Source organism: Hippopotamus amphibius, chromosome 10 (assembly GCF_030028045.1).
Source record: "Hippopotamus amphibius kiboko isolate mHipAmp2 chromosome 10, mHipAmp2.hap2, whole genome shotgun sequence".
In the NCBI taxonomy this organism is placed as follows: Eukaryota; Metazoa; Chordata; class Mammalia; order Artiodactyla; family Hippopotamidae; genus Hippopotamus; species Hippopotamus amphibius.
The window spans coordinates 18,288,014-18,432,192 of record NC_080195.1 but is presented as its reverse complement, the minus strand read 5'-3'; the positions used below and the strand labels follow the sequence as shown (position 1 = coordinate 18,432,192).

Sequence of the window (144,179 nt, the reverse complement as noted above, 5' to 3'; positions counted from 1 at the left end):
GTGAATTCTGGCATTTGAAGTGAACAGATTAATGCTTCACACATATAGATACTATAATTGCATAAAATCAAAAAATACAAATCTTTTCTGCAGTTGGCCTGTGGGAAGCAGACCACAGGAGAAAATAGCATGCCACTATTTCTCTTATCTTAAACACAACAACAATCACAAAAACCTTCCCTTCCTCCTCTGGCTTCCACTCTCTTCTTCCCTTCAAACAAAAGCTACTCCAAAGAACTGTCTATAACCTTTGTCCCTTCCAACTCTCTTGCTCACAACACTGCATCTAACCTGCTCATGTGAAGGTCACCAATGTCCTCCATTGCTACATCAAATGACCAGTTCCTTGTCCCTGTATTTCTTGACCTGACAGCGGCATTGAACTCAGCCATCATTCCCCCTGACCTTTGATACACTATTTTCACGCGGCTTCTAGACACCATTCTGGTTTTTCTCTTGCCTCTCTGACATTTCTGCTCAGTTCTTTCTCACCCCCAGCCTCTCAGTGTTGGAGTGTTTAGATCTCAACTGTGGGTCCTTCTATGTTCCCTGCCTACACTTGCCATTTTGGTGATCTCATGCAGTAGCTTGGTTTTAAATAACATCCAAACGCTGATGACACCCAAATATCTGTCTTCAATCTGGCCCTCTTCTCCTGAATTTGAGGCTTTAAATCCTACTGCCTTCTCAACACCTCTGCTTGGATGCCCTATAGGCATCGCAAATAAATATGGGTTGATTAAAGAAGGGATGAATGGATATCTTTATTATATGAACATTCCCAAATCACAGTCCATGTGACAGACTATAGCTCTGAGTATTTGTCTTCTGCAGTTTGTTACAAACTTACTGTCTTTTACAGTTTATTACAAACTTACTTTCCTCCCTCTTTTCCTCTGACTTCTAAGTAGATGCTATGATAGTGACATAAGATTAAATGCTTAGTAGACTGTGGGATTCAAGTTTTGAACAACAAAATGTTTAAACAACTAATCAGAAAGTGTACTCAATACCCCAAGGAAGGAACTTTGATTTATTGGGACTTAGAGGAGAATGAAGCATTTATTTATTCAACAAATACAGGCCAGGCTCTTTTCTAGGCACTGGAGAAAGAGCAAACAATAAAATAGACCAGATCCGACTCCCAGGAAATTTGCTTCATAGTGGGAGCAAGGAGGGGCAGGGGAGGAACCAGGAATAAATTATGCAAATGGAGACATGATAAGGCGAATGGGGATAGTGCTTTAATAACACAAGGAATGGAGAATAAGTGAAGCGCATCTATGTTAGATAGGATGACCAGAGGCAATGTGTGTGAGGGGATGGGGTTTTAGTAAAGGCTTGACGAAAGGCAGGGAAAGAGTCATGCAACTTCCTAGAGAAAGAGGTTTCCAGACAGCACAAGCAGGGCAAAGGCTGTAAAAATAGACAGTGTGTTTGCAAAACACAGCACCTACTATACAATTTTCACCTGCTACTTGTATCTGTTCCCTTCTCTGTTCCCACCTGCTTACTAAAATAGGGAGATCTTTGCAAAAGCATCCAGCACATCTATGAATTATATGATTTTAGAGATGATTATCTCATTTACATTCTATATTCTCTTTGTGTTTACTTTTTAAAAAAATCAATTGTTTATCTACAAAAAAATGGGAACACAAAATGACAGCCCAAGCCATCTTAATGGAAGCATTAATCAAAACCCAGCGTGATACTGTCTGTGGATACACCATGCTGTAGATGAGTTTGAACAAAAACGTGCAGGCTCCTTTCTATTTCTGTGAAAAGTTCAGCACAAGATGTTTTCTTAAAGGTAGAACATTTGTCATACTGTGTTTATGACCACAAAAATGGATTTGGACAGGTTCTTATTTTCCTTTCTCCTTTCAAGAACAATTTAAATTAACTGAAATTAGAATATTCCAATATATCTTTTCCTATTGTTATACAAGATATCCTATTTTGTTATTATTTAATTCAGAGTTGCATTTTCTGGCACGTATTTGTTCAATGTTCAAATCTCATTGTGCTATGAAGCACATTTTGTTGGTTACTTTGAAGTGTTTGGAGATTATTACTGAAGAAACCAATTGAAATATTGTCCAGCCAATGTTCCAGTTTCCTATATTAAGATTATTAGAAGAGATTTTCTATCCTAATGAAGGTAGGCTAATTCAAATAAAAGAGTTGAATTTGTTGTTTGTATTTAGAGCCTTTGTTTCTTAAATTCATGGCTTGACTATTGCAAACAGCTCTGGCTAGTTCACTGATTCCTCATGTCTTGTTTTATGGTACCTTCATAAAAATAATCTGTGTATTAGTCCTTCTGCCTACTTTATGCTGCACGGTTTTTTAAAAAGTACTAATGAAGTACATTGTTACTAAATTTCTCATCATATATCATCTTTTGAGTTATTAGTTAAAATAGCTCTCAGTGCCCTGTAGTGATAATTATTAAAATTTTCTTCATTTTAAAGGTTAAGAAAGTAATAACTAAGACTAACCAATAGACTCGTAAATAATAATAAATTGTACTTTACAACAAATAGGAGTAAATGTGTACTTTAGAAAGTACATCTGGAGCATCTCGAGTTTATCTATATAGGCCCTCCAGCCCTTATTTTATCATAAACTCTCACTCACAAACAGCAACAAAATCATTTTTGCCTAGTATGTGTGTCTTTGTGGCCAAATCACTGATTTTATATGCAACCCCTTCTGCTCAATTAATACAGTTGATTTCATTTTACTTTCTGGGTTCTGAAACCTCAGGGTGGGGCCGGCACTGTGTTTGGTACCAGATCATACCCTAGGAAATATTAAACTCATACTCAGTGATTAGTTATATTTACCAATAATTCCTAACCTACTAAGGTCTACTGCAGTATTTTAATTCCATGTCCACACTGGTAAAATGTATGAGAAATCACAGAACTTAAATGAGAAGAAAAAACAAATCGGTTAGAGCGATAATTAACTTACACAGATTGTTCCAGATTTCTCCCGATTCTCCCTGCCCTAAAGGATTCTGGCTTTGCCTGGCACAGTCTCCTATTGGTTCCTGCCTCTCATGGAAGTTTTGGGCAGTTTTTTAAACTCTCGTAAGAGAACTTGGAGAAGTTGGGAGAAGGGAGCAGCAGGAGTGGGAAGTGCCCTCCCTTCTTCTGCACCCCAGAGCAGGGGCCCAACTCTCTCTCCATTGTGCTGCTGTGGCTATACCCGCCTCTGACTAACCCAGCCTGGGCCAGAACCCCAAGAGGTGCCTGTGGCTGAAGAAAAGATTAAGTCATATTTACTTTCTCATTTGACGTGTGTATCACAAATCTCCAGTTGGGCTCAACCCTGCCCTTCAATCATTGATTCCCCCAGTCAGTAAACTCCTCCTTTCCAAACCATCAACATCCCCTCACAACCACACTCTCAGCAGGTGAACACGCTTCTTATTTTGTTTAAAAACTGAGACAATTAGAAAAGAATATTCTTATCCTTCCTCTATCAACACTACCTACCTTCCTCTGGACCTATAGAATCTGTCTTTCCTCAGGCTATAAGCACCAACTGCCTCTGCTTTTGTCTACGCTGATCCTTTCAGTGTATGCATTCATGGGATAGTACACAAAAAACACCAGTCATTGTTTCCTATTTCAGGGTTTTATTCCTCCAACAATCCTCTCTCTCATTTTTCCTTTCTCACCTTCCTCCACTTTTCCTCCTCCCCATCAGTCCCAACATTTCCCCCACTTAGGATCATTCAAATCAGAGTTAGACAGACTGTCTCCCGTCTTACAGCAGATTATTTAAAACACAGACTATCTCCCGTCTTAAAACATCTGCCTAGATCCTACATTTCCAACTAGATGCTGCCTGATTTCACTATTTTCTTTTATAGTAAAATCCTTTCAAAGCATTATCTATGTTTACTGTAGCTTTCACCTTCCATTTTTACTTTCCATTCTCTCTAGAAACTTTCCAGTTGGATTTTGTCCATCATCCTGAAACTACTTCTGTCAAGGTCACTAAAGAACTCCATCTTTCCAATGCAATGCCTAATTCTTAGTAAGCATCATATTCAATTTTCTGCAGCATTTGATAGACTTAACCTTTCTCTCTTTCATTCTTTAAATTCCTTCTTCTTCTGGCTTCCGTGATAGTATACCCTCCAGGTTTTCCCTGTCTCCCTGGACACTTCTTACTGGTCTCATTCTTTAAATCCTCCTCCTCTTCCTTCCTCTGCCTTTCAATGATGGCACTCCCAGGGCTCCTTCTACATGATGCCTTTAGGTAATCGCCTCAGGTCTTACAGCTCCTTAAAATGTAAGAATCACTCACTGATGACTCCCAGTTTATAGTGTGTGAGCTCCAGATTAATAAATCCAATTGCTTATTTGACACTTGTAGTAGGATGGTCAAGAGGTAGCTTAAGTTTGATATTCCTATAAAAGAACCCATAATTTCCCCTCACTCCTGCAACCCTCACTTTATAAAACCTCTAATCCTTCTCTACTACCTTAGACTCTAAGGTTTTAGGTAGTTTTGTACTTTTAGCTTCTGAGTATTATTAAAATTTCTTATAGAGTCAACCCTTTTTCCTTCATGATTTCTTATTCAGAAATATATTGTACTTTCACACTTTGTTTTATAAGTTTTAAAGATGCTTTTGTTGGGGGTACCCAACAAAATGGCACTCAGAAGAAAGGCAGGACCCTTTGTTACTTACAGCTCCAAATGGGGGAAAGTTTTCATGCAGGGCTACTTGGGATGGAACTAGGGAAAGAGTAACAGTAAACTGAAGCTGTAGGGAGCAGCTTTAATACTTAGAGGTTGCTGCATCCCTGGAGATCGGTTAATTTGAATAATTCCTTGGGTTCTAGGCATAGGTACCGAGCCCTGTGGAAATTAGGGCAGGTGTATAGCGGCCCAGATAAGGGATGTGGTTGGGATGTAGACATCATCAGCTGCTCAAGAAGGCAAGCTAACCAGTCTCTAGCTAAGGCCTCAAACCTAGATCAAGACAGCATTAAATAGAAGAAAAAAAGTATTACACACTTGACCTTGACATTTGTGTGTGTGTGTGTGTCTATATCTACATGTAAAGATGTATTGATTAATTTCCACTGGCTCTTCTCTTCCTTTTCTGCCACCTTTAAGTTACTATTCTGATTTGTTTAGTTAAGATACATCGCTTTTTTTTCACATAGAGCACTTAAATAAGAGTTTCCCTCATAGTTTCTCAAATATTTTTTTCTTTAACCCTGAAATGAAATAAAGAATCTTGGCTGGTCTAGGATTCTTGAGCTGCACCATTTTTCTCACAGTGGTTGGTAGCTCTTCTTTCACTGTCTTCTGGCTTCCACTGTTGTAGATGAGAATTCTGGCTTTTTTTCCTTTTTTTTTTTTTTTTTGTTGTTGTTGTTTTGTTTTTTTACACTGAATCTTATAACATTTTTTTTTCTTCTTTTGTTTTTCTCCCTTAGAGTTCCGAAATTTTACAGAATGTCTTTAGGTGTCATCTCTTTTCTCATCAATCTGGTCTGGAGCTCAGAAAGCCCATTTAATCTGTGGCATTAGGCTTTTTTAGTTCAGGGGAAAATTTTCCTATTATTTGTCTTTTTGTTGACTCCCCACCATTTGTCTTTTTTTCCTCTTCCTGGTACTTCTTTTAATCTTGTATTAAGTCTCTTGTTGTATCCTCCAAGATTCTTTTCCTTTCCATCATGGTTTTGCTTTGATTTCTCTGTTATTTTTCCCTCCGTGCTTTGAAGTATTTTTTTTGCATTTTACCTTCCAGGACACACATTTCAGTAGTAACTATTCTCTTTCAACTCATCTCCTGAATTGTTTGGTTGATAAATCACATTATTCATCTATATAACATGCCTTTTCCAGGCATTTTCTATACCTGGATCTCCTTACAAACCCTTATTCTTTTGAATCAAATGGTCATCTGTATCCCTCAGTAGATTTTCCTCTCTGGATATGCATCTGATTGTACCGGCCATTTTTCTTTGAATGTTAGTCTCTTTTAGACAGGTTGCTATTTTCTTTGTTGAACTGCTGTGTTTCAGGACACAATTGAGAGCATCCCCACAGGCAGAAGAAGTCAACACCACCTCCACCCTACACATGGACAGCACAGAAACAGATGGGCTGCCATGCCCTCCAAAGGCCCCTGTGGGAAGTCACCAGAAGTGGAAATTTCCTCATATCTCCTAGCCTTGAGAACAACCTGCTCAGCAATCCACTTGTCTAGCTTCCTAGTGGCATTTTTAGGGATGGAAAGATCAGTTCTCTGCAAACGACACAAAGTTTCTCACTTTGTACTAGACCTTGCTTGGTCATCAGTGTGTTTGGGCCCAGAAGTCAGTCATTGGGCTCACAAGTTACTCTCTCATCTTTTGTCTTGCTCTATTTTTATTAAGTCACTTACTTAGATGTCTACTATCTGACTCTCTCACTAGAATAAAAGCTCCATGAGGGCTAAGACTCTGTGTGGTTCCTGGTTCCCTGTCCAGTGCTTGGCACAGATACTATGTGTTCCACAATTATTTTTGGAACATTAGTGAATTAAGGAATGAGAATAATTTGGGAAGAAAAGACCAGAGCAGATGTAAGAGTGAGAGAGATGGACAGAAGTGGAAAGAGTGATGAAAGGATGTTGCCATGGAGAACATGTGTTGAACAAATGTCACAGAAGTACATGAACAATGTTGAGATTTCCTGAGATTGCTGTCTTTTTCTTTCTACAACTTTCCTCTCTGGACTTTGGCTTCGATAAGACTACCAATACATTAAACTTATTCGACTTTCTTTATATGGTTTGTATATGATTTCAAGTATAAAAGGAAAGCATTACTGTATTTATGTGTAACCAATCTATGCTAATGAAAACCTTTCATATGGTGACCTTGGCAAATCACAGATTTGATCAGAAACTGCAAACTGTTTGGTAGTAGAAACAGCCTTAGTGAATAATCAAGTTCAAAAGATACATATATGCACTTACATACATCAACTATAGTGTTTGGGGGAGAGGCACACGCTTCTAAAGACTGGGTATTATATGAGTGAAAACAAAAGGAAGAAAGGAACAGAAACTCCAGAAGGAAAATTTTTGAAGAGGTACAGGAAAGAATGTCGTTTCTCTGTTTCTGGAGCACAGTGCTTCATTTACCCTACTATGTGATAGCAGATCAGGAAAAAATTAGGAGGGATTTATTTTGCCTTGCTTTTTAAAGCACACTAGAAAATATTCAGATTTTAAAAATCCGCCTTAGATGAGGTTGATTTGAAAGGTTTTAAACACATAAAAGAATATTAGAAAAGTCTTCTAAATAATTTGCATGCAATGTACAATTGTGTGAATTCATATAATTTTTACTTCATATCTGCCTGGAGAAAAAAAAAGTAGAAAGAAAGGTGACATACAAGATCAAACTAATTCTGTAGGTAAATACATTACGTTAGAAATACCAGGAAAGCTTTGAGCTAATGCACTAATCAGATAAGTCAGGTATGTTAAACACAAAGTTTGCAGACTTTTAATCTTTATATATCTTCAAATTATATATATTTGTGCATATGTACATGTATGTATACGTATATATACACATACACACATATTAGAGACTATGTAGGCATCCTTTATTGGAGTGTAGTTGCTTTACACTGCAGTTTCTGCTGTGAAGCAAAGTGAATCAGCCATACATGTGTATTTATATATATATCCCCTCTTTTTTGTAGGCATCCTTTCTTAAATGAAAGATTGAGCCAGATGTCTCCCTATAAAAAATAACGTACAATCTGAACATACTTTAAAAATTCACACGTAATATTTATAGAGTGAGATTAAAGCAAACGAAAAAAAAAAGGTGAAAGAATGAGGAGACCTGAGTTTTAGCCCTGATTTGAATACAGTTTTATTTCTTAACATTTGGAGGTCTTAGATTTCCTTATATAGAATGAGGATGATAACTATAGGAACTTACTGTTCTTCAGTTATAGAATTTTAATGACTAGAATGAATTTTGTCTTAAAAAATGCTGATCACATTTAATCATAATTGCAGAATTCATGTGTGCATGTGGTATGTGTAGTGTGGTATATATGTGTGTGCATATACACATAGGTATCTCTTTTAGTGTTTATCAAAGTGAAGTCTTCAGTTCAAAGTGTTAAATTAGACTCAAGGCAGTTACACATTTATGAAGTCATCTATTGCTTTAAGCACCTGAGGGATCTTGTGAGAACCTATTGTTTTGACAGCAAGGAAGTGGGAACACTCAGGTGTTTGATTGACATCTTCATCATGGTGCTACAAATTCTGTAGGATCGTCTAGCTTATTATCTGAAGTAGGCAAACAATGAACGACACTGATGAACCTCAACAAATAAAATGACCTGCATTTGTTATATATTACCCACATCAGTGATGCTCAAAAAACATGGTTCTCTTCCCCAAGAATTTATATGCCTATGTATATTACACAGGCAAATAGCTATATTGCTTTGAAAGTACGTCTAAGTCATTCTCAGTTTCATCAATTTAACCTGTTTTCATAGACATGGATAGTTGTTAGAGGACTGTCCTTTGTAGATTTAGAAGGCATCGGTAATTTGTTCTTAAAGATGCAGGTTTTCTCCCAAAGTATATCCTTTTTTCTTTTTGAGTAAATTGACAATGAATGCATTGTGTGTTTCCATTCTTGTATAAAATAGAACTTGATGATTACATTTTAATGAGGGCTGTGGTTTCAATGTGTGAACAAAGTAATTGCTCAGAAACCCTTTTGCAGTCTTATTCAAATCAGATTAAATATCTGAATACTACACCAGAAAAATAAAAGGACAATTTTCAACCATTCTTAGTCACTGAATAAATAGAAAGGAAAACGAAATTGCGCTTATCACACCTTACAATTATGTCTCTCCTGCTGAGGTATCCAAAAAGGTGCAATTAAAAGATAACTATATAGAAAATAATGGCTTAATTTAATATCGAAATAGATATACAATGATTCTGAGTATTCAGAAAGTGGATGGGTTTCTCGGTTCTCCCTCACAGCCATCTTCCCAGTGGATAAAGTTTTCTTTGAACTAAATTAGCATTAATGAAAGATACCCTTCAGGTGGAATTACATTGTCTTTGAGCCCAGGATTCAGAGAACATCAAACTTTATGTCAGAAATATAAGAAGACTCTTACTTTTTCTGTACTCTTTTTTTCTTTTGAATATATGCTTGCTACCTTCAGAATTCTAAGGATGAGATCATAATAGTAAAATATACTTAGTTAGTCTCAGTCTATTAGTTCTTTGTTGTTGCTATAACAAATGACCACAATTTAGTGACTTAAAATAACACACATTACACTGCAGTTCTTTACGTGAGAAGTTTGAAATGCACCTTACTGGGTTAAAATCTGAGTACTGACAGGGCCACATTCCTTCTAGAATTTCTAGGAGAGAGTCTTTTTCCTTCTCCTTTCCACCTTCCAGGGGCCCCTGCATTCCTTAGCTCACACTCCCTTCCAGTACCTTCAAAGTCAGTAACAAGAGTCTGAGTGCTTTTCACGTGGTTGTATGACTCAACCTGCTCTTTACTTTTCAGTCTTATTTGTGATGTTTTCAAGGCACAGATATTTTCATACCTGCATAGGGTCGACTACAATTGGCACTTGCCATTGGCACTTGCCATCTACCTCCACCAGGATTAAATCATGTGCTGCTACAGCTGCTGACCGTCAACAGCCCACTGTAAGGAGTTCAGGGTGGAGCACTGAAAGGGGGCACTCTGTGCTCTGGAAAAAAACTGGCATAACAGGTCTTCAGATAATTAGATATTTTCAGAAGCCAACTTTATGAGCCCAATTCTTGTATCTCCTCATATCTAGAAAAACATTAAAATCCTTCATGGTGATGACTGCTCCTCGTGACTAGCAGAATCCTTCTGTAAACAACATATGCTGGATTGCATGTTTTTCCCTTTCACCAAAACCACATATATACTGAGCGTCCCCGCTGCCTCTTTGGAACAGTGTCTCAGAGCTATCTGGGATGCTGTCTCCTGGGCTGCAGTCCTTATTTTGCTCCAAATAAAACTTAACTTGCAACTCTCACATTGTGCAGTTTTTAAAGTCAACTATAGTCATATATACTGACTTTAAAAATGTATTCATTAAGAAACCATAAACAAGACAAGAAGACAACCCTCGGAATGGGAGAAAATATTTGCCAACAAAGCAATGGACAAAGGATTAATCTCCAAAATATACAAGCAGCTCATGCAGCTTAATACCAAAAAAGCAAATAACCCAATCCACAAATGGGCGGAAGACCTCAACAGACATTTCTCCAAAGACATACAGATGGCCAACAAACACATGAAAAGATGTTCAACATTACTAATCATCAGAGAAATGTAAGTCAAAGCCACAATGAGGTATCACCTCACACAAGTCAGAATGGCCATCATGAAAATATCTGGAAACAATAAATGACGGAGAGGGTGTGGAGAAAAGGGAACCCTCCTGCACTGGTGGGAATGTAAACTGGTACAGCTACTATGGAAAACAGTTTGGAGGTTCCTTAAAAAACTAAAAATGGAACTACCATATGACCCAGCAATCCCACTACTGGGCATATACCTAGAGAAAACCATAATCCAAGAAGAAACATGTACCATAAGGTTCATTGCAGCACTATTTACAGTAGCCAGAACATGTAAGCAATCTAAATGCCCATCAACAGATGAATGGATAAAGAAGATGTGGCACATATATACAATGGGATACTACTCAGCCATAAAAAGGAATGAAATTGAACTATATGTAATGAGGTGCATAGACCTAGAGACTGTCATACAGAGCGAAATAAGCCAGAAAGAGAAACAAATACCGTATGCTAACTCATATATATGGAATCTAAAAAAATGGTACTGATGAACCCAGTGATAGGGCAAGAATAAAGACGCAGATGTAGAGAACGGACTTGAGGACACAGGGTTTGGAGGGGGCGAAGGGGATGCTGGGACGAAGTGAGAGAGTAGCAAATGTCAAATAGATAGCTAGTAGGAAGTTGCTGCATAACATAGAGAGATAAACTCAATGATGGGTGATGACTTAGAGGGCCAGGATAAGGAGGGTGGGAGGGAGTTGCTGGAGGGAAGGGATATGGGGATATATGTATAAATACAGCTGATTCACTTTGGTGTACCTCAAAAACTGGCACAAGGGTGTAAAGCAATTACATTCCAATAAAGAGTTTTTAAAAAAGTATTCATTGTTCATACTCCTACAAATTTTTAACTAAAATGCACATTTTCCTCCATTTATAATATTATTGTAATAATTTAAATAGTTTTCTCAATTTATTTTCTTGAATGATTTATTGAACAAGTCAACTCCCCCACATTAATTTGTAATTCTTCACTTATCTATATGGCAAGGTATAAACACTAGATAATCTCTTGTAGTCATGAAGTCTGTAGTTACTAAGGAAAATTGATTATATACAGTTAAACGTTTTAAGAAAGTGGAAATTTATCATGACCATCAATTTTGGTTAATAGTCAAAAGACAAACAGGAAAGAATAAAATTCCTATGTTTTAATCTTATTTTAACTTATTCTAATTAACTGTTTCGGAAAGTAAGCATTTTTCAAATTCATTTCAGCAAAAGAGCAGTGTACTATAAAAAAAACTGACGTTTTTACTCAAGTAACTGAAAATGTTGATTTAGTTCATCAGAATTATGTACGGTAACTGCTATTAGGGTCTTTAATATGCTCATATTTTGTGAATCTTCAAGAAAATGAAATATGAGGTGATATTTTCTGAATTTGGCTATGGAATCCTTTCTCAAAAGTAGCCTTATTCATGAATGAGTCATACTTTGTGAATAATAACAGTCATTATTCTTTTGATCAATGATAAAAAAATGTGAAACAGTTTTCAAATTACTTGTGCTTTATTTATAATATGAAGCACATACTTCCTGGATTTCTGATATACTGAAAAACTGAAAGAAATTTAGGGCCAACTTCAAAGCTGCTTATATGAGAATAGTGTTAGACATCTAGTTTGCCTGACTTCTAATTTCCTCTTAGGTCTGTCATCTTGTTAATTTAACTGAATTGTTTTCACATGGTCAGCTGTAATTATTGTCTCTCCCAGCACCTAACAGTTCCTCATATGTAATTTGTACACAGTAAATATATAATGCATCTTTTTTATGCCAGACCCACAGTAGAGATCTAAAACTCACTAATCCCATTTACTAATGGGAGTATGATACTACTCTATTTTCATTCATTCACTTTTCAGATTTGTATTCACATTATTTCAAACATGATACTAGGCTATCATTGTGGGGATTCATTGTCTGTGCAGTTTCCTCTTTACAGTCCTAGTAGGAGAGAGCAGAGTTGAATAGAACGTTTCAACGCTGGGTGGAACAAGTCATGTTTGGCTGCCATTTTCCTTTATTTTCCAGGTTTAGTACTTCAGCCAACTGTGGAGTCATTCACAACCAAAAGAATTTTTTTTTGGCAGCGCTTTACGGAATGCGGGATCTTAGTTCCCTGACCAAGGATCGAACACACACCGCGTGCATTGGAAGACAGTCTTAACCACTGGACCAGCAGGGAAGTCCCACAAGCAATTATTTTTAGGCTCCAACAGGACTTGTCCCTTATCCAATACATGCTGGGCACTGCTGCCCCCTCCAGGTCACACGGTTTTTTGCGGCATGCCTGCCCTCTCATGGAACTCTGACACACTCTCTTGGTACACAGTGGTTACCAAGCTCCTTAGCTTCTTCCACGGGGTAACTCACACCCCTCAGGTACCACCATCCATGCCTGAGGAGTGTGGCTGCCGATTTCTAAATTTCTGCCAGCTGCTACCACAGGTGTACTACGGCTCTCAAGACGTCCACCTTCTAAAGCATGAAGAGGAAAAGGTCCCTTTCCTCTTTGCATTTTAATGCACTGTAATTAGGACACCAAAGCATACTGTTTATATACCATCTTCTCATAGAGCTTTAGTAAAACATCTTCCTATTTTAACTTACAACCTCCTCGCTGCCCCTTTTTCGTAAGCATGCAGGACACAGACACATCCAACAAATTCAAGTGAAAGACATCTCGCAATTCTCACATTTCGCTGAAAAACAGAGCTTCATTAGGTCTAACGCCCTTTTCTCTTAGGAGAGCTGTTCTCCTTGCAAGCTACACAGTCTGAGATTGGAGGAGTTGTTGGGCTGAATGGACTCAGCAGTTCCCCAGACATATTGCACACAGGAATGGGCACACCCAGACACCAGCCTGCAACTGGCAAGTTCTTCTCTTCACACAAAAATAATAACGTGAACAGTGTCAAAAGAGGCATGCAGATCAAGTCTCAAATCTGTTTAGAGGAGGGGGAGATTACATTTATTTGGGGGACTCAGTCAAGACTTCCTGGAAATGTTTACATTCTGGCTGACCTGGAGGTAGGATTACGATAATTCAAGGACAGAATAAATGCTTTCTAGAGTCAACCCAAATACCGTAATGTCTATCACAGAGAGAAGAAATAATGGTGCATGTGTGGGAAAAAGCAATTAATGCTATTTGCCTGGAGAATTGAGATATGTCAGAAACAACGACAGTAATTTGGAAAAGGTAAGTAGTGGCTACAATACAAAGGAAATTCAGTGAAAGGGATTTAACTTTTCTCCAAATGAAGTCTCTTCTTGTCAATCTTTCTTAAAAACAGACAAAATTACTTCAGTGTGTTACTTCTGTTTGCTATACTCTTAGTGCTGTGTTGATGAGAAAAACAGATAAACTAAATGTTTAGAGGCTAAGGTTTCCTAACTCTTAATCACTCCCAAGCTGGGCCAAACCTTTTACTTGTAAAAACTCTAAAATACAGACACATATTTACACCCTGTATTTCAGTAAGATGCAGTGTTAATAATTTAGATGTGATCTTTCATGTTGATTACTTTTTCTCATTGAAATGTTAAGTGCTCTTTACAAGGTGATTGTGAAAATTGAAAACAAGACAAAATCACATCACTTACCATGTGCTTTATAGATACCAAATTACTCAGTCCTGTCAGCAACCATTATTATTTCCATTTTCCAGATGAGAAAAATGAGGGCAAAAAGGTTATATAATTTGCCCAAAATTACTGAGGCAGTAAGTGATGGAAGGTTTTGAGTCCAGGAAATGTGATTTCCGAGTCCAATTCCTTTACCATGGCAGTATGCTGCCTCTCAAGTAATACCAGAGCCCCTGATACATATTAGAAACTCACTGAAAACTCCCAATTTCTTTAATTTTCCTCTCTCTCTGTGCTTTCTTTTCTTTCCCCTATTTTAAGTATTAACTTTAATACTATTTTGGCGTAGTGGGGAGGAGTAGAGAAAAAAGTACTTTAAAATATACTGTAAAAAAACCTGTTTTCCATTCTTATTCTTTTCAATGAAAAATATTATCCTCTTTCTATGTCACATGAAGAGCTTTAATACAAAAGTACAGCCATCTATACCAAACATGAACCAGCATATGCATTTTGCAGAAGGAATCAATAGTGACAACTATTAGGTGTATGAGTGAAGTTACCAGTCATTCCTTCTCTACTCAGGCTTCCCAAGGGAATTAAGAACACAGAAGCACAGCAACACTGCAGGGGAAGAAAGCAGTTCCTGTGTTACTAGCTGGGCTAGTGAAGCAGAGTCTTGGTAAGACACCGGTGGAGCATGCAGCTTACTAGAACAGAGCAAAATATCGTTCTGTAAGCCTAAATCCTAGTCTTGTGAAGCTAGCACTTCCTTCTACCTGGCTGCACAATCCAAAATGATAACCAGTCTGCTTTAGTTGTGGGTACGAGGAAAAGAGAGCAGGAACAGAGAATTAGTTGGCTTACTGATTTCACCTGGAGGTGACAGGAAGCTAGAGTGAGAGGTATACACACAAGTGTGCATTTCAGGCTGCAGTGATTCTGCACATTTATAAATACAAACTCATCAATGCCTTAGTATATGATCAAGGAATAGAAAAAATGATAGAAGGAAGGAACAGAGAACATCTCACCCTACTAGAAGACCAACATTTTAAGACCACTTAAAAAAATTAAAGCTCAATTGACAGGAAGGAAATATACTAGTATGGATCATGTCTAAACTCTGGGAAGAATTTGCAAATAAATTAACTATTTAGGTGTCTGAAAGAAAAATTTCCCAATTATGACACAATATTCATTGTATAAATCATTATATAAACCATCACAGCAGATGGGATTAATAGATGAACTTATTTTGAATTGCTTAAAAAGTAAAGATAACATTGGGCTTGTTAATAAAGACTTTTTACTTGTATCTGTTGATCACATATCTTAAATTTTTTTACATGCAATATATTAAAGATGTAAGTAAATCACATATACACATACATGAAGGATTAACCCTGAAAGACTATATAAGAAAAAAAAATTGTTCTTCAAGAATAAACACTATACTTAGCTCCAAGATAAATATATAAGTAAGTAACTAAAAAGACTCAGCCTTCATGAGTATGTTCAAAGAAACAGCCCCAGGACAATACAATTCGTGTATCTTCTACCATACGGAAATTTTTCACATCCCTGATATATTTGGTGATACTCCAAGTTGAGACTTGGAAGTTAGCAAGGGATTTCAGTGGCCATTGTCTATGAAACCCTCCAGGGATCGTCTTATCTTACATGAGTGTGCATATTTAATTGATTTTCTATTGGTAGGTTATTTTATAATTTTGTGGGCTAGAAACTAACTTGTATAGAACTATTAGTATTGTAAAAGATATTTGTCCATAGTAATATAGTAATTTTTGTTCAGGGGATTTACAAGTAATTTCTGCCATGTAGACAAGATAACCACAAACACTTCACTTTATTACCCCAAGAAATACTAACCAATTTAGTATTATATAACATATTTGTTTCAGGCACGCACATGTGTGTACACACATGTATATGCTCTTCAAATTCTATTTGAGTCCATCTTTACATCTTACTAGTTTGTTCATTAATTCCTGCATTGAATAAAAATGCTGACCTAAAAAAATTACTGCCTTATGTTTATCTTGTATTTGCATGAGATTCATTGTTGTAACTTCTTGAAAATTATAAGTTACCATACACACATATACCACTAAATATATTGATTTGGATGGGTACATGTCAATAATTAGCGTTACTGGGAATTTGTTCAGAATATTCATAATAGTTACGGAGTTTCCTTATGACAAATTCAGTGAGAACATCTGTCTCATCTCTACAAGAAAAGTCATAACTTTTTTCCACTTACGTTAGCATGCAAGACCACTTTCTATAGCCACATAGGCTTTGTACTACATACGACCAAGGGGGTGCTGTTTACATGGACACCCTCAGGAGCTGTATAATATGGGAATTCTGTTAAAGTAGAAAACAGTGCTATTAAATACAACTTTTTTCAATTAAAGATTTGATTTATTCAAGCATCTGAAAACATTCTACAGTGAAAACTGTTACTAGAAGCTACCTATATGGTGCTCTGGACCACGCACACACTGCCATACTGCTTTCCACTGTTTAAAAACTATACACCTAATGGAGGGGGGGGAAGACAATTTAATGTCTTATCCAGACCCAGAAGTGCATCAAATTAAATGACAACCCTAACTGGCAAACTGGGGTTTGCTGGTGGTATCCAGGAAGAAATCGTTGGTGATGGATAATTCATAAACGTGGATATGGTTCTTTAAAAAGTTTCAGGTCACAACCCTTGCAGAAAACACTGGCTCCCAACACACTGATTCTTGGTCCAAGAAATACAGGACTTCTGGTTGCCATGCGGGTGGCGTCCCCCTACAACCATGTTTCTGTGCAGTAACTAAGGGGTCCTTTGGACCACATAGGGAGCAGGTGGGTCTGTACACCATCAGTCATAGTGGACGGCAGTGTAAAAAATGATCCAAATGACCGTGAACAAGGCAAGAAATGCCATAAACCCTCGTGTGAGCTTTCACATGCCGCTTCCTCATGTATCTATAGGCGCTGTTTTAAATGCTTTACATTTATTAATTTATTTACTTTTTGTTTGTTTGGCTTGGAAATGATAATAAAGGCAGCTTAGTAGTATAGGGGGAAAGAGGCTGATGTGAATTACATGATGAACCTAAGGAGTACAAGAAATCTGGAGTGGTGGTGGACATGCTTCCTGAAGACAAACATTTGGACAAACAGAAAGTGTAGGTTCTTTTTTCAAAGACCCTATAAGCAAGAATTTTTTTTAGAAAACTTACCAAACAATTAGCGGGAACTGTAGCCAAAGAAGGAAGATTTGCTTCTGTAACACATGTTTTAAAATTGATTAAAGCTTCACAAGAACACTGAGACAATCTAAAATGATTTTGGCAGGTAACTGTACTATTCATGTCAACATTAATCCATGCTGAGCGAACATCAAGGTCAACTGTCTAGAACATTTTAAATTAATCTCAGCATTCTCAAAAGAGTGGCAAGGTAGGTCCTTTCTGCACGTGTTATCATGGGATGTACGTTAAAGTACTATATTTAATAACCCTTGAGACTTTAGAAATAAAATTATTTGAACATTGTTAAACTAATAATAGAATTTTTAGATTTGAAGAAACTCAAGGATTGTCCTATTAACTCACCCTTATCATGTTGGAATGTCAGCAAGAAGGTATTCTTCAAGCATGCCCAGACTCTGCTCAGACATTTCTAGCACCAAAAACACTCCTGCTACATCCTTAGCCAATGTAGGATAATATCTCCAGAAATATCTAAATTCTAGTAAGTTCTTCCTTCAGTTTAGCAAAATCTATCCCCTGTTATCTTCCAACAATTGGAGGGAGGAGGTTGAATATAAATCTAATTAGAGTTCCAGAAAGAGATAATAGAAGTGGAAGAAAAAAACCTCCAGAACTGGTAATAGAAGTGAATGCCCAGATTCAGGAATGCAAACAAATCTGTTAGCATAAAATAAATCAAAATTATACCTAGGCACACTGTAGTGAAATTGCAGAACATCAAAGACAACTATCTTAAAAGTAACCAGAAAGAAAATATTTTACTTTAAAATAGAGAATTAGACTGAAAGCTGATTCACTACAAAGTGAAAGCTAGAAAACCCTGCAACACTCTTTTCAAAGGACTGAAGTGATATCAGTCGATACAGTATTGTGGCACAGTGAATATACTTAAAGCATGAAGATGAAACAAAGATGTATGCAGGTGAAACAGAATTTTTTACCTGTATATAACGACACTGACTGGAGTTTAGTCAGAAAGGAAAAGAATCACAATGACCACAGCAGCCATGGCAGCAGGAACTGCAGCGCCCTGGTCTGCCGCTGCTGGGGTCATAGACTGTCAGCCCGCAGGGCTGCCCTCTGGATGAGTCTATGTCTTGAGGCTTGGCTATGCCAGGCTGATCCCAGCAACGGACCGAAACCAGTGGGTGTACCTTCCTTTGACTTGTCCTGGGCAGGAAGCTCTCCCAATCAAACCAGCAGAAGTTTCTTAGAGCTACGCAGCACTTTGAAACTCTTCCTACCAAATCCTTCTTCCTTCCCCTTCTTTACAACCCTTCCTGTTGTATTAATGATCCTTTAACAGTATCTTTCTGAAAAACTCATGGTCCATACGTGGTATGTACTAGCTGAACTACTGACAGTCTCCATGGGGATGAGTATCCTGGGATAGGTCTCTTTTTTTGTCATATTTCTTAACGGGTTCAGAACTGAAATGCAGAAAGGGATAGTATTTGCGGAGCCACCTTAAATCTGTAACATCCAGTGCGATGCTGTGCACCGTAAATAATCAAAATTGAGTGAATATATAAGTTCGAATCTGCCATTCCCTTGAAGGTTGATATTTGTGTAAAATTCATTGAACAGTTTTACAACTTCCTATACTAGAGGTTTAATCTACATTAACAGGTATTTATGTTTTTCAGGCGGAAGATTATTCCATTATTTCTCTTTTTCACCAATCATTCACAGGAAAGGAGAAGATTTTGCGGGTTGCCGTTTTTTGAAATTCTCATTTAGCTAAGCACCTTGGGAACATGCTACATTCATTTCCTGAAAGTGCATTGACTTTTACAGTAAAATAAAATCTGCAGTAAAATTTCTTTTCATAATTAGGTACTATCTGTTATAAAAAAGGAAACCATAAAAACATACTATTGTGCACTCTGGAAGACCTTGCCACTGATAGGTCTATGCTACGACACTGCTGATCCAGGGATATGTCCCCACAAAGAGTCCTGTAAGTGTCAAATAAATGCATGAAATCTTCCCTTTACCCATTCCAGTGGACACATTCTCTTCAGTCCTATTTTTTAATCACCTTCTCACTAACATGAAGAGTGCTCTTAAAGCTGCTGTGAACTTCTAATCTAGGTCATGCTTTATAACACACAGCTTTCTTTGTGAGGCTCTGGCTCACAGGTGCAGTCACATGGTGACCAGGGCAGCTTGGACCGTGCACCCTATCCTTTTCCCTCTCTGTGATGTTGGCATCTGGTTGAGCCCTCTCTCTCCTTACTGTGTTCTCTTTACATTTTACTCCCTCCTCACATCTTTGTTTTTCCCACTAGAAGAGAAAGCCTGACTTCAAGTGGAGCTGGAGTGTTTACTACTCAGGTTGATGAGTCTCTTGTGAAAATGGGTTTTGCCTTACGTTCAGGCTTCTTCTGTCTGTAGTTTCAAGGCAATCCTGTGTTTACAGCCAGATATAAGAGCCTGTCATCAAATTCCAGGGCAGAATGGTTAAGGTTACTGAGATTTCCAAGGCACTAACATGATCATGGAGAGCGATTTTCTAATATAATTGGGATCATTATGTGAACTTATTATTTGTAACATAGGTACATTAATAGCTTTAAATAAAGAAGACAATTTTGATGGAGTTGGGAGATTTGGAGGTGGCACCAGAGATCCCTCACATGGATTCAACCTTTGCATCAGTGCTAACAGCATAATCTGAGCTGACTCCATATGATCCAAGTTGACTCAACATCCTCTGTGCAGACTCACCATAGCCTGAGAAAATTTAGCATAGTCTGAGCTGATTTATTACAATCCAACATGATTTAGCATCGTCTGTGGCGCATGTCCAATAATCAAACAGGAGCTGAACTCTATCTAGGCAGTGCTGTTTTCAATTTTTACCTATCTGCTGATTTAAGGGTTCCACTCCAGTTATAAATCTGAGGTTTGAGAATATTCCTAATTAGAGACAAACTTTCCTAGTGACTGAATGTAAAACTTTTATTAAGATGAAATGTAAAACAAAATATAATTATGCATGTGGTTGCAGAATGCTCACTTTTGGGGGCAAAAAAAGTGAGACAGAACCTCAGTAAGTCATCCAGACCAGCCCCATTTTGTAGGTCGGACAACTGAGTCTGAAACAGGGTGATTATCCAGGAAGCACGCATTTAGAACCAGGTCTCTTGCTTTTCAGGGCAGGGAATTTTATCATATACTTTTCTGATTTTTACTTTATCACTTAAAATCAGAATTGAAATAAATTCACAGTAATGAAGCTAGGTCTATCTCATTTAATGTGTATAATAATCTTGAAAAAAAGGAAATATTTTTACCATTTTATGAATTAGGAACCTAAGGCTCCAGATTAAAGAGGCCAAAGTCACATATGAAATGTTTTCACACACTCCATGTTCATACAATCTAGCCCTGTCCAGGAAGGAATCAATGTCATTTTGGGGATAGAAATCTATGGAATCTTAATTTCACCAAAGTAGTTTTCTCAGGCTGTTGTCATCACCTCAGAGCAGAAACTGGGCTTATGTGAAACTTGGCAGATAAGTCGACTTCAAAAAAAAATCCTTGAGAAGTAAAAGCAATTATGTCAGGGAGAAAAACAATTTTTTTCTTTTCTAACTTTAAAAAATGTGAGTTCTTAAAAAGTTATTTGATAACCAATATTTTGATTAAATGAGTCTATTAATTATATTGAAGATCACTACATTTGTAGAATTAAATTCAAATGTTTAATTGTATTTTTCTATCATTAAATACAGAAATATTTAAAACACAGCCATATTCCCACCTACAACACTGTTTATATGTACAGAATTATAATGCATATATTTGTGTGTATAATTACATACATAAAATTTTGTATTCAAATTTTTATTTAATACTATAGAAGCATTTTTCTTGCAGTATATGGTGTTCACAATTGCTATTTTCAATGTCTGCTTGTGCCATCATTACTGGTATTTAGGTTTTTATAGCTTTTTATTATTTTTAAAATGCTATGTGGGACTTCCCTGGTGGCACAGTGGTTAAGAATCCACCTGCCAATGCAGGGGACACGTGTTCGATCCCTCATCTGGGGAGATCCCACATGCCACGGAGCAACTAAGCCCATGCGCCACAACTACTGAGTCTTTGTTCTAGAGCCAGTTAGCCATAACTACTGAAGCTGATGCACAGAGCCCGTGCTCCGCAACAAGAGAAGCCACCACAATGAGAAGCCCACCCACCACAATGGAGAGTAGCTCCCATTCACCCTAGTTAGAGAAATCCCATGTGCAGCAACAAAGATCCAAAGCAGCAAAAAAAAAAGAAAAAAGAAAAGGCTATAAAAATTTTTAGATATGTGCCTTTCTCCTTTCTCCATTTAGATCACTTCTCCAGAGTGATTGCCCTGAAGAGGGATGGCTTATCGCCAGTGTTAACATTTTTTTCTCCTCTTGGCAGATATGATCAGTGATCTTATTGCTTCTCAGAAAGGTTTCAAGCCACCAACATGTTTAATCCCAACCAGCTTCACTGCATCTTTAGCAGCATTGAGGAGTGCTCCTAAAACGTATTAATGAATTTAACCAAAATGATGCTACATGGCAGTCGAAATCTGTCCTTATATTTATTATCAAGTTCTATTTGTCTTTTGTACATTTTCTGTTCATTTCTTTTTTAAATTTATATATTGGTTGCTTATCGTGTTCTCTTTAGAGAGAACACTTCATAGAATATGATAAATGCGTTCACTCTTGTATTATCTACAAAGGTATTTCCCAGTCTGTTTTCTTTCATATGTAAAAGTTTTAGGTGATTCTTTTCAGTGCTCCTTCCCACCCCAATATTGAAGTTTATTTTCTGAGTTTCTTTGACAGGTTTGTACAATTATTTCCTAACTCTATAAAATTCCTCTTAAATTGTTCTGTCTCAAAAATCTTAATTTTTTTTCTTTACTTTGTAAGTCCTACAAGCTAATTTGCAAAGAAACCAATCTGAGCACACATACCATAAAGCATATTAAACCAGCAACATGGTAGGTACGAATTGAGACCTATTTTGTTACCTCCACATAATTTGGGTTAATTCTTTCTGCCATGTGTCTCATTTTTTTCCCATAAATAAATGAACAGAAATAAAAATTTCTTTTCTTCTTTGAGGTCCAGATGAAAAATGGCTAAAGTTCAGATTAAATGTTTCCACCAGCAGTATGCCCAGCCAGTGAGATAAGTTCTAAAGCAGAGCATGAAAGAGATGGTAGACAGAAAAAATAATAAAAATTACAAAGCTTAAAAAATCAATAGCATGTTATAGTCTGTGTGAGAAGCAGTAGAAACTACTTTTAGGCAAAGTATTGGAAAGCTGTAATCATGGACAAATTAGCCTTATTTTTCAGAGCTAAATGACTTGGAGGTATTCATCTAATACTTATTTAAGGGAGGCCTAAGTTAGCAAAGTTGAGTGGGGAATTAATGCTTGTCCTACCATGCATCCATTAGCCACTATGCTTTGTCTGAGACATTCTCTCCTTTGCTTCCAGGCAATCCATTTTTTTCCCCTTCAAAAACACAGCTCAATAGACAAGCACTTCAGGAAACTCTCACTGTTTAAACTCATTCAGCTATAGGGATTTCTTGATGTGATGATACCCACCACATACATCAATATGCACATGCTTTATATTTGTTAGTGGGCTGTTATTCTAATTATCTCCGAATATTGTAGAAAGAAGATAGTCATTACTGACTAATTACATTGCTAAATCAGACTAAACAAGACTTTCTCACAAAATGGCAGGTGCTACTTTGGGTTGAATTATTGGGATGACAATTTTAACTCCATTTTTCTATACTTTTGCAACTATAGATTTTGTCTTCGATAATCTGTTAAGTACCATTCATTTAAAGAGTACTAAATCTGTTTTTTAATGTTTATAGTTTGAGGGGATAATTAAAGGCAAAAATAAATCAACATTTTGAAGATTTGAAACATTTAATGATAACAATTTCATCTTCTTTCCTTTTAGGGAGAAACACAGTGACAAACCACTGAAATTATATTGCAAACCACCAAAATAATATTTCTTTAGACTATATTACCATCCAGAGTTGACCAATGGTGAGTGTATTAACTTTGGTCTAATTTTTTTTTTAGAATATTTAATATCACTTTTAACTCAGGAGTAATATGAGATTTTTTAAAAAGGAACAAATAACTGTTCTACTGTTAGGGCTGTTAAATATGAAATCTGTCCTTTCTTCAGATCTTATGTGGAATTTAAGATTCCCATTGTTTCAGTTTCAAAAACATTGCATGTTTATTAACTTTCCAGCAGGGGTAAGCGAACTATGGTTTGCTACTAGTTAATCAAATTTTATTGGAGATCAGTCACAACCATTCATTTACTTAGTGTCTATGGCTATTTTCATACTAGAACATCAGAACCGACTTGTTATGAGAGATCTTATGGTCAGCAAAGCCTAAAATATCATTTGGCCCTATACAAAAAAATGTCTACTGACCCCTGCTCTAGAGGAATGTGGAAACTGATGAACAAGATAAACACAGTTCCTTTCATTATTAGAATAGAAGCAGATATTAAACAAATAATCACAGGAATAAGTATGATTACAGTAGGAGCTATGTGGGAAATCAAGAATATTTTCTTATTTATGTAGCTTTTCAGACTATAGATTTATGGACAAATGAGTAAAGTATACTCACAAGGTGAAAGATGTGAAAAAATGTTTTGTAAAAATCATGTAGGACTTTTACAAACATTAACATATTGAAGAAAAAAATAATACCTTTTGCTAGTTTAAATGTTTGTATCCTGGAACATATGATAAAGAGAAGGAATGGATGGCTATCGTAAATTTTCTTTTATTAATAATTTTTGTATTCATAGGGTAATTTCCAAAATAGATGCTTAAGAAATATATGGATTATTGAAATTTCATTTTTTAAGTTCTATATAGATATATATTCATGTCATTATAGACTTTTTCAGTTATTCAAAGTTATTTATATATTCCAATTCCTCTCTTATAAAGTTTTCTTAAATGGCTTATAATAAAAGACAAACACAAGTAATAATGCAGTAGAAGTAGAACATCAGAACATACAAGTACCAGCCATGGTATTCCACATAACCTTAAATTTGACTGAGTTTCTTCAAAATTATTACAAAATGGGAAACCTAACTTGTTACAGAGTTCTCAATTTGGAAGAGAAAAAGCAAACCAAACCTTAGGGAAATACAAAACATCCCTAGAATAAAATCATTTTTAAACATTATTTCCTTGCTGGTGAAAATGAAATAGTCTAAAACTTTAATATATAATTGATCTTCATTATCTTCCTTTAATATAAAATAATAGAGTATTTGGGCGGGCATATTTGTGTACATGTTTACAAAAATATTCCTCTACGTATTTCATAGTATAATAGACTTCTCATTTATCCAAAAACGTAGTCTGAAAATCTATGTAAATAAGAATTTATACTTGAAGTTTGCTACATAACTCTTATTTCAATCATACTTATTTCTGTGATTATTTGTTTACTATCTGCTCCCAGTCTAATGAGAGTAGTACACACACACACACACACACACACACACACACTACATTGTCTGTGCACGTTGAAGAAAGTTCTTATATTTGTCAATAATAGCAAGTCAGGAAGATCTCTGAAATAACTGGTAAACTATTCTTCAGTGTCCCTGTACAAATGTTTACAATGCTAACATTTTTGTGGATCCAAAACTCAGATCATGGGTAGCCTATTCTTTCAATGCTTAGATTCTCTAAGATTTCAATGCTTAGAGTCTGTAAAAATGGGAATTCTCTGGTGACTCTAGCTTTGGACACTTTCTCTTGAATCTTTTTTTTTTTTTTTTAAGTCCAGAAAAGAATTGCTTCCGGGAATCTGATTTCCTTTTTTATTAAAACAAGTATCACAAAATTCTACCACTGGTTTGCAATGAGTATCTGTAGATGGTTTAGTTGTCATGCCTCAAATGAAATATGTCAGATACTTCATCTGCTCTACTTAAAAAGAAAAAAGCTCTGGGACATTCAGAGAAAATCTTTCTTACAAATGTATAGGTCCATAGGTCCCCCCAGTCCATATTGAGGATACTCAATTTGTAAATTTTTTTTCTTATTTTTTAATTGTGTTCTTTCTTATAGTGCACTGAAATTTCAGCTTACACCTAAATGGGCACTTAGAGGATCTCAGGGCTCTCTTGTTTGAATCAACAGCACCTGCACGACTATTGGCCCCCTCGTGGCCTACCAGGCACTTTGCTGTTGCAGGGAGGAGGGGAGTCGCTGCCAGGCTTGAGTGCAGAGGAGGAGCATACGGGTAATTAATGCCCCCAAACCAGGGGGCATTAGGCAACACCAGGGGATATTCTGCAAGCAATACCTTTCTGAGCCCTCAAAGAAAAGCCCTAGGTTAGAGAGGAGGCAGAGAGGCTGGGCCAAGGGAATGGACCAGTTTGTCACTGTGCTCCTTTTCTTTTCCTCACCTAAGTTTCAAGGAGAGAACTTAGGAAATAAATTTGCAAAGAGCTCTAACTGTGCTGCTCACGGGAGAATGTAATGAGGGAGAAAATTGAGTTCTCATAGCTGGTAAGAAAAAGTGACTTAGGGATCAAGCTGCCTTTGTTTGGAAAACGCCTTAATTAGACCACTGGGTAAATGATTCTCTGTGGGGCATGGTCACGACCTGGTATCAGGACATCAGAGATGGAAGAATGGAGAGGAGGAGCAGCACAAGGAAAAGGATGACCTGCTGTGTCCTGTGACCCCTCCGACCTCTAGCTCCAAATCTATTGTAAAGTTATTAAGTTTACAAAATGCTTGGTAGAGGACTGTGTGTGTGTGCGTGTATGTATGTGTACTCATAAATGGGAATAAGTTTTGCATAAATGTCAGGCTGATATAAAACAGAAAGCATGCATATCAAAAATGGGACAGAAATTGAGGGGAACCATTGACTATAAAGTTTACATAAATTAGCACAATATTTTGGAAGGAAGAAGATTTTAGAGCTTTGTCAAACTGTGAAATTGGGGATTTGAGACAGACCTACTGTCATTTAACCACCTGAGAAGACCCCATATTGTATCTGGATTAAGTTGAACTAGCAAGTATATAACCTATACTAGAAAAATTTCTAGGAAAAATATTTTTTAAAACTCTGATGGCACTTATACTGTCATATACTGTAGTTTTCTGAAAAGGAGGCTGTTGGTTCATTCATTCATTGATTCCACAACTATTTATGGAGCATCTACTATGTGTCAGTATCGCTCTAGGTGCGAGGGATATAGCTCAGGATGCAGACAGTGGAATTGAAAGCAGTTTAAAAGTTATACAGGCAGACATCATTTTATTGCATTTTGCTTTATTGTGCTTCAGAGATATTGCCTTTTTTTTCTAAACACAAATGAAGGGTTTTTTTTTTGACAACCCTGTGTCCAGCAAGCCTATTGACACTATTTTTCAAACAGCACCTGCTCCCTTCATGTCTGTGTCATATTTTGGTAATCTCACAATATTTCAAACTTTTTCATTATCATTATGTTTGTTGTGGTGATCTGCAATCAGTAACCTTTGATGTTACAAGGCAGACCTCAGAGACAGTGCAGGTTCAATTCCACACCACCATAATAAAGCCAATATCACAATAAAGCGAGTCTCACAAATGTTTCAGTTTCTCAATGCAAGATCAACAAAAAATATAACTTGCTTAAGGCTCAGATAATGGTTAGCAGTTTTAGCAATAGAGCATTTCTAAATTAAGGTATTTACATTATTTTTTTTGATATAGTGCTGTTGCACACAATAAACTACAGTATAGCATAAACATAACTTTTATACACACCGGGAAGCCAAAAATTCATGTCACTTGCTGTGTTGAGATATTCGCTTTCCTAAGGTGGTCTGGAACTGAAACCACAGTATCTCTGAAGTCTGCCTGTGGATATTTGTATTTTAAGCAGATGAGAAGTTCAAAGAACAAACGGCATTGGTTGTCTCGTTTTATACCTCAGAAATATTAAAGAAAGGAAATTCAAGATTTTGTGACTTTGATACTATATTCTAACACCAATTCTCTACTATCAACTTAATGTCCTACAGTTCAATTAAATTCTGACACTAACTACCCAGATAGAATGAAGACCCCACAAGTCGCGGGCAGAGTCCATCACAAGACTGTTCCTACTTCAGACACCAGAGTCCCCAGGTGGGCTCCCCAGGTGTCCCAGTCTGCTAGGGCCGCCATAACAAAAAACACAGATTGAGTGGCTGAAACAACAGGATTTTTTTTCTCACAGTTCTAGGGGCTGGAAAGTCAGGGATAAATACACCAGTTGATGTGGTTGCTATTAAGAGCTCTCTTTCTGGCCACCTTCTTACTAAGTGCATACATGGTACAGAAAGAAAGAGCCAGAGAAAGCACACAGGCTCTCTGGTGTCTTTTTCTATAAAGGCACTGATCCCATCATGAGAGCCCCACCCTCATAACCTCATCTAAACCTAGTTATCTCTCAAAGGCCCCCTCCAAATACCATCACATTGCAGGTCAGGGCAATGGGTGGGGACACAATTTAATCCATAGCCCAGGTGACCTACACTTCTGTCCAAACTGACTACAAATTCAGGGGTTCCCAGGACCCTCCTTCAGGTCCAATAACTCACTACAAAATCTTACAGACTTACTGAAAGAGCTTACAATTATAGCTTTGTTATCAAGAGAACAACCCAGGAAGAGCCAAGTGGAAGAAACACACGGGGCAGGGTCTGTGGAGAGGGGCTTCCATGCTCTGTTATGGAATCCAGGCAGGTCACCCTCCAACACATGAGTCTGTTGACCAACCGGGAAGCTCCTCTGAGCCTTGATGTGGACAGTTTTACATGGGGTTTTATGATGTAGGCACACTTGATTAAATCACCACCCATCAGAGATTAAACTCAGTACTATCCAGCTTTTCTCCTGCACTAGGAGGTCTGGAGGTGCGGCTGAAACTTCCAATTCTATAATCATGCAGTTTGTTTTTCTGCAATCTACCCCCAACCTGGAGCTATCTAGGGGCCCACCATGAATCACCTTATTAGCACAAAATCAGGTATGGTTAAAAGGGGATTATGAATAACAAAAGGCATACTTCTATAACTTAGGACATTTCAAGGGTTTTTGTAGCTCTGTGCCAGGAAGCACAGACAAAAATCAAATAGACTTTATTACATCACAGGCTTAAAGCTACAATTAATCACCTCCCTTGCACAGAGCCCAGCCAGCAAGAGGTGAGCTGATCTGAGCTGAGCCCATTGGCAGCTTTGCCTCTGGAGAGACAGGTAGGTAAGAAGGATCCAGTGAGACCTTCGTGCCTTTCCTATAGAGACCACTTCAGCTCTCTACATGCACACCAGGAGGGAGACTTTCTTGACTCTCACTCTGCCCTGGTCTTTCTTATTGGTACCTTATTAAGTCCATGGAGAAGAGACTATACATACGTGTCATTTCCCTCTTTCCTCACTTGGCCTCCTTGAAGGTGTCTGTCTTCCCTTAGATTGCAGGCAATTTGGCTGTTCTGCAATCCCAGCTCTCTAATGGCTTCAAGAGAAGTTGGATTTTTATAGTTGATTTGTCTATGGCTGATCTTCCCATTTGTGGTTTACAAAGCTTATTCATGTTTTTTTTTTCATTTGATTCTACCAATGACCCTATAAGACTGGCAGAGTAGCGGTTACTAGTGCAGAGTTGCTCTCATTAATCTAAAGGTCGTGTTCTTCCCAGCACATTATACACCTCTCAGAGACCCTACGTGGGTTGCGTATGTTGCTATCCCTCATGTTAGGTTCCCTATGACCAAGTGTTCATTAGTAAAAGATAAAAGGAATCACTCAAAGTATTAAAAAAAAAAAGAAAAGAAAAGAAAAGAAAGAAAGCCCAGAAAGCACATATAAGATGTTTCTTTACCTTCCAAATAAGGTATCTTCCTTTCTTCCATGTTCAACAGCAGTGACCATCCCATTTTTATGTGGATATGCTTTTCCCTATGCAAGTACTAAGACAGAGATCCTCCAACTTCAGAATACATAAGAAATACCTGAGGAACTATTAAAAGTGCAAACAGGAGCCATCACCAGATTTTCTGATTCACTGGAGGGAGAGGGAACTACATGTGTATTAAGAAACATATATTTGAGAAAGTGATGTTAGAGATGAGCCCTGAAATACAACTATGAGTGTTGACTACATAAAGGGAGGGGCATAAGAAAAAATATGCCAGTAGAAAAAAAATCATGTTCCAGGACAATATGTAAGGATAAAGGATGTGATGTTTAAAAAACTGACTAAAGCTCATTTTGACTGGAAATCAGTGAACAAAGGCAAGAGAGTGGCACCAGAAAAGACCAATGAAAGAATTAGGGTGATATTAGGCATAGCCTTTTGGACAAGATAACAGTGTGATCTTTAACCAAAAGCCAGAAATGTCACTGAAATATTTAAGCAGAGAAATAACATAATGATAGTTTTATTTTTAAAAGCTCCCTCATCTATATCCCACAATTATAAATATCACAAAAAATTCATGTTGATTATTTAATAGTTTAAACAAAACTGACAAATTTTTTGAGAATTTCAAGTTACCATAGGTGACAACAGAAGTAGCAAATCTGAATAGTTCTATTAAAGACTTGAATATATTGTTTAAAAATACTTCCCATTAAAAAAAACCCCAGGCCCAGATGGCTTTACTGATGAATTCTTCCACAGATATGAGAAAGTAATATCACACAATACCACACACTAGCAGTACCAGAAACTCTTCCATAGAACAGAAAAAAGGAAAAATACTTATCTTATGAGATCAGCATAATCATAATTCAAGAATTTAGCAAAAATATCTTGATAAAGGCAAATTACTGACCATTCTATCTCATAAAAACCTTAAATTATTACCAACTGAGGCTAGCAGTATTAAAAGGATAATATATTATGACCAAGTGGTATTTACTTAAAGAATGCAAAGGTCATTAACATTAGAAAAAAATCAATGTATATCAAATTTACACAATAAGGAGAAAAACTGAGTATCTTGATTGATTCAGGAAATACATCTGACACTTACCACCCATTCATGATAACTTTGAATAAATTTGCAATAGAAAAAAAATCCTTAATTTAATAAAACTACCATAAAAATCTTCAGTTAGCAACATAATCAGTAGTGAACATTAAAAATTTTTCCCGGAGATCAGGAATGAGACAAGAATACCCACTGTCACCACTTCTATTTAACATTATACGGGAGATCATAGTGCAATAAGGCAAAAAAAATAAAGCAATAGGCATTATTTTGGAAAGGAAGAAATGCATATGTAACTATTCACAGATGACAGAGTACTTGAGAAATTCAAAAGAATATACAGGCACAATATTAGAACAAATGAATTTATCAAGGTTATAGGCTATAAGTCAATACCAATTGTATTTCTATATGTCAGCCACAAAGAAAAGGAAATTATAAAAAGAAACCAGTAATGACAATATTAAAAAAATCAAATATTTCTTGACTTCTCTGATAATTATTAGTGTACAGAAATGCAACAAATTTCTGTATATTAACATTGTACCCTACAACTTTATTAAATTCATTAATTCTAATGGCCTTCAGTTGGAGCCTTAGGGTTTCCTCTATAAAGAATCATGTCATCTACAAATAGTGGCAGTTTTATTTTTTCTCTTCCAATTTGGTTGCCTTGTATTTATTTTTCTTGTTTGACTATTGTGACTAGGACTTCCAATACTAGTTAAAGAGTCCCATTTACAGTCAAATCAAAAAATGTAAAATAAAATACCTAGGAATAAATTTAACCAAGGAGGTGAAAGATCTGTACTCTGAAAGCTGTGAGACACTGATGAAGAAAACTGAAGTGGATGCCATTAAATGCAAAGATATATGTGTTTATGAATTGGAGGAATTAATGTTCATACTGGGACTTCCCTTGTGGCTCAGTGGTTAGCACTCATTGCTCCCAATGCAGGGGGGCGGGGAGGGCAGATTCAATCCCTGGTTGGGGAATCAGATCCCACATGCATGCCACAACTAAGAGTTTGCATGCCACAACTAAGGAGCCCAAGTGCTGCAACTAAGGAGCTGGTAAGCCACAACTAAGGAGACTGCTAGCCACAAATAAGGAGCCCACTTGCTGCAACTAAGACCCAGTACAACCAAAAAAAAAAGTCCATACCACCCAAAGCAATCTATAGATTTAATGCAATCCTTATCAAAATATCCATGCCATTTTTCACAGAACTAGAATAAATAATTCTATACTTTGTATGGAATCACAAAAGACCCCAAACAGCAAAAACAATCTTGAGAAAGAACAAAGCTGGAGGTATCATGCTCTCTGACTTCAAACAATACTACAAAGCTACAGTATGGTACTGGCACAAACACACACACGTGGATCAATGAAATAGAGAGCCTAGAAATACACCCATGCATATATGGTCAATTAATCTATGGCAAAGGAGGCAAGAATATATAGTGGCGAAAAGACAGTCTCTTCAGTAAGCAGTGTTGGGAAAATAGGACAGCTGCATGTAAAAGAATGACACTAAAAAAATTTCTCATACTATAAACAAAAATAAACTCAAAATGGATTAAACACCTGAATGTAAGAACTGAAATCATAAAACTCTTAGAAGAAAACATAGTCAGTATGCTCTTTGATGTTGGTCTTAGCAAACATTTTTTGGATCTGTCTCTTCAGACAAGGGAAATGAAAGCAATAATAAACAAATGAGACCTAATCAAACTTAAAAGATTTTGTACAGCAAAGGAACTATCAACAAAATGAAAAGACAACCTTTGATTGGGAGAACCTATTTGCAAATGATATGACTGATAACGAATTAATATCCAAAATATATAAAGAACTCATACAACTCTAAAAATAATGATTTAAAAATGGGCAGAGGAACTGAATAGGCATTTTTCCAAAGAAGACATGCAGATGGCCAACAGGCACATGAAAAGATGCTCAACATCACTAATCACCAGGGAAATGCAAGTCAGGACCACAATGAGATATCATCTCACACCTGTCAGAATGGCTATCATCAGAAAACCAAGAAATAACAACTGTTGTGGAGAAAAGGGAGCCCTCATGAACTGTTAGTGGGAATGTAAACTGGTGCAGCCACTATGGAGGTTTCTAAAAAAAATTAAAAATAGAACTACCATGCAATTTAAATTCCAATCCTGGGTATTTATCTGAAGAAAATGAAAACACTAATTTGACAAGATATATGCATCCCAATGTTCATAGCAGAATTATTTATAATAGCCAAGATACTGAAGCAGCCTAAGTGTCCACTGATAGATGAATGGATAAAGAAGATGTGGTATATATAAATATAGCAGAATATTACTCAGCCACAAAAAAAGAATAAAGTTTTGCCATATGCAATAACATGGATAGGTCTGGAGGGTATTATGCTTAGTAAAATAAGTCAGGCAGAGAAAAACAAATACCGTATGTTTTCACTTATATGTGGAATCTAAAAAATAAACAAATGTAACAAAAACAGAAACAGACTCACAGATATAGAGAACCAATTTGTGGTTACTTGTGACCAGGGGGGAGAGGCACAAAATAGGTGAAGGGGATTAGGAGATACAAATTACTCGGTATAAAATAAAAATGTTATAAGGATGTAATGCACAGTGCAGGAAATATAGTCAAAATTTTAAAATAACTTTCCATGAAGTATAATCTATAAAAATACCAAATTACTACATTGTGTACCTGAAACTAATATAATATTTGAAGTCAACTGCATTTCAGTTTACAAAATCAAGTATTTAGGGATAAATCCAGCAAAGGATGTGCAAGACATCTTACTTAACGAGGCAAAACATTGCTGAGAAAAAATAAAGTATAAGTAAATAAACAAAGGATTATGTAGTGGAAGATTCAATGTTACTTTTCCAAAAAGCACTTGATAAATTCAGTGCACTCCCAATAAAAATTCCAGCTTTTTCCCTAAAGAAATTTATTAACTGATTCTAAAATTTATATAGAAGGCAATGGTAAAAAAAAATACTCCTGCAATATTGAAGAAGGATTAACAGCTGGAATATGTATAGTACCAAATATCAAGAATCAGATTTATTACAAAGGATTTTAAGACAATGTAGTATTGGATCCAAGACAGATAATCTGACTATGGAAAAGATCCCCACATATATGTTGATCTGATTTATGAAAAAAGGTAATGTTTCAATGCAGTGGGGGCAAGTCTGTCTTTTCAATGAATGGTGTTGAATAATCTGATATCCATATGTAAAACAAATTTATCTTGATCCTTTCCTCACAACAAACATAAAAATCAATTCTAGATAATTTATAAATCTAAGTGTAATAGGTAAAACAACAAAGCATTTAGAGGAAAAAAAAATGTGATTTTGGAGTAGGCCACTATTTCTTTTAAAAAACATGAAGTATTTACCATAAATTTAAAAAAATGGTACATTGGACTGTATTAAAATTTAGAAATTTTGTTTCTAGAAAGTCACCATTAAGAGACTGAAAAAGCAATGCACAGAATGGGAGCAGATATTTGCAATACATATGCCTGACAAAGAACACGTTGTCATAATGTATAAAGAACTCCTCCAAATCAATAAGGAAAGCCTGTCAACCCAAAAGAAAAATAAGTTCACAAAATAAGATATTCACACGTCCAGTTAACGTATGAAAATGTGCTCAACTTCATTAGTTTTCAGGGAAATGCAAATTGAAATCACAATGAAATTCAACTACACATCCTCAAGAATTTTTTAAAAAGTTTAAAAAAAAGACTGACAATATTGAGTGCTGACAAATACTTGACACAACTGCAGCTCTCATGCATATGCTGTTAGTGTAAATTGGTACACAACTTTGGTAAATATTTTGAAAGTATACAGGAAAACTGAATAAATGCATTATCTAGCTCACTTTTAGGTACCTATGCAATAGCAAGGTATACACATGTTCATGAAAATTTATCAACAGAAAGGTTGATGGCAGCACAATTGTGTGATAGACTTAAACTGGAAACTAACCAAAAGCCCACTGTATAAATGGGCATTTATGGGTTGACATGTATATATTAGTATATGCACACAACAGACTATACAACAACTACATACAACAACATGGATTAATTTTACAACCAAAATTCACAGTGAAAAAAGGAAAAATTCCCAGTGAACAGAGAATGCTTCTCTATGAATCCACTTGTATAAAGCACAAACAGACAAAACTAAATATGCTGGTGAGTGTCACAAAAGTATTTGCTCTTGGGGGCTGGTCAGTGACTGAAAGAGAGAACAAGGCAAGCTTCTGTGTGCCAGGAATGTTCCCTTTCTTGACTTGGTAAGGACTATATGGATGTTTTTGGTTTGTGAAAATTTATGAAGTGGCACACATAATATGTGAACTTTTGTACGTGTATGGTATACTTTAATAAAAAGTTAAAAAAATAAAGCTTCCTGTAGCTGTACACGAAGAGTTCATTTGAGAGAAGCAAGAGTAGAGTTGGGAAGACCAGTTAGGAGGCTGTAGTCCTGGCAAGAGATGATGTTAGCCCAGTTGGAAGAAGAAATTATAAAATCTCTTCTAATTGTCATAGCAGGAAGCATAAAACTGGTTTAGCTAAAGAAATATAGTAAGCAGTTTTCAGAGTCAATAATTGTGCATTCATGGTGGTAGCCATTTATCTTGTATAATTGTCTCTAGTTGTATTTAGCTACCTAGATACTAGCAACAAAAATACATACAGTTGATCTTATACAGTATTGTATAAAATCTGGCCATTTTCCACCAAGCATATGGGTGATCATTAATTTTAATTTAATTTTACAAATGGCCCCAAATCTTTGAATTATCCTAGACTCTGCTTTTTCTCTCACATCCCATCTTTAGTCCATTATCTTGGGTCGACGTTCTGAAATTTCCCTACTGGTTTTTCTTAAAGGAAAAATATGATTGCAAAATAATCGTGTCTTAAAACCCTTAACACTAGATAATATTACCTCTTCTCCAAAAACTGAGTTTATGACTGCACTTTCTGGGCTTGATATGTGATGAGGTGTTTTAGGTTGTAAAGGAATCAGAGTATAGTTCTCCCACATCGCAGCAAAGGATGTTTACACTAGATTTCTGCACTGGGCTTTTAAAACTAATGAAATGGAGATAATTCAAGCTCCAATATCCATGGAAACATTTCATTCAGAAATCACATAATAGAGAATATCTTTCTCACAGGCAAAAAAACCTAGATGGCATATCTGAGATGGCATGCATTTCCATACATTTTGTCCTTGTGTGAAAGCTATCATTCTGAATTTCAGTTGTGTTGAAGATGTCCATTAAATCAAATAACTTTTATGGTGCACTTATTATGCTCAAAGCACTTTGGCAGATATTTGGAAAAGTGTAATAATCAATCATAGGTCTCAATTTCCAAGAAGCCTAAGTGTTTGAATTATTTATGAAATAGATATGCAATAAAGGCTTCAAGAACTTTTTAAAAACATGTTCTACAATGATTCCAGGACAGATACTCTGAAATTAATCATAAATTGTGCAATATGCAATTACTGGGGGCAGGGGTTGAAAAGTCTACTTTATGATAAGATGGTGAACTAATAGCTACTGACTCCCACCCCCCAAAACAACTCTGCAGATGCCACAGAAGCAAGAGAATATTAGATTTATCCCAGAACCCAGCACTTAAGTATTCTAACCAGCTAGATGCTGATTGGGTCCTAATAGAAGTTCAGGAGATAATAGTCTGGGTAGAAAGGAATGGATACCAAATAGATCCCCTTGGCAGCGCTTCTGATTACGCCCTGGTTGGACCCTTGGTTGTTCCAGCTCTATTTGCTGCCAGAAAAGAATCAGGGGCAGCTCAGTGCTGACTGGAGTTCCTGGAGGGGCATCAAGGATGTGCTGACTAACGAGGGGGCTATGTAAGCTCTACCTTGTGTGCATTGGTTGGCCACGATGGATTCTTCCACATCTACCACATTGCGGGTGAATCAACCCAGGGTCATTCTTTGAAAAGCACAGGACCTACAGTTGAGATATGAAGAGACTCCCCGAAAGATAAGATTGGTTGGTGGGAGGGAAAGTGTGGTGGGGAAGTGTTAGAACTATATTTGATGTTATAAACTCTGCCTTAAAGCAGATTCCACCACAATCTCCAAATAGACAGAAAGGGCAAGTGCTAGGACCTGGATTTTCACCTTATATCATTTACCTCTCCCCCAACAACATTAGCCAATTCGTCTAAAGGAATATGAGTTTCAGGGGCTAAATATTTTAATATCTGAGAAGTAAAAGTACCATTAGAGAAAGACTTCAAAGCAAATGATAAATACATTATTTAAAAGCAAATTTAAAAAAGAGAAATAACATATCCCCACTATTCTGGCCACCCTGTTCTCTCATTGGGGAGCTCCTGGACTTCCTGGCACAGAGATGACACTTGGGACCTTATTCTAGTACCAGGGCTGATGTTCGTCCTGATTCCTTGCGGTCCATTTAAATGTAAGTGGACATTTATATGAAAGGCAAACATGGAAACAAGCAGCAGTTATGGTAGCTAATTAAATAGCCAAAAAAACAGAATTAATGGGAAAAATCATAAGGAACGAAGAGCAAAGTTATATACAGATAAACGTGATACCCCATCAAGAAAAGAACTGATCATAAACATTTGGGCCGGAAAAATACAGTCATAATATAAAAGGCAACACCTGACAGAATTCCAGGGGGAAATAAATGGATTGAAATGTATTTTGAGATTTTAACTTGTACTTTTCAGAAACTGCAGGTCAGCAGTTGAAAAATATTTTGGAGGATATCTTTATACTGATAGTTATATACTAATAGGTATATATTGTTGAGTAAAAACTCATGGGGAAGATAAGTGTGTAATATGTGATTTTCAGGTAAGAATGTGGGAGAAATAATATGTGTGTGTAGCTTTTTATTTGCTTCTACTTGAGAAATACTGGAAGGGTGAAGACATTAAAAATATTAGGGGACGAGAAGTAAGCTATACAATTACATTTTTTTGGTATATTTTTTGTGTATATTTTAAAGTTTTGATTTTGTAGATACCTATTTTTTAAATATATTTTTTGAAATAAACAGAAGTCTAAGGTTTTCCAAGTCAGCCATCCCTGATCCAAGGGGGAACGGATTCTATGATTTGATGTTCTCTTCTGCAATAGGGTTAGCACAGGAAGACTGAGATTCAGGGTCTGGAGTGCCCATTTGTGGGCACTCATGCAGTAGGCAGCGGCCAGTCCAAGATTATATTATGAAAAGAGGTCTGAGACTTGAATCAGAGGGTAAGGATAGAGGGAAGATCCACAGACCAGCTCCAAGGCAGGACCCAAAAGCTATTTGTCAAAGATTTGCCAAGAATTTAGAGCCTATTTAATGTGGGGGCTTTAAAGAACAGAGCAGAGGGAGACGACTCAGGTGCAACCACATTCTGAGAAACTAGTGCATTGAGAGAAGCCTAACAGGGCTTCCCCAGTGGCACAGTGGTTAAGAATCCACCTGCCAATGCAGGGGACGTGGGTTCCAGCCCTGGTCCAGGAAGATGCTAAGCCCATGTGCTGCAACTACTGAGCCTGTGCTCTAGAGCCCGCGGGCCACAACTATTGAGCCCATGTGCCACAACTACTGAAGCCTGAGTGCCTAGAGCCCATGCTCCACAACAAGAGGCCACCACAGTGAGAAGCCCACGCACCACAATGAAGAGTAGCCCCTGCTCTCCGCACCTAGAGAAGAGCCAGCGTTCCGCAACGAAGACTCAACGCAGCCAAGAAATAAATAAATAAATTTATTAACAAAAGAAAAAAGAAAAGTCTAACAGACCTGTATGCACATTAGGAGCAGGGGAGGATGTTCCAAAGCTTTGCTAGAGTTTCAGTATGGGTTCATTAAGGACCAAACCAATCCAGCTTGGATGGTGGGCTCAAGATAAATGAAAGGATCATGAAGGGAAGACTGTATGTAAAAATCACGTAAGCAGGTCTTAAGGAGAATGGTGCATCGTTTTTCACATTCTAATGGTAATAGGTTAAGTTAAAAAGCGCATTCACATTCACTCCGCCACATGAAGCTCGGAATAACTCTGTTCAACAGCCAGAACTCCTATTTCTGTTACTAAGTCTTAGATGAGAAAACAAATTTTCAAAAAAGTGGAATGGCATGTTCATAGCTAGTAAGAGGCTTTGCAGAGAATGAATTCAATTCAATCCTCCCCATCCCAGTCCTCTAAGGCATCTTCCATCCTCGAGTTGAACTCCCTTTGTTATACAACAACTTCCCACTGGCTATCTATTTTACAGTTGGTAGTATATATGTGTCTGTGCTACTCTCTCACTTCGTCTCAGCTTCCCCTTCACCCCCCGCCCCTTCCCAAACCTCGAGTTTTCCAGTCCATTCTCTGCATCTGCATCCTTGTTCTTGTCACTGAGTTCATCAGTACCATTTTTAGATTCCGTATATATGAGTTAGCATACAATATTTATCTTTCTCTTTCTGACTTACTTCACTCTGTATGACAGACTCTAGGTCTATCCACCTCATTACATTCCTTTTTATAGCTGAGTAATATTCCATTGTATATATATGCCACATCTTCTTTATCCATTCATTTGTTGATGGGCATTTCGGTTGCTTCCATGTCCTGGCTATTGTAAAGAGTGCTGCAATAAACATTATGGTACATGTTTCTTTTGGGATTATGGTTTTCTTTGGGTTCCAGGTGGTTTTTAAGACCTCCATGGGAGGCCAGAAAGCCCATTTACTCAGGGTCTAATTACTTAGTTTTGTGTTTCGGTAACGCTCCCTCACCTACACAACCTCTGTGCTCCTTAGGACCATTTCACTGGTATTAGTATCATGCAGGGGAGGATATGCAAATGAAAAAGATGGAATTCAAGTCCATCAATTTTTATGTTTATTAGTTGCCCATGAATAAGAAAGGTGAGGAGGCAGTTGGAGCTACTGACAAAATGAGAAGTTTGGATTATTTGATGATATAAACTATTTAGCCTAACTTCCCCCATCCTCCACTGCCATTAATAATAAAGTTGGAGATTTCTCACAGCCAAATGCTGATTTGCCTTGGATCTTATGTTTTTCTATTCTTTTATATTAAAAGTAAACACCTTCTCCAATATACTGAGTTGTTTTCATGTTAAAACCATTATTTGTTTGTTTGGTTTGCTTTAAGTTAATGGGACAGTGAGTGGGTACAGACAGATCAGAAATTCTGGAAATGATAGACCTGCAGTCAATCTGAGGACCAAGGTCTACTAAGCCACATTTTCATTTAAGATGGGAAAAGAACAGAGAAACTATCATCAGGATTGAATGAGCAGAGTTTTTTTGAAGGAAGGAATGAAATTAAAACAATTTCAAGTACACATTGCTTATAACTGGATTCTGATGGAAGAGTCTGCAAGTTCATTCCAGATAATAACTTTCAAAATAAGTTTGTTGTTAAAATAATGAATTCCCAGGGAGACCTTGCCAGTGTTGAACAAATTTTTTCAGAGTATAATTTAATAGGAATGTTTGGAGCCTCCGTCACCAAGAATAGACAATTGAATTGAGAGACAGCCACAGAAGCTTTATAAAAAATACTGAATTTAATGCTTTGTCTGGTCTCTGGAAATTGTTTGGAAACTTCCACCAGTGCTCCACTAACAGTGATTCCAATGACAGTCATAAGCGATTACAGTTTCTAGAACAAGTTGTTAACTATTGGTGTCTTTAAAGAAGGAGGCAGCTGTTGGAAAATGTTGGGAAGAAGCTGTGGTTCTCTAATGTGCTTCTAAACAAAAGTTCATGTTGGCCAGGCAGAAAACTGCAGCAAGATGTTTTAGAATTCCCTTCCCTCATATAATTCAGATTGCCTGTCAAGCTTCTATCTTTTATCCAGCTGGCTCCATCCTTCCTATTCTCAACCCAATCTACCGAAAGACTGATGAACGAGACGAACAATGGAAAGAAAATAGGCCCATCACTCCTCTTTCATTTTTTTCCTCTCTTAAGTCTGACCTCAGTTGAACAAAATGTCATTATACTTTGGTGTAGTTGGCAAACATGACTAGACCCATTACAGGGGGCTAGACTAAGATACCCCATTAATCATAGACAAGAAGGTCAAATAAAGAAGTGCACAGTCTGGAAAAATCAAGCTTTATGCAGTGTGTCTCCTTGATATATTAGGTAAATACTGAGAAGGGGGCTGCAGGTTAGAAAGAGAGAACAAGGAAAGCCAGTTTGACAAAACGAATCTGTAAGTAACCATCTGTATTGATAGACAGAAACAGATTTCCATTAATGAAACACAATGAAGTCTGCACCAAGGCAATTAAAATAAAAGCTACTGAAATACAAGAGAACTTTGGGATCTACCACACCATCCCAAATTGTTTGTATCTTTCCATATACGTACAAACTTGACATATTTTTCATTCCTGATGGACCAATACATGTTTGTCATCTAAAGGATTTTAAACAGACTTAAGGTATAGAAGTGGGTATATTAGGGTAAAGTGTCTTTGCTTTTTTTCTCTCTTCTTCCTCTCTTTTCCATACCCTATTATTTACATGGTCATCACTCTACTCTTGCCAGTAAATTCTAAAAAAATAGCTAACTTAGAATAAATGTCATTAGTCCTTACATGATGGTCAGAGATACAAGTTGTTAGGATGTTCCTCAAAAAATGTTTATTTCAGGATCAGATAAAGTGACCTTTCTCTTTACCTCAAGGTAATGACAACTGACTTTTTTTTAATTCTAATAAAAGTAGACTAATGTTGACAAAAAGCTTAACTAATTAGTCTTCACAATTTGGAATAAAATTTCATAGAATCAACCTTTTATCTATTGGCTAGGGGGCACCTCCCCTGATATTTCTCATAGGGCTTATTAACTACTTTCTTAGTTCTGTATTTCATAATTTAACATTTTGTATTTTGATTTTTCATTTTTGATGAGTAGTGACATGTTGGTTGGAGACTTATTTTCTAATTATTCAATGCCTCCATCCTCTTTTCATTCCTTTTCTTCACCTCTCTGCCCCCTTCCCATTCCCTCTCTTCTTTCTTCCCTTTCTTCAATGTCTTGTAATAACATAGTGGAAAGAAAGGAAAAACAAACAAGTGTACAAAGATATAAAAATGCACAAGATGTTTGTGGAATTGTGAAAAGCTATGACAAGCTCATGGCAGAGAACAAGTGGCAGTGTTTGCAGTAGGGGAAACATTAGGTGTAAGGCAAGATTTTTTTTTCCTGTTTTTTAAAAATTTTTTATTGAAATATAGTCAATTTATAATGTGTTTATTTCAGGTGTACAGCAAAGTGATTCAGCTATGTATGTATTTTTTTAAGATTCTTTTCCACTCTACGTTATTACAAGACATTGAGTATAGTTACCTGTGCTATAAAGCAGGCCCTTATTGGTTATCTATCTTATACATACTAGTCTGCATATTTTAATCCTAAACTCCTAATTTATCTCTCCCCCCCTCCACCTTTTCCCTTTGGTAACCATGTTTGTTTTCTTTGTCTGTGACTCTACTTCTGTTTTGTAAATAAGTTCACTTGTATCATTTCTTCAGACTCCACATATAAGCAATATCCCAGTCTTTCTCTGACTTCACTTAGTATGATAAGCTCTAAGTCCATCCATGTTGCTGCAAATGGCATTATTTCATTCCTTTTTTTTTTTTTTATTCCCTTATGTATATATACCACATCTTTTTAAATTCCATGGTAGGAACTGTGGTTTTTATCTTGTAGGCAATTTACTCCTGTAAGAGTTTTCAAGATAGTAAATAGAGTGACTTATTCTTCTTTAAAAACTCATTTTTTTCATATGAGTGGATTACAGGCTCTTCAAAGAAATTTATAAACACAGAAAAAATTTCTTATCTATGATCCCTTCGCAAATGATTTTATAAGCAGTAGCATCTCCTGCGGGGGAGTGCTGATCATTTCACTGGCCCCTCCTGAGTCAGGCTGTGGTACCCAGTGCTGCTCAACAAGGAAATGGGCAGCCTGTACAGATTCACTCACTGCTTTTCTAGAGCCTCTATTTAGGAGTTTCTTAAAGCTCAAGTCTACTCCCTTCAGCACACAGTTTGAGTGCATCCTATTTATCAAAATCTAACATTGCAGGGGGAGACAGGATCCAACATAATATCAGAATAAAGGTGTTCATTCAACGTATTCTTCCTTCCACCCCAAATACCTTTGCTTCTTGAGAAAGATTTCAGTTATTTTCTTGTGATTGTGATCCATTTTCAAGTGCATGTGGGGGCAGCACAAAATATTTGCTGTTGAGTGCTAATCAATGCCATAAGAAAATTGTGGAATATCTCTCACAAAGTTGTGGTCTTCTTTGACAGCTTTAGCAGAAAAAGTAGAAAACTGCAGAAAATTGTTAAAAAAGAATGCAGTTAAAATGGTTTACACTTACTGACAACTTTTACCTCAAACCCTGCTTTTTTATCATTTATTTAACATAATCTCTGATTTTAGCTACTGGTTTAAATTTCACTTTCAATTTTCCTTGTGTTAAGACTCCCGTGCCTCCTGCAGCTGACATCCCATCAGTGAGCATTTACTTGTTCCTGATTACCAGGCACCTGGGCAGTCACATATTCAGGGCTCCAGCTCCAAATGGGGATGAGTGCTTATGAAAGAATGCCATTTTATGCACTTTTTTGTGATTATTCTGCTTTGATTAAATTGCAAATATTCCACAATTTTTATTGTAGACAATCTGACCTCCTTTTTAAATTAACAGATGTTTGGTTTATCAATAAGAACTATTGGCTTCAGTAATTGTATACAAAAAAAGATTTTTAGCCTATAGGAAAGTTTGCACTATTATTTGTTAGAGAGTTTTTAAAAATAATAACACAATAGGATGAAGGCTCTGATTTTTGTAATAAAATTCCTTTCTCCTCTCTGGACTTAGAATTGTAATGGTTTTGTCCAGTTATTTGCCTCTTAATCAAATATGACCTTGCATTACCTCTTATTTTCTTGTCCACTTGTCCAAATATTACATCATAAGGATTCTTACCCCAAGTAAGCTGTAAGCTCCCAGAAAGCATGAAATGTACACCATTCTTTTCTAGCTTCCAAAATCCCCAGAAAACCTCAGATGCTACTTGGCATATTCTCCATTAAAAATGTTCCATCAGGATCAAGTATTTTAATGAGAAATTTACCTCCACTCTTTCAGTACTTCTAATATACAATTCAGAAAAGTAGATTTGCTTACTACCTTTCTTTCTCCTGTACTTGGTATTCTCATTTTCTTTGAGACTTCTCATCTTTGTGTGAGAGAGGAGGAGCCCAATTATTCTCCCAAATAGTGGGAAAGTTGATTGAGAGACAAATTATATATTCCAATACATAGATAGGGGTCATCTGCCTTAAAGAGTTACCTATAATGTGTTTTAAATACTTGATATAATGCAGTGTAGAAAAACAGGCAGAATTTGCAGCAACATGGAAGGACGTAGAGATTGTCATACTGAATGAAGTAAGTCAGAAAAAGAAAGACAAATATCATATGATAATGCTTATATGTGGAGTCTAAAAAAAGGGTACAAGTGAACTTATTTACAAAACAGAAACCGAGTCACAGATGTAGAAAACAAAGTTATGGTTACCAGAGGGTGAGTGGGGGAGGAATAAATTGGGAGAGTGGGATTGACATATACACACTATTATAGCACAGGGAACTCTATCCAATATTCTGTAATGACTCATGTGAGAAAAGACTCTAAAAGAGTAGATATATGTATATGTACAACTGAGTCACTTTGCTGCACACATGAAACTAAAACATTGTAAATCAATTATACTCCAATAAAATTTTTAAAAAATAAATAAAAATTAAATAAAACTTAAAAAAAGAAAAATAGGCAGAAACACAGTAAGTAAGTGAGAAAAGCTGTGAAGGCTATTATTAGAAATGGAGCAGAAGAGCCTTGAGAGAAGAAAAGAGGGAAAGGAAAACAATTCATTCTGGCAAGAAATCTGAAAGAGTTCAAGACTGACTTTGATAGGAAAGGAGTAAGTTCAGAAACAAATTTGAGGGAACTGAAAAGTGATCTTCATTATTTAGAGAATAGAGACCAACAAAATGCTCTTTCTAAAGGAAGTAGCCACAGTAAGGAAAAAATCATCACCTTAACCCTAGAGCTAAAAAATTAGAACTTATAAATAACACCTTATAGATCAGTCAGGAATACTAGAGAAATAAGAAAACTATACAGGTGAAACAAAATATATATTGAAAATGAGCTGATGTTACTCCTGAGAGAAAAGTCAAAACAATAACAAAAAAAGATACTATTAAATAATGATACTATTTTTCAATTATAGGAGTAAAGAAAACATGGTTTTCAACATATAGAAGAAGGAGGAAAATGATTCAAAACTATTCAAACCAGTCAGGTAAACGTCAGCTCTTTCAACAGCCCCTTTGGAGAGATCCTATTCTCAAACTGTGTAACATTTGTAGGACAGGGTCCATTGCTCTGAACCTTATTCAAGATATACATGCAAGTATCAAATCATTATGTTGTTTATCTGAAACCAATACAATGTTACAAGTCAACTACATCTCAATAAACATTTGTAAATAAATAAAAAGTATCAACAACTTCAAAGTTTTTAACCATAAATTGCCTCCTGAAAGAAAATAGGTAACAACGTTATGAAAAAAAATTATCCCCATCTCCTGAGGACAGATGTTCTCCTGAGAAAGCACTTGGTATGTGGCAGCTCTGGGAAGTTGCCCCATGTTTGGCTACTCCCCTGTTCTTTTGTACTTTCAGTTAAACAGGAGTGGTTTTTTCTTTCCCTATGGGGCCTACTTTGCCCTCTGGAGCAGAGACATCATAGCCATTTGACTAGTATTCTTGTTTTCATTCTACCAAGCTGAGTCAGCAGAGTTTACAGTCCACACATAATCACTCCTGCAGCAGCAACTCAATAAAGCTTTTTTTTTTTTTCCTCTGAGGTTTGCGTGCTGCTTGGAGGCAGTTTAAGGGGGCACCACATAAGATGGAGTCTACAGAGAAGGGCCCTTTTTCATCATGCTTCATACTTCCACATTTTTGATAGCATGTAGCCTAGGCTTCCACCTTTCTTTAAGTCTAATTCTAAAACTCAAAAAATGTCCTTTTTTGGTTGGCATTTATCCTGTTTGGTTTTTGAATCTCCTATTAAATTATCTGTCAACAAAAGCTAATTTTTTTGCTGACTTTTTCCTAAGATTCATCCTAAACCCAAGCAGAGGACTTCTACAAAAATATCATTCTTTCCCCGTAACTTCTCACCAATTTTTACTTGGAGAGCAAAAAGGTAATGTAAAGGAAAGAGGGGCAAAAAGGCTTTTTGATTGCTCTTGGGGGACGAAAGATGTGCCTCTATGTGGATTGCAGTTGGGTCTGAGCATTTTTCTGACTTTTAGGGAGATGAAAGATAGTATGAGGTCTCCTCAAGAAATATTGAGGTGGCAGTGGTCTGAGAGACCGATTTATCCTGGGTGGCCTGATGAAAGTTCTCCCCATTCATCTGTAAGGCAGCTGTAACAAAAGAAATGAAAGCTAGAAGCTTGACTTATCGGTTCCAGCTGTCAGACCATCCTTGCTCCCAAATCTCTTGGAGGTATATTCCTACCCATCTTAGGATCCTGAGCCCCACACGGTGATAAATGGCTCTACCATAGTATTAAACATAATTTTTTCTCTTGGCCCTTACCTTCTCTAACTATTTAAACTCATTCCTTTCTTTAGCATCAACTTAGACTTTTTACAGAGATGAATTTATGGCTATATGTGTGTATGAGTGTATGTGTTTAACTTTTTACTTTATAATTTCAACTTGCAGAGATACATATTTAAACATTTTACAGAACTTCTAATGTTCTAGAGAGCGTGAGGCTATTCTCTACTTTGGACACGTGGAACAGGAAAGAGGTTCTTGGAAGAGGAGAGATGGAGCAAACAGAATGCACTTAAGTCCAAATAAGATAACAGCATTTTAGTCATAGGACAGTGGAATGATGACAGGGAAGGATTGTGCTTCTGCTCAGAGAGGAAGGCAGACTGGGAGTGGGGACGTCTAGAGTCTTCACATGTACAGACTGGACAGTAAGTAAATGGGACCCTCTTTTCTATCCATTCTTCTCAATCTTCTCAATAAATGACTATTCCTCACATTTATTTTTAATGCATTTTTATTCAGATTGTTTCTATAGACACAGATCCTAGAGAAAACACCCCAGATATGTCCCTTTCTAATTAGGTCAATATAATCATATTTGATACTCATGAAATTTTCATTTTACTTTATTCATACAACTTTTGCCACTTATAAGGATTTTAATAAGCCATTCATCTCAGTTTTAGGCTCCTATACTAAATTTAATGGATGGGGAGAGATGCTATAGGGGTGTGTTGTGTGGGTGTATTAGCTAAGGAAATGCTTACTAGCTGCTCTAACAGATAAACTCCCAAGTATTAGTGGCTCAACACTAATAACTAAACCAATAAATGTTTATTTCTCACATGTATGAGTCCCTTATATACTATTAGTTGGTAACTTTCCCACAATCTAGTAGGACTCAGGTTGGCAGAGTTTCTTATTTGTATAATATGACTTTGAAGGTTGTCCTTGGGGGTGTGATCCAGACTGCAAATGGAGGAAGATTTTACCTATTTTATGGACAAGAACTGTGAGCGGTATATATCATTTCTTTCCATATTCCTTTAGTCAGAACTCAGTAGCACGGCCATAACTTCTGCAACTGCATTCCCAGGAGGAAGGCAAATAGGTTTGATAAATGTTATTTTCCCCTGCCACAAAGGGAAAGGTAAGAGAGATTTGTTCATATAAATGCTAACAGAGGTAGGGTTTGCAAGAAAGTAGGTCTGAAGACAGAAGTTTTGCAGGATACTTGGGAAAGTGATCTTCTACTAATAAAGCATTTTCCCCATCCCCCTACAACATACCTGATGGGGAACAACTTAGAGATATTGAACAGCTAAGACAGAGGAAGAAGATGGCAATTCGGAAAGGAAGAATGGAGACAGGCCCAGGAAGTTTTCCTGAGAACATTCTGTTTCCACTTTGCTACATCCTCTGTGCTCTCCCCTCTATAGAGAAAGTGTAAGGAATCCCAAATGATGTGACAGAAGTCAATGCTTCCTTAAATGGAGAAAGGATCAAATTTAAGACTCCCCGCTGACAAGAGCTAGGAGGAGCACTTAGAAGGAGTCAGACATTATGCTACGTGCTTTGCTTGCATTAGTATTTTCAACTTTCATGACAACCTTATGAAGTAGTTCTATTTGGATCATTTCTACAAAAATAAAAATTAAAATTCAGAATTGAAGTGGCTTGTACAATATCACACAACAGAAAGTACTGAAGCTAGCACTAAGTGCCATGTTAGTTTTACTACAAAGTCTTGTGCTTCTGGTGATATTGGGAAGACTGAAGCTATCATACTTTATTATAATCAATAATATGGATATACACCAGATGGGAAAAGAATAGAATGCTATTTATCAGAAGAAAGCTATTTGTCTTAAGAAAAAAAAAACTTTAAAATATTAATGGGTTGCATTCAGTAAAAATGTAATTACAAGTAGTTTTTTTCTAAGGAAATTTTTAAGGAAGTAGAAATGCTCAAGTGCAATAACAAAACAAGGAAAGTTTTAAAAAATTCAAAGTCTTAAAATATCTTCTACCCTTAGAAATTCAGAGTCCTTTGCCTTGTCGCTTCTTTACAAATTTATTGTTGTTCATTAAGATGCTATACAAGTTCAGATTCTAACCACTCTTTTGAGGTACACATCTGTGAGTATTCTTTATATTTGAATACAATGTTCTGGTTTAACCTTTATTTGTGATCATTTGTTTCTGACAACTTATTATACAGAATTTTCTGGACGTTACTGCCACAGGATTAACATTTTTGTAAGCATTTAGTTAAATACTTGAGCTGGCTGCTTCAAGAAGTGAGCACACAGTTTTACAATGTGTTATGCACAGATAATGCGTTTTTAATTGTGAACGTATTTATTGGAGGCAAAGGAAGTATTAACTAGGTTCTCATGGGTCAGTAATTGCAAATTGAGGAAGGTGTTCCCTAATCCTCACTTCTCATGCTATTTTATTTCTCCTGTTTTTCTCTTGTCTCTTCCTGATTCCTGGATCTGTCTCTCTGCAACTCTCCTTTGCCTCTTCTCCCCCTACAGCTGAGCCAACAACTGGAAACTCTTAGGTAAATTTACTCCAGTGCACCCACCCTGTTGACCTTTCTGGGCGCTCTCTCATTTGGAAAGTGGCCTACACGCATAGCAAGTAAGGTCTCTAAAAATGCAAAATGCATGACTATAAATACTCGCTGTGCTTTTGTTACTACTCAGTAGAGGAACTAATGACATTGTCTGTTGGTTTAAGTGTGACAGGGGTATACACAGAGAAAGGCACACACGATAAACCTCTTCATGGTAGGTTTGCTTTTGAACTGTGCCCAGACCATCTTACGACAGTTCAGTTGGAGTAAATATCTCTTTCATGAATGTTGTCCATACTCCCTGTCTCCACCTCCACAATTTCCAGTCTCTTCTCAACCTCCATTGATACCACCCCACTCTCCTGCCCACAAGTCAACAAGAGTTTGCTAGGTCCTTAAATCCGAAGGATACTTTCTACTTTTCATTTTGGAATACTCTGCAGCATTGGATACTATCATTCCTTCTTTCTGAAAACCATCACCAAGTATTGTGCCCTACAAGACTTTTTCCTTTAAACTTGTGAAATAATGAAAATTGCAAAAAATAAAAATGTTTAAATGACACTATGATGAACACCTATGAGGCCACCACCTTAATTCAAGAGCGTTAAAACATAACAAATAAGGTTCAAACTTCCGTTTCCTGACTGCAAGCCTCTCTCTCTTTCCCTCTCTCCATTCCCCAAACCCTCAGTTTGGTCCATACTGCCTATCTTTATTTTCTCGACTTTGATCACATTTGTATATATCCTTAGATAATTTATACTGTTGATTTGCACTTATTTAAATTTGTATCAATGGAATTAAACTATATTTATCTATAGCAGTGTTTTATTGTTACTGTTCTACAGTTAAATATTGTTTGTGAGATTTATTCATATTGGTATGTATAGCTATAGATCACTTCTTTTCATAGTATATTCACTGTTTAAATCTGCTACTGTAGACTGCTCAAACCACCACCAGAAAAACTTGCTAATCAAGTCAAGTTTATTAGGCTTACTGCGGTAAAGCCGAAACAACGCGGACAGTTTTGAAAGTGTTTCAGGAGGGACAAAGCCAGGAAGCATATTTATGGAGTTTTGGGAACTGGGCTGGGTGATTTGAAGGTAGGCCTTACCAGGAAGGAGACGGTTTGAGACTGAACAGGGTTTATGACATTTTATCTTTGGAATAAGTGTTCTGAAGAGCATCTTGCACCGTCTGATAGCCTGGAGATAAGGAATTATTAGTTTGTAAAGCAGGCTGTTTTAGATGGTTCATAGGCTTGTTTCCAGGAGCAAGTATCTCTTGGAGCAAGCTAACTTATTTTGTTTTTTCTGAATATTGCTTAACAGAGGATCATTGTTAATATGGCTCTGTTTTATCTAACTCTGGGGCAGGAAAGGATTGTTTAACACAGCATGATGGAATTGTTTTTAAATTCTCCCCACAATTTTTAAACATCCATTTTCTCTATGAACGGTTTTCTACTATGAATTTTTTTTAATAGTTAAAAACCTAAAGTGAAATAGATGGTTACAAGGAATGTGCATTTTAAAATTTACTCAACAATGAAAATTTGCTCTACAAACAGTTTGTTATATCTTAAATTCCCATTGGAACCTTATGAGAATTCTTTGTCCACACTCTTGCCAGTACTTGCAACTGTTTCGGTTTTAAAATTTTCCCAAAAGTTAAATGGTATCTTGTCATGGTTCGGTTTGCTTTCTGTCAGTTGCTGTTCCTATCTTTTGTTCACTTTTCTATTGTCTGTATTTTCCGATATTGATTTTAGACACACTGCAGTTTCATGGAAACCATTTTTTATGATTATATGCATTGCAAATATTTTCTCTCAGTTTTTGGCTTGTCTTTTCTTTCTCTGTTTTATATATTTAGATTCCTATAAAGATTTGTTTTTAATGTAGTAAGATTCATCAGTCTCTTCGTTATAGCTTATATTTTTTATCCCGTTCAAGATATACTTCCCTCCTAGGAAGTCATCAAGATATCTTCCTGTGTTATTTTTTTCTCCTCGTTTTACAGGTTGGCTTTAAATATTTAGAGCCTTAATTAACCAGGAATTAATTTTTGTATTTGGTGTAAGAAACGAATTTCATTTTTTACTATACATGGATGATGCATTTTCACAGCATAATAGAGAACCTTTTTGCTAACTTTCTATCACATACCAAACTTCCATATTCTGCTCCAGCCTTTAAATTCTCTTCCATCGTGCTATTTGTCTTCCAGAACCAATACCATCCTTTCTTCGTGTGATGATATTTGAGACTTGGAGAAGCAAATTTTCCTATCCAGTTCTTTCTTCTTCAAGGGTGTCTTCCCCACCCCCTCTTTTCTTTTCCATATAATTTTGGAGTCACTTGTCAAGTTCTACTGGAAAACAACCACAACAACGAAAACAAACTACAAACAAATTTTAAAATCCCGTTGCCATTTTAATTGGAATTATGTTGACTCTAGGTCAGTTGGGGAAGAATTGGGATTTTTTTTTAATGAAATTTAAACTTTCTACTCATGAAGATAGAATCTCTTGCTCCTTGTTTGTAGTCTTCTAAATGTTGAAGTAACCATTGAAATGCACTCTCTGATCTCTTTCTGTAGAGAGCATAGTGGACAGATGAAGGCCCCAGTTGCCATCTCTCTGGATCCATCACCAAGTTCAGGCAGATGACGTTGCACTTGCTCAAGGTTGCTCCCAGCCAAGGATGGAGCACACAGAGTACTAACCCAGGACCAGTCCTGCTTAATTCAAGTCTCTTCTGACAGGAAACTTTGAATCAGGGACTCTCCATTAGCTTCGCAGAAACTTTCTTAGAACTGCTTTGTGGTCTTAAACTAACCTACCCAGCCCTCCTTCCTTCCCTCATTTCTTCCCCAAATATCAAACCTTCATCACAGTCTAAGGCTCGCCTACTACTCTCTTTCCCCTTTATCCTTCAGATGTTTCCTCTAACAAATCTATTTCATTTGTAATTACATCTTGGTGCCTGCCTTTTGGAGCACCCAAACACAGTGACTTTCAAAGAGTTTTATAGTTTTCTTCCAAAGTTATTTCCAGACTTTTGAGATTTTTAATAAACACTTAAGATTTTAAAATCATACTTCTTGATTACTATTAGGGTAGAGAGACTGAACATAGGGACTGGCATGTATATTTGAGGACTTGCCTAATTCATGCTATTCCCTACCTAAAAGATGCAGAAAAGAAGCAGAAAGTGTGACCTTATAAAGGTTGAACACACCATGTTTAACTCCCTGCAGATATACGGACCACATTGGCCATCTTCTACCACCTCTGAGATTGCAAGAATAATGAAAGGAAAAGAGTAGAATTCCTGATCCCTGCCTGCAGAAAGAGATGAAGGAATAAGGTGAGTAGATTTGCAGAGCAGCTGAGCTCAGGGACAGCACACAAACCTGGTTCTGTAAACCTAGAACTGAGAAAACAGAGTTCTAGACCCAGTCTTGGCTTCTCAACCTCTCAGCCCCTGTTTTGGGATGTAGCTGTAGTGAGGCAGACCCTATGGCTTCCATCTCGGAGACTTGGGAGGTGGCACTTCAACAATACCCAGCTGCCTAGACAAGAAACCACTGACAGGTAACACAGCCTAGGAGGCACCTTCTAACAACTGGCCCCTACGTAACGAAGACTGTTTGCCAAGAGCTTGGTGGAGAAATAGTGGACAAGTGTACTCATAGGTCTAGGAGGGAAGTCAAGGATGAGTCATCTCCTCTTGCCGCTGACACAACAGTCTTTAGTTTGAGTACCAACCTAACCTTGAGGCAGGATGTTCTGAAACAACCTGCAGGCAGAAGAAAAGGAAAATCTTAGAATTCAACTGCTCCTCTGTTAGGTGGGGCTGGGACACGGCAGCCACGGCAACGCCTCGGCTGCTGCGGGCACTGTGCCTACAGCGCCCTGTGCTGCAGAGCTCGGCGGCTCATCACCACCCGGGGCTGCAGGCCAGGACGCCAAATTGCACGTCCTACTTGGGATGATTAAGCTCATCCCACTTGCATTTTGCCCCAAATTTGCAGGCTCCTGGGTGGCCCAGGGTCATCTTTTTCATTACACTGTTAACATTGGTTTGAGTTTCAACAGACCCTATCCTTTTGCTCTCCCCTTTGGTCCGGAAGCCTCAATCCTATTATTTATGAGCAAATAAAGCAATCACTGGTCTGCTCTTCCAAGGACAGAATCAGACTAGTGACAACATTAAGTGAGGTTTCCAGTGAGCTAGAAGATGACCATGGTTCTTTATGATAATTCTTGTTACATGACTATGAGAGATAGACAGTGAGTCTAAGGAAGGTTGAGTATTTTGCCTAAGATCACACACATGTAAACTTGTAAAATGCAGAGTTAGAATTTGAACCCAGGTTTCCTGGACTTCAGATTCTGTGCCCTTTCCATGGTGCTATGCACTTCAATTCCCCATCTCTGTGTTCAGTCTCCAGGCTGGGTCATCTTATTGCATCTTTTCAGATACTTCAGTACCAAGTGTGTAATAAAACCTTGACAACTCTGTCGGGTCCCTCCTAGGTCTCGCTGTGTCCTGGGTAGGACAGGGGTGTTCTCCCTCACGATCTCCTACTACTCTGCTTTATTGATAAACCCTCAGAAATTATAAATGCTGACAAATCATGTTTTTTCTATTACAAATTTTCTTTTTATTTCTAATCCCTTCTATTTCCATTCTATAAAAGCTACTGATTCTGACATGCCAGATTTATTATTATCTGAGAATACTCAGCTATACAAAATGTTTTAAACTAATTTATTATATTTTCCATCTACTATTTAAGTTGTAAATTGCTTTCCATTAGCTTTAATTTATGAAAAATATGCTGTGGGAAGTCAGAAAATGAACATGCACTGGCAACTCTCAGGGAAGGCTATGCCTCAGCTACGGAGATGCTGAAGTCATTTAAAGGCTTGTTTCAAAGTTCAAAAATGGAAGTATTACTGCATGGAAACATCAACACGGTTTTTAGATAAAGGATATGATGGGAAAGCAATGAGTGATACTTTACATGAACAAATACCTTTTTATGGCTTATTAACAATTCTGTGCTTGAATTAGCAGTTACTCCCATTAGCTTCTAAATGGAGCACAGTCGAGAAGCACTGGACTGTGATATTATAAATGATGTCGCCAGTAGAATAAAGTGATAGAGTTGAACTGCTTTCCAGTGATAGCTGGAGAGATACTACGGGACCAATGAGTTTGGTGTAGAGGAGAGATGGGGAGTGGATAGAGAGGTCCACCCCTTCTGAATGCTGACTACGATACACAGAGGGTTGCTACTTTGGTTGGGTCCAAATAAGGCACAGAACCACAAACCAGGATGGGTGAGGTTGTTGTTTTCATGGACTCCCTTAATATACACAGGGGTCCATTAGGGTTTACTGGACCAGAAGACCCAGCTGAACTGAAAGGGAGTGTGCGCTGACATGGACTACATGGGACTATGAGACCCCAGCAAGCAGGGCAGGGTCCCTGTAGTACTCCAGGCCAGCAGGGAACTCCTGGGATAATCAGACACTAGGGAAGACATCCAGTCATTTGGCCAGCTTCTGCAGTAGAAGCACGAAGAAAGCCTCTTGTTGGAGGCACAAGGACACTCAGCACACTCTCAGGAAACAGGATGGATACCAGGATATTGGCTGTGCTTGTGAGCCAAGATCACACCTGCTGGTGGGAACTGGGTTTCTAATGTGTTCCGGCGTATCCTAAGAAATGGCCAGACTGAGTCATTAAGTATTGACCAACAGGGCCGGTTTATTTGCTACAGCCTTCTGCGGATTATGAATAATAAACTCAGTACATCTGTAAGTGTGGTGACTCTTCCTGTCCACCTCTTATTTACCAATTATACTTTATTCTTTTTTTTTTTTTTTGCCCCATAGTAGCTGGATCAATGCTTGCCTAATCTGAGTTTTAAGAAAATGCATGGCGGTGTTTTCTCTTTGAAACTAACCTATAAGGTGAGGAAGCAAATTGTTTCAGCAGCTTGTCACAGGTCCTCTTACAGACAAGGATAACTATTAGGTCAATGTTTGTTGGTAGATTTACAGGAGGAAAGTAGGATCCCTTAGTCCTGCATGATGAAAAAAAAAGTAAGATGAAGATCTGTGATGCACGAGCAATTAATAGGCACTGGATGCTGGGTTAAAGCTAGGAAGAATGAGAGAGTTGAGGAAAGAGGTAGGTATCTGAGAAGCAAAGGGGAAGTAAGATTGTCCACTGAGACATTTCCAATGGTGGGGGCTTCAACAGCAGGGATGCTTAATATTTGGTTCTGAATTGTTAATATTATTGGGAATTTTATCTGATTCTTTGAATCCTCAGGCTTTTTGTTTTACTTTGGGCATAAAGGAATTCAAATGGTATCCATAGTGAGGCAATGCAGAAAAAGAAACGTACTCTTGAAACATTAAGACAAACCCTAAATTTAACTCAGAAGAACCAGGAATGGGAATCCCAGGTTGATCAGGTGGCGTTCTGATTGGTTCTCTCTAGTAAACCTGGGAGGGACCCAGGTCTCCTTCTGCTAGTTGGGAGGGAAATCAATTTGTTTAATGTTTGGATTTAATTTTATAGGAGTTTTCAGTTCCAGGCAACAAAACCAAGAAGAAATTCTCTATTCATGTTATCTTTCCAGTTTGTAATTCAGTATGCATTCGGCATTTAAAAATACATATATTCAAAAAAAAAAAAAAAAAAAACCACATATGTTTGGATCTAAAAGAACTTCTAATCACTATAAAAACACATTTATAATCCTCAAGATTATGAATTTCTAAAATGAGCATCCTACTCTGTACTTTCATACCCTAAAAGTTTGAGACTCTAGGGGTGAGAAGTCGGAATTTCAACACCCAAGAATTATAGTGGATATACAGAACTGTCCCTTGTCCTCATTACTTTTAATAAAGTCCTCTTCAGTGCTGTCTTTTGACATTGAGAAATTCTTCTTTCTAAATGACTTCTTAAATAATACCAATCTTAAAAAATTACCCTCAGGTGCTCCTCACATTATTTTACTGATTTTAACACAAGCCTGTAAATCCTTTTATTATCTTCATATATACATATGAGAAAATTGATGGTCATGGATTGATATACTTGCAGAGTTTAAACTTGTATATGGGAACCAGCAGCAAACTCACCTCTGACCATCAGAGAACAGGAGGGGTTGATAAGTGAGGTAGGAGCCCAGTAACCATGGCCTGGGCCAAAAATTCTTTTCCTAAAACTTTCCATATAGCACTGTGCCTTTTATATGCGAAAGGTGGGCCTTGCTTAAGCCATTTAAGAAAAATATGGCAATAAAAGCAGAATCTCTATTACTAATGATGCTGGCACCTGGCAACGTCATAACATGAATTATACAATAAAGCAAGGCAATTATGCCAAAATGATTAATCAGGACTACTAAGAAACTTATAATATTATTATCATATATTAAAAATTCATCCTACACACATGTATAATTCTATACCCAGAATTATACCAAGCTAGACTCACTCCTTGAGAATAAGTTAGAAACACATTTTCTCTGCCTCTCTCACCTCCTCCTCCTAGACAGCAATAGTAATAATGCTAATTTCAACGTTATGAAAACATTTACACAGCGTACCCAGATTTTCGTATCAGAGTCTAATATTATCACAACAGTGGCACTGACGTAAGAGTTGCAGGAGTATGTATCTTATTTTGAAGATGAATAAGTGTTAAGCATAAAAAGTGTCATTGCCCTGTTTAATTTCACACTACTCGTCAGGAGCTTCGTGCAACTCCAATCCAGATTTTGGGAGCTGCTCTCAGTGCCTGTGAAGTAGCAGAGAGCAACACCATTGCCAGTTTGAACGAGCCCATTATTGAGCTAAACAGATGTTTGGTATTTTGCATCAGCAGCCCATCAAGCCCGCAGATAACCAGCTTCGCTCCAGCCACAATCATCATTAGATACGACTTTCCTTTCCCCAGCTTTACAGTGGGTCCCAGAAGCCTCTTAAATCCAATTACAAACTCCTGACTTGGAGTTCTTTTCCTTTTAGGAACTGGCTTGTTTTCAGCTCTTAGTGTTCTACTCAGGTTGTTAAAAGTTTTACCCTTTCATGGCCCTGCTTATAAGAACCTCCTCTGTGCCAAACCACACTCTTCTTTAGATCATAACCACTTCCTAAGAAGGGCCCAAGTTTCTTCCTTCTTTCTTTCTTGTTTCCTACTTCCCTGTAACTTTCCTCAGCCCGACTCAGATGGCCGTGTGCTGTGTCAGGTGCTGGCTGATTCACTTAATGAGTAAGTGGTTTGGATGGAGACCTTGGTAGGCCTTCTCCGGGACAGGCCAGTGTTTGTCTAACAGCTTTTCGGTAAAACCCCAGGCCTTTCCAAGAGTGGAGAGAGGAAAGGAAAGAAACAGCGGAGATGAGAGAGAACTGACATCAAGAGAGCAAACTCCTCAATAAAGGGATTGACGTTTGGAAGGCAGAGAGGAGGAGAGTCACCTGGGGAGTGTTTTGGCTTCTTCATCTGGGATTTCTGCTGTGGCTCAGGATGGGTCTCTGCATTCCTTGTCTCTCTGCTTTCATCTTTCCCTGGACTCCCACGCAGGCCCACAGCTGCTTCTCCGTAGGGCCAGCTGAGTAACCCCCAGGCAGCCATGGAAATGTCCCCCTTATTGTTTATGTTTTTCAGTTTCCCAGATAATTCCTTTACCAAGTTAACTGAACTGAACTGATCACCAACAGCATTTCTCCTCCCCAAAGATGAGTCAATCCAAAGTTCTAGATACACAGTAAACCTCCTGTTCGAATTTACAGAGCATTGTCACACTTTGAACCCCAATGACGCTGTGGTGTGTGGAGGGGTCTCAGGGTCATGTCCAAATGAAAAGGACACCGTCTAGGAAACAAAAGAAACTACAAAATCATTCCGTGTCTTTACTAGTAGTCACACCATTGAACGCGTGAGGGCTAGTAATTAGGGGTACTTGAATCACTTCTGTCCTGTCAGTAGTTCATGTTCATGTCTACTCCTCACAAGCACGCCCTGACTTTTAGGTAAACCACATGCAATCACTCCCATTTTATGTACAAAGGTTTGAGGATTTAGAGATTCAATGACTTCCTTACAGAACGTACAGCCAGAAGGAGGCAGAGCCAGGAGAGAAATATGGGTTTTCACCTCTTGCCAGCTCACTGACCATAGCACATGGCTTCCTAATAAACACGAGCCTTTTTGTGAAATGATGAAAATGAAATGCCTCGTTGGTGGAGAAAGCACTTGATAAATTACAACGAGCTGCTAAAGTTTCTTATCCCTATGAGAAGCTTATAATCCATAGAGAACATTATGTGTTTGTGCTTCATCTTAATGTGAAGTTTTCTCAACGTCAAGGATTAAAAGATAATGTACTATAATTCTATTTTAAGATGAAACATACAACAAACGATGTTCTAGCACAGGAAATATTCGTTCTGCTGTCACACTGTGAACCTAAGTTTACGGGTGGGGATTTCCCCCAGTTATAACTGGAGAGCACAGCCACTGGTGGGAAGTTTTGTAAGCTAAATTTGCTCCCCTGAATTTCTTGATTCCCTTACTACCTGCAATGTGGAGTGAAGCTCTGTTTTTCAGTAGGAAGTCAACTCTAGAATCTGAATATTAAGATAAAAGTAATTGCCTAATATTACCATAGTCCCAAGAGACTTTTTCCTCCAATTTAACTGTTTCTTAAGCATAAGATGTTTAAAACTATCACAAAGCCACTTACCTTCTAATTCAGAAGTTTTGGTTTATAATGAAGGGGTGATTAGCAGACTTGCTGTTCCTTGGATCTCTTTTCTTCTCTCCTCCCTTTTTTCTTCCTTCTTTCCCTCCCTCCCTTCCTTTCACACCTCCCTCCGTTCACCCCTCCCTGCCTTTCTCCTCCCGCCCCCGCCCCCGGTCCTTCCTTCCTTTTATACTGAACTCTCAGGTTATCCCTTTTACCCCGTAATCACTCTGGCAGCTGACTTGGATATTACGTATTAGTTCTCTAAATCAGCAAGGCTTGCCTTCTTTAATAGGCCCTTATTCAGAATAATAGCTGCTTTTACTTTATTCTAACATTGAACCTTTAGAGTAGGACAATTTTTTGCCATTTAATAAAAGAAAATAAATGAGCAATTTATGTCATTAATTTTATTAGTCTTTTTAGGGAAATGATGTAAGTTATGAAACATCAGACATTTTTTGGAAAAAATTGAAATGTTTTCCAGTAGGTTTGATTGAACTTACTTGGCTCTAGGGAGGCTCTTAATGGGTGATTAACAAATGTATTTCAATCTTTTTTTTTTCTTTTCTCCCTAACCTAAAATTACTCTAGGCATACAATTCTAAAGTTTTTCATTCAGGGAACCTCGAAGAGCTTTAGGGTTACATTCAATTCTAGAGTTATTAAAAATAATGTGGGCTTCCCTGGGGGCACAGTGGTTAAGAATCTGCCTGCCAGTGCAGGGGACACGGGTTCGATCCCTGGTCTGTGAAGATCTCACATGCTGCGGAGCAACTAAGCCCGTGAGCCACAACTACTGAGTCCACGTGCCACAACTACTGAGCCTGTGCACCTAAAGCCCCGTGCTCTGCAACAAGAGAAGCCACTGCACAGAGAAGCCACTGCACAGAGAAGCCAGCACACTGTAAAGAGTAACCTCCACTCTCAGCAGCTAGAGAAAGCCCGCACGCAGCAACAAAGACCCAACGCAGCCAAAAAAAAAATAAATAAAAATAAAAATAATGTAGTAATTTCCCTTTTAAAAATTCTCTGGATGCTTGACATTTCTGTAGAAAAACCTAGGCACAATAGTTTCATACTTTATGTAACCACTTTTAAAACCTGGGCCCATGGGTTTCAGTCTCAACATAGTGTTGCCCTCAGAAAACATGTTCAACAGCCAAAGTGGTTCAAAACAATTCCATGTGTTACTTATATGCTTTACAAACTGGAAGAGAATCTAAATATGGAGTCCACAGCTGCAATTATTAAATGTCCTATATTCTCCAGTGCCTTTTTCTGCCTAAGGCCACAGTCTCAAAACCCACAGCAACTGTTCCTTTGTTCCCTTCAAGAGATTCAATCTTACGCCACTGTGGGTTGTCACTGCTGATTACATTTTCAAGGCAAGTCTGTTGTGTTTGTGCTTGGTGCTGGGTCTGAAATCAGGGTGTGGCTGTTGGATGGATGGGAACTGGGAGAGAGAATAAGGACAAAATGGGAACCCATGGAGATGAGCTGGAACCTGCATTAGTTTCTCCTCCAACTCTGATGACCCAGGGGGCTGGCACACAGGAGAAGGTGGTAAATTAATTGTGGAGCTCAACGTGCATCTGGCCCAGGTGGGAGAGAAATTGCAGGAGCTGGGGAAAGGGGGAAATGGGCCTCACAGAAGCCATAAAAGGGTGGAAGGAGCAAGGCTGCAGTGCACAGGGGTGTGTGGGGGCAGGGCGGGCAAGTGGTCCCTAGGGCAGGAGGGGCCCATTGACACCCGGATGGTAGAAGGCACAGCTGTTCTCATATTCTCAAATTCAGGAGCTACAGGCCCCGCTGTTCTGCAGACCTGGTGAGTCAATAGCAGCACCATCTGTGTACACTGTCGGTGCCCTGCTGCCCCTCAGCGACTTTCTGAGCATGAAAAGGACCATGGCTGCTGCTAAACTCTCAGTTTCTCAGCCCCATACAAAAACGTCTTTGGTGGTCCATGATAAACCAGAAGAACATACGACAGAGAGAAGATCCTGGAGAGTGCAGTTCTTTAGTAGCTACATCAATGCGTTGTAAATCCAGCAGCATAGTGGAGGAGGCAGGGAGGATCTGACCTAGTTAGTACAGGGTTTGTTGTCTGTTTTTGTTTTGTGTTTGTTTTTTAGTAGATTGGAGGAGGAGAGAGCAGGGTAACACTACCGTACCTATTATTGTTGTCATATATGACTTTTTTGACACTGCTTTACATTTTCTGTTTTAAAATCTTTTTTTTTAACCATAGCATTCTTGTGAAAGAGTCAGAGATTATTGAGTTTTCTTCCCCTTTTATATAAGCCATGTAATTTCTGATCTGTAGAACTGCACTCAAGAAACAAAATATGTAGAAGGTGATTTGCCCATAAGTCTATGGGAGAGTCAAAGCATTCCTGCTTAGTTGAAAAAACAATGACTAGAGAACAGGGAAACCTGGCGTGACTTCTAAGAGCTGGGTAATCTCTGGCAATTAATCTGTTTTACTGTGCTGCAATTGTACTATCTGAAAAAAAAATGAAAATAAGGCACAAGATAATTTCTAAAATTATTATTTTTCAATTTTAAAAGAATCTGGTTATATAAATAATATGTGTTTATTGTAAGAAATTCAAAGTTCCTAGTACCATTATCAGTGATTAGTAGAACATCTCCCGGTTATGGAAAAGAAAAAGAAAAAGCTACTTTCCTGCTCCTGCTGCTTGATTTCTTACGACTTTGAGTTAATTTCTAGTGTTCTTTCATTTCAACCTGAAGGACACCTCTTTAGTATTTCTTATAGGGCAGGTCCAGTAGTAATAAACTACCTTAGTTTTTGTTTATCTGGGAATGTCTTACTTTCTCCTTCATTTCTGAAGACAGTTTTGCCAGATAGAGAATTCTTGGTTAATGTTTTTTTCCTTTCAGCACTTTAAACCTCGTCTTCTGGCCTCATGGTTCCTGATGAGATATTGGCTGTTAATCTTATTGAGGATCCCTTGTACATGACAAGTTACTACTCCCTTATTGCACTCAGGATTCTCTGTCTTTCGACCATTTATTATGATGTGTCTTTGTGTGGGTGTATTTGAATATATCCTACTTGGACATTGTTGAGTTTCTCAGATATGTATATTCCTCTCTTCCATCAAATTTGGGAAGTTTTGCACATTATTTCTTCAGATATCCCCCTCTCTCTCTCTTGCATTCTCTGCTATTTCTGGGGCTCCTACGCATGTTTTGGGTGCCCTACAGCTACCTTACTTTTACTTTTCTTCATTCTTTTTTCTTCATTCTCAGACAATAATTTCAATTTTCCAAATTTCAAAATAGCTAAATCTTCTTTTTGTTTAAATGCACTGTTAAATCGCTCAAGTGAATTTTTCATTTTAGTAATTGTACCTTGCAGATCCAGAATTTCTGTTTGGCTTTTTTTCTTTTTTTAAAATTCTCTTTACTGATATTCTGATTTTGTTAGTACACTGTTTTCAGTTTCCTTTAATTCTGTCTCTCTCTTTTCTAAGCATATTTATCAGCTGTTGTAAAGTTTTTGTCAAGTAAGCCCAACATCGAAACTCCCTCTGAACTTTTCTGTCAAGTTATATTACTTTCAATGTCATACTTTTCTTTTTCTTTATATACCTTGTGTTTTTTTTTTTTTTTTTTTTTTTTTTTTTTTGCTGCTATTGTTGAATACTGGACATTTGAACATTATAATGTGGTACCTCTGAAAAGGAGATTCTCAATGATTTATTGGGTTTTTTGTTTGTTTGCTGAAGGCTGTAGAAATCTATTTGTCTAGTTACTTCCCTGAACAATTTTGCAAAGACTGTGTTCCTTGTTGTCAGTAGTCACTGAAATCTCTATGCCTTACCTTGTGCTCAGCTAGTATTTTTGAATGTTGGGAGCTAACACAACAAATAAACAAAACCCTACAAAAAAACCCAAACACACCCAAACAACAACAGCAACAGTAACAACAAAACCCGCCTCTCCCAGCATTTGCAGATTGGCTCTGTGCTAAGGCACTCCTTCAACGCTTAACCACAAAATTACACCACTGGAGAAAATCACCTACGTTCAACAAGTAGAGGAATGTAGCATTATAAATCCATTTTCAGCAGACCATTCCCAATAGTCCCAATTCCAAGGCAACATTTTTGCCTTTGCAAGTGAGAGGGCAATGGGTCTATTATCTGGTTACTATTTGTGAGGTGAGACTTCAGGATATGAAAAAATGCTTAAGCCCATGCTTTTACTTATCATCACTGAAGAAAGAACAGTAGAGGCTTACAGGCTCTTTGGTGGGGCTAGTGGCGGACTCCAGGAGGGCTCGCACCGGTGGGCACTTCTCAGGGCCCATGCCACTGGAGTCCCCGTCCCCTTGGTGAGCCACAGCTGCCCACCACCTCTGCAGGCAGCCCTCCAACACCAGCAGGAAAATAAGCCTCTGGGAAAAGGACCCAGTCTCCATCTCAAGAATAATCTGCCAATACATCTGTAAGAGAAAGTGGTGACATAATGTCGCTCAAATGGCTAAGTCAACCTCAGGTGTCCCCTTCTCAAACACTGAAAACTTACAGCTGGACTGGAACCCTCAGGAAAGCTAAACTGATTTCCCAACTAAGAAATTTCAGGATGCTGTCTCTTGGTGTTTCAAGCTCAAAACTAGTCCTTCTCTGCAATTTAGTTCAGATTTACCCATTGTCCATCTTTATTTTTAAACCCTTTATCCAGACCCTGGTAGTTTCATGTCAGATTACTATTATTAATTCATGCAGGCCTCTCCACTTCCATTCTCCCTCCACCCCAAAATGTTTTGCCCATTATATATGCCTTGCTATTTGAAAGCCTCCAATTGATCTCTACTGCTTCAAATAAAAAGAACAGTAGAGCCATTCTGTACTCATACTATTTTCTAATCATGTGTTTCTCTGAGCTGGGCTTAGGAAACATGAAAATTATGTTTTTCAGGGCTGAGATTAGATTCAGTTGAACCTCAAGAGCAATTGCTGGTCTTTCTGCCTGTCCACCTTGATAGCAGGGCACAATCACTGGGTTCCACGGTGAACTTGGCACTATTTTGGCATGATTAGGGTCATCAACCCTTTAGGGTTGAAGATGCCTCTCTCTCTGTCTCTCTGGTTGTAAATATTGACTCACTTCATGAAAGACTCCAGAGAAGGGTTGTTGAAACTTCCTTCTGCATTCCAGACATTTGCATGCAGTTAGTTAAGATGGAGTAAGTAGATATATTTACCTTTTAAACACAGTGTCCTAGAATTATAACAAAGTAATTACTCATCTTAATTTAAAATGCATAGCAAACTGAGCTCCATGTTGAAAATGACATTTTTGATCCACTAATTATCTGGACACATACAGCGATGGTGGGCCTGTGCCTTTTCTTATATGTCCTGCTTCCAATTAACTTTATGGTTCAACTAAACAAACAAACAAATAAACAAAAAAACCTGTCAATACATGACCATGTCAAATAAGCATGTTATTGTTAATGAGCATGCTATTAGCCATGTTATTAATGACCATCTCAATATATGAACATGTAAAACACGATGAGCTTTTCATCATAGCCAAAACATATCATGAACCTTGCTATCTAACAGCCAAGTTATTGCACAGACATCTTGAGAGCTGCATAAGATTCTTTCTTTAGAAATCTGTATGGATTGGAGATTTTGCCAACTTGGCACAAACGAAACCTTTCCAACCCTCTCATTATTCAAAGAGTAATTACATTAAAATCAGCTAAATAGATTACAAAGAAGACAAAAAATTGTAATCTTGTGGTGAAGCCAGTGATGGGGATGTGTTTCCATTATCACTGGCGTTTGTAATTTAGAAGTCTTACACTTCAATATATTCAATTCAATACATGTCCTTATATTAGAAAATTCCATTTAAAAACCTAGAGAAATTACAATTGTTTAGATATAGACACACAGTAATTATGAAGGTATTTTATATCTTTATCCAGTGATTTTTAAATATTCCTTTTCTGTGAACAAAATTCTTAATCTGAAATATTCATTAAGCCAATTTTAATGAAGCAAAGTAATAAAAATCATTTTGCGACAATTTCATAAATGTGAATGAAAATATGACGCATTACGTAGTACAAGTGACCCCAGCATCTTCATCATGTGAACAGACTCTCACACCCCACTGTCTAATTTTACACTCTTCAATAGATGATTCTCTCCCAAAACAAAATACGTCATTCAGCCATATAGGACCAGTACCTGCAAAAATCAGATACAACTGTATTAATAAGTATAGTTTAGTGTTTAGGTTTGAGTGGGACAGAGCCATTAATTTATTCCCTGATTTAACAAAGAAAATGTGTTGATTATTATCAAGATACAAGTTCTATGCTGTGTATTAAGATTCAAAAACTAGCCCCCGCCCCAGAAAATTTCATTTTCCGTCAATGCGTAAATAACTAAAATACTAAGTAATGAGAGCTGTAATAAAGGTGCATACAGAGTTCTATGAAATCATAGATTAAAGAACTATTGGTTTTCTCTAAGGATTTAATAAGTTAGTTTTATTTTTAAAAGGAAGGAAGGAAATAAGCTTTAATAATAATGGATATATGCAATGACAATGATCTAAGTGTGTCTGTACGAAGCATAAGTGATCCTGGAGTTCTTTTCTCAGCTTCCTGTGTATTTCAGTTAGCATGTGTCTGGTGTACCAGATATATTATCTCTTTTTAATTAAACTAAGACTAATAAGATCAGCATAGGGCTTACAGACTATCCTGCAAGAAGACCATAGATTATTAATTGCAAACACAAGCAAACAACAAGAAAATGGCAGTGCTAACACTTATTCTCTTTGTCTGAATTCTTCCCTAGACATATTAGAAGGAAAAACAGGCTGTCAGCATGGGCTACCTAGAAGATAATTAACTAAACAAACTTAACCACCACTTTCAAGATAAGGACATTATTTTATCAGTGAATGAGAGAACAGCTATCTTTTTGAAATGAATTCATGGCAAGAAAAGATAACTTTAAAATGGATGTTTGGAAATGTTTTTCTGATATTCCTTAAAGATTTTCTAAGTGTATCACATATAAAAGTTCTTTCTTTTACACTTAAGACATTTGAGAACAGAACCTTTGAAAAACTTCTAAATGTATGATTTCATTGGGCTTTGTTAAACATATAATATTGCAAACCTCCTAATGAATTTTCAAGAACATTTCCTGTCATCAAAAAATTGATGATTTAGCAGTGCCATTTCAGTAAACACCTTTGCAAAACTGGTGGATGATAAATAAATATCTTAAGACTGTAAGCATAATCAATAATGCATTTTTTTCCTTTCGGATCAATATGATGTCAAAAGGTTCTCTTTCAGTCACAAGAGCTATATAAAGCATATTTAGAAGTAAATTCAAAACTTAGAAACATACCCTTGTGTAGCTGTGAAAGTTAAATGAAGACTTGTTTTTCACAGAGGCATATATAATGGCACATGATTACATGACTCAACTGATTTTTCAAATATTCGGTGAGTTCAAGAAATGAAAATTAACAATATGTGCACGGCTAATAATGTGCATATTTGTATAGTAATGTGTGCCTATAATATATGAATAAATGAGCAGATAGAGGAAATTTTGTAATCACAATGTGGATAACATTTGACCAAACCTTAAAAAATGAATGGAGTTTTTCCGTGTATGGAAAAGAAGTCATTCCATATGGGGCGGGGGCGGGGAGGCAACATGAAAATGCCTAATGTATTAGAACAGTTAATGGTCTCCTGGCTCTAAAACATAAAGTATATTGATGAGGGGAGGAGGACTCTTTGGGAAGGTTGGATAGAAAGCTGGGACCATGCTAGATAAATTTTTGGATTTTTTGTTGTGAGACATCAAAAGAAATAACATCATCAGAACTATATTTCAGACTTGTATGTCTGGCAGAAATGTGGAAGCTGGATTGAAGGTGAAAAAATGTACAAGCTAAAAGAACAGTTAATAGGATGTTTATATAGATATTTCCTGTGGAAACTCATGTTTTTACTTACTCTTAGAATTAGGAAATTTTGATTTCCATATATAAAATAAATAGGTGCATTCACTTAATCTTTGAATAATTTGTGCCTTCGTTAGAAATATTCAAACACAAGACAAATTATACTTAGGGTTACATTATCAAGGTAACTGAAAATATGGTATTTTTCATTTCATATAATAGTAACTAAATCATTAGTATCCAAATAAAGTTTCTATTAGACAAGCTAAGGTTTTCCTGGGCTGATCAATTATAAGAGTAGTAACCTGGAGAGTTCGGTTGTTTTCTGAAATGTTTATGAGAGTATGAAGCCTTTTCAACCTGAAATTTTAAGGCAGATAAAAAAAGGAAAAGATTAGGGGAATAGGATCTCAAAGTCAGAAAACTTGCCAGGAATACATTTTAGTTTCCAAATTGCTCTTACTGGGCAAATCATGGTCCCTTTTGTGTCTGTGAGTGTTTGTATGTATGAGTATGTTTGTGTGCATGTGTTTATTTTAAATATATAAAGTCTATCTGAAGTGTATGGAAGCTGCTCCAAAGAGCTACCCAAAACATAGGCAAATAACAATTGTGCAAATAATGAAACTACTTTCATGTTAGCCAAAACAGTGGGACATTTATAAATTGTATTTATTGCATGTATGGACATTTATAAATTGTATAAATAAATATAAGTAAAACTTTTGGTAAATGCCATGGCTCTGTTGTGATTGGGAGCACAGGAACAGTATGGTTGCGTGGCCTCTGTACCCAGGGTACCGCGCTGCTGGCGCTCTGCGTTTTGTAGATCCAGTCACTAGATTTATATCTCAGCAGTGCAGAATTGTTACAATCCAGCAAAAGAGAACTAAGGGTCAGAAGCTTCTTAATGGCTGAAGCATGCATAAGGGCCATCCCCACAGGGGCAGCCCAAGATCCATATTATTCAGTCAATGTATTGACATGCGAGCACAAGGTTTTAGAACCGGTAGTAAAGGAAATCATGAATGTTAGCATACCAAACTTGTAGTAATCACAATGAACATAAATGTTTAGAAGTAAATTTAGAAGTAAATTTTAAAAGTCGTACGTGAAAAGACCTAGCATGTTCACTGTGTCTGAATCTTTTCCACATAACGTAAGGCCAGAGTTCCTGAATAACACGATATATTTGTCACATCCACATGTTCTTGGTGAGAAAAGCACTGCAATGTGAGTTAGGGCTTCTAAACGCAAGAATCAGCTTCACTACTAATTACCTTTGTGACCTCAGTTGCTGCATGTACCTAAAACACAAGCCTTCACTAGAAGGTTAGCCTAAGAGAGAATGGATTCTAATTTTGTTTACTCATGTAGGCACTAAAAAGAGATCTGTTAAATGACCAAATTGAATAATGCAGGGGATTGCAGTAAATCTTTGATTAAAGGCACTTACAGTAGGCAGACCCAGGGTGGGAATACTGGCTCCATCAGGCACGAGCTGTGTGACCTTGGGTGTAGTTACTTTTTCTCTCTGATTTTCACTTTCCTCAACAGTAAAATGACACCATAGTAACATTTATTAACTTTTTAAGGTCATTTGAGAATTTAGTGAGATAACAGCTCAAAAGTACTTTGAATATTTGCTGCCCCATAGTAAATTCTTAAAAAAGTATTGAGTTTCTTTAATCTTCAGTAACCACTGCTTTTATTTAAAAAAAAAAGTAATCATATTTCAAACATTAGCCAGACATACAGTGACATGATGAGATTTGACATTAGCTCCTGAATAGATACGTGGGAAAGCAAAAATCATCAATGGTTAAAGTCTCTGAATGAATTTTAACTATATCCAGTCAAGGCTGGGTGATATGCATTTATATCACTTTTAAGACTTCTAGTTGAGAGGTGCTTTGTCAACAGCTTCTTCTTTGAGAAAAGCATTATGGATTTTTGTTTTGTTTTGTTGGATCAATGTTAAAAATGAAATGGGAATCAGAATAGAGAATGGGCAAACGTAGACTACAGCTCTGGATTCTAGTTTTGTGGTTCTGGAGAAGCACTTATTTTCCCTGTTTTATTATATATGCACAATAGACGGGTGGGGCTGAAATAGCTCTAAGATTTCATTTACCTTTAAAATTCTATGATTCTAAGATTCTGAAGAAGTACGCTCTTTAGAAATGAAGTCCTTAAGGTTAAAGAACTTAGAAGAACATTCTGTCTAGTGGAGAGACAGGGTAAGGGATGAATGTTGAGCCCTTCCCCACAACCACCATAGTAGCTATGTAAGTTGGGCAAGTTTTGTGACAGTTCTGTCAGCTTTACTTAATTTTCTATGAAAAGTGGGGCTGTAGCATCTATTTCTCACAGGCCCTGTGAGCACTAAATGAGATCGTATAGTAAACATTTGATAAATAATATTATTCCATACTTAGTATTTATTGTCTTTGTTACCATAAGTAACAGACATGTTAAGGACCCTATTAGGCTCTACACCAGGTTCCTTAATACCCAATATCAAAACATTTACATTTTAAAACTTTCAGTGGGCAGGGAGCAGTACATAAGAATTGGAGTTCTGACCTACTGATATATTTTATTTATCTTTGAGACTGTTTTTACTCCCAATCTCTAATGGATAGTTCAGAGATGCAGAGCTGTATTTCTGATCTCCTTCAGTTTATTCTTTTTTAAAAAAATATTTATTTATTTATCTATTTATTTGTTTTTAGCTGTGTTGGGTTTTTGTTGCTGCGTGCAGACCTTCTCTAGTTGTGGCGAGTGGGGACTACTCTTCATGGCGGTGCGCAGGCTTCTCATTGCAGTGGCTACTCTTGTTGCAGAGCACAGGCCCTAGAGCTCGTGGGCTTCAGTAGTTGTGGCTCACGGGCTCTAAAGCGCTGGCTCAGTAGTTGTGGCATATAGGCTTAGTTGCTCCGCGGCATGTGGGATCTTCCCGGAGCAGGGATGGAACCCATGTCCCCAGCATTGGCAGGTGGATTCTTAACCACTGTGCCACCAGGGAAGTCCCTCCTTCAGTTTATTCTTGTAATTTTTTAAAAATTCCACGCAGAAAATTGATTATGGAATGTGAAAGGAGTAATTAATAAAACATGGCATTTATATTTAGAATTTTCTTTAGTTTCTGCTTTTAAGCTTGGCGTCTCAGCACAACTCCTTTAAATTTAGGAGAAGATGAGATAGCTACTCCAGATTCCAGCTCTTAATTCCTGCATCAGCCTACAGGCTCAGATATGTCTGAAACAAATTCCTGGACCACCACCGTCCTCTGATAAAGCTCATCCAAGTTTGCTGCATGGAGACCACTGTGGGGGAGAGATTAGAAAGCCTGCATGGGGAGAGAAAGGGCACCCTCCCCCTTCCCTGCCCCGTGCAATGGCAAGCACCAGAAGCCTCTCAGTGCATCCTTAATTTAATCTTTTTGTCTACTCAGGAAAAAGAAAGAACATTCTACTTTACGCAAAGGTGCTTCCAGATGAAAGAACCCATTTAAAGGCGCGTGCTTTAAGCTTTGTTCATATAAATCATTTGCTTGCAGCTGCAAAACTGTTCTCAAAGCTAATAGGGATTATCTCTGGAAAGTCAGGTTTGCTATTTTAAAACCAGAAGGGGAAAAAAAGGGGGGCGGGGGAGAGGGAACTGGGAAACTGTGTCCAGAAAATTATATTCTTTCTTTAACGGGAGAATTATACAAAGGAGATAAATTTAAACTTTTTTCTTCTTGTTTCAACTTTGATAATCATGCACAGTATGGTATTAATCCGATTCTTCTTACTTTCCTATGAGAATGGCACCTAATTAAAACTCTAATGTATCTTCTTCCTCCTCGCTCCTCTACCCCTCCACCCATATTTCTAAGTTTCCTTTCCTGTCTCTGTTCTGCATTCAAAATTGCTTTCTCTTTTCTTCCTAGGTAAAACTGTAAATCTAAGGTGGAGGAGTGGAAAAAGGAGTTGAAACAGCTTTACATGAAAAGGTGTTTTACCGTGACTAATCCAAAGTCAGTTTACGATGCAAGCCTGTTTCTTAAAATACAGTGTACAATGAAGCAGATCATGAAATCTATTTTTTAGCTTCTTTTTCTCCAGAAACAAATCACCCCAGTTCTATGCTTTCTCCCAGCTCCTCTTGCTTTATTATTTTAAAATTCTCATCATCGTTCTTCAATTGTTTGGGACTGAACTCTACGCAGAGAGCTAAACCAGAGTTGGGTGTGTGTGGAGCAGAGTGGGGAGAGTAGGAGAGAAGGTTACGCAGAAGGCTTCTTAAATCCCACCTCTGTACCGTGGGAAAGCACATGCAACTTTACCACCCCTGGAACATCGTGAATGTCACTCTTCAATACAACACCCACCTGACTCTTCTACCTTTCAACGAGGATGGCAAATTAACTTGTAATTATACAGTCGGGCAGTGCTGCTACCAGTGCTCTCTGCCACTCTTTTATTTTTTTTTTCAACTATACTTTATTTTATTTATTTATTTTTTTATTATTCTTTGCCACTCTTCAGCAATGCTATGAGTCAGCTTTGTACTGGGCAATTTCTATGTGCAGCTCATTTTAGATTCAAAATAAATCTGCGGGGTTGTTATTATTATTCACATTTTATTGGAAAGGAAACAAAGTCTGAGACGTATCACAGCTAAGGTTTCAACTCATACCTCCTTAGTTTACAAAAGTTTTAGTCTTTGAATTCACCTCAGTAGGCATTTGAAAATGTGAGAGGAAAAAGAAAATTCTGACATACCTCATTGTTTTATTATAATAAATTTCTAGTCTAATGTATAGAATCAACAGCCACCATAAATACACAGCCTCACGGAAAACGGATGCTCATTTTAGAGTAGTCACTTATCTGAAGAAAACTTGAGAGAGTCATCTCTATATAGTCAAATGAATCATTTCACATGAGACTAAACTCTGTTGTTTCTTAAATAATAAGGTTTTTTTGGGGGGACGGGGCAGTATTTCAGAATACTTATTTTATTCCTTTCTTACCAGTGCTTTGGACTAGAAATCCCTAGAAGTATAAGCAAGAATGAATAAAAGCTGTGGGGAAAAGAACATTTCACTTGTGAGACCAGGCATTCAAGTTAATGGAATCTTAAGATAATAGCTTCCAACTGTGTGTTTACCATCTAGGCTTGGAACCTCAATGGAAAAACAGCTTTGAAATCTATGGCATGACTTCACATCCAGAGAAGGAAAAGAGCTGGGGTATAACGTCTCGCTTTTCTACCACAAATTGTGTTTGAAATGTTTTATAAAATTATGTGTTTTAAATAAATAGCCTTTCATGCTATGGAGCTTATTTACCATAGAAATGGATTCTCTCAGCAGAGATAGAACATTGTAGAGACTCAGATCGGCAGTTTAGTCTTCCTAAACAATTCACTGATTCATTTGATTTTCTAGTGACTGAGAGTTGGGAGTTTTTTTCTTTTCCCCTTCTCTGGGAAAAAAAATCTAGCTTATTGCTGTTTAAAACCTTTCACTTTAGGAGGTAAATTTTGCTGGTGCGAGGATGATTTTGGTCTGACACTTTTCAAGCTGGGGAAGAAGTTCTGGAAGTGTAGCAGAAATGAAAAATTTGGAAATTCCAAGGATCTGTTGGATAGTGGCAAATTATGGATATTTTCTATTTCTTTTGTTTCTTCTACTCAAAACTCTAAGGCACAAATTAAAAACTGGCGGCCGAGGGCTTGAACCTGGGAGCAGAAACTTTCAACATCACCACTCTCTTCTGTCTTGTGTTTAGCCTCTTTATGAAATTAAATTATCTTGTTGGTCTCTAAAGACTTTAGAACCTGGATCCCTGCTAAAATTCATCTCTTAAATCTGATATAATGAATTCATTTAGGTAGAGGAATAAAGGATATAATTGTGATCTATTATTAATACTATTTACATATTTAATAATGAATAGTATTAATAGGACAATGCCTGACACAGTTATTACTCAATAAATTGTAGCATAATAGTAGTTAGCAATATATTTTATGAATTTAAGAAGTCTATCATCTTGTTTAGTCTTTTGATATGATAATTTGACATACTCCACTATTTTATCATTATACATATGATTATCTGGTAATACTGCTACTTTATCTCTATAATTTTGCATACAATGTTGCCCATATCTATCTAGAAGAATAACACAAAATCAAGATGGTCAAATTTTTTTTTTTTTGGTCAACATCAACTTCAGAGACACCAATTATTTATCACATATGGACAGCAGAATAAAGAGGAAATATTGATTTTAAAATTCTAGTTTACCTCTATGTGACTACTTTTTTCTAATCTGTCCTTCAGAATTGAAGCACTTATATATGTTTAATTACACATAAAACCTATTATGAGGTGCCAATTTAGAAAAAAAAAGGGGTAGTAAAAATATCATGGGTAAACATTCAAATGTTTTGTCCCTGGAAAATTTTCTTCCTAGTTCTTTCATTGGTTACTGAGTCATCCAGATGAAAATACACAAATGTACATGCAGCAAAAGGATTATTCAATTCAATAGCAAATAGAGGGGAAAGTAACCTTGCTATTCCCTTATTTATCATCAATTTCCTTAAAGGAGAAGTCACAATTAGTATGCATAGAAAGGCTGTAAAATCGCCTCTTTCTCTTTCACGGTTTTTCACTGTCCTTTCAGAATACAGGTGCTCTGTCATGGACTAAGGATACACCTCATTCCTGTGGGACATGACTGGGAGGTAAATGCAGAAGCTGGTACCCACTCCTCACCCTCCAGTTCCACAGAAGAGATAATGAGGGAGTATGGTGGAATTGCCCAGATGCCCACAAGATCCAGATACGTAGAAGAGCTTCCCAGGGAGTCATGCCTTGTCTGTAATTCACTGGTCCCTGCTATTCTGCTTTACCAATCATTTTCCATATGTTCCTCTATCCTCCCACTAACCGACTGAGTCTACATGAAATTTAGACATTAAAAGTTGTCTGAGAGCATAAGCCTTTTTAAAAAAAAAAACTCTTTCATTTTTACTTTCTAGGAAAGGCTTAAAAAAAAATCCTACTTCCTATTCTATAGGTTCCTGTCTCTACTTGATTATATGTATTGGAGAATGCCTACATTTCATTAAAAAAAAAAAATTACCTTTTCCAAAATAAGCTCCCTTATGCACAGTTTGAACACCTTGGTATCCCAAACTCCTACAGATGACCTGTCCTCCACGCAGTTCCCAGCGGTCATCACAAATGGTACCCCATTGGCCACTGTGGAAAATTTCCACTCTGCCTTCATGAGGGCCACTGCCACCAACCAGTCGAACTGTCTTAGGTGGTACTGTAATAGAAACAAGCAGGGGTTAATTTTATATATGTGTACTTACTGCTTTATAACGCTTTTTCTTTAAAAAAAAAAAAAGCATTTTAGCACATTTTTCCAGTAAGTTCAATTATTGGAATAAATATTAAACTTTCTAGCACCACCTATTGGAAAAGAGTTTAACTGCAAACATTGTACTTATTGGTCAAATCTGAAGAGTATATCTATTCTTTCTTTTTTTAACATTTATATAAGTTACAGCTATGAAAGCACTTCAGTGATTTTGTACCAGTGACATTAAAATTTAATATCTACAAGTCTGTTAATACTTAGAGATTTTTCATACTATTTTTAAAAATTATAACAAAGTGATTGCTTTCTTGACACAAAAACACACAAACTGGAACACACCTCCAGTGACTTTCAGTGATACAGGAGGTTGAGGAGAAGATATTTTATAATATCATAAACACAGAAATAGATCAAACATCCTGTTCTTTACCAAGAAAGACAAGATAACTACAGTGACAAAATCAATTTAGAAACAACAAAGATATTCCTTGATGTAAGGCTCCTGGATTTTGTCCTAAAGTGTTTCTCTTGTTTTGAAAAAGTATTAATTAGAAGAAATCAGACAATTTTTGTTTATTCTGAGAAATCACTAAAGCAGTAAACTTTGGGAATAAATATACCATGTTTACAATAGTAAAAGTAATTTTGTTCTGCAATGCCTAAGTAATCACAATTGCCATATATACAGTAAATTTTTATAAAATCTTGATCATGTGCAGAAATTTACATAAATATGAAATCTCTTTCCCATTTTTAAAACCAACATATACATTTTGAGCCTAAGAACAGATAAAGTGTGTAATTAGTATCACAAAAAATTTCACTTAGAGTTAGAAAAGTTCTTTAAACAGCCTGTACTATCCTAGTAAGCATTTGTTTAAAAATCATTTGGCTGAAGAACAGAAAAAGGCAAAGACAGAAAATAATTTTAAAAATTTACTTAGTGCTAAATAAAAACTACAATATTCTCTAATAACTAGAAAAGCCAATGAATAAACACAGCTCTATCTGAACATATCTTTTCAAATATAAGTTTGAAGAATATCATATTGTGAAAAAGCAAGATGTAACTGTTACAACAAAAATATCTCTGTAATGTGAAAATGGAGTTTTAGGGTATGGGTTTTCAGAACTCAGTTAACTAAAGAAATAGTAACTTTTTTTTTTCTAATTTGAGTAAGTTTTGTTGGAACAGTAATCCAACAACGTGCAAAGAAAAAATATGCCATTTCCTACAAGCCTGACTGAGCCACTCAGAAATATGAAAAGCAAACATGCATTAACATATAGTTTTACAATTAAAATTATTTTCTTGGTTCTTCCAAAATATAATTCAGCGCTAAATACTCAATTAATGTAATAATATCCAGGTGCATAAGCCCTTTCTCACTTAATAAACATGAGTTACAAACATTAAAAACATTTTTAAAAAGGAAAATAATTTGATATTGCAGTATTCAAACTTCCAATTACTGAGTAAAATACCTGGGTGACCCAATCATTCACTGTGCATGCCTAAGAAAACAGGAAATAATAATCCAGGAGTAGATTATGTAGTTTAAAATATTAGAGTCATGTACTAGTAACCAGTGCCACTCCCAAATGTTTATTTTTACAGAAGTCAAAAATATCTAAGCACAACACATTTATCATGATGCTATGACAAAACACACATCACATTCAAACACGTGGTTCTATGAGCTTGTCTTATTGCCCAAGTAAGTGTACAAAAGTGTTCTCACTGTGTACTTTTTACCCCTTACCCCTCCAAAAATGCCATTACGAAGGCTGGCTTGTCCTAGAACAATGGTTCTCAAGCTTCAGTATGTGTCTTAGGTCAGGCTGCCATAACAAAATACCATAGACTAAGAGAGTTAAACAACATTTGTTTTTCACAGCTCTGGAACTGGAAAGTCCAAAAACAAGGTACTGGCAGATTCGGGATGTGGTGTGGCCAACTTCTTGGCTTGTAGCCAGTTGCCTACTGGCTGTTGTGCTCACATGGCCTTTCCTCAGCGCATGCTTACGGGAAAAAGAGGTAGAGAACAAGCTCTCCGGGTTTCTTCTTCTAAGGCTACTAATTCCACTGCAAGGACCCTACCCTCCTGACCTCATCTAAAGCTAATTACCTCCCCAAAAGCCCACCTCCAAATACCATCACGTTGGCATTAAAGGCTTCAACATATAAACGTGGGAAGGGGGTGTTACAGATTGTTCGTTCCACACCCGGAGTTTCTGATCCCGTAGGTGCTGAGTGGGACCCAAAAATTTGTGCTTTTAACAAGTCCTCAGGTGATGCTGATGCCGTGAATCCAGGGACCACACTTTGAGAATCACTATCCTAGAAGATCACATTATATATTTACCAGAGAAGGCATGTTACATAAGAAACAGCTGCTGCTGCTTGTATGTAATCCTTCTGCCTCGTTTATTCCAAAAAGAATGCCTTGCAGATTTCTTCCAAACTCCCTATGTTTGTGAGATGTTGAGGGGGATTGGGTGCCTCTATTTGAATTCTTTATGGCCAAATATGTTTAGGCACACCTATGCTTCTCTCTCACCTAAATATTTTCAATTATAAATCAACTACTGATAGCTGACCACGCTTTGCTGATATCTGACCATCTCTGAACTAATGGAGTGAAAAGAGGCAGGTCAACAGACTCATTCAAGTGTCAGCATCACACATGCGACTACTCTGGGGGAAAAGTTTATTTTGTCGTTCTGAACAGCCTCAATCATAGCATTTTCTCTATAAGATGGCAGATTAGAATTTTCTCTGAATTTAGCCAACTCATCATTATGTGGATGTGAATAATGCCTTTGGCATCAAACTAATATAATTAGATTTTTTTTTCCCATTGGGAAATTTCTGCCTTATACTTTAAGATTTCAGAAGAGAGTAATTTTTGTGTATTTTTTTCTGGGTTGTTGTCTTAATTCTCCTCTTAACTTTATGAAATGTAGACTTTTTCCAAATTCAAATCAGATGAACACAGATAAGCATTGGCTACGTGCCCACTGAATTGACCCTCTGTATTACTACTTCATGATTGGCTAAAAACACAAACACAAATCAAAATGGAAGTAATGCCCTGTGTCAAGAACCACAGGATTCCTTAGGGAACCCAGGGATGCGATTGTTGCTATGAAACAGGAGGGAAGGGGGCAGGGCACAACCTTTAAAAGAATGACACAGCCATAGGAAATGACACAGAACCAACTAGGTCCAAGATGGCGGACGAGCCTTCCAATAGACCTTGAGCATCAGCATACGCTCATTGTAACACATCAGCAAGCTAAATGACACACCCATAGGCACCATGGCAGTTCCAAGGCCCACCATAAAAGGTCAACAAGTGGGCAGTGGCCCAATTCCTGGAAATCCCCACCCCTTCCCCAAAATAACTGGAATACTCCTCCCTCTCATTAGCATATGAAAGTACCCACCCCTATAAAACTGACAACCCCATACCCTGGTGCCGCTCTCACCTTCTGAGATGACCCACACTCTGTCTGTGGAGTGTGCTTCTCTCTAAATAAATCCACTTCTTACCTATCATTTTGTCTCTCACTGAATTTTTTCCACAATGAGGCATCAAGAACCTGAGCTTCATTAAGTCCTGAGACCAGGTGTGTGATCTCAGTTAAAAGAACGTGGGTTCAAGTCCCAATCTGGGCCTTGGCTGGGTTTGAGCCCCAGAACATGAGTTCAAATCCTAATCTCAGTTAGGCATCTGGAACAGCTTTTATCCAAGAATCTCTGTTAAGTTGCTTTATTCTTTCCTTTGACTGCAAGTTGGATATCTTTGTTCCTCAAATATCTGTTAACAAATCCTAAATTTATATTTGACAGTCTCTTTCTCAGAGACAGTTCTAAAATATCCAAGGAAGTCCTCCTATGGCCTAGTTCGGGTGAGATGCCCATCTATGGACTGAGCAGCTTGGGCCAAAGACAAGGTCAGTTGCATTCACATGGCATTCCTGAAATGGGGGAGGGGAGACACATTTCCTTGTTGAAGTTGAGTTTTGAGCAAAGACAGTAAGCCCAGTTCATAAGACATTTTAATAATCTTGGTGTATTTATGAACGTTGATGATACTATATGTTTAGCCGTGTGTTCTTTTAATATCCCTGACTGTAGAGTATAACTGAAATTAAAAATCCATGAGTCAGATAATCTGGATTTTACTTCTTCCCGTGACCCTGTTTAAGTGAGCTTATTAAACCATCCAACCTCACTAGGACCAAATTTTCCAACTGTTAAAAAGAGAAAATGATATTTGCTCTTAGTTAAATGCATCTAAACACACACATCTGTGCCAGGCATTTTCCTCAGTTCCAGAAATTATTTGAATAAAGCATGTAGCCTGCCCTCAAGATTCAAGCATTTCTGAGGTTATTATGAAGGTTAGAGAAATATTTCACTCTTTAAAAGGAAGTACAAATGTAAAGTTTTTACTTTCACAAGTTGTGAAAATTTTGAGATTTACATTTTGTGATGAAAGCATTGGAATAAATATATTATCTTGATATTAAATCACCTTATTAATTTTAACTACTTCCCTATTTAATACTTATGCTTTTCAAAGAGGAGATCTTAACCAAATAGGATGAATTTTTGCAGATAGACAAAACCTACCCTATGGTTTCAGACATGAATGTATTTGACCTTTGTTATTTCCAAACATGATAAATCTTGAAGAGACTCTTGGAGACCAGTAATGAGTAAACTATGGCCCTTAAATCAATCCCAGCTTGCTGTCTATTTTGTAAATAGTTTTAGTGGAATGCAGCCATGCCTATTAATTTACATATTGTGTAGGGCTGCTTTCAGGCTACACAGCAGAGTTGAATAGAGTGACAAAGACCTTCTGGCATGCAAACCAAAAATATTTACTAGCTGGTCCTTTCTGAAAAAGCTTGCCAACCCCTGATATAATTGAAAACACAAGACTAGTATGATAGAGGATTTCAGTGGGGAAAATCCTGCCAAGTGACCCCCTGGAATAAATAAGGTCATGATTAATCTCTACTTATTTCTCCAGTTTAACTCTTCAAAAATCTCTCTGCCCCTCTCTCCTTGCTCCCTTTACTTCAATTACATAATTACTCACATTCCCAAATAAGCCTGGCTCTCCTTTATTTCCGGAGCTTTGGTTCCTCAATCACGCACACCCTTCCCTCCTACCCCACCCCAGCCAGCACCTCCCATTTCCTCACCCTCAGCCCTTGGTTTGGATCTGTATCCCTTCTCAAGCTTGCCTAGAACTACTGACCTACAAAGCACCGGAAACTGGTTTATCTTCTCGCCGACTGAAATCCTTCCAGTTATCTTTTCAATACTTGACCAAATATCACTTGATGAAGTCACCTGATGAAGTGTTATGGTATTGAAATGGAGCAGGACCCTATGGTCCTTGCCCACCATGTCCTCAGCCTACCTTTTGTCTGTAGAAAAACTTCAGCTAAAGAATAAGTTTAATCAGAGAAGTGAGAAAATGCAGAAACAAAGCAAAACAGTCAAAGGAGACCAAATAATAATAATTTAGTCACTAAGCAAAGTCAAGGACCTTTACTTCCTCTTCAAGGGCTATAGATAATATTCTCAGCTACATCCTGTGAGCCATCTTATAGACACTGAAACCCCCACTAGGTGGACGAAGTTAGCTACACTGTAAACATGACATAGCTGCCACAATTCTGAGGACTGGCTTCAAAGAAATGAGAACAAACCAGCCCTGGAACTGAAGATTAACTGTACCTAAAACAAGGATGAGGATGCTAGTCAGGCCACCGATGACCAGTTTCAGAGCTGACGGTGCTATTTCTGCACGTAGCCCTCTCCCTCCATGTATAAAAGCTCTTGCCCACTGATTGTCAGGGGTGGGGGGAGAGGGGGGAAGTCGGCCTTTGGACAGGTGTCTGCCCTCCCTGCTCCCCACCCCCAGTTGCCAGCATCCAAAATAAAGCAAACTTTCCTTTCCACCAACCTGGCCTCTTTATTGGCCTTTGAGCAGCGAGCAGCCGGATCCCATTTTTGGTTACAGTATGAATGAATGAATGAATGAATGAATGAATGAATGAATGTTGAGCTCGTCTTGATGTGTGATCTCTATTACCTGAGTGGATTAAATTGGCAAATGCTTAAACTATCAGTGAAAGAAATAGAATTTAGTATGTCCTCAGTCTCTAGAGAGAATATAGTTTCTATGTGTAGAAGCGATAAAGGAAATTGTGGAGGAAAGGTTGATTCAAACGAGTCCTATTAAAGGAAAAAACTACATGGCTGTCCACCAAGAGCCCTCCAAGGTGGACTGGTCTGGTGGCAGGGTCTGATTAGAAGCCTCCCGTATTCCAAAACCTGATTTTTGTAGGTTTAGAGGGTTTATCTCTTAGTGGCAGACTAATGTTAAACAGACTCTTGGGACTAAATGTCAATTCAATTTACAACCAGAAATGTAATTGCCTCAAAAATGGGAATATTTTTAACTACTTGACAAGGCCATTTTCTCTTTGTGGGCAATCTGCACAAGAAGTCAAGTCATAATCTGTGAATTATTCGTTTAATTTATTAATTTACAATGAGACATAGCAGTGAGGTTTTGCCTCTGGGATTGGCCAAGGCTCTTTGCTTAACACATTTTTCTTTATATATGTTAATATATTCCATCAGGCTAGGTGGTTTGACATATCTCTGCTCTGATTCACTGCAGTTTAACTTTCTAAAGGCAATCTTACTAGTCTTATTTCCTAGATTCGGAAGAAAGGGTAGATACTGATAATTTCAATATATTTTAAAAAATCTGTATGTAAAATAAAAACAATACATAAAATAATTATGATAGAAATAGCTCATTCATATTTTTATAACTATAAGATATCAAACAAAAAATAAATAATAGAGCAGATAATTTACAAAGGTTTTCTAATCTAATCTGAGAAAATAAATTCAAATATAGTGAAAGTTAACAAGTTCAGTAGCTATTGTTTTGTTTACTGAAGGCTCATTTTTAAAGGAGGAAGTAAAACAAATATATTAAATATCTCAGAATAGAGGAATAGCTAAATTAATTATAATGTATACATTAGACGGATAGTTTTAGAGGTATTAAACATAACTGTCAAAAGAATCATGTAGAAAATGGAGAAAAATGATAAAATTTAAGTGACTATATTAACATTAATGTTTCATCTTAATATGCCAAAAAAGTTGATATATGAAAAGACTAGAAGGACATATCCAAGCATATTGACAGTAGTTTTGTATAGAGGACAGAAATTGAATATAAAATCTTTTTCTTATTTTCTGAAATTGTATTATTCTTAAAACTAAGATGAATTTAATTAAAATAAGTTGTGGTCAGATAGTCACTAATGTCCTTACTGTTTTAAAGGGTCTACAATTCAAATTAAGCTGAAATTCATAAAATGGAGGGAAAGAACAAGGTCAGAATAAGAGATATAACATAATGTCACATATAAAACAGAAAATAATACCATCTATCATTTATGCAAACATACGTATGTAGTACATATATATATAAATATGAATGGAAAGAAACATGTAAACTCCATGATAGAAGTTTAACCTGGAAAAGCAAGGGAGGCAATGGGACTTCAACTGTGCTAGCTAATATGATATTTCTTAAAAAACAATTACGTGTTGTCAGTATGGTAAAAGGACAACACCTCTAAAATGCAGATGGTGTGTACGCAGCTATATATTAGCTATTTGTTGTAAATGTTCTTCCTTCTTTTCTTTGTATTTGAAATCTATTTTATTTAAAGAAAAAATCTATTTTATTTAAAGAAAAAATCTATTTTATTTAAAGTTCCATGTTCACAAGGATGCTGATGGAGACATCTATAAACCCAAAATAAATTATAAAAGTGCTTCATATTCAAGTCTTTTCTTGAAAGTTAGGAAAAAATATTATGAACCTACTAAGCGTGAGACAGGAAGAGGGCAGGGCACAATCTTTAAAAGAATGACATAGCCACTGAGGACACAACAAACTGGTTAGAACAAACTAGGTCCAAGATGGCGGACAAGTTGACTTCCACTAGACCTTGAGCCTCATTATACGCTCATTGCAATACATCAGCACACTAAATGACATGCCCACAGGCACCATGACAGTTCCAAGGACGACGATAAAAGGCCAACAAGTGGGTGGTGACCCAATTCCTGGACGTCTCCGCTCCATCCCCAAAACAGTTGGAATAATCCTCCCACTCATTAGCCTATGAAATTACCCAGCCTATAAAAACCAACCATCCATATTTTGGGGACTCTTGCCTTTTGAGATGGCCCACACTTTGTCTATGGAGTGTGTATCTCCCTGAATAAACCTTCTTTTACTGTACTATGGCTTGCTCTTGAATTCTTTCCTGAGCAAAGCCAAGAACCCACACTTGGTGGCTGTCCCAGGGACTCAACCGAGACCTGGGACGTGACCATCCTCTTGTGCCCCACTTTCTTTCCTGCAACAAGCTCTAGTAGACAAAATTTTAATTTGAATAGAGAAGTCAGGAAGAAGGTGAACTATGGGGCGTCTTTGCATTATGTCCATCACTGCTACTTGAGTAGAAGAACTGAGGTTAAAATGACTTTTGAGGAGTGAAGTTATTTTTTCAGTTTTTATCATGTTGTGTATCTCATGATCACGCTTTTTTTTTAGTATCATTTATTGAAATTAGGATTTAGTGTTAAATTTATTACTCAATGATAATTATTATATTTGAGTTACAAATGCAACAAATTTTTTCTTTTCAAGTCTGGTTGCAAGTTGCCCCAGAAGTCCTTGCAATATGGAAAAATTCCTCTAGAAAAGGAACTGATTTTTTATTTAAGATAATTAGCTTAATGAGGTATTTAGCTATGAAAGACACAACCTGGTGTGAAATAACTCATATTTTACACCAAGACAAGAAAAATTTAAACATAAAAAAGTTTTCTCTGCCCTTTGGCCTCCATCCTCCCTTCTACTGTGCACTGTGATCTGCATTATTTATTGCCCAGACCTCCCCCACAGGCAGAAAAACCTGCTCAACCATAAAGAACAACATTCTCCTAGCATCAGCAAGACAGCTCCTTCAAAGATAACATTCCTTCTTGATCTTGTACGGGGTCACATGACCGACCATGATGACCCTTAGATCTGGATTATGTAAACTGTCAATAACACGTCATTTGATGTATACCTCTGTCTCAAAAAACTTATATAACCGTGCCTTGACTTCTAACAGGTGGAACAGAAGAGCTTTCTTCTTTTTTCTTCTTTTTTAATTTATTTTTATTTATTGGCTGTGTTGGGTCTTCATTGCTGTATGCAGGCTTTCTGTAGTTGCGGAGAGCGGGGACTACTCTTCATTGCCATGTGCAGGCTTCTCAGTGTGGTGGCTTCTCTGGTTGCAGAGCACAAGCTCTAGGAGCTCAGGCTTCAGTAGTCATGGTGCGTGGACTCAGTAGTTGGGACACACGGGCTCAGTTGCTCTGTGGCATGTGGGATCTTCCACGACCAGGGCTCGAGCCCATGTCCTCTGCATTGGCAGGGGGATTCTTAACCACCGTGCTACCAGGAAAGCCCAAGTTCTCCAAACTTTCTGAGTGGCTCTTCCCGAGTTATAATCCCCAAATTTGGCTCAAATAAAATTTTCCATTTCTTTCTTAGATTGACTGATTAATTTTTCTTTTACACTGGATATCAGATGTTTGGAGAAATAGGTTGAATTTCTTGGAAAAATAATTTAACAGATTTTATATATGACTCCAGAAGTCAAAGGAAACAAGTATTTTGGAAATCCCAAAACAGAGGAAAGAGGAGAAACTAGAGGGAGAAGATTTCAGAGGAGCAGAAGTGTGCAAAGTATTCTGATGGCAGGGGAGAGACCGAGTGGCCAGTAAGGAATATTTGGAGTCTAATCTAGCTGGGAATTTCAACACAGTAAAGTCTAAGGTTCAACTTGAAGCTGTAGACTCTTTTGCTTACATTTTCCTGTTATGCGTGAGTCTTCAGTAAAACTCTCAGATCCCCAGGCGGAGCTAGGGAATGTCCTCAAATATATGGAGAGATGTGGTGCTCACTGTTGGAATGAGTGACGCGGGGGAAAGGAGCAACAGAAGACGCGCCGGCACGTGAGTTTCCTAGGGCTACGATAGTACACGGTCGCAAACTGTGCAGCTAACAACAACAGAAATTTATTCTCACAGTTCTGGAGGCCGGAAGTCTGCAAGATGTCCTTAGGGCCGTGTCTTTGAAGGCTCTGCGGAGAAATCCTTCCTTGCCTTGTCTTAGCTTCTCACGGCTCTGGCAAGTCTTGGCGTTCTTTGGCTTGTGACTGCATCACTCTAATCCCTGCCTCTGTCTCTGCGTGGTCTTCACCGTGTCTCTGTGGCCTCCTCTTCTTATAGTTTTAGGGCCCACCTGAATCTACTATGACCCCATCTTAGCCCAACTACTCTGCACATAAGGTCACATCCTTAGGCTTCAGGAGAACATGAATTTCTAGAAACCATATGAAACCCACTCTCACAGCTGTGGCAGGGATTTGAATGAGGGGACATGGGGATTATAATTTTCCTGTATTTTTGTCAAACTACTTTCAATAGGAGGCACTGGAATTGCCTTAGAATGTGAGATTGGTGCTCAAACAGTTTTATTTCAGTATTAAAGAACTGACCCCCAAGATCTGAGGACTGCAGAATAGCTGGGTAGTAGAGGTTTAGTTACTCTGGAAATTAGTGATTTAGTGAAGTTAACCATGAGGACACTGAACACCCACGTTCAGCAACTGAGTAACTAAAACAAAGATTGAGAATGCGTTGCATCAAAATAAACTACTAAACTCAGATGATACTGAGTAAATCTATTATAATTTAAAAGTTCTCAATTTCCTGTGGATTAAGCAGGATGTAAGTGAGAATTCATAGGAAGGAGGGGATGAGAATAACTGTAGCAGCCCAGGAAAGGGTCAGGATCTGTAGGTCAAGCCCCAGTGGGAGGTATTTCTGGGACACTTCATGTGTAAGCAAGGAACTGTGCTGTTCCAAGGAATCTCATCTTGAGATTCACATTGTAGGGCAGCGCGTGGCCAGAGAAGCCATGTCAATGGGGCACATGATAGGTTGTGAGCTAGGAATTCCTTGGTAGCCCAGTGGTTAGGACTCCAAGCACTCACTGCCAAGGACTTGGGTTCAATCCCTGGTCAGGGAACTAAGAGCTCACAAGTCACCTGGTGCGGCCAAAAAAAAAAAAAAAAGGTCGGAACCTATAGTCTATATTCGGAAGGTGCTTTAATTAGAACAGAAGAAACAATCTTTTATTAGTATAAGATGACATTTACTGCAGAGCAGGAATCCAGGACCTGGCTCTCTGAAGAAGCAAGGAAAGCCATTTGGTCCTCTCTACTCCATCTGAACTCTGGCACAAAACTGGATGAATTTCAAATTCTGCTGATGCAGAAGACCTGGCTGGAACAGTATTGATTTTTTTTTTCCTTCTTATTAGCTCTGGCGAGAGTCGGGCTGTAAGTCAGCTGGGATAGGTCCTAAACAGCACTAGTGCTAACCACTGGATTCATTAATGGTTTAAATCTCTATTTCAATTTACAAGACATTTTAGTTATACACATCACTAAGGAGCATATCTTTTGTGTTAACGGAACACTGTGTGTTTTTGCAACCACTGCGGAATCATACAAAGCTTGAAACACCACGTAACTGTCAAGAATGAGCAGCATTTATCTACGTCACCCAGAGCCATCACTGCTCAGGTACGCTCTGCTCTGCTGAAGCCTAACTGGGGCGACTGGAAAAAGGACAGTGAGCAGCTACACAAGAGACACAATAAAGAAGAGGGATGTCAAAATAGCCACATTATGCTGAAAAAAAAAAAAAAAAAAGTTCAAGTTGAGCCAGTTACGAGAGTATTAGTGGGTAGCTTCTTCCCCTGGTGCACATGAGTAACTCCCAATATAATAACAGAGGCTTGGTGACCATTCCCTCAAGACTGTGTTTCTGAGTTAATATACTTGGTGGAGAGACTGGAGGCAATGCCTGGAATGGGATATGAAGGAAGAAACATACACAAGCAGATTGAGAATGCTTTTTGGGAATTTGACCTAATGGAGTTCATATTGTAAGAGCTCTTATCTCCTTAAGGTCTTTAAATGATTGGCTCATTCTAGAAAATCAAATTGCTCACTACAAATCTTTCTCTCCCTTCCTTCTTTCTCTCTCCACACCTTCTGTATGACACATTTGTGGTATTTATATATGAAAAAATATATAAAACTAGTGTGGAAGTGTTGAATGGAGTCATAGGTACAAATAGGGACTTTGGAGATCAATACACCTGGCTATGCGTTTCTGTTCTATCACCTATTAGCAGTAAGCTGCAGTTTCTAATTTATAAAATGGGAATGATAATAGGACTTACCTCAAGGGCTCTTCTGAAGATCAGATGAGGTAATGCATAAAAGCCCCTGCATCGGAGAGCAAATGTTGTCTAAAAGCTCACTATTGTCAGTACTTCGTGGTTAGAAGAGAAGCCTTTACTTTGGTCAACTGAATGCTTCACGAAAGACCAGAATTCATTTAAGGCTGTGCCGAGTCCTCAGTAGAAATCAAATGAAAGACACACTGATATTTCTTATCATTGTATGAGTTTCAAAATAAGACATTTACTCTAAATTCACACCCTAATTACAGTCTTATTGGGCAAGAAGCACAGTAGAAAACACTAATACACGACACATTAGTAATTGGTATGTTTAGGACAGGGCCTCACACACAGTGTTTCATTGTATGGCAGGAATTCTGTTTGCCTGAAACACATACACTTTCAAGTTGGGGTAAGAACAAAGCAAACTATTAGGACAAGTGTTAGAACTTGGTGCAGACTTGTTTTCTCTTTACACAGGTTATTAAATTTGGTGTAATTTGTGCATTTGAACTGGGTATTCAGCATCTACTTTTTTCTAAAGGAAAAAGCCCTTCTCCCCTAATTTGGAAAGTTCAGGTTAGCATTTCACACACGTAAGAATCCTTTTGCAGTCTGAGGTGCCAGATAACTGCTGAACCGAATCCCCTGGCATTGTCTCCCAGGGTCTCTGGGATCAGGGCCATCCTGTGGCCACCGTGCACCAAGACCTGCAGGAAGAGAAGAGGATTCCCAGGTGCTGCCTGTCGCCCGGTGCAGAATGGGGTAGGAAGTCCCATCCAATTAAACCATGGGCAAAGAGATCCAACTCATCTCCAGATGTTTGCTTTAACTGACTTGTCAACGTTGCCAGTTTGCAAATACTGAGGATGATTCCTCCCGCCTCTTTTTTCTTGGAGACTTTAGTGTTAAGCCGGCACAAACCCAGAGTACCACTGACAACCCTAATTTGTTTCAACCCTTCTCGGAGCTTTCTCATCAGCAGCAACTTGAGCTCAAGCTTTGTTGCTAAGAGTCTGGAACTCCTGTTTTATTAGGCTGACATTTTGTTCTGACCTCTGTTGACAGCTTCAGGCCTCTGGTGTGCACTCTGTTTAGTCGCTCCTTTTATTTATAACTTATGCTCTTTTGCTCGGCTCAGACTCACTGATTTGTGGTCTGGTCACACTTGCATTGCTCTATCTAATGCAAAATCTTATCTGATTCTCCAGCATCTCTTTCTGTCCAAGGCATTTATTTGGTTTCTTGCATTTTCATTTGGCTCTCACTCCTGTTCTGATTATGGGTTTTATTTTATTTATTTATATATGAGCTTAAGCTAATTTATTTATTTGTTTATTTATTTATTTTTATTGGCTGCATTGGGTTTTTGTTGCTGCGCATGGGCTTTCTCTAGTTCCGGCGAGCGGGGGCTACTCTTTGTTGAGGTGCACGGGCTTCTCATTGCGGTGGCTTCTCTTGTTGCAGAGCACGGGCTCTAGGCGCATGGGCTTCAGTAGTTGTGGCACGTGGGCTCATTAGTTGTGGCTCACGGGCTTAGTTGCTCCACGGCACATGGGATCTTCCTGTACCAGGGATCGAACTTGTGTTGCCTGCGTTGGCAGGCAGATTTGTAACCACTGTGCTACCAGGGAAGACCATGATTACGGATTTTAAATGCTTCATTATACCAGTGAGGAAGAGCAGCTCCAGTTTAGAGAGACCACTGAGAACTATGCCCTACGAGTGTAAAGCACTTTATGATTTTACAGAGCATCTGCATACATACAGTATCTTATGTGACCCTCAGACAAGCCTGTGAGGTAGGCATTACGATGCCCATTTCACAGGAGAGGGAGTGGAAGTGGGGACACGCACGTAGGGACGCTACTGAGAATTCTACTAGAACCGTAATGTTGTGAGTCCTGCGACTATGTGTTAAATCTTGAAGGAAAGGAGAGCTGAGAAAATTCGATCTATCGATTAATAGAGACATTCAAAATGAATATAGAATCCCCCACTTTTCCTTTTTTGAGTTTGCCTTTTCTTACTTTTTCCTCTTTCTCATTTGCAGCTCTTTTTTCACCTAACAAAATATCTCCAGTTCTACTGAAATATTTATTTTTCTCCAGGATCTGTACTGGATATTTAAAGCACAAGGTACAAAGAGTTATTTTAAAAAAAAAAAATTTAAAAAAAAGGTTTTTGTTTTTCTTTTTTACAGTTTTTATTCAATAACATAACTAGCACACTTAGAAACTTTGTTTATTAAATGCAGCACGCTGGTGAAAAGAGCTTTTCAGAATAAAACAATTTCAGCTTTTTTTTCAGTATTATTATTTTTTTATGATCAAAATATTATTGCTTGAAATGGCCAGGTAATTTAAGGAAACAAATTTTGTTTTTTGGTTCAAAAATGTTGAATGAACTGCCCCAGCTCCACTTGACCTCAATATAAAACTTGAAAAAAATGTGCCATAAATTGGAGAATAAGAAGACAAGAAGGTAAACTAAGCAAATCAAAGTCAAATTACCTTTTTAAAATTCTAAGGAATTTAAAACTCTTGATCTCCTCTAAACACCTACGCAGCCCTGTTCCTTTCCCCCATACAGCTCTGCTCTAGTGTATAACTGCCTGTTTCCACGTCTGTGTCTTTCAGAGACAATTAGCTCTGGAAGCCGAGACAACAGCTATTTTATCAGCTCTTTAAGTCTAGTTCCAAGAGGTATACAATAAACACATGCTGAACGAACAAATGGATTCTTTCATGGCATCCCTGTCTCTGGTTGACACTGGTATTTTTGAGGGTAAAGAACCACATAAAATCAGTATCCATGGGATTTCTCCTGGAACCTGAAGATGAGTGGGTGGCAGAGGGCTTCTGGCCTGACTCTGAGGAGAGTAGGAACGGTCCTGAGTCCAGCTCAGGACGGTGGTGATGGAGGGGTGCTGGAGTGGGGAGAGTATGAACAGGGCAGCAGAGGCCCAAACAGTACCAAGGACCAGGAGAGGAAGGCATGTAGAAGCCGAGCACCATGTGGGAACCAAGGTGGTTTGTAGGAGCCACAAAGGAATCTTGGAGTCAGTTTTGCTGATGACTTGTCCAGAGGTGAAGGGCCTTTTAGTGAGATGGTAGCACCGGGTGTCCCGCCCAACCCACCTGATCTTCAAAGGGGCCTGCCCTAATACGATCAGGGAGTTATGCTGGTCCTGATACATATATAAAAGAGGAAATAAGAATGAAATTAGAACATTCTCTAACACCATACACTAAGATAAGCTCAAAATGGATTAAAGACCTAAATGTAAGATTAGATACTATAAAACTCTTAGAGGAAATCATAGGCAGAACACTCTGTAACATAAATCGCAGTAAGATCTTTTTTGATCTATCTCCTAGGGTAATGAAAATAAAAACAAAAATAAACAAATGGGACCTAATTAAACTTAAAAGCCTTTGCACAACATAACAAAATGAAACAAACATAATTCATAAACCAAATGAAAAGGAAACACACAGAATGGGAGAAAATAATTACAAACAAAGTGACCAACAGGGGATTAATCTCCAAAATATACAAACAGCTGATGCAGCTCAATATCAAAAAAACAAACAACCCAATCAAAAAATGGGTGGAAGATCTAAATAAACTTTTCTCCTCTTTGGAGATGGCCAAGAGGTACAGGAAACGATGCTCAATACCATTAATTATTAAAGAAATGCAAATCAAAACTGCAATGAGGTACACCAGTCAGAATGGCCATCATCAAAAAATCCACAAACAATAAATGCTAGAGAGGGTGTGGGAAAAAGGGAACCCTCCTACACTGTTGGTGGGAATGTAAACTTGTACAGCCACTATGGAGAACAGTATGGAGATTCCTTAAAAAAACAAAAATAGAGCTACCACATGATCCAGCAACCCCACCCCTAGGCATATATCCAAAGAAAACAATAATTCGAAAAGATGCATGTACCCCAATGTTCACTGCAGCACTATTTACAATAGCCAGGACGTGGAAGCAACCTAAATGTCCATCAATGGAGGAATGGATAAAGAAGATGTGGTATATATACACAATGGAATATAACTCAGCCATAAAAAAGAATGAAATAATGCCATTTGCAGCAATATGGATGACCTAGAGATTGTCATACTGAGTGAAGTAAATCAGATAAAGACAAATATCATATGATATCACTTATACATGGAATCTTAAAAAATGGTACAAATGAACCTATTTACAAAATAGAAATAGAGTCACAGATGTAGAGAACAAAGTCATGGTTACCAAGGGGGAAGGGGGGATAAATTGGGAGATTGGGCTTGACATATACACACTACTATATAAATAACTAATAAGAACCTACTGTAACTAATAATAAGAACCTACTGTAAAGCACAGGGAATTCTACTCAATAGTCTGTAATGACCTATATGGGAACAGAATCTAAAAAGCAGGGGATATATGTACATGTACACTGAATCACTTTGCTATACAGCAGAAACTAACACAACACTGTAAATCAACTATACTCCAATAAAAATTAATAAGAATAAGCTGACCCCCAAAAAATAAAAGAGGAAATCAATGATTACTTCCATTATATTTAAATCACACTTGAAAAATATTTTTTAAAAGTACAGCAATGTAATTCAATATGAATTTTCATATACCAGAATTAATTGAAGATGTGGGGAATCAGGCACTTTCACAGGAAATTAAATTGGTACAGCCTTCTGGGAGCCATTTGCAAGAATCCATCAAACTGTAAAATGCACGTCACCTATAAACTATTGATTCTACTTCTAGCAAATTCTCTATTAAAATATTCCCACAAGATTATGTAAGAGAGTGCTGAATGTAGCATTGTTTCTTAAAGCCTAGCTGAAGCAAACAAAAATCATCAAGTGTTCATGACTAGGGAATTGAATGATATATTATGCTAACTATGGTAGCGCTATATAATGGAATAGTGTGCAGCCACTGAGAGAAAAGAGCCATATATACTGCCATGGCAGATGCCTGGCATGTTAACAATGAGAAAACAGAACACACTGTACAGATGTTTCTGTATTTGATTCTTTCTATCTTTTTGAAACATTATGGAATTATATACTCTCCATGGGGGGCAGGTACATGGAGAAGAATCTGGAGGCTATGCACATACACACACATTTACACACCGAAATCTCTCTACTTCCTCAAAGAAAGCAAGCACATAAACTTCAAAACAGCCATGAAAATATCTGTAACTGAAAACATTTCTGAACACATCTGAAAAAAAAAATGTTCAAAGCATTTGATAACCTCAGGTAACAAAAGACAATGTGGGTGTTCGATTAACAGGCTACAAAATAAAGGAATCCCTTACTTGCCAAGCTTGACCAGAGTCAAGGTTAAGGAGCTCAGAGAAAGTCTCAGGAAAAGGAGAAAAGGAGATAAAGAAGAACCAAAGATAAAGGTAGTGATCAAGACAGAGATAAACATGCAGATAGGGAAGAGTTACACAGGAGCTCAGTGAAAATAAATGGAGTGAGGAGGAGAAAGGGGAAGAAATGGAATAAAGTAAACAGCAGACCAAAGTGACCACATCAAACAATAAATGGACACAAAGGAGAATTTTTCCTATTGTTTCTATTATCTTAATATAATAACAACACTAATAATCATTGATTAACACTAAAGCACCTTGAGGAGACACACAGTACTCAGTGTTTTTCAATTTAGGGGCAAACACAGTTCAACAATGCAACAATTACGGGAACAACTGTAGAAAGTGTCGTGTGGTTACACCATACTTAAATGGCTGGCATTCACAACGGTGACCCTAAGTTGCCTAAATGTGGCATCAACACAGTGTATGAGGTTAAAATAATTATTTTTACTAAGACAGAGAAACTGGTACTGTATTTTTTAAACAATAGTTACAATTGAAAACTGCTAGATTTTGGGGTCCATTAAAGAATTTGCGAACATCTGTCTAAAACAGACCCCTGATGGGTAAAGATTATGATCTCCCTGTGTGTATCCCCTATCCCCCCACCCCCCGCCCCCACCATACACACACATGTAGCTTCTACTGGGAACACAGAGCCGGAACCCTTGGTTTCTGAGAAGTCAAGTTGGATTCCTCATTCCCTTTTAGAATTCTTTCATTAAATCTAGTAGCTTCGGCCAAGACACACAACCATTGACTTATGGCACTGCGACTACTGAAGAAATCTCATCTACGATGTCGTTTTCAAGGCCCAATGTACAGATTCTCTGCACTGGAACGCAAAGACATCATTCTATCCACAGAGATCTGTTTTAAAATCTATTCTGTTGCAGTTTTGAAGGTCTGAGATATTGAATATTTTATCAAAACAAAACACAAAAAAACCCAGCTGTCACAGAATTAGCCTGTCAGGGTTCTTAGATTGTTCAAATTCCTATACGTAACATTTCAGTTATTTTAGTTAGTAGGTAGGGAGGCTGTAATTGTTTCTATTCATAAGCTTGATTTTCCTTCAGCAGATTGAAATCGGCTTGAAAATTGAACAATGTTCTGTGTGAAGTTTTTAGAAAATTACGCTCATCACGAAAACAAAATACAAATGGGTAATGAGATTTACAGTTGTATAATTTAATCTATTTGTTTAATTCTAATTAACATAGTTTATTTGTAGAAAACTGTGGCTGGCTTCCAGAGAATCCCTACGGATCAACACTCAAGTTCTCAACGTTTGCCTCAAGCCCAGACCACCACTATCACGAGCTTGTTTATTTCAGAGGTGCACACACAAACAACAAGAAACTATTAACTTACTTAGCATGCTTCCACTCCCTTTTTCCCCCTTCTGGCCTTTTTGTCCAGGATTTCCTTTTAAAAAAAAAAAAGGAAGGAAAATATTTTTTTTAATTTAGGCAATTCACAATGCTTGCCCTACGCGGACACAGAGCATCACAAGGTCATCTAGAATATCAATGTACAACAACCTACAGATATTCAGACATAACAATGTTGATGATAATAATAGCTATCATTTTAGAAACCTATTATGAACTTGGCATTTTATGGGTAGGTCCTTTACATTACATTATCTCAAATTACTTACCAGGGCATTAAATGTTCCATTTTCCTAAAGTAGGCAAAACTGAGGTGTAAGCAGTTTGCTTTGGGCTTATCCATTCTCCTTTTTTCCCTCTTTGTTTGTGCCTTCTCTCCCAGAAAGCCTGGTGTCCTCCATTTCATCCCAAACCTTGTTTTCCATTCCTATCATAGTATTTGTCTATCTTGTTTTCTATTTCTTTTGTGTGAAGCCTCGCAAAGACTGATCCGTGAATGACTTTCTGGGAGTGCTGAGATACTGATTGCCTCAGTCCTGCGGGAAGCTAGGAAAGGAAGGTCTGAGGGGCTTTCTGAACCTCTAGGTGGTTACTTTTGGCTTCAAGAAACCTCACTTACATACTTAGACGTACGGTAGATGACGTAAGGTAGATGCTACTCTAATAAGGGTCAGGACTTCAAATACATATGAAAACATTGCTGAGACCCTGCTCTTTGCTAGCAGGTTGCTATTTCATCCATGGTTCCATTTGTAAAGGTATATCCAGAGGAACAGCCCTCAGTACCAACAAGAGACTTTGACGGTGACAATTATATCTCATGAGAGGGGTGCTGTTCCTGCTTATCGATCCTTCTTCCAAGAGTCCTCAGACAGCTGTCTTGCAAGTAATCACCTTCCTGGCATAAATGCAGAACTGATCATAGAGCCATCTATCTCTAAGTCAAAATCTTCATTAATGTTCTTTATTTCCTCCAACAAAATCAAGGACTGTTCTCTTTTCCACCTAAGAGCTCAGAGGGCATACACAGTTCAAAAACCATGAGCTTTGGAATAATAACAATAATCTTAAAATCTCTTGTGTTGAATTATTTTGCTCTGCCACTTATTAGGTATGTGGCTCAGAACAAGTCTTCAAACCTTTCTGAGCTAAAGTTTATTCTTCTTTCAAATGAAACAATTATACCTTCCATTGCAGAGTTGCCTTGAAAATTAACAGCGTTTATAAAGGGCCTTACCTATATAAGAGATGCATATGAGATGATAGCTCTTATTATTTGTTTTACAACATCACTTAGCTAGAACCAACTCCATGATTTTATTCTCAGTAAATGAGAGATTTTTTTCATTTCAGTTCACTTTTTTTATGGCACAATTATTTTAAATTTTATTTTGCAGTTTTCATCTTTATTTTAGGTTTTTTTTTTCTTTTGTCTGTTTCTCTAGTTTGCTTCATCCGTGCTTTGTTTTTGAACACTCATCCTTATTCACCTCTTAGAGAAGATTTTTTGATCCCCAATTTACCAGATTTAAAAAATTGAAAATAATGTGTGATGAGTAACACAGGAATTGAGATTTAGCATTTAAAAGTCCAAAGTTATTTCTAATTAAAATTTTATTGTGAAGATTTCATGAAATGCCAACCATTCCTTATTACAGTCTGATAAAGAGAAAGTCTCTAATTGTTTTGCATATATGATTACACTGAACGTCATTAAGGTCACTTTTTAATTGTGATTCAGTTGTTTCAAGTAATATTAAGTTGACAAGAATCATTAATTTAGCACAAAATACCCAAAACCTTTTTTTTTTCTTTTTTTTCCTTTTCTTTCTTTCCGTGTGTGTGTGTGTGTGTGTGTGTGTGTGTGTGTGTGTGATGGTAGGCTTTTATGAGATATAATCCCAAGGTTTTAGATTTCCTAAAGAGGAAAAATCTAAGATATTGAACAAAAATTGGGGAGGAGGGTTTAAAATTGTGTAACTGATCAGTTCTAATTCTTTTCAGAGAAGATAATGTAATAAACAAGCTTAATTTTATCATTCTAGCATTATTTTCACAATTAGAAAATAATTGTAAAATTATTCTTGGAAGTCTTTTCAATTTGTCTTGGGTATTTTAACGATACAATTGTTCAAGCCAGAGATCTGAACAAATGACCCACGTTTCTTCTTATAAATAAAAACAAATGTTTTATGTCATTTTAGCATGATTCACAGATTTCCTCACAGAGACATCTGGAAATCTTTTCTCACATTTGAACACATTGGAAACATCCTTCCTAGAGAACAGGGCTGCCTCCCCACTTTACAGTGACAACATAGGCTAACAGTGAGCCCAAGAACTTTGTCAAAACCTGGAGTTAACCCTACTTCCTGTCAGATATGTCACTCTTCCGTCAAAAATAAAGAACTAATGTTTCTGAAAGCCATTGAAAGGTAAGAAGTAGATGGTATGTAATATACCGCCACTATAACTTTAAATATAAGAGAAGGTATTTTCAATAACATCATTATGACTTCAAGCACTTTCAGAGCCCCTGCCGTGAACGAGACACTGGGTTCCTCCTTTTCACACACAGGCAAACTCAGCCCTGCCCAACCTTTTCAGCTACTTCAATTCACAGGTGACATCCTCCCTCCTCTGCCTAATGCTTTTCCTATTTCCTGATTGCTTCACCTTCAACCTTCTCCTTCACCTTTCAGTCTTTTTAACCCTTCTTTCCGCTGTATCTTCAACAACTGCTCTTTCTTGCCGTTGGCCTTTAAAGATCAATAGTATTCAAATTCACTTTCAAAGAAAAAACAAAAACAAATGAAAAAACTGATCTCTTCCTTCCCTTCTGCAGAGCCAGATTGCTCTACCCCATCCACAGTCCTCACCAGCAGGCGCCCCTGGGCATTCCCCAATCTGGCTTCCACTCCATCCCAACAAAGCTGCTCTCAATAAAGGCAAAAAATGGAAAGCGCTTTCTGTAGACTGCATCTTACTTGACCAACTTTTGAAACTACCTCTACCTTTGGCTTTTTTTCACACCATCTTCTCTGAGTTTTCTTCCTCACTCTGGCTGCTGTACTCTTTTCTGCTCAGTCTGTACTTCTGGAACCACGTAAGACTTTATCTTAGACCCCTTCTCTTTTCACTGTTGCCTACCCATAAAATATTATTAAAATCAATGATTCTTAAAATTCATTGACTTCAATGAACACTCATATGAGCATAGCTAGAACTTCATTTTCTCCTTCTGGCTTGTCCTCTGAGTTCGAAACCCATATATTCGACTATTTATAAATATCTCCATGAATGGCACAGAGAAAGTTTACAGTAATTGTTTGTCAAATAAATAAACAAATTTGTTATGGCCTACAGTTTTAGACACTCCTAAGAAAGACCATAACTCACACTTAGGATCAGACTTTGAATGGGCTCCAAGCATCTAACTGGAGAGAAGTGCATTATTTACATTGTTGGAAAATCTTAACGAGGTTCTATTCAGAGTCCTCTAGGGATTTCGAAGATATTTAAGCTTACATATCAATTAAATCCTCCAAGCTCTCTGCAGTAAATTTGTCAGATGATAAATGTTCTAGAGATATACCATGGATCAAGAAGAAAGTTCCCTTTTTCTTCTTATATTTGTATATTTTATCAGTTCAGGACTGTGTATTATTCACTTCTCATTTCCCTGTACCAAGCATTGTCCCTTGTGTGTGTGTGTGTGTGTGTGTGTGTGTGTGTGTGTGGGTGTGTGTGTATAGTACTAGATACATGTGGAAGGAAGAAGGCAGGGTGGGGTAGAAAAGGAGAGCAGAAGAGAAAATGGAGAAAATAAATAGGGCTGTTCTTTCTTACATTTTTTGCTCTGAAATCTGTTCATGTTTTGTTATTACTCTGATAGTCCAGGCTGTGTCACTAATCAGAATATGGCAATTAGTAGATTCTGTTTCTAATTTTATTACGCTCTTTGGATTCTTGTAGAGAAGGACTCATTCACTTTTTTAATCTGCACTCTAACTAAGCTAGTACCAGGCACTGCTGCTCATATTTCTACCAAATTTGAGTCTTGTAATAAGGAAGTGATATGCTGAGAATATCTTTTGTCAAGGGGTTTATTACCTCTGCCCTTGCTTTCATTTTTACAGAGTTTCTCTTTCTCCACTTTTCTTCACCTGAAGATGTGGTTCTCAAACTGTGGTCCCCGGCTCAGCATCATCACTGTCACCTGGAAACTTGTGAGGAGTCAACATGCTCCAAGGAGTCCAACCCCTAACATACTGTATCAGAAACTCCAGGGGTGCAGCCCAGTAAGCTGTTTTTACAAGCCCTGCAGGTGATGCTAACGCCTGCTACAGTTTGAGAACCACAGATGTAAAGAGATTCTATGCATCTTTAGGCCAGCGCTAACTTTCTTTGTAACACCTTGTCCCTTTCTAACACCTTGTCTTCCTGTATGCAGTTAATCACTCTCTACTTCCACAGCTTCCAGCTTCCATTACTTTTATTCTACTTCACAAATGTTTGCTCCTTACCATTTGGCAATACAGCTAACTGTGCCTGCATTTTTCTGTCCCCTGCTCCCTTCTAAAATTTTTGTGCAAAGTTGACAATTCAAACTTAGGCTACTGGCATAAGGAGGAAAAATAATACCATCACGTATGTAAAATGTAAAGGGCCTGAATGTGTTGATTATTAAGTACTAACATACAGTAGTAGGTTATCTTGCAAAGGATAGGATTTCAGGTCTACCCGTATTTTGCTAACTGTAGCTTAACAGGGTTTGGTGGTTTGGGTTAAAGGGGCGTTAATACTTTGCTTGTTTTTTTTCTTTGCCAGTCTTTCCACTCTATTCGAAGATAGATACCATTCTTCACGGTGATTTATGGTGGTGTGGAGCTGATAGATCCTCTGTTGTAGTTTTATATCAAACTATTTTCCTTCAGGACATAGAAACTTTCCTCAGGTGGACAGAAATCAGTTTCAAAACGTTTCAGATCACAAAATAAACTGCATGTGAGTGCTATGATTCATACTATGATGACCATTGTTTTTGTTCTGTAAGAAGCTGAAAGGAATATCTATGATCTGGTGTTTATTTTATATTCTATAAAGGAAATATACATTATCATAATACCTGGTCTCCCAGTCTTCCCCATTAGTCCTGGGGAGCCTCGACTTCCAGGAAAACCAATGGCTCCCCGATCACCTTTAAGACCTGGAGGACCTATATGGTAAATGAAGAAGAAGAAAAAAAAAAAAAAAAAAACAGTGGTAATAATTCATTTTTCATAAAGATTTGAGAGAATAATGAAACAATTTAATTTCACTAATGGATATGAAAGAGGTGAACTGCCAAATGGAGGAATAATGTCTCTCCTAAAATTTCACATGTAAAAATTGATGGATAACATCAACAGTAAGTAGAAACATTAGTGCATTTAGTATGTTGCTGATATTCGATATGTAACATTGTTACTACAAATAAAAACACCAGAGAAAAAAGTCTTAAGAGTTTTCACTGGAAGCCTTACCTAGTCTAATCAGGAGTCTTTAAATGGCAGAATTTTGCTGTAGCTGAAGTGATAACTTTGAAATGTAAGTTAAAAATTGGATTTTTAAGATTTGTCCCAGAAAAATCACAACTCAAGCAAAGAGAAGTATCAAAGAATATTTATTTAAAAAAAAATGAGGGCTTCCCTGGTGGTGCAGTGGTTAAGAATCCGCCTGCCAATGCAGAGGACATGGGTTTGATCCTTGGATTGCGAACATCCCACATGCCGCAGAGCAACTAAGCCTGTGAGCCACAACTACTAAGCCCAAGTGCCACAACTACTGAAGCCCATGTGCCTAAAGCCCATGCTCTGCAACAAGAGAAGCCACTGCAATGAGAAGCCTGTGCACCACAATGAAGAGCAGCCCCCACTATCCACAACTAGAGAAAGCCCACAAGCAGCAACAGAGACCCAACGCAGCCAAAAATTAGAAAATAAATAAAAATAATAAATAAAATTAAAAAAAAAAAACCCTGAGGTCCTAGTGCAGGAATATATTATTATATCTCTCACGCTCTTGTTTTTACATATTCCATTGTAATCCCAAACAATAATGAAACCACACAGGCATGCGTGTGCATGTGTGTGTGTGTGTGTGTGTGTGTATTCAGTAAACATTTTTTAAAGTGAAAGGTCATAGGTTATTCTCCTTGGCATGCTTCCAAGGAAATGACATGATGAAATTAATTTCTATTATATTATTTTGAGATAAAGCACAATTTAACATAATATCCATCCCAGTTCATGAGTGACAATTGTAATAATATTTAATGTATTGATTACTTAAGACAACTAAGATAAGCACTTATTTTTTCTCAGATTTTCATATCATGGTTGCGAATCAAGCTGAGTTTAGTGGGCTCAATTGCCTGTATAGGTGGGGTTTTAATGAACCTGCTTAAATCAGGAAGTAGAATTATCAAGACAGTCCATAGTATACTTTTAACTTCCTGATTCCAGTAGAAAACATGGGGCAACCAGGCAATCTGGCAAAGGACAAAACAGAATGCAACAAACAGGTAGGAGAGGTGCCTGGTAACTTGAATATTTTTTGCTACAGTGCACCAGATCAAATCCAACCTAATAATCCAAAAGAGTCAATTTATCACTCCAACAATGAAATCTACCTCTCTTTTTTTGAGGGGCTGCATGATGCCTGTTTGTGTACCTGAGCGGTACCAACAGCAACAGACTAAACCCTCACTTAAAGAATCAAACAGCTTTGCAAGGGTATCTGTTTATGGTATTAACAAAAGTTGAAACGTTTAATCCCTCTTTCTACTTCATACATCCATAGTTCCGAAACAGCTGCAAAAAGTGTTCCCAAGATGAAGTTTTGGACGGCAAGCTGTAGCCCAGACTGAACTTTTATGGTTGAGTTATAAAGCTTTGACAATTGCAATTTGTAATGGAGGAGCTGACAGACCTTTGACAATAGCCGCTCTGGCAGATAATATAACACTGGTTACTTCTCCTGCTTGTGACATTAAGGCACCATTGCTAAGATCTGCTGGGTGCTAGTCAAGTAGAAAGACTTTTCTGAATAAAGAATCTTACCTGGTAGTACTTTCAAAGGCAAACCAGCAATTTACTATATATATAGTGAATTAAAAGCGCTTTTTTTTTAAATGTAAGTTTTATATATTGGCTTTTTAAGCACTATGATGTAAAGGGCAGGCATGTGTCAAATTCACACTTTTCATTTTTAAAAATTGTTTTTTCTGATGTAACTTGGGCTGGTTGATACATTGATCAGAAAGAAGAACATTTTATGTAATCAAAAGACAGAAAAATAAGATGAAGTCCCTGGTATTTAGGCATTTTTTTGGCAGCACAAACCGTTCTAGGTATCATTAAGCTATGCAGTATACTCCCCACCTTCAAGAAGCACGCAGGTATTTGACTTCCAGGCTTGGACAACATGATGGTCATGTTATTGTTACTATCTTCTGTATTTTTTTGAGAGCAAAGAAAGTTCATGCTCTTTCTCTTTTTCTGTCTTCTATTATTTTCTTTCAAAATACTGCTTTCAAGATTACAAAATAGACAGAAGAAAATAATTTGAAACAATTTTGCTCTAAGTAAGATACAGAGAGTGGCTGACAGTCAAGGTAAAAGTCATCTGTATTCTCGTCAATATTTATATTGAGATTGCATAGGGTTGAGCAGGTAAGTGTCAGTTAAGGACTATATAAGGAGTATAATCCAATTTGCCTTTGATTCACATTAGTTTTTGGGTTTTGTTTGTTTGTTTGTTTGTATCTTAAAAACCAGAAAACTTCCAGATATATTCAATGTGAAGATAGTTTTCAAAGTATCCTTTACGTGTGACCTAAAACTAGGTCTGCCAAATACTGTTTGCAGTCAGTGATATGGACAGCCCTCTCCAGACTTATGAACAATCCCATGTTGTTAAAGCACTTAACTTTCTTTAAAAATCAAGAGTCACTGCTTACCATTCGGAACAAGACAGGCGATTAGGCTACCAGAAAATTTAATATTCCTTCAATCACACACACATACACACACACCACACAGGGAATCAGTCAAATAACTCATTGCCCCTACACACATACACACATTCCCTAGCCCTGCAGTATACGATGGAGTGGTTACCATACCTATTGGACCTGGAACACCTCGTGGACCAACTTCTCCAGCGGGACCTCTATCTCCTTTTTCACCCGGAGGTCCAGGAGGACCTTTAAAAAAATAAATGACAATTACTTGGGGAAAGCGGGGACGGCTGGGGTGGGATGAATTGGGAGATTGGGATTGCCATATATACATTACTAGTAAGAAAAAAATAGCAAATTGTACACTTTAAATACATGCAGTTTATTGTGTTAATTATACCTCAGTAAAAGTTCTTTAAAAAAACTGTACAATAAAAATAAAAATAAATGACAACTACTGATCATAGTTTTAAAGCTTAGGTAAAATAGATTTGTCATTTGTCAAGAAAGTTACATAGGTAAATCCAGCACCTTTTATTTGTTGCACAATTACACAGAATGAATGAGACTGACTTTCCCGAATGGAAGCATACCCTGCTACTGAGTAGTGCAGTGAGACAGCCCTAAATTAGACAACCTAATTACGGATTAAATACTTATGTGTGCCAAGCACTGTTCTGGGTTCTCAGATCCTGGGAGCTGAGAAAGGCGCTGAGTCAATGATGGCACAAACCCACATTAGTATTGTGTCCCTACTGGGTATGAAACCCTGCGCCCCTAAAACGGAGTTCCCTTGCCAAGCTTATGATTAACCTCTCTACCCCAAATTTTATTCCCCTTCTTGTCCTACCCCATTGTCCTCAGGATTGAGGAGTATCAAAGAAAAGGGAGATCGAAATCAAGCAGGACCCTGCAGGTCCTTCCCGGGTACAAAAGCCCCGCTAGGTCCCCTGTTTCTTGTTTGTAGAAAAAAGGCTTTAGTTTCCTAGGCCTTCCCTGAGCCCCAAAGAGCAGGCACAGGCCGTTAACAATGAGAGAAGCGAGGATATGCAGAAACAAAGGAGGAGCAGTCATGTAAGGCAGCTTGAACGATAGTTCAGAGTCCTAGCTCCTCCTCATGCAAACATATAACAATCCGACCCAAACCTCTGAGCTGATCTGCAGAAACTAAGCCCCCCAGCCGCGTGGAGGATGGTGACTACATGCTGACCACATAGTCTAGTATGCAGACCCCAGACTGGTTGGAACCAGAAGGTTGATGATTTAGTTTCTGGGAACATCACCCTGCTACCTCATCACCAGGCAGAGTTCCCTATATTAAGTTAGATGCTCTGTGGAAAATGTTTAAGTAGAGTCATGTGTGATACCCCCAAGGGAAACAATAACCCACACAAAGTAGACAATCAAAAACCCTATCGCTGAAAACGATACCCTTGGATATTTGTTAGAGATGCAGCTCACCATGAGGAGCAATGGTTGAAAAGACTTTACTGAGGAGGTAGGATTTGAAGGGGCCTTTGAAGAATGGGTAGAATGAGAAGAAAGAGAATTCTGGGTAAGTGGGAGAGATGTGGGGAAAGGCAGGAAATTGGAAAGGAATAAAGGAATAACTCTTCAAGTAAAATATCAACTAGAATCCCTAGATAAATACAGGTATTGTAAGTTGGAGAGTCGCAGGGAAAATTTTGACTACTTGGCATGGCAATTACCAAGGTGTCTCCCTAATACTGAGTTTGACCAACACTGATTTAGTCATGTGAATTTTCTGTGCCCAGCAAAACAGATATCTGGCGATCACCTCTTCAGAATGACGGCACTGAGTACGTCCTTCTTCTATATGAAGTGCCACAGGACAAGTACTATTCTTTTCCTTTAAAGCAGAACACTTAGCAATTTCTTCTCAGTTCCAAAAGGAAGAAATGAACCCGGACTTACCACAGAATAATCAAATAACAATGTTTTAAAAGAGTCATTTTCAATCTCCACGGTTCAAGGATAGCAATGATAACATACAACTATATTTAGCATCACTGGTTGTGTTAGGGGAAACATAGACTGAAACCCCCCACCCTGGCCAGGCAAAGACAGTAACAATTTGCATGAATTATTTTATGACAGGAAATCCTGGTAAGGAACCCGGAACTAACAAGCCATCACCAACCCGAAGAATAAGGGAAAGGTCAAAAGGAGAGAGGAAATGCCAGTCCACATGTCCTACCAACCTCCTAGAATCCTCCTTGCTGAAATCCATCTTGGCTGAGAGATGTGCCGGCCACTGGAAAGGACCCTAAGTCAAAATGATTACCCAGAGACAACCCGGAAACTGATCCCATCACCATAAGACCCGAGCCTGTGAGCCACGTGGCAGAGCAGTCCTCCTGGGTTCCCTTACTCTCTTGCTCTCCGCCCCAGCTCCCCTTCCCAAAAAAGTCTCTCGCTTTGTCAGCACATGTGTCTCCTTGGACAGCTCATTTTGGAGTGTGAACCAAGAGCCCACTCTTGGGCCATGGAAGGGGTCCCCCTTCCTGCAACAGTTGGAAAGCACTTGTTTACAAATTTTAATCAGGTGGGGAGATACAATACTTGAAAAATTCTAAGGGGGGTACATTAAATAAAGATAATCTTAGGGGTAAGTATATTCTGTACATTTTCTTTGCTTCTTTTGAAATCCTTGTCCCTGCTTCTCTCCATTTTTTCTGATCTGTTTCTGATTTTTCAAGGTCCAGCTTGGGTTTTAGGACCTTCCTTCCCCACTGACTTAATTTTCTAGTTATCATTGCTCTTCTCAAAGGCACATCGTCCATTTCCCTACACACACACCATTGGGCTGCAATATATTATTGCGTTTTCATTACAACAGTAACTCTACATATTATAGGAGATATAAAAGCCTAGAAAAAAATGAGAAAATATAATTCATAATTCTATCAGCTTAAGAGAAAAATCACTAACAGTTTTTTTCTGTTTGTGTTGGGTGTATTTTTTTTTGGCTTTTTTTTTTTTTTAACATAATCATCATGCAAATGACATACTACTCGTCATTAAGCAGTTGCAGTAACAACTAGAAAATCCTCCTAAGCTATAGCTTAATGTTGGAAATATATATTTAGGTGTCCACAAGAGATGTCGTGGTTCTATGTCAATGGGAACCTACACATCTCCGACTCCTGCAGAATGTAGTTTTTCCCAACAACAGGGTTTTAACTCCCACAATGGTGAACACAGCTGCAGTTGATTCATCTGACAGTGACAACGGAGGGGCAAGCAGGACAGAGAGACTCAATCTGTGGCTTGAATTTTGCTGAGTAAATTAAAAGGAAGCAAATCCACAGTACTCCAGGATGGCATTTTGAAAAAAAGAAAGTACACGTGCAACGTCTTTGATTCAGTGATTCAGGCTCTAAATCAAGACAGACATTCCAGGAAAAACTAGAAGGTGTGAGACAAGAAACAGGAGACACAGACTAGCTCTGGGCTCTTAGCCTCTGAGATTAAGAGTTTTCACCATTTCTTTAATAAGTAACAAATGGAACTCACTAACTATCCTTTCAATGATTTTGCATGTAACTATGTATCGTAACTCTATACAGCTCAAATGTTAGAGCATTAACTCAATCATAACAAATACATCTGTGTTATTTTATAAAATTCTGAGTTAAAGATCCCTTCCTGTCTATTTTTATGTAAAAATGTTGATACCGAGTACCTGAATCCCAGAGTAAGAAAACCAGGTAAAGGCTTTCCTTAAACAGTTCTAACGGGGTATGTTGCATGTTACATTTTTATTGTTATTTTATTCTTCATGTAACATTGTTCTCACCTATTACACTGTGTTTAAATTCTATACATTGTTAAGTGCCTTCTACTGCCTAGAACAAAAGGTGGAAAGTATCTCAATAAATGGTTTTAATGTCTTATAAAAATATTTTGGAGGGATGGAAGTACACAGACCATACACTACTTTTCTCTTCGCTTCTCATGTAGAACTACTGAGAACATTATCGACATGATGCTCTCAATTACCTTCCAAAACTGGTCTCTCCAATCCTGCTACTGCTCTCATCCTCATCACTTGCCAATTGGACTAATCTAGGGTTTCTGGTTTTCTTTTGGTTTGGTTTTTTTGTTTGTTTGTTTGAAATCTAGTCTGAATATATTTTGTCTATTCCACCCTCATTCATTAATTTATTTCAGTTTAAAAATAAATATCTGTGTCAACCGTAAAGAAACATAACCATCTATTCTGTCATGTCATGGAAAAAAGAATGAAGAACTTTAAGTCAGGAGACTTTAAGTCTATTGCAGTCACCTTCTTGGTTCAGAGTTACTATTTAACCTTTCAAAATTCTGTTTCATAATTACATCAACAAACACCTCTGTGCATCAATAAATGGACATAATGCTTCCTGTCAGCTCTCTTGCTAACATATGTCAAAGGATGCTAGATTAATATTGACTAAAACGTATGATTTGCCCTAGTTCAAGAAGTCAAAAGCATTCCAATATTTTTCATCTTTAGTACCACCTAACTGCAAAGTTATGGGGAGAATTCATAAATGCTGTAGCAACAATTTGCCATGAGCAATTCCCTCTTTAAAACACACACACCAAATCCACTACTAGCTTTCTCCCTATGACTACTTTTTTAAGGAAAACTAAGATTTCTACATAGCTACAGAGATGTACTGGTTTAAAATACTCAGTAATTTAAAAATATCATAGATCAAAATTACCCACCTTACTGGAAAAGCAAACCCAGGAATATCACATCATTTAAAATCCTCAGATGATAACAGAGCCCTCATAATATCTGCCAACATTTCCAGAGCTATGCTTCTTCATGTCATCTTCATTTTGATCATAAATTTCCTACTTTGCTCTCAATCTGGCCTCACATTTAGTTCATTATAAAAATCTGCCAAATCTTCTAGGCTATTGCTGTTTAAACCTGACTTTTTTTTTTTTTCCTTCCAGTTTTCATGCTGACTGACTTAGAGATATTTAACCTGGAAGAGGCCTTAAAGCTTGCTTAGTCAAACATAAGTATAGAGGATCTGTGAGAGTGGATTCCCAAGGTCTTAAAGCTGGTTGGGTAAAATTAGAACTAGAACACTCTTTTCCTGATGTTCCAGGCTATACTTTTCCAAAATTGATTGGTTTTGTTTTGGGCATCTGTTCTTTCATTATTCCTGAGATGAATTTTTCTTTTATGTCATGGTTAAAGACACAACTCATTTTTTAAATCCCAATAGTTAACTGCACAAATCTCTGAATTCAAATTCTATCAATCACTTTTCTTCTTCTTCTTTATCATGACAACTGATCAATTGATACTTTTTTTTTTTTGGTGCTTTTAGTTTCTGGAAAGAAAATATGCTTAAAATTTTTCCAAATAAACATTATGCTATCTTTTCTCAGCTGTGAGTTGGATCATATTTTATCTCTTAACTTCCTTCCTCAAATGTTTAACAACTTTGTTTGTTTAAATCATGTTATCCCCACCCCCCCAACACATTCTGCTTTGTCATTTCAACAATGAAATTTCATTTTAGTCCTTTAGACTTTAATTCCTATAATTCCTTGAGAAATATATTAAAATATCTTTTTCTCCTTTATCTTCATAAATACTTAGTAATTGCTAACATAAAAAGGAGGGACACAAAGGAATGACACTGATCCTACAACCCACATGAGATAAAGCACTCATTAATTAATACAATGTCTCTCTTGGGTTACAGCTTAATAAGTATTTATTAAAATTTTATTTTATGCCTAGATGCTTAGAGACATAAAAAATAGTCCATAATTTTAAGGAATTTATTGTTTCTAATAAGAGACGATATTTCAATAGAAGACAGTATGAGATATTTTTATATAAGACAATCATATTAAGAATCCTCTTGTGAAAGAATACTTAATGTTCAAAAGTAAGCAAGATATAAATGTCAGCAAGAGTATTACTATGTTGGGACCAAAGAAAGCTCCACGTCATACATGGACATTGATAGATATTTTCAGATACAAATAGAAGAGGAAAGAAATTATTTCAAGTGAAGGAAAAGCCATGAAGCAGGATGCAAAAAGTACTGGACATGTTAGACTCACAGTAAAATCAATTGAAATATTTGGTGTCAAAAAGGGAAAAGAGAGGGAATGAGGTATTCAAAAGTAGTTAAGAGATGCACTATAGAAGATCTTGAGCGCTACAGAGAGAAATGTTGTAACAAGGAGGTGATAGAGAGGCTCTTTGCAATCTAGGGTTTCCCTCTAGGAAGGCTGCACTCTAACAAGAGTGAAGAAAGGATTGTAGTTTGAAAGGCCGAGGCAGGAAATGATCGGGAGACTATTTCAATAGTCTGGCAGAGTAGTGATAAGAACAGTTTACACAGAATATAAAGAAGTGACAAGGGGATAGAGAATGTGGAACATAAGAACTAATAGTATTCTTGAGAGAAAAACACAACAACAATTAAAATTTCTATCTTGGACATCTGGAATAATGACATTGCCATTACAAAGCAACTTCATAAAAATGAAGTGCTACTTTCACTTATTCATTCAATGCTTATATAGTTGCTCACCCACCATATACCAGACACTCTAACAGGTGCTGTGTATGGAGAGGTGAACAAGAGAGACAAGACCCAACCTCATGGAGCTCACATTTTATTAGAGAAGATCTATGCTAAACAAGTAAATGTATATATGAAACAATATCATGTAGTTTTAAATACTCTGAGGAAGTTAAAGCACATCATGATATAGAGAAATAAGAATGAGGGAGGGAGAAATTATCTCTAAAAAGGTAATTCTGAGTGGATATAAGAAGGAATGGAGGGCTAAGAGAAAAACAGTTAAAGGGCGAAAGAGCTGTCTAGTGCAGATTACGACAGCAAGAAGTGAAACCAGCACTTCCTCCTTGTTAACATATACTGTTCAAAGGCACTTTCATTCTTCCAGATCTCCAAGCTAGACAGAGGGAAAATTAGAAAAGAGGGCAGATAAGCAGATGGGTGCCAGATCAAGTAGGAGTTCAGATTTTATTCAAAGTCCAATGGGAAGATATTGGAAGGTCTTAAGAGATAAAAGATCTAATAATATATTATTATTACTATTACTATTTTGATAACAGTCTTTTGCTCTCTATAGAATGGATTAAGAGTAGAATCACGGAGAACAGCTGGGAAGCTGATGTAATGCACCAGACTGTAATACAGTTGCTTGAATTAGAATAGTAGCAGAGGAGACTGTAAGAAGGAGCTTTATTGTATGCAAGGGGAGTTAACAGGACTCATATATGGATTGGGGATAGGGAGTGAGAGAGAGAAATCAGAACTTGCTCGCAAGATCTTGAAGTGAGTTGCCAGCTGGGCAATGACTCAATTGACAGGTAAGACTAGGAAAGCAACAGATTTGAGGGGAGGATGAGAGTAGGTGCTCTCAAGAACTAAGGGTTTGGCCTCGGGTTCTGAACCCTGGTCGGGGAACTAAGATCCCACATGCCACATGGCACAGCCAAAAAAAACAAAAACAAAAAAAACTAAGGATTTGGGCGTGGATTTGTAAAGTTGGGGATATTTATTTGAAATCCCAAGTGGAATGTCTAATTGTTAGAGAGAAAGCTAATTAATTCAATTTTTCTTTATCATTGGTTTCAATGTAATACCTAAAGAATACATGCAATATATTCTATATAAGTTAGCTATAAAGCACACTAATAAATATACCTGCAACATTCAACCCAACAAACAGCTATCTATCAAGCTGCTCCCCCATCTTATTCATCTTCTTGCTTTTCAAAAATAATCATTAACCTGAATTTTGCTTTTCATTTTCTTGCATTTTAAAAACAACCATTCTCATTAAATGTGTATGGGTCTGTAAATATACATTATTTACTTTTGCTAAATTATGAGCATTAGAAATAAAAATTGTACTATAAATTGTCTCTGGGACTTATTTTTTAAATTTTTCTTTTCTTGTAAAAACTTGGACACTAAGACTTCTTAATTATCCTAAACTAGTGTTATATAAAATGAAATCACATGGATTTCTATTTCTCTTGTTACTAATAAGAATTAGCAATTAAAAGTGTAAAGAAGAGCTTAACTAGACATGGTGGCTAGAATGAGAAGATACAACATGAATTTAATTAGGGTTACAGAGGAAAGGGTAGAGAGAGTTGTCAAGAGGCAATATTCAAAGAGACTGAAGCCGATAATGTTCCCAAGTTTACAACATATTTAAATTCACAAATATAAGTGGATTTAGGAAGAAAATGAAGTCAAACAAATGCCAAATGGAAAAAAACTGTCAATATAAAAAACACAAAGTAGGGAAATTGTATGTATTAAAGACAAAGAGAATGACAAGTAGCTTCACAGCAATCATTTTTTAAGCAATAAGAAAGGGCAGAAACCAGAAGAAAATGTAAATAACCAAAATAACTGTCACCCTAAGAAATATGTATGTAGTAAAACAATTTTAAAGATCAAGGACAAAATAGAAAAAATGAAATCAAAAGGTCTCACTACCAATGGACTTTCACTAAGCAAATCTCCACAAAATACTTCGGGAAGAAAGAAAATGGGGACTTCCCTGGTGGCACAGTGGTTAAGAATCCCCCTGCAAATGCAGGGGACACACGTAGGATCTTCCGGAGCCCTGGGCTGGGAAGATCCCACATGCCGTGGAGCAACTAAGCTTGTGCACCACAACTACTGAGCCTGCACTCTAGAGCCCTCAAGCCCCAACTACTGAGCCTGAGTGCCACAAACTACTGAAGCCCGCGTGCTTAGAGCCCATGCTCCACAAGAGAAGCCACGGCAATGAGAAGCCCGCGCATGGCAACGAAGAATAGCCCCTGTTGGCCGCAACTAGAGAAAGCCTACACACAGCAACAAAGACCCAATGCAGCCAAAAAAATAAATAAATAAGTAAATAAACAAAGAAACAAAAAAAACAAAAAAACAAAAAAGAAAGAAAATAATCCCAGAAGAAATGTCACAGATACATTTAGAAGGAGGAAAAACTGGCAAATGCATGGGCTAATCTAAATAAATACTGTCTGTCTCACGTAAGAAAAACAATCTTGACTGAATTCTTGGTTTAAAAAATACATAAAACAGAAATGAGCTATACTCAAAGACAGCAGGAAACCAGGGAAGAGGGTTTCAAGTTCCTTGTATATTTCAGGATGAAGGTGAAGATACTGATCAACTTGTGACTCTAAGATAAATTTTAAGGATGACTATCAGCAAAGTAAAAATAAATATAAGGTTTCCAAAAATCTTTTTGGTGCCTTTGGTAGAGAGAAAAATTTAATGAGAAAAATCAAATAATCCAAAAGTTGACAAGGAAGGAAAGCAAAAGGAATATAGAACTGCACAGAAATGTAGCACAAAATGACAGCAGAAATAAATATGGTGAAAATAGATGACCAGATTGCATAGTAAATTTTAAGAACTATTCTTTACAAAAGACAAGCCTAATGCAAAGGTTGAAAGTAAAAAATGAAAAAAAAATTTTTAATGTAAATAATGACTAAAAGCTAATATATAAATATATATGACATATATACTAATTCAGAAGTCAGTAAGATGCAGTTCACCTTGTTTTACTCCCAGGAGCTGAAGAAGAAATTGACAAATTAATTGTTATTTTGGAGAATTCAAAAGACCTTTCTAATTAATAATATAATCAATCAGGTAAGAAGAAAGAAAGAATCTTAAAGTTTAGAAAAATAGAATTAACAAGCTTGATTTTTAGACAGGTAGAGAACTTTGTGCCTTACAGAAAACATGTATTTGTCTTCAGTACATATGAGAAATTCTAAACAGTAACTCATTAAACCATAAGAGAGATTTCATTTGTTTTTTGCTTTTTTTTTTAAGATCACCATTTAAAGGCTACCAAGACACTGTTATCTTACCACGTCTTGATATGACCTCAGGACTCCTTCCTCTGGATGTTTGTAGTAAATGCTTGCTCCAAAACTATTTTAAAACCATAGAATTTCCAATATCAAATTTCTACATATATCAGTACCTTTTAGTATGCCATTTTCTGGAGGAATGAGAAGATATTTTACCTTGAACTAAAGTGATATTTTTCAACGTCTGAGAATGTTCCCAATCCTTCAGCCTGAGATCATTAGTGATGTTATTCAACTGTTTCACTTCTTCTTTTATTTCCTGTTCCAAGTGCACTTGTTTTTCTTCCAGAGACTGTATTTCTGCTGATGTATTGTACACACGCTCCTCTAATTTACTCATATCCTATGAAACATAAGCAAACATCGCAATTTCTGTTACACACATAATTATCAAATATATAAGTTTAAAAAGCCCTACAAGTCAAGTTTTTAAAAAAATGTATATTACAGTAATATGATGGAATAAGAATATAGAAATTAGAGAACAATTTTAAAATAGTAATTCTCTGGTTTGGAAGCATTTCCTTTTTTAACTGCATAGCTGAATTTTCACACCCTCTGCCAGAAAAAAACTGGTTAAATACATACCTAAGGTATGCTTCTATTCCCCAGTACATACATGTCGGAATGCTAAATATAAAATAAAATAAAAAACTTGTCATATGGCATATGGTTTTTAATTTATCTGAAGTAAAATTCTTTATACTGCATTTAGAGTAATTCCAATTCTATAAATTCAATAGATTTGTACATTAAATTGTTTTACAGCAATAGCAAAGTTTAATGTCATAATTCTTAGTGGTAATGAACATTAAAGATAGCTTTACAGACTCAATAAAATCTCAACTGGCATGTTAACAATATCTATGTTCAGGTTTTTTTTGCCTCTGTTTTGAGATTTCATTATTATTTTATGTTTTCAAATGCATATATATTTTGTGTGTATTTATATACATGTGTGCATATCTGGAGACTGTGAACAAAAGAGATCGTACTACATTCTGGATTATGCTTTCATTTTTCACTCAATAATAATATCAAGAATATTTACCTATTAAGATACTTAGAGACTGCCTTATTTTCTATGATTTAAGTGGAATTAGATTGTATGTATTTTTCATAAGTTATTTGATTCCTATTGATAGAGTTTTGAGCTGCATATAAATAATGCTGAAATGAACACCATTTTATAAATATATCTACATATTTATACAAGCACTTCTATAGGACTGCTTCCTGGAAGTGGACCTGTTCAAATGGACTAAATATTAAAATTTTTGTTCACTATTGCCATCCCACCCTCCAAATATATGGGACCATTTTTTAAATCTTACTCAATGTATTTATATGAATGCCTACATTTTGCACTCAAATCCTGGGTATCATCAATATATTTAAGTTTGCAGAGTAAGAGTAAACATAATAAAATCGCTTCATTTGCTTTTCAAATTATGATGAGGTTAAGTATCCACTCATAAAGTTTTTGACAATATTTTATTACTTTTCAAGTGTTTTTCTTGGTTTTCCTTTGGGGGCTGAGCTTTCTCTTTCAAGTGTACCCAACCTTCCCATCTATCTTGGTAATGTTTTCTGTTTCTCTGTTCTACTTTTATTGCATCCTCTGTCCCCATAGTATGCTCTATACATTTCTAAGGATTTCTATGTCTAACTGTTGATAGGTTCTCATTTCCCATTTGCGCACAGAAATTAACCAGTAGTGTCTTGTTCCTTAATTCAGGTATGAAAATTTCACCTCGCTTGACTGGACTGGACAAGTTGAAGCAGGAGGGGGAAGAGAGTCAAGTAAAACCTTTGGAGAGAAATGAACATATATCCAGATCTGCCATGACAATGGCACTGTACTCAAGCAGAGATGTCAGTTTTTACTGCTCCAACGGTGCCTTCCCCCATCTAAAACATATTTCTAGATTAGAATATCTCTATCCTCTCCTGCCTCCCTCCCTATTTGGCATTTTCCATACAACATGGTGTAAAGGGAGATTGATAAACATAGATGTTTGTAGAGCTCAGCAACATGCTAAATACGCTGGACGTCATTTAGGAGGCTGTACATTGCTCCAGCAGTCAGCTAGTTCCTGATAATACACAGAGTGAAGTTGAGGGGACTAGCTGGTGATTTTGCTACCTAAACCTTGGGAGTCACCCATGTTTTTCATACCTAAAGCTGAGGCTGCCTTTTTTTTCCTTCTTTGAAAACTGCTTATGGTGCTCACATTAACCATATTTCACTTGAAATAACTTTTATTAGGGAGAAAGTGCCTTTGATATATTTTTAGAAGTCCTATACAGCACTCCCACACACCATGTATACTCTACCAGCAGCAGCCCTGCTAGAAACAGGCATTTAATTTTGCATTTTTATAGTCCTTTTTATGTACAATGGAGATGATAAATCCCACCTCTCTCTTTCATTTTGTGTCAGTGTTCTTTTGTCTTTCAAATGAATGCTTCGTCTGTCGTTGATAAATATTTTGCTGGTATTATTTATAAGCCTTTTCCTCAAACAGCATTTACTGACTGAGGCATTCATTTAATTTACTTATTCCTGCATTGGGCTCAAGAGTCAAAGATGAATACAATTTTTTAAGCAATGGGAATGAGATTGCAAATACTGTTTTCAGTGAACAAGTACGTGCGCACGCACACACATACACACACACACACACTAGCACCGACCTAGATTCCAAATCTCTACAAGTGACTACTGTCTTAAAAAAATAGCTTTGGAAAAAAATTAACTTTGGAAGTTCCTCCTTTTCCTTGTACCCCCATTTTTAATGCTGGGACCCCTTCCAAAATGTAAGTGCAAACCCTCTGAATTGAAACATCTCACTGATCACCAGATTTTGATTATTTCCATTAAGTATCACTTCAAACATGTTCAAGACTTCTACTGCCTTCAAATCGTTTCCAATTTGGTTTCAATTCCTCATTTACATGGGCTCATAGATATTCTATAATCTCTAATGAGTTGGGGACATCACTAATATCAAATATATTATTTTTTCATCGTGTCCATCTTCTTTTTCTCCTCACCCTGTCTCACTGCTCTTCTGATCCTGTTTCCACACAAAGTAATATTTCTTCTCCCTTCCTCTTTTCCCCCAATTTAATCAGTTTCTACTCCCATAGCTGACATTTTATTTTCCTCTGTCTCCCATGTTCCTCAGTCCTGGGGACAGTTTCTTCTTTGTGAATTTTCTCTACCTCCTCCATAGCTTGAGTCCTTGATATTCCAACAGCATTTGATATGCTTAGGTACTTATTAACCATGTGGGAAACACTAACAGTCAGATTTTGGAAGATGTGACAAGGACCAGACACAGAATATCGAGGCTGGTGTTGGGATGAGGTTCACCAACAGAGTCTCCATATTTAAACAGCAATGTCATTGTCTTCTCAGTGATTGCATCTTACAAATAAAAATATGTAGAATGTTCTTTCTTAACCTGTTTAGCCTATTCTCTAGTTAATAATTTAGTTGGTTTTCACTTGATGTTACAACTTTAGAGGCTTTTTACTCTCTATAAGGTATATCCATTTTCAAAAATCACCACTGCATAACATTGTATCTATAGAGAAAACAATCTCATTAATTAAGAATGGTTCTGGTCAAGTAAAGTCTACTCCAAAGATGCCAGCCTTGCTGAACTAATGGTGGAAAATTTATAGATTTCACATTAATTATGATCTCAGGGCTTAGATACTTTGTAATACGAAGATTATTTTTTGTAATGAACAGTAACGAAGTGTTATCCATATCCTTATATATTCATGGAATGGAACAATTATAACTACACAACAACAAAAAATAATCCAGTTTTGAACTAAACAACTTGCTTCTTAACTTCTTTCTCATCAATACAAAGTAACCCAGAGGGCTGGCCATAGAATAGTTTAGAGCAAAGGTGAGAAAATAATGACCTATGGGTTAAAGACTGTTTTTGTAATGAAACGTTTATTGGATCACATTTTCACTCATTTGTCTACGTACTGTCTACGACGGCTTTTGTGCTACAATGGCAAAGTTGAGAAGTTGCAGAAGAGACCATGTGCTCCCTAAAGCCTAAGAGTTATATCTGGACCTTGGCAAAGAAACTTTTGCTAGCAACTGGTCTAGAATATGTCTTGCTCTCTTGTGTTTGTGTATTTGATCTTGTGATGGTAATAAGATGTTGACTACATTATTCAAATTTTATTCTTTAATTATAGTTATCTTTACGCATAAAAACTTATGGATACTTCTTGGGAATGACAAACTATTTTAAAATTTAGATTTTGTAATTTACTAATGTAAATAAGGTTTTCATTCCTTTGATGAAGAAACTTTGGGTTTCTTATACAATTAGCAAATACACAGAGTCTACCTGTCCAAATCTGCTAAGATAATCTAACAACTATAATTAGTTTAGAGAGTCTCAAGAGGCATTCTAACAGTATTTATAAAATTAAAATACCCTAAGAGAGTTTATATTCAATGAAAAACAAACAAACAAACTCTCTCTTTAGCTGGGAATCTGGAGAAGGCAGTAGGTAAATCCATTTGAAATTTTCTGGTAAGATTGAAAGAGGAATCGGGGTAAGTAGAATGATGTTGAAACAGGTTTTGCAACTTTTTGTCCTTCCTAGACTATCTGAGGAGATGGGATCTAGATGGATTCAATCCCAGCATATGACCTTCCAACACCAAAACTCTTACCTCCTGTTGTTTAAATACCTTCTCTTGGACTTTGACATTCAGTGTTGCAACACTGAGCTGCAAATCAACCAATGTGGTATTCAGACTTATTAATGAATTGGAGATTTCATCTGTTATATTTCCATGTTCCTGGATGAAGGAACGTAAGGAACTTAGCTGGAGAAGAATATCATTAAATCTTTGATCAGTTGTTACACTGAAATTCTGGAAATTCTCGGAATCTATGAGGTTAGCTTCATTATCTGAAAGATATTGGATTCTCTTCTCCAAGTTGCTCATGCGTTCCGTAATGACTTCTCGAAATTTCGTTGCTTCTTCACTGTCATTTCCTTTTCCTGAGAGATGTGGAGATATATCGTTTGCATTAACTGAACCGACTGTGCAATTCTTCATTTCCCATTTCAGGAGTTGAGCTGCATAATTAAGTAAAAATAAACAGTCATGACCTGTATCCTTAAATGCATTCACCATACCATTCCACATCACTTCATCTCATTCTAACATGCTGAATGCTATCCTAAATCAGGTATTTATTTTAAATATACAAAGTATGAACCAAGGTAGGCATAACTGCTGAAAGGCAAACAGTCTCCTTTTCCCACTTTACATTAGAATTCATTCCACGGTTAAGTCGTTCTTTCTGAATTGTTGTTTAGATGAATCTTCTGGGTCATTGCATTTGGCTATGAGAGTAAGCAAATGCTACAGATTATGAAGTACACTGTATCCTGGCCCTCAGGTGTGCTGTTAGGATAAAATGAGACAATGCTTAACACAGTGTCTGAAGTAAACATGTTGAATATGTTAGTTATTATGAAGATAAATGATAATGTGGCAAAAACAATATGTGGTATCAACAAAAATAGAAATATTACTGTTATCCACTGTATGAATGAATTGTTGGTTCATCTTCCTTATTCTATCATGAGAATCCTAAGCTAGCAGGGAATTATCATTTTCAGTTTCCAAAGACCTAATTTATTGTTGGCAGAGCAGGAAACTGGATAAAAAAGTTTTTTTAACTTTAAAAAATATTGTTTTTATAAGACAATAAAACTCATTACTTATTATAAAATATATACTTACAGCAGAAAAGTTAGAGAAGACAAGTAATAAGGAAAAATAATTTACCATTAATCTCATGGTCTTGAATTAAGTGCCAACATTTTGGTTTATATGTATCAAATTTATGTTCCCACTATCATATTATTATCACAAAAGCAAGATTTTATATACAATCTGGAAAGCAGCTTTTAATTAGCACTCTATCATTAAGACTTTTGCATATTATTTAATACTGACTTACAAAAATAATTTGAATAATTATACTATTCTATGTGTAATTCTACCAGGTTTATTTAACAATACCCCTACATTTAGTTTGCTTCTGTTCCTACTAATATATTCAAAATTTTGATGAATAATATTATGAGTAATTATTTCCTGAGTAAAAAAATTCTATTAAACGGTATTTAGGGGCATATATAGTTGCTGATATATATTTCCAAATGGGGATATGCTCTCTAAACAAGCTAATTATCCTTCTGAAAGGATCTAGAGCAATATGTTTATACTTTCAAAAAAATGAAAAGCATAAACATTACTTTTGCAGATAAAAATAATACATAATTATACACAAGAAAATATTAAACATCATTTTATTTCTAGTCAGTGATGGTTAAAATTTGATTGTTATTTTCATCTCTCTTTATATATCTATATAATTTATACCTTTTATCTATGTATATACCAGTCTCTTAACCATATTAATTTGAATATATAAGATTTTTCATATTTGACCATTATTGATCAATAAAGAGTAACTTCGTATGGCTTAAAAGTATACATACATATATAGCAATATCTGATCTGTCAGCTTTCTTAATAAAATGATATGGCAATAGTATCAGCTTTATAAGGTTTTGAGACTTAAATGAGATAACTCATGGAAAACACTGAATTCCACGCTGAGCTCAGGGTACCTGTTATATAAATGGGAGCTTGGTGTTTGTACAGGAACAAGCTGCCTGATTCTGGAATCTAGTCCCACTCCTCAACTACTAGCTGGGTTACTCTGAGCAAGTTATTTATCTTCTCCTTGATTAGGTCTCCCCAAAGATCTAAAAGTAATAACGATCTTACAGTGATGCTGAGGATGAATGATATAAGACATGCAAATAGCAGAGCACACAGATAGCACACACGAAAACTCTACTCAAAGTGCCTTATCCTGGAAAGATATCGTCTTGGTTACAGAGTCTTCACCGCCTTTACTTAAAGAAGCTGTCTGATGACGGTTGCCATTGCAGCTATTATTATATTAAGAATGAGTATTAAACTGCAGGTGCAATTAAATCCCAGTTTAAAAAAACCACATATTTTCCTAGTTACATTCTCTTTAAAATTAGTTTATTTGAATTAATAAAATATGTGACTACATTTTAATATAATCCACAATGGAGGCCATATTGAGTGTGTATTATTTTACACTTCTAAATTTATCAATAAGTTAGACAAAATAGTGTATTTTTCAGTTGGATCTCATCACATTTATTAAGTGTGGGGAGCAAGTTTTGGATTGACAGCCTCATTCATGCATTCATCAATTCTATGATTTATTTATTAAGCACCTACTATATATAAAGCACTGCTTGAGCAACTCTGGGAATAGAAAACTGACTGGGAATGGATTTTGACTCTAACAATCAGAAATCTAAACTAACAATACTTGCAAAATTATCTCAAACTTGTCTCTTAAATTTTTTTCTTTTATGATGATTACTGCTTTTTAGGTAGCAGTTAATAATCCAGCTTCTGGAGGATAACTGCCTAGATTAGCGATCCTTGCCCTTTCCTTTATAAACTGTGCCCTTGAGCAAATTCATTGGTCCATGCTTCCATTTCACTGCCTGTATAAATGGGATACTACTAGTCAGTGTTTAGATAATTAAATGAGCTGATATATGCAAAGTGCTTAGATCTTTTCCTGGCACATAATACATGTGATACTTTTCAATTTTGTAATTATTATTAATATTTTGGATTCAATATCTGCACGCCCAATATTGATAACGGGGGGAATTAATATTGTGTAATATAAAAAAATTGGGAGGAGGTTGGGTGTTCCATGAGAAAGGTAGTATCTGTGCTTTATTTATTTAATTTTTTAAATTGGAGTATAGTTGCTTTACACTGCTGTGTCATTTTCTGCCATACAGCAAAGAGTATCAGCCATATGTATATGTATATCCCCTCTTTTTTGGATTTTCTTCCCATTTAGGTCACCACAGAGCACCCGATAGAGTTCCCTGTGCTATACAGTAAGTTCTCATTACTTATCTACTTTATACACAGAAATATATACATGTCAATCCATACATGTCAATCCCAAATGAGAAAAACAAATATCATATATTAACGCACATATATGCTTTAATAGGCATATTGATCTAACCATGTAATTTTGCTTTCATTAGAAATACTTTTTATTTCATATGGGTAAAGCAAAAACTTCTTCACAGTATAGAAAGAAGAATTAATGTGACAAAATGTCATGTGACCAAGGATTGTTCTTCAACACCAAGCTCAACATGAGCTGATAATAAAGGCTACGTTTTGCTTATGGATTTAAAAACATAAGATTGCTTGTTTTCCTGAAACTAATTTAATCTTACTTTCTTTAAAAATGTTTAACTCTGTATCACAAATCTAGGTAAAGAATGCCAGAGTTCATATTTTCGAATGTTCATTTCTTTCCTTATCATCAGAGATGGCATTCTGTGAGTTTTCTATTTTACATCTGAAAGGAGATAAATGTTCTGGCTTGTGCAAAGACTTAGAGAGAGAGCTATATTTGATCTTACAGATCACATTTACTCTTTCATGTTGGCAATACCTTCTTCTACCAAAAATTTATGTTATTTTGAGCTAAAGGATCTTCAGTGTCTCAGTAACAATTTATAAACATTAATCTTAGATTATACCCTATTCTTCAGAGACAATCTTATATGTTGTTATACTATGATAGTGATCTAGTAGCTTCTTGAAGAAAAGGTAGCATGTGGAGACGATTTTATAATTAAGAAATATCTTTCAGTGTGTAAGACACTTTAGAGTTTTTATGTATAATATTTCATTTAATCTACTGATTTATATTTGCCAAAACAGAGTAATTTCTATCATTTCTGGGATACATTTTGTCTATATTTGAAATTTTTTGGTATCAAGTAGAGATAATGTATTACATTTTAGTTTTCTTTTGGAAAATATTCTGACCTATAGCTTACAGCCATGCATGGATGGTCAATTGTTTATTATCCAAGTATGATAGATACAGGGAGATCTGTTCCAAATTCTGGTGAATTTGGGTGCTAACGTGAACTTATAAGATTTGAACATTTTTAGCTTTTTGTCAATCATAACAGGTACATGCTATAGTTTCAGGAAACAATGCTACCTCAAATCAATCACTGTCAACCCTAGAACAAATGTGTTGACTTGGTAGTATTTTCTAATAGTCCAGAGATTTTTGAACTTGGTTGGAACCCTGAAGGCTTTTCAGAATTCAGTCCACATTCTGCATGGGCCTCACAGAAAGAAGTTGCATTCCCTGAGGTTGGCTCTGCAGGCCAAGGTTTGTATAAAAGTGGTAAAATGTACCCAAATTCTACCTGGCTGATAGCTAAGGATCCTTAACAATGACACATCTTTCAGTTATGCATTTCAAACTACAGATAAGCACATATATAAACAGCACATAGATAACCTCAGTTCATCAGGAAGTTAGTTGTTTCATGACAAACACATCAGGCTCTTTTACTCAGATGGCTGTGGTTGGTTTCACTGGTTGACTGGTTTAGTTTGTTGTGGTTGGCTAACGTTTTTGTTTCAAAATAGGAGTTGGTTTTTACATATGGAAAATATTTTCCTGGCTAAAATTAAGGAAATTCTGTGTTTGTTTTCATTTTTAATTGGCCAGCCATAGTTTGTTCTAAAAACCTGACTGCACTGGGAGACAGTAGATCACAGAGGCTGGGAGTCAGGAGTCATGGGTGGGAACTCCCATGCCATGGCTGCACAGTTTCCTTTGTGGATGACGGGGGCAAGCATACGTCTGCTTGAGGGTCGCTGTAAGGTGTATGAAGAAATCTGCGGAAAATGTATAGCCCAGGGCCTGAACAGAGTACATGCTCAAAAGTGTTACAAAAATGTCACAGTTGTTTTCATTATCGTTTCCTTCTCAGCAGAATATATTTTCTAGGTTGCTTCCTGGCGGAAGGGATTTGGCCTTGTATTAGGAGCATTTTCTTGTTAAGCTGATTAGCATGCACATGAAAATATACATTCGTCCCTGTCTATCTTCTATTCGAGCACATGTCCAGACATTTTGCCACTCACAGAGAAGAGGAGAGCTACAAGGCATATAAATTCAAATGCCAATCAAATCCCTCAAAAATGCTCCTGAGGAAAATAATATTTACAGATTTGCTTGAGTCACATGCAAACCATCTGCCCCTGTAGAAACTCTCAAATTTATCCCCAATTCAAGCCAAACTCTCCAAAAAAAATACCTGGAAAACATCATGCAGGACCCAAGCAAAGTGTTCTATTTTTCTTTTTCTTTGAAAGGATACTATCAGGTTATTTTTAGAGATATTTTTAAATAATACCCTTATGAAACATGTGGCCGTATAAACTGTACAAATATTACTGAAGGATGGGCCATTATTTTAGGAGGTTTCCTCTGTTTGAAGACTCACAGGAATACTTCTTTCTGCTCTTACTACTAGGAGTAGAAGTGTTTTTCCTGAACAACTGGTTTGTTTTTATATTCTAGGCATTGTTAATATAAATGATCATGCTTATATCTTCACACTGGCAAAGAGAATACTTACCATGAAATTTATGATGCACCATTAGAAATACACAGGACTTCAGAGGATAACATTTTTAAATGGTCTAATTCTTTCCATCTTACCTTTACATATCTATAGTTTTATCTCAAACTTCCATTTTCCATGCTATTTCTTTTTAATTTTTTTTAACTTCATAACTTTGCAGAATCTATTTTTTTCTTGCAATAAATTTCAGGAACACTTTGTGATGTGAAGCTACCCTTATGAATCTCCCATATAGAAAAGACTGGAGACTTCCCTGGTGGTCCAGTGGGTAAGACTCTGCGCTCCCAAAGCAGAAGGCCTGGGTTCCATCCCTGGTGGGGGAACTAGATGCCACATGAATGCCACAACTAAGAAGACTGCATCCGGCAACTAAGAAGCCCGCATGCTGCAACTAAAGATCCCCCATGCTGCAACTAAGACCTGGCACAGCCTAAATAAACAAATAAATATTAAAAAAAAAAAAAAGACTGAATGCTTCTTTTTGCTCCTGCAATAACTAATTCACAAGATGAGTTGCCGAGTTCCAGAACTCTAGAATACTGTACCTGCCACTATTCCGATGACAGGTACAAGAACCACAAGCACAAGGACATAAAGGGCAATCAGCGCAGCTCTGAAAGACTTCATTTTTTCTTGAAGAGTTGGGCCATTTTTAGGATCTAAAAAACAGAAGCCCAACCTACCGTTAGAAAACTTACTCATCTTAATTAAAATTTTTGAAATCTCCAATTGCATTGTTAATATCAAACTTATTGGAATAAAAAGGGAAAAAAAATTAGTTCGCGTTTATTCAGTGAGAAGTAAAAGGGACAGGCACAGGAGAAGTCAATACAGGCATCAGAATGGATATTTGATTTCCTTGTCCATTAACCAAACATCCAGGACAAAGTCACTATCCTTTACAAGTTGTCCTTGTCTCATTTGGGGGCATTAGTTGGTAAATTTTAATATTGATTCCATACCAACATACATGCAAATGTAAATTTTATTCTTCTATTTCACATAGGAATATATTCTGTGTGAAAATAAAATTTCTCAAGCAACTATTATGCATTTTTTTTCAGATTTTAAGTGAGATAAGAGAAACATTCTCAACGACAATTATGTAAATTTTCTCTTAATTCCATCTCAATAGTTCTGTATTTGGATGCCTCTTATGATTTGAATACAATGTGAAAAAAATGAAATAACAAAGTGATTCACATTTTGATTAGACTTTGGAACAGATCAATGAAGCCCATTCTCTGGATATTTCAGAGCATACTAATATTTTAGTATTATTTGTTTATATGGAACAGCAATTCACATAATGAGATGCTAATTGTAGAAAAGATACCTCGGTGTAGAGGGGAATCTTATTAGCAGAGGAAGACATTTCTCTGATTAAGCAAATAAACATTCATTAAAAATTTCTATCCTATATCATTGCTTCTATTGTTTAATAAAAAAGAAGGAAATTTCATTGTCAGGTTGTAAATTCCTAAATTAAAACATAAGTTTAAACATTGTTCATTAATGTTCTATGAGGGGCTGAACAAAAAAGGAGAAAAAAATTAAGAAATAAAGAAAAGGAGAAAATAAAGAAAAGGGGGAAAATTGAAGGAAAAAAAGAGAAGGAGCAACCACAATATAAGCAAGATGGGATATTCCATCTGTCAGGTTTGAAATCCACCCTTGCAGATAGAATATAAACAATCAGGGTAAGTCTCAAGACCATAATTTTACACAGTATCACTAACTCTAAGGATGATCTCCATGGGTACCCCACCCTTATTCTACTTACTCGGAGGAAGCAAAGCTGTCATTGAGCGAGCATCGAACTTCACAGATTCTGTATAGCTATCCATGTTCTGTTGATCAGGAAAGCTATCCCACAGTTCCATACTTCTACCAAACATATGGGAAAATATGTTAATTACACATGGAATTGCTAGGGCCCTTTGACATGTTTCAAATTGAAATTTATAATTAAAACCCAATTTTAGCAAGGGAACAAGTAAAATTAATTCGTTAAATTTACACATCTGCCATATATAGCAATGTATTATACCTACCCATAATTTCATGCTAGCATTAAAAGACAGACTTACATGGAACCCACTCACGTATCTTTCTATGCACAAATGCGTACCTGTGATTGTAGGCGTGTGTTTTAGAGTGAGAGAGTTTTGCTCTCTTAGCTTAAAAAAAAAAAAAAAAAATTCCCAAGTGGCAGAAAACAACTGTTTAGCTAAAAAGAAAATAAAGAATTTCCCTTAGAACAAACAGTAGCTGAAAAGTTGGAGGAAACATTTCTTGTGATCTTTTATCAGAGGTTCTGGATAGAACAAATAGTTATGCAAAATTTGGAATAAATATTTACTGTGATCTTTTATCAGAGCTTAACAAAGTCTAGTCACAAGATTAGGAGCCACAGGAAAAACTTAGGTTTTCTTTTCCTTTCTCTCCCTTCCCTTCCTTTCTCTCCCTTCCCTTCCTTTGCTTTCTTTTCCTTTTTTTCCCCCCATTTTTCTCATACATTTTTCTTTCAGGGCTCCCCTCACTATGTACATAGGCAGTATCTCAAACATGCTTGTCCCTTTTTAAGCACAATCTGTATTTTATGACCCAATCTATGTCTATGTCTCTTTACTATGCATCAGAATCATTTGAAAGGCTTACTTTAAAACATGCTGATGGGTCCCACCCCCAGAGTTTCTGATATTTAGGGTGAGGGTCCAGAATTTGCAATTCTGACAAGTTTTCTAGTGATGCTATTGCTGTCAGTCTGAGGATCGCACTTTAAGAACGTTTGCCATGAAAAGAAATTGTATGACTTTTTCTTGGAAACAGCAGTTCATTTGATTGATAAATTTAGCATAAAGCCAACATCTTCTGGTCATTATTTATTTTCTCTAATGCTGAGTTACGGATTTAGCACAGCTAAAGTTGTAACTGAGTGCACTGGTAGCTCCAAGACACCAAACTCCTATCTCCTCCAGAAAATGAAGGACAATCATTCACACGCAAAAATTCACCCTGCTTTGAGGGAAGAGGTATTGACAAGTAAGGATGTGACTCAACTCCTGTCAATATATTTTTTACAGGAGATTCTTTATTTTGCAGTTTGTACATGCATCGTTCCTTAAACTGGTCTTAGTTTTTTTGTAAATCCTCTTGATTTGACCAAGGAGTGTGATCTTTAAATGCTTCAGCCACTGTGGAGGAAATGGGTGGAGAGGGAAGTTATAAAACCATCTTCTTTTCTTAGGCAGAGATGAAGCTAAATAAACAATTATCTGGGAACACTATTATAGGAAACCAGATTGATTAACTCAGATCCAGACTCTTCTGTCATTTCACCGTTTTTATTTGATTTGAATGGCAGTTTTTTACATGCCATGGAAAACAAATGAACAGTGTTTAAAAATGAGATGACAACAAAACTTAGCTCAATTCATTTTTTAAACTACAGTTCAAAGCAATTGGGACTGTGGCAAAGCTTTTAAACTCTGAACTCAGTTTATAAAGGATGGGCTCACGAAGTACATATCTAGATACCCCTGCTGTGTACCTAGAAATCTCTTCCTGTAAGGCTGCTTACCTGCCCCTTCTCCTGTGTTTGACTATGGCTTTGGTTCTAATAATTGAGATATTACAACTCCATTTTCACTTAGGTACAAGAGAAACATCCTTATGTTAGCCTTCTAGATGGGAATATTTTTGTAAAAAAGGTGAAACCTTTGAATCTGATAAATAACTCTAGAGCGTGAGCTACGTAAGAGGCAGGACCATGTCTGGTTTTGTTCAACATTATATGACCAGGGCCTAAAGCAACCTGGAATATAGAATATACTTAATAAACATTTGTTAAAGGAATGATCTGATTTGTTATGTGTAAGATACTAGTCTCATATAGCTTTTTGTTTTTTTTAAAAAAGATGGATGTTTAGAGGTAAGGGGACCAAAAAGGTTTGTTTCTTCTGATAGAGAACTTACTGGTAAATAGATTTTGCCCATAATTCAGATTTTTTTTTTTCTATTCGACATTCTTACTCTTTTGATAGTTTCCTTGAACAGGAACCAATCTTAGGGCTGGGTGACTGTGCTATGTTATTGGGACACTGCCAGTCTCTCTAGTCTGTTCCTAATCAGCATTCCTTTTCGTTTTGTCAGTTCCAATTGGCAAGCAGCCATAGACACATCCCACTGCATCCTCAAGGAAACACTACTAGCATTTTGGTTGGGTTGTTTTGTTTCAAAGTCTATTTTATCTGATGTGAGTATCACTATTCCAGCTTTCTTTTGATTTCCATTTGCATGGAATATCTTCTTTCATCCTCTCACTTTCAGTCTCTATGTGTCCCTAGGTCTGAAGTGGGTCTCTTGTAGACGGCGTATATATGGGCCTTGTTTTTGTGTCCATTCAGCCAGTCTGTGTCTTCTGGTTGGAGCATTTAGTCCACTTACATTCAAGGTAAATATTGATATGTATGTTCCTATTACCATTTGCTTAATTGTTTTGTGTTTGTTTTTTTAGGTCCTTTCCTTCTCTTTTAGAGAAGTTCCTAAGCATTTGTTGTAGAGCTGGTTGAATGGTGCCGAATTCTCTTAGCTATTGCTTGTCTGTAAAGCTTTGGATTTCTCTGTCAAATCTGAGTGAGACCTTGCTGGGTAGAGTATTCCTGGTTGTAGGTTCTTCCCTTTCATCACGTGAAATATATCATGCCACTCCCTTCTGGTTTGCAGAGTTGCTGCTGAGAAATCAGCTGTTAACCTTATGGGAGTTCCCTTGTATGTTGTTTGTCGTTTTTCTCTTGTTACTTTTAATAATTTTTCTTTGTCTTTAATTTTTGCCAATTTGACTACAATGTGCCTTAGCATGTTTCTCCTTGGGTTTATCCTCCCTGGGACTCTGCACTTCCTGGACTTGGCTGGCTATTTCCTTTTCCATGTTAGGGAAGTTTTCAACTATAATCTCTTTCAATATTTTCTTGGGTCCTTTCTTTCTCTCTTCTCATTCTGGGACCCCTATAATGCAAATGTTGGTGCATTTAATGTTGTCCCAGAGGTCTTAGGCTGCCTTCATTTCTTTTCATTCTTTTTTCTTTATTCTTTTCTGCATCAGTGATTTTCACCATTCTGTCTTCCAGGTCACTTATCCGTTCTTCTGCCTCAGTTATTCTGCTATTGATTCCTTCCAGCGTATTTTTCATTTCAGTTATTCCACTGCTTATCTCTGTTTGTTTGTTCTTTAATTCCTCTAGGTCTTTGTTAAATTTTTCTTGCATCTTTTCGATGTCTGCATCCAGTCTTCTTTCAAAGTCCTGGATCATCTTCACTATCATCATTCTGAATTCTTTTTCTGGAATGTTGCCTATCTTCATTTCATTTAGTTGTTTTTCTGGGGTTTTATCTTGTTCCTTCATCTGGTACAAACCCCTCTGCCCTTTCACTTTCTCTATCTTTCTTTGGCTGTGGTTTTCAGTTTCACAGAACGAAATACTGCTGATACTGCTTGATACTGCCATCTGCCCTTTTGTGGAGGGCGCTATCTAAGAGGTGTGTGTGCTTCCTGATGGGAGGGACTGGTGGTGGGTAGGGCTGGGTATTGCTTTGGTGGGCAGAGCATAGTAAAACTTTAATCTGCTTGTTTGCCAATGGGTGGGGCTATGTTCCCACCCTGTTGGTTGTCTGGCCTGAGGTGACCCAGCACTGGAGCTTATAGGCTCTTTGGAAGGGCTAATGGCAGACTCCAGGAGGGCTCATGCCAACGAGCACTTTGCTTGGGTTGTTTTGTGAAGGACTGTCTTAGTTGTGTAGGATGTCTACCATCCCTGGCTGCCACCAACCAAGGTCAACAATGTCTCCTAATCATTATGTTACTGCTTCTCCCTGCAAAAAATCCAAAAACTTCATCTCCACACATTTCCAAACACCCAACCCTCTTTGAGAACCACTCTTCAACATATATCCCCAATGTGGGTGAAAAGTAAGGAATTTTCTCTCTCCAACATTTGCCTTGAGCAATCTGACAGTTAACATGTCTTTAATAAAGATTTGTTTTAATGAAAAAAATACATATCTTCATGAGCTTTGGCAAGAACACAGATTTCTCAAATCATTATGGGGATATCTTTTAAAACACTCTTCGTGTATTTAGTCCTTAAAATAAATATATATTACCAATCGTTGTCAAAGCCTACATGAATGCTTTTTACAGAAAACTTAAACATTTAATTATTTTAAATAGAAAAGAAGGCAGCAAATCCAGAATGATAATCCACTGATTTAATCTTGGTTTCTATAAAAGCAGGATGAATGTTACTTTTATTCATATACTTGCTCAGAAGCGCTACATATATTTTCAAATATGTTTGCAATTTAGAACCCACAGGGCCTCCCTTGGCTTAAAAAACTTTTCTTGGGAGAAAGAATCTCATTTTTAAAAAATAGCTCTAGATTTTTACATACAATATCATAAAAAAAAAAAAATAGCAAGTACTGAGATATTTTCAAACAATGACTTTAAGGTGGAAATACCTGTCCCTTCATGTAGGCCAGTCCAACAAATTTCTGTCATGTGCCATTAAATCAAGCACTGTACAAGTGTCTAGGATGCCAAAGTCAACATGTATAGAATATTCTCGACCACCAAAGAATTTATGCACTGATACGAGAGACTACGATCTTTATAAAAAATCACAATGTGTTATATATACACACAAAGCACAGGCATAGTCCTAAGAGGAGTGATTAACTCTTTAGGGAAAGTATGAGTCAAGGTGGGAACATAGAAAAGATGACACTTTATCAGAGTTGTGAAAAATGAGCAGGAATCTGGGGTGAGAATATTCCAGGGACGACAAGTACGTTAAAAGGCTTAAAGGCGTGAAGAACATGGGCACTAGAGCAAATGAGCATCATGGAATCAGGAGCCCTGGACAGACGGCTAGCAGGAGAGGCCAGAGAGGCTTATGGCTGAGGGCATCCAACACATCAATCTCTTCTTTCATTTTTTTAATGGCATAAATTGATCTGGCTTTCACAACGAACCCAAAATATAATATTGAAGATGTACCTATACAAACTAAGTAAAAAATTATCTTTCGTTTTAGCAAAAGGGATCTGGTTTATATTACTAGTGATAAAAAATGTATTGTCCATTAAGTATTTTGCTTATTTCCCTTACATCCTGAAATAGAGATTAAGTTCAATTTTGTTCTTCTTAAGGCCTCTATGCTTTGATCTATCTTTTATGGGCTTTAGATGGTAATGTACAATTTGCAGATTATTATATTTCAAACTATAATTTCCTTGGGAAGATTTATTAAAACCTTGAAAAAGAAAACCCTCTAATAAATGTCTAGAAGTGAATTAGAATAAATGACCATGTTTGGGCTATAGAGGTACAGTGAGCTGAAAAGGAGATGAACACTAACATCTGTTGAGGAGTGATGAATGAAAAATATTCCTCTCTGGCTACTCTGGGTGCATCACGAGTCTTGTTTGTTTTCTGGACTGGTGTATAACAAGGGTTGGTTAACCATGAACTGTATGAAATATCAGTATAGTTTTTCCCATTAAAAAAAAAAAGATTAAGTTAATCATAGATGGCGCTGTCATAAGATTGCTGGCATTTTCTGTTATTACTTTTTTTTTTCTGAGTCGCCATCCTCTTTCTGAAAATATCATCTATTTCCATGGCCTGAACTACTACCTACATACTAAGCTAATATACCCAGCTCAGATCTCATGTCTCAGTATCAGCTTTATTTTTTATAATACAGCTAGCTACAATGGTGTACTTTCTATATCAACCTAACTTTTCTTTTTCCAGAAGTTTTGATGCTGGCATGTCATCCATTTATATCATCTGTTTATGATTATAATCCTTTATTATTTTCTTCTATTTTTGTGTAGTGAGGCATACATGACAGAATCAGGCGTATGACAATACAGAGTTAGCATGGCAGGGCTAGGAAAGCATGGTCATTCTAAGCAGAGGCCAGGGCTTTATTCCAGATCATTCTCACCCAAAGACCTGTATCCTGTGGCACAGCAACTCCTGACTTCCTCAAAGCCATTCCTTCCATTTGATTCCAATTTTTAGATTTCAGCTCATTTTTATCTACCCAACCAGGCATCTTGGATAGTAGCAGTGGGGTAGGCAATTGAGGGGAGAATCCAAGAGGCATTAAGAAAAAGGAGGAAATTAAAAGAACTGATGAACAAGCATCAAAATGTAGCACTTTAACAAAGACTAGGAGAAAAAAATCAACAGTAGAAAATATTTTTCAGGAAGAAAAATATGGCGATATAACCTTGACCACAAACATATTTAGTAGGCTAGTAAAGATAGAATAACAGTACTAAAAATAAGGAACAAACTTTGACACCATGGTAGAGTAAGAAGTCAGGTTCAGGGAAAAGAGAAAAGAATTTCAAGGCGTGCAAGGTCACCCATAACCTGCCACGTGGAGCTTGAGCTGCATGACTTGTACAGTAGAGGCAGAAGCAGATGCTGAGAGACCAAGAAGCAGTAAATGCATAAAAATGAAATGTATACACCTTGAGTGCATGCTGGAAATCTAGTCATGTTTATGCTTTTCTGTCGAGAAGAGATGCTGCAGATGGTACTGAGGTAGTACACTGAGGACAGAGTTCTTTTTCCCTGCTTATTCCTCCTCATCTCCCAAACTATTAACACTGGAATGTGCCTGGTCTCAGTTCTTGTCCTCTTTTCATCTTTATTCACTTCCTTGGTGAGCTCACTATTCTCATTGCTTTAAATACAATCAATATGGCTGATGGTTCTCCATCTTCATCTCCCACCCTTCTATCTGCAGACCTGGATATGCATCTACTTAACAACACCTCTAGCTGGATTTCTAAAACGGCCCAAACCTAGAGGTCTCCTTGTCCCCCACTTTCTGTCATACTCCACACTCAGTCTACCACCAGATCTTGCTGGTTTGGTTTCAAACTCTAAGCAGAAACGAACTGCTTCTCGTCAGCTTCCCTCCTGCCATCCTGGCTTAAGCCCCATCATCTTTCTCACCTGGACTATTTTAGTAGCTCCCTACAGGTCTCTCAGCTTCATTCTTATTCCTTCCATTTTATTCTTCACACAGCCTCTACAATGTTCCTCTTAGAAACGAAGTCAGATTATATCCCTCCTCTGCTCAAAACCTGTGAACACTTTCCCATCTCACGCAGGTCCTGACTAAAAGCTCACTTGCTCAGACAGACCTTTCTCCAGCATCAGATTTAAAACTGCAACCTACCTGTTTCACTTCCTCTTCTCCTTCCCGCCTTGACTTCTATCCTGAAACTTATCACCATCTAACATGAAATATATTTCCCTTATTTACCTTCTCTGTTGTCTGTCTCTTTTCACCCCTAAGTTAGAGCCATGATTTAGGAGTTTTTAATCTCTTTGGCTCAATGACTAGACAGTTCCTGCTACTTAGTAGGTGTTCATCATGTACATAAGTACATTAGGAGAAATTCCAAAAATAAATAAAGACAAAATATTTTGTAAGATGACTGGATTTTATACTGGAATATATACCTGCATTTTATATATTTTATGCCTTAAGAAAAGTTTGCATTTCACTAATGCAGAAATGTAAAAAATTCTTCTGCTACAAGTTGGGAAATAAAAGGTTTTTCTCTGAATTGTGTGTAAATAGGAAACTGAAACAAAAAATCTCAACCCAAGGTTCCCACTTTTGCCTCTAATGCATTCGTTAGACTTAACCAGATTCCTTCAGTTCCTTACTTTACCGGTGTAATTTTTTTTAGTAATGTTAGAGAACATACACATGTGAGGTTTTGTTAGCAGCCAGTGAACAGTTCACACAATCCAAGTGTGCTTTTAAATGTCTTTTCTAAAGTTAAGAGAAAAAGTAACTTCACATAAAGTTATTACAATTTCTTACCAAATGTCAATGCACTGAAAAGAATTGTGAAATCTTTTGAGTTTGTATAATCTGTTATAAGTGTGTTCTCATGAGAAGTGAAACACATCTTTGCAATATCAGCTTTTCATGAAGTGGGTGAAGAGTTTACAGAAGCTACAACACTAAAGCCATAATGAAAGAATTTCAGTGTTATTCTGTTTGGAAACATTCTTCTTTTCACCTGCTTTTATTATAAAAACATTATAATACTATTAAAGATAAGTTGGGACAAACTTTCTATCATCCCATCACCCTAATATAAGAAAAAACTGGAGTGTATCCATGTTACATAATTGATACTACCGTGTACATTATCATTTGGTCTTATGCATTTCCCTTACAATCATATGGATAACTTTATACCTCAAATTATTCTTCCGAATTTAGAATGATGGGTTACATAATAATTCATCAAATATATGTGTCTTATTTGTGCAGCCATTTTCCTATAATATAAAATTCTTTTTAAAAAACCATTCCCTGTTCTTTGGAGGGCAATGTTTTACTAATACAGACGATGCTGCTGTAAGTACTTTCATAACTTAGCTTTCTTCTTTTAAAATGTTTCTTTAGGATCGTCACTATATGTTGAACTACCAGGTAACAGGAAAACTATTTCAAACTTTTTAGTATGTACTGTCTGACTGCTCTTTAAAAAGATCGTACACATTTACAAAAATTCCGGTCACTTATGTTTTAAACCAAATTCACCACTATTCAGTAACAATGTTTATTTTAGAATCATTTAGATTTTAGTAAGAGTTAAATGATACCTCAAGGTGGCTTTCATTCGCCTTTTATTACTTTTAGCACAGAAGGGCTATTTCCGTGTAATTTTTTTGCTATTTATTTTTCTTCTTGAGTTTTTGTGTATTCATAGCAATTGCTCATACATTCCAAGGGTATTTTTCTTTATATAAATATGAAAAAACTCTTTTATATAATATAATTTAATGCACAATCTTTTTTCTAAGACTATGTCTTATCCAGTTTATCATCAAACTCTCAATGTTAATTTCATCATTAAGACTTGGGGTAAATAATAACTTTGTAACCATATTATTTAAAAACAAAAACTGTGATTTCGTGTGAACAGTTAAAAACCCACATGAAGCGAATATAAAATTAACATGTTTGTGACACCAACAGCTCTACATTTAAAGAACATATCCATAAGAGAGGGATTAAGGTAAGATATGGAAGCATCTGTACTGTCCCTGATGCTATTCATGCTCATCCTCTGTAGTGAAGGAGAGAGAGCATCAGTTCTTTAATGTGACGTCTAGATTTCAATGCTGGCTGTGTCCTTTCCTTGCTATGTGACTTTTGGAAAATATTTGAATTTATTTGATTGCAGATTATTCATATACGTGTGTGTGGATAAAATATCAATTTAAAGAATTATTATGAAGATTAAAAATAATTTCTATACATTGTCTGGTACATAGACAACCACCAATAAACGAATCACCGTTACTTTAAAGCACCAATTTTTTTTAATATGAACATTTCTTATTTTATCCTCACAAGCAGCACCATGAGGTATTTTCTCCACTTTATAGGTTGGGAAACCAAGACCTAAAACATTTCAGGACCTAGTTAACGTTACACAAAGAGGCAGTGGCCTGAATGTAGGCAGTGTACTACCAGAATAACAGCTCCTAACCCCTGTATAAAACATTTATCTCAGTTTTATGATTTTTCTATCACTATTCTCATATGGCCAATGAGAAGCCTAACCCCCATTTTTTATGCCATGTAAATCTTAATCATTCTTCAAGATGAACCTAAATTCTAACACCTCCATGAAGATTTTTTGTTCTCCTCTTGGAGTAATTTTGGCCTCTCCTCTATTCCCACAGTAGTTATATACATAAATAGCACTTTCACACCGCTTGCAGTGCTCAAATTATATTATGCCAATTTGCCTTAGATCATGATCTTTCTGACGATAGAGACTCTATTTTTTGTATCCCTTCCCTATATCCAGTAGATGCCCAACCAATAGTTGCTATATGAGCCAAAAAGGTAACAAAAAGTATTAGATTAAAGTCAAAAGTATTATGTAAAAACTAAGATGAAACCAATTAAAATATATATAGTCATACTGAATAAAGCCAAAAATTTTTAATAAAATATGCACAATTATATGCCAAAACTCTCTTGCTTCAACTCACAAATATATTGTATATTTCATATATATTTATGCACACATATATATTTTTCACCCACCAAAAACCTAGCAGAAATCTCTCAAATCAAATTATCAGTGATAGGATAAAAAATTCTACCAGAAATTATTGATCACATATGTATATATCGCTCATATATCACACTCACATGCATTTAGACACACACACACACACAGAGTAGACACATACACACAATAGAAGCAATTTGAGAAAAGCATAAGTAAACTTCTTTTACCGTGTGTCCTAAAGACGGCAGCACTGATTTATCCACTTCCCTCTCTTAACAATAGAAACTTAAAACCTTTATCACATAGTATGTCAGCAGAGCAGATGAAGAAAGGAAATGACACATTTGAATCTTGGAAATCTTTCTTAACAGTGTATCTCAATAGTGCTCTCCTCAGTGCACAAGTTTGCAAAATCTAAATTTGTCAAATAACTCATTCCTCTTCCATCTGGGACATTACAAAAGAAAAAGAGAAGTAAAATGAAAAAGAAACGGGGTTATTGTCACAGGGTCCATAATGTATGACAGATTGATCTCTTCCTTTTTATAAGGCATGTCTGCCTTCTATAATATTCTAATTATTATTTATCTTCTATTGATCTCATTATCTTCCACTAATTCTCATGCTCTCTTTTGTACTGTATAAACTTGAGGAAAGACTCCATGTTTAAGGGATTGGTTTTCCTTAATCTTATATCCCTTATCTCTAGCTTCAAACACAAAACACAGGAGGAAAGGATTCTTACTAAGTAAAAGTAGTAATCCCATACTGTTTGCTTCAGCTATCTATGGTGATGTTGGCATTATCTGTAGATCTCTTTTGAGCACTTAAAAAGTTATTTATTTCCCTAAGAGTATAATAGAGGAAATGGGTCTTGGGCATGGAATCAGAGCAAAGGAATGGCCTTCATCTTCTACCTGTGTCAGAGTTTTACACTTTTATCTTATTTATTTAATCACATTCAAGTTCCAGTAGGACACGCATAATAAAAAAAAAAAACACCCAACACTACCTGAATGAGCTAATTTTTACATCTGATTCTTTTGGAGGAAAGATCATTTATATTCCATGGATACTTCTTGATGCTCCAAACAGGAAGGGATCCTACTTTCTACCAAAAGATGGTCAAAATGACCTTCTTGTGCCCACAGGCACCATAGAACACTACCACCTCAGGAGACAATACATCTAGTAGAGAGAACGCAGGAACAGTGCACAGTGCTTGAGAGAAAGAAAGTAGCAGTGTTACGTGGCCATTCTTATTACTGCAAAGGCTAACAACAGTAGTAACAGAGGTGTTGAAGCTGGCAACACAAATGCCGGCCAGGCACCTTTAGACAACAGTAGGATCACAGATGTGGACCCAGGCTGGACCAACGTGAAGCCTATTCCTTGACCACACTAGTTCACTATATTCTTCGTGAAGAGGAACTGGAGACTAACATCAGAACTCACTCTATTTCCTTTATAATTGTTTCCATATACATCTTATTATAGACTGTGGTCCTTTTGGGGTCTTAAAAATATATATATAAAGTTTAAGAACTCCTTGGTAGGACTTCCTAGGTGGAGCAGTGGTTAAGAATCTGCCTGCCAATGCAGGGGACACGGATTCAATCCCTGCCCCAGGAAGATACCACGTGCTGCGGAGCAACTAAGCCCATTGGCCACAATTATTGAGCCTGACCTCTAGAGCCTGTGAGCCACAACTATTGAGCCTGTGTGCTGCAACTACTGAAGCCTGTGCACCTAGAACCCATGCTCCACAACAAGAGAAGCCACTGCAGTGAGGAGCCCGCACATCACAATGAAGAGTAGCCCCCACTCTCAGCGACTAGAGAAAGTCCGTGTGCAGCAACAAAGACCCAATGCAGCCAATAAATAAATAAATAATAAATTAAAAAAAAAGAATTCCTTGGTATATTGCTAAATTTGGATACCCTTGTCAATACCCTGTGATTAGAAAAGTCAGACTCTGTAATTAATGATCTAAGCCACCAACTTTCTAAAATTCTACCCTAATGAGGTTCATTTCTGCCAGACTGGGCTATATTTCAAGGATGTCTCTGTAATATTGTTATGTATAACCTTTACTCCACAATACTAACCACTTCTCTTTTTGATTACTTCCACATTCTTTAGTCAATCCAATCATTCATTTAAAACAAAAGAATCTCTGGAAGTGTGTACAGAATATCATGTATTGTATTACATGATATTATCTAACAGGTTGTCAACTATAAACTGGAACTTGCCACCTGCCTGAACGAGGACTAAATCACATTGTGCTGCTGCTGCTGCTGCCCTTCACATCCCCTGAAGGGCATTCAGGGTGGAGACCAGGAACGAGGCACTCTGTGCTGTGGAGGATGGGCGGAACAGGTCTTTAGATAGTTAGATGTTTTCAGGAGTTGACTTTATGAGCCCAACCCTTGCATCCCCTCATATCTTGAAAAGCACTAAATCCCTACATGGTGATGTCTGCTCCTCGTGACTAGCAGAAATCTCTTACCACAAAAAAAAAGAAAAAAAAATGTGTTTGATTACACGTACTTCTCCTTTACCAAGAATACGTATATACTAATCTTCCCCCCTGCCTCCTTGGAACGGTTTCTCAGAGCTATCTGGGATGCTGTCTCCCGGGCTGCAGTCCTAAATTTGCCCCAAATAAACTCAACTCACAACTCTCACGTGGCGCATTTTTTTAAGTTGACAAGGTCTTACGCTATGTAAGATACCTTACCTGGCAACCAGGTAGAAAATGTTCACATCAAGCTAATGATTCACTGAAAGAACAGAGGGAGGGAATTGATCTTTACATCCATGGATTCATTTGAATTGACAACAACTTTGTCGGGTCATTTTCCTGATTAAGAAATTGAGGCTTAGTATTAAGTAAACTGTCAAGATCAGAGAGCTATGAGTCATCAGAGCTGATATTCAAACCCAATTAAGTCTGATTTCAAAACCTGGCAAAATACATATTTTTCTCAGTCTGAGATCAGTGTGTGTATTATCAAGACCCTTTGTCACAAATGTTATATTGAAAACAAACTACAAACATGGGCAAATTCCAGATCATCAGAATAGTTGCTTTATCATCAGTTATTGCCATGGGATTCCATGACTTCTTTTTTGTTGCTTATGGACATATATGTCTAGAGTAAAGACTATACAATGTTATGTCCAATGTTCAAATAAAGTTTCACAATTAAATAAAGCAATGGGTTGGAAGAATTAAGACTTGAGTCTCACAGCCGTTGTTGTGGTAGAAGAATGCAAGCTGCACTCAAACAAAGATATATGTTGTACTCATAAAGTGATACTTTTGAATGTCTAAAATTGCAACAGGTCATTAATTACAAGGTACATGATACCATGTATTTATGTGATAAATCTGCAAAGAGATAATATTTTTTCCTATTCTGGACTTAAAATAATACTTAGATAGTAATACTTACCATCTACTTACTGTTTGAATAATTAAAAGCTTTAACAATGTTGCATTAGCCACATCTGTCCACATCTATGATGCTGTTACCACATGGAGCTAAATCGGACTCCATGTTAGATCTCTTTCTTTGACTTTAACCTTTGCCTTTTGTTGCTTTTGCTATTGTAATCATACATGATGGCCTGCCTCAGGGAACACTGCCCCTCTGCCTGAATGTTGAACTAAAGTGCCTCTGGTCAGCTCACCAGCAGACACTCTGCCCTGCCCACCTCTATGAATGACTGAAATTAGCATATCCCCTCACCAAGGCTGACCATTCCCGGAGATCTTCTGTAAGATTGATGGCCCTTTCACTTTACTTCCTCACAGCCTCTCCCTCTCTATTCTGCCCTTTTACTTTACTTCCTCATGGCCTCTCCCTCTCTGATTCTATAAAGCAAACTGGCATGCAGACCCCAATGAGATGGTTTTTTGACAGACACGAGTCTGCCATCTTCTTGGTCTGCCGGCTTTCCAAATAAAGCCATATTCCTTGCCTCAACACTTCGTCTCCGATTCACAGGCCTGTCGTGCTGCGAGCAGAGCGAGCCTTTATAGAACTATCAAAAGATACCTCATCGAAGTTGATACTGAAAAACTGCATCACAGAAGAGCTTTTGTTTGATGTTCATAAATGGGAAAAAAACCTTTGATGTTATTGGTATCATTTTATATAACTTTATATAAACAGAAATTTCCTGTAAAAGTATTATTGAAGTTAAAATACATAAACAGACTAAATACAGCATCAGAACTAAGTGTATCTTCCTTCTATTAAGCCTATCAAAAATGTTTTGGTTCAACCACATCACCCTAAAGTGATATAGCTGATTAAAGTTTTAGTATTTTCGTAGGGTTTTTTAATTTAATTAACAAATGCATTATATTTGTAAAACATAATTGTAATCAAAAGTTGGTTAAGAACTAGAGACCTATGGAATTTAGGGATGAACTTATGTTTCTATGTTTTAACATATAATTATAATAATACATCAACACTCAGGGAGGGAGATGGACTAAAATATTTATTTTCCTTGGAGAAACAACACACTTTATCATACTGTTTTAAACACCAAACAGTTTTTAACCGAAAGTGCAGCCCTGATATCTAAAGAGCTTGTAAGTCTATAATAAGAAGAAAACCTGAACAAACTGAAAATCAATGACTTTTCCTGGAACCAGCAGAGAAGTGAGGTCTCAGGGCAAGTTTTAGAGAGTAAACAAAAAAAACTCACAGGAGAGTTCAGCTTACCTGGAGCAGAAGCTGCTAGAATCCTAAACCAGCAAGAACACAAAGTAATTTGGACGGATAGCTAGAGGCTGGTGAAGACAGACTCCTGGGCGTACCTTGGCTTTACCCCCAGGAACCCCACCAGGTTCTTGCAGCAAAGAGCCAAGAAAAATCACCTGGCACCTCGAGCAGAGGGAGGGAAAAGTAACCATTTGTAAATCCCCCCAGACCATTCTCCATAATAAAGGCTTACTCTCCAGGGAAAAGGCTTCTCCAGAGCCTAATCTCACCTGGGCAGCTGATGGGCAGTTACCCTCCAGCTTCCTTCCCGCCCGATTTAAGGGGGAGGGGAGGAGCTAAGAAACCCTTGGGAAGATCAAGGTCAGGGACCAGGGATGAGGGCCTGATGAAAGAGTGGGATTTAATCAGTTATAGAACTCTTCCCCTCCCCCATACCTTACCACCTCATGGGCTCCATTAGGATAAAAGAGGATAACAGCTGGAAGAACTGTAATGTTCTTTTTTTAAGGGAAGTTTATAGGGAAACCGCCAAACTGCAGAGGAGACGAAAAGAAGGACACTGGAGGACATTTTAGCCTCTGACTGCTCTAGCTTCAGCAGATATTTCACATAGCCCAACTCCTAGCCAGGCTATCATAAAGCTCCACACTCAGATACCTATTTACCTCACTTCCTGCACCTGACCTATCGACTCTAGTTTTCAACAAAAGACATGTTAAAAGTCAAAGGCTGTGCCAGCCCTAAAAGGCACAGGTTCCTTGGAGAGTTAGGGAAGTGGTGAGGAGGAAGGAGGGAGAGAGTATGCCCAAAATGCTAGTGACTAATTTCCCTCAAGTGACATGAACAAATCACCCCTTCCTCGTGATTCATGTCTTATTAAAGAGACACAAAATGCCAGTAAAGAAAAAAGCGAACGTGAGCTCATTTTTAAGTGATATTTTTAAAACATGAATGCCCTGAGTTTAGGGAAGTTAGGCTTCAGAATTAAAGTGACAGACACATGTAGTTTAAATACGCTTACAAGTAATAAAAGTGTCAATTAATTTAAGCCTGAGAAAAATTCATTAAGCTAATTCTTACCCAGAAGTCTCCGGGAATCATTATGAGATGTCAGCCTAGGGGCTCAAAAAGAGAACAGGACTTGCTACCACAGCTAAGAGACCTGCGGCGAGCTGAGTCGCATTCCCTTTAAAGCAACTTCCCATGTGACATCTTCTTCCCTACTCATAGCAAAAAACTCTTCATTTTAAAATGAGAGAATTTAAAGACTCTTCAAAAACTTTATCTAAGGTCACCTGGCCAGTGACAGAGCATGAACTAGAATCTATATTCTATGATGTTCTTTCCACTGTGCCACATGGATCCTTAGGTTTCATGAACACACATAATTACTCATCTCTACATCTCCATTTTCTCCCATAGTATCTTCATAAGCGACGGCTGATGATTCCCAAGACTGCTTCCAAAGCTCAGATCTGTCTTTTGCTGTTTGATCCACCTGCATTAGCTTTCAGAGAAGAGAGGGCTCTCTCTCTTGACTTCCAAATCTCTGGACAGCACTGCTCCTTAGCCAGATTTAACCAGGAATCATATGAGGAAGGTGATCCAGAGCAATGTAGCTCCTGGCATCTCCCGTGGGGGCATAGAAAACAACAGTAAAGTGTGGTGAGGCAAAAAGCAATAGTAGATGTCTACGTAGTCTGACAACTCAGAAAAGGACACTTACCATCCGAAGAGGTTGTGAAAACTGAATTGCTAAAAAGGGAGAAAGAACATCTTGGGTGGAGAAAACATTGCATCCAAAAGCCTGAGAAATACAGGAACACGAAGAGCATCAAACACCAGAGCAAGGCCAACGTGGCTGGGGTAAAAATGCAAAAGTTGGCGAGCCAGGTTCCAGCTAAGGCTGAGTGTTAGGTGGGAGGCCGTGGATTGAGGAGTTTATCTTAAGAGCAGTGGAAAGACATTAATGATTTTAAAGTGGGATGGATGAGATATTTGGATTTTAAAAGTTGACTTTGCAACGTGGCCAATAAACTGAATGTGGGAAGTGTGGTTGAGCGCAAGTCGACTAGTTAGGAAGTTACTGCAGTGGTGTTGGGGAAAGCTGATGGCAGCTTGGACTGGGGTGGTGTCAGTGGTTAAGGAGAGAAGCGGAGAGAGATATTAAAAGGCAAATTCAATGAGGCTTGATAATGGATTTAATGGTGAGATGGTGGGCTTAAGTTTTTCTCATTTACTACTCCAAATCCACTCTCCACCTTTGTCTACCCTTCTATTTCCCCCAGGAGGTTGACTTTTTGGACTGAAACTTATAGCTCTCTTGATCTCTGGCTTCTGATGAGGTTTGGCAAATGGGCAGCCCAGCAGGTGATTTGTGAAAGGAAGGAGAGTTAGTTCTTCATATTAATTGTCTAGAAATGAAATAAATACTTATTATCTGGGAATGTTGAGTGGCCTCAAGGGCTAGTTGACCTATATAAGCAGAAAATGTTTGGGTCTGGTAGGCAGAAATCTAACTCTCATTATTGTGGAGATTTCAATTATACCCATTTCCAGAACTGTGATAGCGTAAAAAAATCCACTACTTTTTAAGAATAACCAATGCCTGATGATAGGACTTATAGTAGGCAGAATAATGCCATCCCCCAGAAAGCTATCTGCATCCTAATCCCCAGAAGAATGTTATGTTACAGGGCAAAGGAGAATTAAGTTTGCACATGGATTTAAGGTTGCTAATCAACTGACTAAAAATAGGGAGATTATTCTGGAGTTATCTGAGTGGGTCCAAGGTAATAATCAGGATCCTTAAAAGTAGAAGAGGGAGGCAGAAGAAGAGGGTCAGAGGAAGTGATGTGGTGATGGAAGAATGGCCAAAGAGATACAAAGTTTCCAGTTTTGATGATGGAGGAAAAAGGCCATTGGCTATAGCATGTGAGTGCCCTCTAGAGGCTGTAAAAGGCAAGAAGGTAGATGGTCCCTTAAAGTGTCGAGAAGGTAATGCAGCCCTGATGACAACTTGATTTGAGCCCAGTGAAATCGATTTTGAACATGGAACCTAGAGAACTGTAAGAAAATTAATTTGTATTATTTTTAAGATACTAAATCTGCGTTAATATGTTAGTGCAGCAGTAGAAAAGTAACCCAGGACTATTCGTTTGTTAGAGCTGCCATAACAAAGCACCACACTGGATGGACTGGGTGGCTTAAACAATAGAAATTTATTTTTTACAGTTCTGGAGGCTGAAGTTCAAGATCAGGGTGTTAGCAGGTTTGGTTTTGCTTCTTCTTTACCTGGTTGTCCCTTAGTTCTCACACTACCTTGGTGTTTCTTTATCATTCAAATTCCTTCTTCTTATAAGGACACTAGTCATATTGGATTAAGGCCTCATTTTACCTTACTCACCTTTTTCAAGGCCCTATCTCCAAACACAACCACATTCTTAGGTACTAGGGATTAGGACTTCAATATACAAATTTGGAAAGAACACAATTCTGTTTATTAACAAGGACTGTATCAGAAACCTCCCTTGATGCTATGTCCGGAAGGTCCTAAGGCAATAAACCAAAGTGATTTACTGGTGTCTGTTAAATAGAGACTCAGAGCTCCTGCCATTTTATGTATTTATGGCCTGTCTTGGCCCAAGTTCATCTTACAATGGGTCCTACAGACCCACCCTGTGGTTATTTCTCCAGTCACAAAATGTGTATTGAGAATAGATATACTGTGTTTAACAATATATGTGGTAGAATGCACACTGGTTCCTTGCTCTATGGAGAAAAAACTCTTATGGCGGAAAGGGTCAAATAGCAGCCACTGAAACACCCCTCTCCCCACCAGGACAGTAACCCAAAAGCAATCCTGCATCACTGGGAAAACTCGCAAGATCAGAGCACAATCATATATTAATGTTGCAAAGCTGTGATTCTGGGGGAAGGATATGTGAGTGAAACTTTGGGCAAGAGTATGAAAACACTCATTTCCTGTGTAAATGTCTACTAGAGGGCACCCACTGTGGAGACCCAATAATCTGATTGGCAAATGACTTTCTCTGGTGAAAGCCAGCCAATTTCTTCCCTCAGTTACCACATGTACAAGCAATATTGTAAAAGAGATGAGAGTGACTCCTGAGCTGAACGACATGGGCTTCCTCTCCATAAGGATGATCTGGATATCGCTAATGAGTTTCCCCTATTTCAACAGCAGAGGCAAACACTGAAACCTAATCTGGCCTTTTCCAGGGAAGAATGTTTAAGCCTTACTGGCATAAACACTTGCTCAGGATGTGGATTTGCCTTTCTTGCTTTCAATGCTTCTCCCAGCGCCAGTTAACAGATATACTGAATCCCTCATTCGACACTGATGTATTCTACAAAACATTGCTTCTGACTAAGGAATATATGTTAAAAATAGTTTCAACTTCAAAGGCTTCAGGAATGGGCTCTGATTGGTTACGTTTGATGAGGGACCCATCACTAGACCAATCACTTTCCGCTAGAGGTGGGGTTTTATAAGAATGCCAACTCTCACAAAAAAAGTGGTTGGATTAGGATAAGGAATATGTCTCAGAAGAGGTGCTGGTGGTAGGAGGACTATCCCAGCATTAATTTTCTGTCCTCTTAAATTTCCTATTTATCATAGTGTTGTTTGACTTTTCACCTATTTATCCTATTTTTCAAACAGAATAATGAGAACATGCATATTCGCAATATATTTTTAAATTAAAATGTTGATAATAATACCTCACAATAATACATTCTTTAAGGACATAAATTGTTACTTGTTTTCTCGGTCTCACACCTAATAGGCCCTTAAGGCTTTTTTTTTGAATGGACAAAAATTGAAAGAAATATTACACGTTATCTCATATCATTGCTTACAATAATCTTATATTCTAGACAGAATAACATTATCCCCGTTTAAATCTAAGAAAACAAAGATTCGGAAAGATAACTTCCTTAGCCAAAACCACAAGGATGGTAAAGGACTGAGTTTGAATTAGAACCCAAATTGTTTGTTAACTGATCATCGTCTGCAACACTGTACTACCTGTGAGTATGAATAATGATGACTGAAGTGGGTCCAAAAAGGTTGACTAAACAGCATTAGAGACCCTTCTGGTTGCTAGTAAATCCTCCAGTGTGAGTATATACACCTTCTGGGGAGCCAGGGTCCACGAGGCTGCAGGTTTAAGAAGTTTTCTCTTCTTGCCCCCTGATAACTGGAGGGCAGCTGTGATGCAGGACAGGTTAATGACTCAATCCTGCCTGGTTTTGAGTCTTGAGAAAATTAGACAAAGATTTCAGGATAGGTAGGGACCCATTCATAGCAGTGGTGGGAATGAGAGGCCAGAGAAAGGTTTCTCATCAAGGATCGCACGTGGGTGATACTATGAGCAGCATCCTTAACTGAAGGGGGGCTTTGGGCCTGTGCACTCCACCCACTTTACTTCTCAAGCTGGGCTCCCCAACTTTCCCACTGATTCTATGAGGGACCAGAGACTGTTTAAGTACATTTTTTTTTTTTTTTTTTGCTTCTTAC

The 144,179-nt window shown here is 37.1% G+C and overlaps 1 protein-coding gene across 2 annotated transcripts; it reads right to left on the bottom strand.

The window, feature by feature from the left end:
* Nucleotides 1–64,648: 64,648 nt before the first annotated feature.
* Nucleotides 64,649–123,631, bottom strand: MSR1 (macrophage scavenger receptor 1). Of its 2 annotated transcripts, XM_057697350.1 has the most exons (9): nucleotides 123,532–123,631; nucleotides 122,294–122,407; nucleotides 115,849–116,261; nucleotides 111,285–111,471; nucleotides 101,360–101,440; nucleotides 98,321–98,410; nucleotides 93,173–93,226; nucleotides 73,690–73,878; nucleotides 64,649–64,791 (listed from the first exon to the last, which is right to left on the bottom strand). In XM_057697350.1, exons 1-9 carry the CDS (start codon nucleotides 123,629–123,631, stop codon nucleotides 64,658–64,660), a joined length of 1,362 nt encoding a protein of 453 aa, XP_057553333.1. In that variant the 3' UTR covers nucleotides 64,649–64,657. The 2 variants fall into 2 exon arrangements, with proteins under 2 accessions (XP_057553333.1, XP_057553334.1); XM_057697351.1 differs by lacking the exons at nucleotides 64,649–64,791; nucleotides 73,690–73,878 and adding an exon at nucleotides 89,312–89,568.
* Nucleotides 123,632–144,179: the final 20,548 nt, after the last annotated feature.

Coding starts and splice junctions, on each gene's coding strand:
- MSR1 (XM_057697350.1), bottom strand. CDS start 123,631: ATGGAACTGTGGGATAGCTTTCCTGATCAACAGAACATGGATAGCTAT. Junction 98,411..101,359: donor AGGTGTTCCAGGTCCAATAG/GTATGGTAACCA, acceptor TTTACCATATAG/GTCCTCCAGGTCTTAAAGGT. Junction 93,227..98,320: donor GGGGAAGACTGGGAGACCAG/GTATTATGATAA, acceptor TTTTTTTAAAAG/GAAATCCTGGACAAAAAGGC.